This window comes from Sorghum bicolor, chromosome 7, assembly GCF_000003195.3.
Source record: "Sorghum bicolor cultivar BTx623 chromosome 7, Sorghum_bicolor_NCBIv3, whole genome shotgun sequence".
NCBI lineage: Eukaryota > Viridiplantae > Streptophyta > Magnoliopsida > Poales > Poaceae > Sorghum > Sorghum bicolor.
The window spans coordinates 57,449,526-57,571,421 of NC_012876.2; the positions used below are offsets into that span (position 1 = coordinate 57,449,526).

The window sequence follows — 121,896 nt, forward strand, 5'->3', positions numbered from 1 at the left end:
CACAAACAAATGGGAATTACATATATGTACAGTTGTCATTAACCAAAAGTGCACACATTAGTAACTTCCCCCTAAAGCAACATTCGGGCACAAATTGAAGAAACTACAAGTTACTTTTGTTTTCCAAATAAAAGGTGGTAGAAACTCTTTTCTAACTTTTGATCTTGGTTGAAGAAACCAAGCCTAGTATTCTGCACAAAAAAAAAAAAAATCCATCAAGTAAACTGTTTTGATTAACTTGAGGCCCCCAAACTGCTAGACACCATGGAGTCATGGACAATGAAGTGAACCTACCGGTAGTTTCGATAATCATATTGTGAGAGGATCAAAATGCAAAGATGGCAAAGCCAAAACCCAATGCTAAACTTAGATCCCGTTGGTTCCCAAGGAATTTTGTGAATTTGGGTTAAAGAAAATCTCAGAATCCTATCCAAACAAGGTAGATTCTATTGGATTTTAACTTAAGATTTTGTGAATTTTTTTATCCAGATTTTTTAGAATCCACCGGGATTCAAATTGCACCCTATTTATTACTCAAAAGGCGCTGGATTGTCCTCGACGCCACTGCAAGCAAACGAAGAAGGAAAAGTCACATTTTCCTAAAAAGGGGTCAGGAAGTGTGAGTTTGTGACGGGCTTCTTAGTTCTTAGGGGAGAAGATACGACAAAGCCGATCTTCTGTTAAACATAAGCCATACTAATCAACGACATGGGATCCGATCTCGAACAGAAGCATTTCCATAATGGGCACTACCACATGTCCACATGGGCTGATGGGCACCACCGATTTCTTTTAATGTTTTATTTTAAAAGAAAAATGGGCACCTCGGTTGCAATTGCAAGCGAGAGATCCTCTGCAGTATAGTCTGCACTACACTTCACCGACGGCCACCCAAGAAACATTCTCAGGGAAATTATCTTTTTTTTAAAAAAAAACATTCTTAGGGAAATCTCATTTCAGTGGGCTACCAATGAAACAGCCACCGGATTTGCTTCGTTCCTGAACAACACTCTCAATTTGGGAGCCCGCGGCCGCGCTGCCAAGAACACGAGAACTACCGCAGATGTGGGGGAAGCAAATGCGAATGCAGCAGACAAGACAGCAGGAACGAAACGAATGATGGAGCGGCGGTTCGTTCAAACAACAAGCAACACACAACACAACAGGAAGCAAGTACCGCCTGCTCGATCGGGAGCACAGGGGCGGGGGGGAAGCGGGCGAGTGAGCGGCGCTTACCAGATCAGAGACGGCAACTCGCGGTGCCCGCGGGCGGGAGGATCCTGGGAAATTGGGGCCGGCAGGCGCTGCTCTGGTTTTCACGAGCACTAGCAGCAGCATCCACGGCGGACGAGAGAGAGGGAGAGCAGTGGCAGCGCGGTGGTGGACTGGCACAGTGGCACTGGACTGGTGGAGCCGTGGCGGTGGCACAGGCGAGTCCAGCGGAGGGTAGTTGTGGTAATCATCAGGCTGTGTGGCCGGCGCGGAGTTCACACAGTGTGAGTTTTTGAATTTCGTTTCAGATTGGCGGCATTTTTAAACGGGGATTTGGGGGCGTTGCCGCGTTGGATGCGGGCCTTGTTTAGTTCCAAAATATTTTGCAAAATCGGCACTGTAGCTTTTTCGTTTGTATTTGACAAATATTGTCCAATCATGGACTAACTAGGCTCAAAAGATTTGTCTCGTCAATTTCGACCAAACTGTGTAATTAGTTTTTATTTTTGTCTATATTTAACACTTCATGCATGTGTCTAAAGATTCGATGTGACGAAGAATCTGAAAAATTTTGCAAAATTTTTTAGGAACTAAACAAGACCCAGATGTTCAGCTTTTTTCACAAAATTGTCTTAATTATTAGTACCGGAAGTCCGGAACTGTAAAAAGTTGCTCCGTCTCTGCATCCATAGGTTAGGAATTTCAGCGAACGACAACAACCAAAGGTCTACTACTCTGGTCGTATCCAAGTCAAACCCACGTTTTATCCATGGATGCCTGGATGTTTTTATAAAAATTTATTGTTTTCTAATCTAACGCGGATGTATTAGTTTGTCAGCAGCACTGTCGGTAAGCTCTTTTTTTAATCACAAGTTGCAACGTTTGTGTATTGGTCAGTTCGTCTTATTATACTCCTCCGAGCTCCGGCCATAGAAGAATGCAAATATGGTATTTGTGCCATTTAAAATAATTCAAGTTTGATCAAGTTTACAACAAATAGTATTTATACTTTTTTATGCAAATTGTTTATTACGAAGTATATTTCATAATTAATCTAATAATATGTATTTTGTATCATAAAATATTAGTATTTTTCATATAACTTTGATCAAATTAGAAAGCATTTGGTTTCTCGAAATTCGAGAATTACATTGTTTTCTATATGGAGGGAGTATTTATTTAAATGCAACAAAGTTTGTTGTTCACTCGCATAAGTACACATTACATTGTCATAGTAGTCGTTTTATAAAAAGGACCTCTTTAAAAGACCAAATTATAACAAAGCCCTACGGAAGGCAACAACATCGATGGCGTTGGGGAAGATAAATCTGCCAGCTAGGGTGAGGGGGTGTTGAGGATGCATACACCCGATGGACTGACTGTGCAAAGTACCGGTTAAAGATGAGTCGGTTGAGCCATCGATGGAGAAGCATGCCAGTGACCGAAGGAGGCTGTTGATGCCCTCACTAGAGGTTGAAGAAGACGCTTAAACTAGGATCCCAAGTGGAGGTGGAGCTATCGAACCAACATAAAAGAGGAGTTGCCTTGCTGAAGTAGGGAGCACTAGGACAAAAAGCTAATGTATGGAGATGGAAGCAAGCGGTGAAGATTGTGCATTGGCGATGGTGGGTGGATGTGGAAACAGGATGGAAAGGAGATCCATGTAGTAGAAGACCATATTTATTTTTTATTTCTATTGAGCATGGAAGCGACAACGGCGATGGTGAGGAAGATGCCTAGAAAAACCTACCAATCTATGATGGTGGCAACGACGACAACGACCCCTAATGGAAGACATCTATCCGAGCAACTTACAACTATGGATTACTAAGTACTAGGAGGGGCTCCTCTCCTAGCCCGCTCCGATGAGCTTGTCGAAGGCGGGAGCGAGGGGGCTAGTTGGATTTAGATCGACCAGGAGCGTTCAAGGAGAAAGTAAGGTTGGAGTTGCCTCTCTAAATTAGAGAGTTAAAATTTTTAAATCATACGACAAATCTATAACTCTTATAAAGCAAAATTTCACTATCTATTTCTCTTTACATGCAAGGCATCCACCTCAGCAGTCCACTATTATTTGTCAGTAGCATTTTCTCTTGACATGCAAGATATCCACCTCAGCAGTCCACTGTCATTGCAATTAAAGTTCACTAGCACAAGAATTATGATATCCATGTCAGCAAGACACACCATCCACTATGGATATAATCTCCATGATTATACTAATATATTATATCATGTTCTTACATTATAAATATTATACATATAGATTTCTCCTTCATACCCACGGCAACGCGCAGAAAATCCTTATAGTATACATTAAGGTACAGTCCACGAGGAGTTAGAGAAAACAATACAACTATGTTGTATGGAACAAGGGATGATTGATAGCACTCTGTCCTGGTCATCTTTTACCTAAACACAAGCTTTATCCTGTACTAGTATATATGTCAGATGGCATAGAGCATTTTAAGTATCTTTCTTAAACACAATCTCTAAAATCATCATTTAAGGCGTCATCTGAATAAACCATAATTTATATTTTTTCCTCTTACAATTTTTTTATATCTTTGCATAGTCTAGTGCCAGCCTTGCTCTATCTTTAACTAATGAGAAATAAAAAATAATAAAATTAATAAACAAGATATTTTACATGCATCAAATGATCAGAATAGATCGGAGGCTTGGGTACCAAGAGGGATACTCACCAACCGTAAAAGAACTCTCATTTAAAGATCTAACTAAATAAATCATTGGAAGATATTGTTCTATTAAAATCTCTATTCTTATTAAGTGCCAATGCCAATCGGCCTAACGCACTAGGGACACGAGAAGTTGTTGGTAAGAGCTAAAGAACAGAGATAAAAAAAAGAGAGAGCTAAAGAACATGTGCATACAACTCACAAGGTCTCATGAGTATGAATATACCATTGCCATCCAGCATCCGCTTCCTTTTTAGTTCGTCTTTTCCTCCATGAATCGAAGACAAACTTATATGACAAAATAAGCACTAAAATGAGTTAATCAATCTTCAAACAATTTCAACCTAGGCACCATAACATAGAGCTAGATTAGAAAGTTTCAAAACAAGTTTCATAATTTTCTGAACTAAATAAATTTTCTGTGAATTTTCAATATTATTAAACCATGTCTTAGGATTTGTAGTTACATTATCTTTCCATGTAAAAATATGTTTGAAAATTTTGTGAACGTTTAATAATTTTAGATATTTTCAAAAATATTCCTAATCCAATTTACTTCTTTTGAACTTTCAAATTAGTCCAATTTACCCCTCTAAAGTGGCGCCACATCGACAAAGTCACTATCAAAACATCATATTAAAAAAGTGAACAGTTTTCAAAAGCTGAGCGAGGTTAAAAAAAAACTATTTAGGACAACCGCGATAATTAAAAGAGGCCTAGTTGGGCTAGGCTAGTGGTGGATCCACGTTAAGGTCAATGCTAGGCTCTAGCTCCCCAGTCCCCAGCCTCTCCTTTGGGCACGTATATTGTTAGATCAGTCTCAATGTATAGTTTCATAGCACAGTTAACAAGACTATAAAGATAACCGAGCCACAAGAGTTTCATGGAGATGAAACTCCTCTCTCATCTGATGAAACTTCTTTATTTAATGACCCTGCCAAGTCAGCAATTTTGCTTATGTGGCACTCTATTTAATATGCATGACACTCCTATGAAACATGCATTGAGACTTGTCTTAACATATATGTCAAATCTGGCCAGGAATTTGCCAAGTTAATCAAAATGCGAAGCTCATTTGTCAAATCGTTGGATAAAAGTTTTTAAGACTTCGGCCTTATTTAGTTGTGATTTTTTTTTGGATTTTGCTATCGTAGCACTTTCGTTTTTATTTGACAAATATTGTCCAATTATAGAGTAACTAGGCTTAAAAGATTCGTCTCGCGATTTACATGCAAATTGTGCAATTAGTTTTGTTTTCATCTATATTTAATACTCCACGCATGTGCCGTAAAATTTAATGTGACGATGTGACGGGGAATCTTAAAAAAAATTTGGTTTTTTTAAACTAAACAAGGCCTTTTTTGCAAAAGTAAAAATGCAAAGCTTATTGCAAAACCGTTGCATACTCTTGCTTCCTTCCGTGCTCCTTATCGTTTGTGCAATTTAGACTCATAGCCATCCTAAGTTTTCTCACCATCGCAGCATGCACTTTCCACGGCGCTTGCAGGATGGCAGTCCACGGATTTCAGAAGAACTAAAATTACAATTTCCTCACCCGTTTCATTTCAACTAAAATTAATGTTTGTCAACTAACCAACCAGGCAGGATGTACACCAAGGGAGGGTACCTAGAGAGTAGAGACTACAAGTTCAAGAATCCTACTGCTAGTACGCGCTGCTGTGGGATTGCGATCCCGGTTTCCCCTGCTTCGACTTGGACAACGACCGGCCGCCGCCACTGCCAGTGGCAAGCCGTACGCCCGTCAGCTCCTTCACGACGTCGGCCATGGACGGCCTTTGGCTCGCCTCCCTGGCCGCGCACCGCAGCGCCACCGACAGCACCTTGCGCACCTCCTCCATCTCCACCGTGCCGAAGACTTCCTCCATGAGGGCTGGGTCGCAGACGGCCTCGATTTTGTCGGTGCCGTTTAGCGCGGACGACACCCAGCCAACTATGTCCGTGCTGTCGGGGAACGAAGGATCCACCGCCGTCCTCCTGGTGAGCAGCTCCAGTAGCACCACGCCGTAGCTGTATACGTCGGACTCCATGCTGCTCTTGGTGGAAAACGCCAATTCTGCAAGACAGCGCATGCTCATTAGGTATGTGCATCGGTGTGTATTCTGAAAAGACCAATTTTTCATAGTGTCCAGATGACAAGTACACCAGCAGTTCTTATAAGTGTAGTATTTATATTAAAAAAAAAGATGACATGACAGTATCTGGCAAATTGAATTTCGAAATGTTTGTATTGTGAATTTCTCTCCAAGGAATTAACTGTTTGTAAGCTTCTCCATGACTTTTTATCTTCTATCGGAACTTTTGAGATGTAAAAAACTTCTGAGATGTAATTGGTAATGTGTATGCTTGCACTCGGATTACTGGAAACAATTCTAGTACATGAAGATTTCATGTAATTGCTTCAGCAACAAAGCATTCCAGAATCCTAACTTTGCAATCAATGTATACATGCTAGTGTGAAAAAAGAAACAGTTATGAATGTGCTTTGTTTCAACCATACCTGGGGCCATATATCCAATGGTTCCAACGATTCCAGTGGTCTGTGAAGCAGTAGAAGGCTGGTCCATGAGCTTTGCAATGCCAAAGTCTGAAATATGTGGCACCATGTCCTTGTCCAGCAGTATATTACTTGGCTTGATATCACGGTGAATGATCGCAGGGCGGCAGTCATCGTGAAGATATGCTAACCCATGGGCGGTGCCGAGGGCTATGTCATACCTCACACACCAGTCCAAAGTTGGTGCTGGCTGAATTACATGCAGCACATCATGAAGGCTACCTTTTTCCATAAAATCATACAGTATGAATCCATTATCACGTCTGAACCAAAATTCTTTCAACTTTATCAAGTTTCTGTGCTTAATTTTTCCTAGTGTCTTCAGTTCCCTAACCATGCTTTTGTATGAACCTTTGTGTGCAGAAATCACAAGTTTCTTTATAGCATAAACATCTCCTGACCTCAGTGTTGCCTTGTAAACAGTTCCGTGACCACCTGTACCGATGATATACTTGTCATCAAAATTTTCAGTAGCCTCTATAATCTCATTTAATTTAGATGAGGAACCTTCAAACATACTACTGACTGCTTCCTCAGTATTTTTCTTCCGATCTCGAGATTTCAGAAAGATGCAACACAGTACAAGTACCAAAACTGCTCCCACAAATAATGAACCAAGAACTATGAGGACAATTTTGAATCGGCCATGCACACCCCTATTCTTCGACCCACCACAAGGTTTCAAAACATTAGCTCCCATGCAAGAAGAATCACTGGTGCTGCAAGAGACACAGAGGCCTGGGTTTCCATTAAAAGAATTTGGTGTCGAACTCAGAAACTTCAGAAGATTATCTGGGACAGGTCCACTAAATTGGTTGTAAGAAACATTCAAGGCATGCAAAAAACCTAGACTTCTCAATGTAGCAAGGCCTCCTGTGAGATTATTAAATGACAAATCTAAGTTTTGCAAGTCCACTAAATTGCCCAATTGTGGTGGAATATCACCAATTAGACCATTGCTACTAAGGTTCAAGGCTGTGCCCAGTTTCACCAGCTGTCCTAATGATGAAGGGATACTACCCCCAATAATATTTCCACCAAGTTGCAGCTCAATAAGCATTTCCAATTGGGAGAGAGACTTAGGAAAGCCTCCGCTGAATCTATTCTCTTGCAATCGTAGTTGTGTCAGATACTTCAAGTTGCTTACTGTGCTAAGGGCCGAACCATTCAAAGAGTTAAAACTCAAATCAAGTGAATACAACTTGGAGCAACTGGAAATCTGCACAGGAACTGAACCATGTAATACGTTGTGTGAGAGGTCAAGTCTTTTCAGATTCACTAAGTTTCCAATTTCAGGTGGTATTGCCCCAGATAGCTTGTTCTCTGACCAGTTTATCTCAGTAATGTTTACACATCTGCTGAAGCTTGCAGGAATGTTACCACTTAAGGAATTGTGGCTCAGATCCATATAACTTAGATTTGCACAGTTTTTAAATTGCGGAATAGACCCATCAAGGTTATTGTTTTCGACAATGACTCTCTCCAGACTTGGGCAGTCCACAACATTGGATGGGATGCTACCGTTGAGATGATTAAACCCCAAGTCCAGAATTCTCAATGCTTTTCCTGAACAAATTTTTGGTGGGATACCACCAACAAAACTGTTATTTGTGAAATCTATCTGCACCAAGGGGCTATTAACACCCAGCTCCTGTGGTATGACTCCAGTGAAGAAATTATCAAACAGTGTAATGTTCTCCAGGTACTTCAGCTCAGCTAACACTGAAGGTAGCTTCCCAGTGAATCTGTTTCTATAAAGAAGCACACTCTCGAGGGTTTGGATACTCCAAATACTCTCAGGAAACTCTCCCATGAGATGATTCTCAAACAGAAAGAGCCTTGAGAGGTTCCGTAAATTTGCCAACCCTTCAGGAACAGTGCCCTCCAGCTGGTTTGCATCCAACTCTAGCCACTGCAGCAACCGACAGTTACTAATCTCAGGAGGGATTGGCCCAGACAGGGAATTCTGAGAAAGTAAAAGATGTGTGAGGTTGCTCAATAACCCTAGAGAATTTGGAATCTTGCCAGACAGACTATTATTGACAAATCCAAGCTGTTGCATGCTCCTGCAATTCACCAGCCATGATGGAATTTCTCCCTTTATATAATTGAATGACAAGATGAATATTTCCAGCTTGCAGTTCTCGAAACTGAAATTGATCTCGCCTGTGAAGCTGTTGCTAGTGGCATCAAAAACCCTGAGGCCTTTGATCTCACTCAAGGTTTCTGGAAGACTGCCACTCAGTTGATTATAGAGTAGATACAGCTCCTCCAACTTGGTGCAGTTGCCAATTGAACTGGGCAAAACTCCAGACAACATATTTACATGCAACCACAATGACTTAAGGCTTGTCATTTCACCAACCGCGAAGGGTATCGAACCACTGAGCTGATTGTCATGTAGGTACACTTCCTCCAGAAACTGGTTCTTGAACAACTCCTCTGGTATTGATCCATTCAAAGAGTTAGAGTACAGTGACAGTGATGACAATTTCTTGAGGTTGCCCATTGATGCTGGTATATTGCCAGAAAGCAAGTTTTGGGACAAATCCAATTGTTCAAGCATACTGCAGTTGCCTAATTCTAGAGGAATCGAACCAGATATGTTGTTAGTAGACAAAATGAGAACTTGCAGGTATTTCAGACGCCCTATATCTGGTCCTATAGATCCTGAAACCTCTGATGATGATAGGTCGAGAGAAATGACTCTGTTCCTTCCATTGCAATCAACACCGCTCCATGTACAAGGATTTGCAGAAGTGCTCCAGTTGGATCTTATGGAACTTGGTAGTATGAGGCTTTTGGACAGAGCAAGAAGAGCTAGGCCATCTGAACTCATACCCTGTGATGTTGAGACTAACAGGAAGAATAGAAAAACCCAATGCCAAACCAGCTTCATCTTGTCCCTGAAAAATTTGCATAGAAGTCAGCAGAAGATCATTTTTTTTCTCCTATGTACAAGTAGTTCAACGCACAATCAAATGGGGATTGCATGTATGAACAGTTGTCAACAACCAAAATTGCACACGTTGGTAACCTTCCCCCCTAAAAGCAACGTTCTAGAACAATAAGATGAAACATGTAGATTGAAGGAAGCCCCGCCTACTGTTCTGGGACACATACTAACACCAAGTAGAACGCACTCATGTAAAAACATAGTAATATAGTATGACAGAAGAATTATACTCATAAATGGGTTTGGTTAACTAGAGGCCCCCAAACTGCCAGACACACGTACAGGTAGTTTCGATAATCATACCATGAGAGAAGCAAAATGCAAATATGGCAAAACCAAAACCCAATGGCAAACTTAATTATTATTATTATACTCAGGACGTTGGATGGTTTCCGAAGCCACTGCAAATGAAGCAGGAAGACGGAATCTCACATTTTCCTAAAAGGGGTCGGGGCTTCTTAGTTCTTCCTCACTCCGTCCAAATCAATTTAAGTTGTCCTAAGTTAATTTTTTTAAACTTTAACTAAATTTCTAGAAAAAAAATGATAAGATTTATGGTATCAAATTAGTATCATCAGATTCATCATCGAATATATTTTCATATGATGCACATTTTATATCATAGATATTATTATTCTTTTATATAAAGTTAGTCAAACTTTAAAAAAGATTGACACACATGAATTGATTGATTCTTTCTAGGGAGTAGAAGAAGATACGACAAAGGCATACTAAACAATTTGAGTACTAATCAACAAGATAGGAATAGGGTTTTCATTATCGAAAATAAAAAAAATTAGTGGAGGTCATATCGGAAATATTGGACCAAAAAATTTTAAAAAAAAATCAAATTGTTTTGAAAAAAATCTTAGAATTTGACTTGAAAATATTCCTAAGCTATTAAGCATCACTTGTCCACTGATAAAAACAAGAATAAAACACTATGAGTGCGGGATCATGTCTATGGCGGCGACGCTGCACTGATCATGGATGTAGCCTGTACGCGGAATGATTGGGATATGAGACGGATTCCTAGAATTTTGATAGGCTGGGAGGAGCTGTATGTGCTATTGGACCGTCACAAGTAAATTTGGCCCGTCTGAGTGAGAGCAGGAAAAACCCAAAACATTTAGCCAATATCTAATTTTATCGGACTCCACTGAGGGCCTGTTTACTTCCTATGTAATACAAAATACAAAATATTAATTCTAACGATAAAATATAAAATGTCAAAAATTTGAGGGTTATGTTTAGTTTCCTCTACATCAGAATTTATTGTCCTTCGAGGCTTGTTTGATTTTTTTTTTTTTTTTTGCTCGAGGCTTGTTTGATTGTTTTTTTCTCGAGGCTAAAATCCAAAATGAACGATAACCACTTTTTTGCCAAACGTAAGGGAAACTAAACACCCTTGACAGAAATTGCGGTGAATTTCGGTGGATAAAGAAAACCCTATGGGATCCGATCTCGAACACAGAAGCATTTCCCCATTTGTAAAAACAATGAGCACCACCACATGGGGCTGATGAGCAGCTCGATTTCTTCTATCTAAAATAAAAAAACAAAGAAAAATGGGCACCTCGATTGCAATCGCAAGCGAGAGATCCTCTGCACTACTACGCCGACGGCAGGACACAAGAACAAAGAAGCTTCCTAGGCGCACACACAGCAGAAACATTCCTCAGGGGAATCGGCACCAAGGAAAGCTCATTCCAGTGGGCTAAAACTGAAACAGCCATGGAATTTGAGAGCCCGTGCTGCCAAGAACGAACCCGAGAACTACCGCCAAGATGCGGGCAAGCAAGCAAGCAAATGCGAAGGCAACACACGACACAAGCAGGAGCGAAACGAACGAAGGAGCGGCGGTTGCCCCCGGGGTCAAGTCAAACACAACAAGCAAAGTACAGGCGGTGCCTGCTCGATCGGGAACACGGGGGGGTGGGGGGGGAGGAAGCGAGGGAGTGGGCGGCGCTTACCGGAGACGGCAGCTCGGTGCGCCCGGCGGCGAGAGGAGAGGATCCTGGGGAAATGGGGGCCGCGCAGTCGCTGCTGCTCTAGTTTTCACTAGTTGCACTAGAAGCATCCATGGCGGACGAGGAAGAGAGAGAGAGAGAGAGCGCACCGGCCGGAACGGGAGCGCGGTGGACTGTTTGGCGGAGGAGGCTGGACCGCTGGAGCAAAGCCGTTTTAGGCAGCCGCGCCCGCGCCGTCAGCCTGTTTTTAGAGCGAGCGAGTCCAGCGGAGGGAGGGGTGGTTGCGGGTGAAAAGTGCGGTTGGGGGATCCGTTCACACGGTACACACCGAGGGGGCGAGGTTGCAGCAGCATTCGACACGTACTGGCGCGTGCGCGCGATCGGTGCAGGCTGCGGCTTGGGGGTTGGGTAGACGCGTTGCGCTGCGTTCGCACACGGCGCACTGTGGGCTGTGTGGATGTGGCCTACGCGGCGCAAGTTCACACTCTCGCACAGGACTTGACTTGGGGTTTTGAATTTCGCTTCACACTGGCGGCATTTTTAATAGGGGATTTTGGGCCGTTGGATGCCGGTAGTGGAACTGTAGAAATGCTTCGTCTCTGCAATCTGCATCTATAGATTGGGAATTTGAGCGAACAATAACCAAAGGGCTGCTACTCTAATCCTATAATAATATAGATGTATCCGAGTCAAACCCGACGCTAGATGTTTATGTAAGAGTTTATTGTTTCCTAATCTACTTAAGGATAGCAACAGAGCGGGTTTGGATCAGGTGAAGTCTATGTGCACTCGAACCTGAAACCCGAAACCGAACCGAATACCGATTCGAGTGATAACTCCTCCCGAAAACCAAATCCGCGGATACCCGAAACCCAAATGGATACACTGAAACCCGCTTTCTATGTCAACATAATAATATCAATAAGAACTTTCTGTAAATATATACATGATATATACACACATATTTACATGTATAAACAAGAGGCAATAAAACATAAATATTTTCATGAGTTACCTTAAAATAAATTTCAAACAAGTTATTATTACCATATTATAAAATATAAAAAACCGAACCATTGAATATCCACGGGTGGAAAACCAAATCCAAAACCGAACCTGATAGGTTTCGAGGCCCCGAACCCGAAAACCATGAGTGAAAAATCATCCCCAAACCCAAACCTACGAGAGCCAAAACCCGCGGATATCCGATTGGAAACCGCCCCGCTGCCATCCTTACTCATTCTGTTTATAAAAATATGCAACTATATGATCTGTTTCCATCAAATTAGCTCAAGGTTAACCAAGTTATTAAACAGTATTAGTATTTATGTCTACAAATATGTTTATTATAAGAATGTTCTATAACTAATTTAATTATACTTATTCTGTGTCATTAATGTTAGTATTTTTTATATAACTTTAATCAAAATTTAAACTGTTTGATTTCTCGAAAAGTGAGAATTATTTTTTTTTACAGAGAGTATTATATTTTATGGATATATTAATTATTTAGCTATGCGGTTGGTAACCCTTTTTTAAATCATACTAGTCACAATGGTCTCGGTGCATATACATACGGCGACAAATATACATTAAAACGCAGCCCACGAGCAAAGTCTGAGAAAATGATACAACTCTTATGTTGTATGGAAAAGGGATGGTATGCTAGAGACTGTGGTATGCTAAAGCCTCGAGGCGATGGATTCGAACGCTCGAAGGGTCTGAGATTTGCGTGGATGGGACCTCACAGTAAGCATGGAAAATGAGAAGCATAACACATGTCATATGTGAGACAGACACTACACTAGTACCTAACTCTGTACTAGAGAAGATATATGGTTATATTCGCTTAAACTTATCTGTCAAATCTGTGAGTCATTCAATAATGTTTTTCTTTTACAACAAAACAGCGAACAATATTTCCAGCCATAAATTTTCATACAAAGCGAACAGGCTAGCTCTAGATTTAAATTAAGCCAAAATTTATTAAGTTTGACTAAGTTTACAAATAATATTATTATCATTTATAACTCTATCTATGTTGTACTGTATAATTCTAAAAAAAGATAATACTAATTATTAGTCTACTAATATTTATTCAGTAGCATAAATGTAATAGGTACTTCTTATATATAAGTCTAGCCAATTTAATTGTTTGACTCCTTAAAAGATAAGAATTACACTCTCCCTAATAACGAGAAAGTAGATACAAATGCACTATAAAAACTTGTTTTTTTCAGATGATCAGTTATTAACCCTGACGATGAGCTCCCTATCCAACGGCTTCTTATCCACAAGAGTGGCAATAACTAGAAGGTGCAAGAGTAGAGAGTGAGAGAGACAACCACTTTACTATATATATATATTATGGATAGACCATATCTGTATGGCTAATTATAGGTATGGACTCCTAATAAACTGGGTGTACTTTCATTACTAAGATGTTAACAAATTGTTGAGACAATATATTACATCAACGCTTACAGGGATGAAGCTTGAGAATTACCCCTCCCATTCAGCATAGAAATACTCCAACGCTGCTAGTTGATGAGCAGCTTTTGTTACAATCTCTATCTCTATTTCTAAAGACAGCACACGAAGCTGAGAAAGCTTAAGCTCACTAAGGATCTAATTTTCTCTCAACGAATAATCGCCTGGACAGCTAATGTTGAGTCGGGCTCACGGATGATGTGACCGATACCTAAGTTGATCGTCGCTTAATTACACTCCTTGGAGACACGCGATAGCTATGGACTGCTAGTAACATTGAACCGTTTTATATGGGTCTATAAGAGCAAACCACACACTAAAAGTAGTAGTTTTTATAGATTCATATGGCCTGGCTCAACACTACTATAGCATGACCCTAGCCTGTCGTGTGGTCCTTCGGAGCCGCAGATCGAGTAGTTAGGCCTGTTTAGATTAGAGATGAAAAATTTTTGGATGTCATATCGGATGTGTCGGAAGGATATCGGGAGGGAGTTTTAGAAACTAATAAAAAACAAATTACATAGCTCGTCAGAAAACTGCAAGACAAATCTATTAAGCATAATTAATCTGTCATTAGCACATGTGGGTTACTGTAGCACTTAAGGCTAATCATGAAGTAGCTAGACTTAAAAGATTCGTCTCGCGATTTTTTTAACTAAACTGTGTAATTAGTTTATTTTTTATCTACGTTTAATGTTCCATGCATGTGTCCAAAGATTCGATGTGATTGACGAAAATTTTTTGGGTGAGGAACTAAACATGGCCTTACTATGGCCAGTGCTTGTGGAAACTGCGCATAGATAGCATAGCAGTGAATGAACAAAAAAAATTGAAAAAAGATGGTGAGAAGGGAGGACGGAACGTAGAGTTCCAGCCAACTGAAAAGTCCTGCTTGCGTTCTTGCAACGGATGAAGATCAAGGTAGTACGCTGCTGCTGCTGCTTTTGACGACGCTTTGGCACTTGGCAGCGCAGGTACACTTCAAAAAGGGAAGGGCGGCGATCCAGCGAAGCTCGTCACAATCAAGACCATTAATCGTCAGTTTGTCACAGGTCGTCGGTTTGCTCGCATGTGCGTTCTAACCTAGTAGTAACTGTAAATTAAGCAGAGAATGAAAGCAACGTATACACCACGGCATGTGCCTGCTGTTTTGTACACTAGTACTCTACTGTACTCCGTAGTACTAGCAGAAGCAGGTTCACATTCACGACACGACACGTCGTCCCGGCTGTTTTCGAGAGCGGAGAAGGCGACGGAAACCACCGACTGCAAACGCGTCGTGTCAGTGTGACTCTGCTCTCCACACCTGGGCCTTGTTTAGTTCCTCCGCGAAAATTTTTCGCCACTCTGTAGCACTTTCGTTTGTTTGTGATAATTATTATTCAATCATGAACTAACTACGCTTAAAAGATTCATCTCGTAAACTTCGACCAAACTATGCAATTAGTTTTTATTTTTATTTAATACTTTATGCATGTGTCTAAAGATTCGATGTGACAGAGAATCTTTAAAAGTTTTTGGATTTTGGCAGGAAGTAAACAAGGCCCTGTAGTGTAGAACGAATGATCAGCAGGGCACAACCATAAAATATGACTATACGAGTACGGCCATCGTCGCAAGTCATAACAATGACTATGATTTGTGGTCGATGAATGCTGATTCTAGTTCTCTAAACCCCTATGAACGCAGACCAGGATTCATTAACTTTACTTAAGCAAGTTATGATGTAACTTGGATAAGTAAGCGAAGTTACGTTTTATCATAACTTGCTTGAGTAAAGTTGCTGAATTCCAGTGTTTTCACTAAGGCCTTGTTTAGATCTTTTTTTTTTTGATTTTGATAATGTAGCATTTTTATTTTTATTTGACAAACATTGTTCAATCATAAAGTAACTAGGCTTAAAAAATTTGTCTCGCGATTTACAAACAAACTGTACAATTAGTTTTTTTGTTTTTGTCTATATTTAATGCTCTATACATGTGCCGCAAAATTTGATGTGACGGAGAATCTTAAAAAGTTTTTGGTTTTTGGGTAAACTAAACAATGCCAAGTTTCTTATACACTCCTACATATGCAGTGTTTTTACTAAATTTTCTGAGTGTCGGAATTGGAAAATGCCCCCATCGCTGCGTCCACAGATTAGGAAACCATCGACCTTGTATACTGATCCTGTCCAAGTCATACCACGTTTTAGCTTATTCTTTTTTTTATCTATTAGTAGTTAATTAGCGGCGATAGTAAGCTTTTTCAAATCACAAGTAGCAACAATTCTTTACGTCACTTGAGTTGAGGGCGACAGTTAATACACATTAAGCAGAGCCCAGGAGCAGAGTTTAGCAAAAACGATACAGCTCTTTTTCAAATACCATTGACTCTCGTTAGTCGTGATGTCTTAGCTAACCGCAAGATTAATCGGACGGCTGAAGTGCCTGCCAACCGACCCAACAACGCCCTTGATTGAGACATAAGTTTGTTGATACGAGACAGAGACAGAGCTGGGCTCTTGACCCAGTTTCTGTGGAATTATTAGGTCATATGTGCATAGCATAGCAGTAACGAGTCTGCTGGACTGTTCGTTGATTTATCGTGAGAACACTACTGAACAGCTCATACGAAAAAAGACATGAGAAGGGGACATACACACGTGTGCAGCCAGCTGAAACCTCCTGCTTGCGTTCTTGCACCGGGCCTCCCTCCTCGGGCAAGCAGAGCACAAGCTGCACAATTTGACAATTTGGCACTTGGGCCTTGTTTAGTTCCCAACAAATTTTGCAAAATTTTTCAGATTTTCCGTCACATCAAATCTTTAGATGCATGCATGAAATATTAAATGTAGACAAAAATAAAAACTAATTGCACAGTTTGATCGGAATTGACAAGACGAATCTTTTGAGTCTAGTTCGTACATGATTGGATAATATTTGTCAAATACAAACAAAAGTGGTACTATTTCTATTTTGTAAAATTTTTTAGAACTAAACAAGGCCTTGGCTGCCTACTGGGCTTGGCTGCTGCTTGCCCTTGACTATTTGCCACTTGGCACCGCTGGCAGGTGACGTGTCTACAAGGGAAGGGCGCAAACCCGCGAGCGGCGCAGGGTCAGCACAACGAGTTGACTCAGAGACGGTATAGGACTAGCGTTTCTGGAATGAGTCAAGAACTATGCTCAGACCACTGCGAGTGCGAGCATGCGTTCCGATTGTAAATTAATCATTGATGTCAAAAAAAATAAAACTCTAAATTAATCAGAGAAAGCGACGAACGGCCCCGGAGTGGTTGCTAAAATATAGCTGTTTCTCTTCTCGCTATCTTGTTTAGTTCCGAAAAGATCTTTTCGGATTTCGGTACCGTAGCACTTTCGTTTGTTTGTGTCAAATACTATTCAATCATAGACTAACTAGGCTTAAAAGATTCATCTCGCGATTTACAGACAAACTGTGTAATTAGTTTTTATTTTTATCTATATCTAATGCTTTATGCATGTATCGTAAGATTTGATGTGACGGAGAATCTTGAAAAGTTTTTGGATTTCAGGGTGAACTAAACAAAACCTAATGCCATTGCTTGACGGGCAGTCAACAAAGCGAAATTGTTGTTCACACTTCCTAATGGGTGCAGTGGACAATATATATATATATATATATATATATATATATATATATATATATATATATATATATATATATATATATATATATATATATAATTCATGTTGACGGACGCCGACGACTCCTAACGGTTCTCCATTTGTACTTTAATGTAGGTTCTAACCCGTTCAGACGAAGCAATACTTAAATACAGTATGTCTTACCCATACACCAGGATTCATACTGCTGAGGAAGTGAGAAGGGTTCATACACCATGAAGACGATGGTCTGGACTGAGTGGACAATATTCGTGTTGACGCCATTTAATTTCATCCTAATGGTTCTTCATTTGCTGGAAGCATTTATCCACTTTTGTTGTGGTTGCTAAACGATCAGATTGGAGGACAGAACTGACGAATAAAAGACTGTCAAACTGAGAACGTTAGGTCTCTTGCAAGCAAAACATCATGAGTTCTACTTTTTATCCGAGTTAATACCTCGGACATTTGAACTAGGTACTTCCCATTGTTTAACACCCATTAAAACGATATGTATAGAGCAAAAGAACAATCTTAGTTTTCTTCGCCTTGGAGGCGAACAGGCTCTACGTTTTAATTGTATTTTTTTTTTCACGAACAAGTCCCCTTGTTTCATTAAGACGAAAGAAGTTTGATGGTAAAAAAGCTTTTAGGTCCGCTATTTTCACTCGTTTGCGAGTGGTAAGCAAGCATATTAGCGGAACTAACAACCTAGAAAAAAATAGAAAAGTACTACGGCGTTTGTTGACGCGACACCGGCGTTGTGAAAGAACACCGTAGCTAGGAGATGAAGCCGGCCTCGATCCATTGGCTCATCACGTTCTAACTGTAAATTAATCAGAGAAAAAAACAACGGAACTGCCCTGGGGCATGCGTGCCTGCTATTCTCTCACAAGTACCAGAGCGTGGGTTCACATTGACGTCAGAGAGGAACGCGTCAAGCACTCATGGCATGGCTCCTGTTTTCCAGCGCCAAGAACCGATACGGAAATGACCGACTGCAACGCGTTGCTCTAATAATAATACTATATGCGTGTCAGCGTGACACTCTGCTTGGCACGTACGTTATTATACAATTATATGAGCCACTATCAAGCACAGAAAATTTATCGGAACGGACGTGACTGACCGTGGACGCCTTCGCGGCAGTCAACCGGCAAAATGGAAAAAGGAATATCAAGTGCACGATATTCCTGTCGACGCTGTCTTGCCCTAAACTGTTCTTCGTGTGCTGAAAGCATGCACATTTAAAAATAATACGTGTCATTTATACACAAACTGTCCCTAACATCAGCCATGGTTCATATCATCGTACCGCAAATTGCTTGGAAGGGTTCACAAAGTACCATTGCTACGCATGGTTCTTGGCAACAGCAAGCAGGACCTAGCATCAGCCATGGCTGCAAAACGATGTAACACAAAGCAAGGCTCGAATAGTCGATGAATCTCATTTTAAGACGTTGGCCATCAGTAAAAAACATTACAACTATCTTCGAATTACATAACTGATCCACTAAGATTGTTATCTCTGAGAATTAGTCGTTTCAGATTCACCAAGTTTCCGAGCTCACGAGGGATCGGACCAGACAGAGAGTTTTGAGAAAGTATAAGATATCTGAGGTTGCTCAATAAACCGAGAAAAGTTGGAATTTCGCCAGACAGCTTGTTCTCTGACAAGTTTATCTTAGTAATGTTTACACATCTGCTGAAGCTTGCAGGAATGTTACCACTTAAGGAATTGTGGCTCAGATCCATATAACTTAGATTTGCACAGTTTTTAAATTGCGGAATAGACCCATCAAGGTTATTGTTTTCGACAATGACTCTCTCCAGACTTGGGCAGTCCACAACATTGGATGGGATGCTACCGTTGAGATGATTAAACCCCAAGTCCAGAATTCTCAATGCTTTTCCTGAACAAATTTTTGGTGGGATACCACCAACAAAACTGTTATTTGTGAAATCTATCTGCACCAAGGGGCTATTAACACCCAGCTCCTGTGGTATTACTCCAGTGAAGAAATTATCAAACAGTGTAATGTTCTCCAGGTACTTCAGCTCAGCTAACACTGAAGGCAGCTTCCCTGTGAATCCGTTGCTATAAATAAGCACACTCTCGAGGGTTTGGATACTCCAAATATTCTCAGGAAACTCTCCCATGAGACGATTCTCAAAGAGAAAGAGCCTTGAGAGGTTCCGTAAATTTGCCAACCCTTCAGGAACAGTGCCCTCCAGCTGGTTTGCATCCAACTCTAGCCACTTCAGCAACCGACAGTTACTAATCTCAGGAGGGATTGGCCCAGACAGGGAATTCTGAGAAAGTAAAAGATATGTGAGGTTGCTCAATAACCCTAGAGAATTTGGAATCTTGCCAGACAGACTATTATTGACAAATCCAAGCTGTTGCAAGCTCCTGCAATTCACCAGCCATGATGGAATTTCTCCCTTTATATAATTGAATGACAAGATGAATATTTCCAGCTTGCAGTTCTCGAAACTGAAATTGATCTGGCCTGTGAAGCTGTTGCTAGTGGCATCAAAAACCCTGAGGCCTTTGATCTCACTCAAAGTTTCTGGAAGACTGCCACTCAGTTGATTTAAAGACATTATAACCATTAAGAAAGAAAAAGTTATTGCAATTTTCGAAACTTCTAAATTACATAATTGATCCACTAAGATTGTTATCTCTGAGATTTAGCCGTACCAGACTTTGACAATCTGAAACTAGATCACGTGGGATACTAGCGTTAAGATGATTGGACCCCAAATTCAAATATTGTAATTTTTTCCCTGAACAGATGTTCGGCGGGATTGAACCCTCAAGCTTGTTCTTGAATAGAAACAACCTCGTTAAGTTCCATAAATTTGCCAACTCTTTAGGAATAGTGCCCTCCAGCTGATTTGAATCCAACTCTAGCCATGTCAACGACCGGCATTTACCAATCTCAGGTGGAATCGGCCCAGACAGGGAGTTCTGTGAAAGTAAAAGATATGTGAGGTTGGTCAATAAGCCAATAGAAGTTGGAATTTTGCCAGACAGACTATTATTGACAAATCCAAGCTGTTGCAAGCTCCTGCAATTCACCAGCCATGATGGAATTTCTCCCTTTATATAATTGAATGACAAGATGAATATTTCCAGCTTGCAGTTCTCGAAACTGAAATTGATCTCGCCTGTGAAGCTATTTCTAGTGGCATCAAAAACCCTGAGGCCTTTGATCTCACTCAAGGTTTCTGGAAGACTGCCACTCAGTTGATTATAGAGTAGATACAGCTCCTCCAACTTAGTGCACTTGCCAATTGAACTGGGCAAAACTCCAGACAACAAATTTTCATGCAACCACAATGACTTAAGGCTTGTCATTTCACCAACCGCGAAGGGTATCGAACCACTGAGCTGATTGTCATGTAGGTACACTTCCTCCAGAAACTGGTTCTTGAACAACTCCTCTGGTATTGTTCCATTCAAAGAGTTAGAGTACAGTGACAGTAATGACAATTTCTTGAGGTTGCCCATTGATGCTGGTATATTGCCAGAAAGCAAGTTTTGGGACAAATCCAATTGTTCAAGCATATTGCAGTTGCCTAATTCTAGAGGAATCAAACCAGATATGTTGTTAGTAGACAAAATGAGAACTTGCAGGTATTTCAGACGCCCTATATCTGGTCCTATAGATCCTGAAACCTGTGATGATGATAGGTCAAGAGAAATGACTCTGTTCCTTCCATTGCAACCAACACCGTTCCATGTACAAGGAGTTGCATCAGAAGCACTCCAGTTGGACCTTAGGGACCTTGGCAGTATGAGGCTTTTGGACAGAGCAAGAAGGGCTGCACCATCTGAACTCAAACTCCAAGATGACCAAACTAATGTGGAAAACAGCAGGAACCAAAGCCACAAAACTAGCCTCATTTTGATGCTGAAAAAGAAAAAAAAAGGTATAAAGTCAGCACAGCTGAAAAACAGGAAAAGCTTGTGTTTTTCTGTATATAACTTCCTAAGAAGGCAAAACAAGCAGTGATTCAAACAACTGAGTGTGCATTGCTGTACTAACCTTTTCTGTGACACTTGCAGAAAAACAGAACTTGCGGCTGCTGATCAAGCCTCCTGAATCCAAAGTGGCATGTGTGCATATGGCTCTACTGGTAGGAGTAACTCGTTGGAGTCCACAGGATATATATATATATACGACAGAAACAGTTTACTACTTGGGTACCCAACTGACCAGTAGTAGTAAACGACACAAGGTTGCAGTGTTGTTTGTTGCACATGAATTTTCTACTCACGCGACGCGAGTTCACACTGGAGATTCAGAAAATGACAGGAATGCGTACAACGGTGTGTGCTGCTCGTTAGCGCGTTCCACTAAAATACCATGATCAGTCAAGCATGTGAACGCAGTAACGTCAAACAAACCACTCCAGCATCTTTTGCTGCCACAGGCTCAAAAAAAAGACAAACGTGGCTACTAAATGACATGTTTGCTTGACAGAAAAGTTATAGATGAAAACATTGTTTGCTGATTTATTGTGAGATAAAAAATACTGTTGAATGGCTAGCAAATTCGACAGATAAGCTCAAATGAACAAGCTCTAAATGACACAACAAGTGACATTCTTGTGTGAAAACAGACATTCAAACTTCTTGCGAATTGTGGTGGAGGGAGGATCAATGACATGCATTCTGTGATCACTTGCCAATTCATTGCCGTTGAGTCAACCTGTTTGCTTCCAGTTCTGCCTATATGGCTGAAGGTTGTGTGCATCCTGTCGTTTTAGTTCAACTTCATCTTTTTTTGCTATTCTTTAGAAACAGATGTTTCTCTGCTTTTTATTTTAGTGTGAAACAATGCAGTTCACATTTTCTGTACTGGAAGCGTATTCGAAGGCGTGCCCGTCAACTTTTATTTTTTTTCCATTTGAATTATATAAATGTTGTTGGTTTCTAGTTCGGAGGTGATTACCTAATTTGGAATCTCTAGCTTTTGTTCTGATTTCTTATCCTTTTAAGTGATGCATTTTTTTTTTCATGATATTGTAGCTTTTTCAGTGTTCATTATTTTCCTATGATCTCTGATTTCATTTTGTAGTCATGTGTCTTTTTAAGGATACTCGATAGACGGTTGAGCATTGTGGGTTGCACAGCCTGCACCTAAAGTAATAATTTGACTCAAATCGGAAGGAAAATTAGCCGATTAATGACTCCCAAAAAATAATGAGAAGATAGAATACCCCTGAAAAAAAATAACTACAAAACGAAAAAGACGCATGGGCCGCACTCGATTATCTAGATCCCTTGTTCGAAGTAGGCCGGGCTTTTCCAGGTAATTTGGTGCGCGTGGGCTCTGGAATCAAACAAGCATGGGCCATGCTTGCAGCACAGGCTTCTCCCAAGTCCCAGTTAACGAAGCGCGCATGGTTTATGGGCTACTTGATGCAAGACAATGTTTGTTCTGTGACTTGTGATTTGAATTGTCTCTCAAATGTTTTTGGACCCTAGTACATTTCCGGATTGAACTACAAAATACTCATGTTATGTTAAGCCACTCATCATTATATATACAAAGAATAAATTTTGCACCTCAATTTTTGTGCTGACACTTCATATGAATATATACAATGTAATTTTTTCTATACCTAATGAGACTAAATTTATTGTCTGATTTGTTATTATTGTGTACTCCCTCCATATCTATAAAAAAAGTCGTTTATAGGACAACGACACAATCTCAAAAGCCTAACTTTGACTCTTTAATTTTATAAAAATATTTATCAAAAAGTGGTATATATATACTTATGAAAGTATTTTTCAAGACAAATCTATTCATATGGTTTTCACATTTACAAATTCAATAACTTAAAAGTTAATCATGATTTATATTCCCAATATTTAACCCAAATTTTATCCAAAATGACTTTCTTTATAAGTATGGAGGAAATATAAAAATAATATTACGGTGCTTGATTTTTATTTAGACAATGAACTTAAACAGGTCAACCGATGCGACATTTAGAGTCTAGTACTTGGCATGTTTTGATTTGGCACCAATAATTAGGTTTTTCGAAATGTCATTCGGTAAGGTCTTGTTTAGTTTTCCCGTCACATCGAATCTTTAAAAAATAATTAATTGCACAGAGTTTACCTGTAATTTGGAAGACAAATCTTTTAAGTCTAGTTAGTCTATGATTAAACAATATTTATTAAATAAAAACAAAAAGTACTATAATATCTATTTTGCAATTTTTTTTAAACTAAACAAGGCCTAAATAGCCGTATCAAACAGTGCTCCCACTCAGCTTTTCATCCTGGTCCTGGATTTGCTCATCCATCCAGTAGCCCATTTGAGGCCTTGTTTAGTTCGCAAAATTTTTTAAGATTTCCTATCACAACGAATCTTTGATCATATGTATGAAGCATTAAATATAGACGAAAATAAAAACTAATTGCACAATTTACCTATAATTTGTGAGATGAATCTTTTGAGTCTAGTTACTCCATGATTGAATAATGTTTGTCAAATAAAAACGAAACTGCTACAATAGCCAAAAACCAAAAATTTTACGAAACAAGGCCTGAGGCTTGTCTTACAATTAGACACGTATACCACACGGCCTACGAAGCTATAACAGTGCAAACAGTAACAACTCCTCCTCATGCTTATCCAGAACAAAGCAACCAGTTTCAAAGCATCAATGATTGGCGCCGCCAAAATATCCACTGCAAGTACAAAAAGGATTCCAGGCTATCAAACGAGATGCTACCTAGCTAGTGAAAGTTTATTTGCAAATTGCAATGCATCATCGTACATGGGATTGAAATCATGCATGGAATTGCGCATCTCACAAACCAAACCAAAATTAAAGGGGAAAAAATGCTCAAAAGGTTCTCCCTGCCTCACTTTCTTGTGGTGGATCATCTCATCATTTGGCATCTCACGATATATACGATGGATCTGGTTCTGTGGCTGGAGACAGTGGTGGATATGTGATTCACCAACCTATCTATCACTCATGGCTCGTGAGTGCTCCCAACGTCATCGAGCAACAATGAACTCAGGTAGAACCTGTCTGCCGTCTCCGGAGATGCTGCTGCCGGTGAAACTTGCTTTGGCTTGATGGTTAGGGGTGTAAGATTTGGTGCAAAATGATGCCTTGTTAAGAACATCCCCTAGCGTACGTGATATTACAGTTACAGACTTGGATTACAAGAAGATAGAACAAGGTAACAACCAAGATCTACTTTCTATACAAGTAAAGCTACGGGTGGTCGTTATCTATACAACTACTTTACACAACACAAAGCCGTCCGGAGACATCTGTTACCACCCCCAGTCAATAACAAACTCTGCCGTGAGATTGAGATTTGTCAGAAGCATTTTGCTGAAGCCATCTACAATTTGGTCTCTAGAGCTAATGGATCGAATATTAAGTTGTTTAGCAGTCACCTGTTCAAGCTGTTATAAACAAAATGATAGTCTATTCAATATATTTAGTCCTAGATTGGAACATTGGATTAGCTCACCAAGTATGTTTCTCCTATGTTGTCGCACCAGAGATAAGCCGCCATAGGATAAGCAATGCCTAACTCATCAAGCAATTTGTGTACCCAAGTAACTTTTGCCATTGCATTTGCAAAGGACTTATACTCTGTGCTAATATCTGAATACAGTTGTTCGTTTCCTACCACTCCAAGAGATCAAGTTAGCTCCAAGGAAAACAACGCAACATTGAGGAAAAAAAAACACTGCAACAACTAATTAGACCAAAATTAGAAAGCCAAAATTTGGATTCATAAAGTTACTACAATACATAGGCTGCGATAAGAGGTAACATAACTGAAACTAAACTAAACACATATTAAAGACACATGAGTGTGCTATGCAAAGTGGAAATGGAAAGACTATAAATATGGATGGAAACATAGAGTGGTAACCAAAGTTTGTCTCAGTCGGACAGAAATTACAGTATCTATGTTGGTATTGTATTAGAAAACAAACAAAGAGAGATCAAAGATTAGCATTTTAATTAGATGTGGATCAAAATTTTATCTTCTAATATTTATATCTTCTAAGATTCTAGCCCTCATAGGTGGAGTAGTGATAATAAAATAGCCATATCAAATCCTCGCAATACTTTTCTTGGCATCACCAAATCCTAAGAGCTCCTCCAATTGCTAAAAAGTAACCACTATGGTTAAGCTTTATGAGACTACATAATCTGTTAGTGATACTCACAAGTGGGAAAATATAAATAAAAACATCTAGACCCTACCATTTAACGTCCTCAGAAAACAGAGAAACACTTATATAGGGAGATGCACTATACATAACCTTTCCTTCTGAAAAGCAAAGATTTAGCAATTAAACTTGTGAACTGACACGACCTGAACATTTAATATCAATTGTGTCACTCTCTTCTCCTCCACTTGGGGAAAACATAGTGGTAGAGTAGCAGCAAGCCTCTGTATATGTGCATTTTTTTTATCAAGGAATGAAACATTCCGGCCTTCACAATCATAAGTGATTGCTAGAGCCAAGTATTACAAGAACGGGACATAGTCCAGAGTTCGCTAGGCGGAGAGTCTAAACACATAGCCTGGAACCTTACAATACCAAAAATACCAGGCCATCGACCAAAGTCCAGCTTCAAGAGCAAACATACAACGAAACCAGCAGACACTCATAGCACCAACTAGTTCCAAACTCCTATCTTACTCTGCTCCCTTGCGACTAATAAACACCAGGGCTACCAGCTATCAGGAAGCAAACAGCGCCAGACCGACAAAAAAAAAACACTCACAGCAAAAGCAGTACTAGACTGGACAGGCACCGCGCTTCCTGGTTCTAAAGCCCAATTCTCTTTTGATTCTTCCATCCATTGTTTCCAAAGAACTGCAGTACAAAACCTTCTATGCGTCTGCAACCTTCCTTCAAATTTCTTCCCTCTTCCTCTTTAGACAGCATGGACCATTGCTTGATCCAGTAAATCCCCCTGAAAAGTACCTGCAATTGAGAGTTAGATACTAAGTTTTGGAACACCGCATCGTTTCTAGTCAACCATAGAGCCCAACACATGGCAGCTATCCCCACTATAATTTGATTTCTAAGCCCAGGAGTGAATCTCCTAATCCAAGCCCCAAACATGTGAGAAACAGTTTTTGGAGGTTGACAATTGAAGGTGATGAACAAGGCATTCCAGACAAATCTAGCCACTCGGCATTCAAAGAAGAGATGTTGGATGCCTTCCTGTTTTCCACAAAAGCTACAGGTTGGGTCTCCTTTCCACATCCTCTTTATTAAGTTATCTTTTGTTAAAATTACCTCTCTTCTTAAATACCAAAGAAAGATTTTAATTTTGAGAGGTAATCTTGCTTTCCAGAACATCTCATTCCTTGAGACCCTTTCTTCTTTCATAATCTCCCTATACAAAGATTGTGTAGAGAAAACACCATCTTTTTTTATCTGCCAGATGAAGCCATCCTTGTTATTATTTAGATTAACAGTCAGAACAATTGAGACTAGTCTGAACCACTCACTTAGCCTGTCCCCTGCTAAACCCCGCCTGAAAGAAATGTTCAATGGCGTCGAACTTAGCACAGAGGCTACTGATACCCCCTTCTTTCTTACAATCCTATAGAGGTTAGGGAACAGCCACATTAGTGGTTGTTTATTGATCCATACATCCTCCCAAAACCTTGTTTGTTGGCCGTTGTTAACTTTACACTTACCATGCTGCAACAACAGGTCCTTCACCTCCATTAGACCCGCCCAGAAGTGAGAATCCCCTGGGCCTTTACCTACTTGGAAAAGACATTTATCTTTGACATACTTCCTTTTAAGTACATTCTGCCAAAGACCGTCTTCATTAAAAAGTTTGAACAGCCATTTACTAAGTAAACACTTATTCTGTGTTTTCAAGTCTAAAATTCCTAATCCCCCCATGCATCTTGGCTTACAGAGAATACTCCACTTTGCAAGCCTATACTTTTTCTTGTGTTCATCACATTGCCAGAAAAACCTTGATCGATAATAATCTAGCTTTTTCCTTACCCCTTTAGGGATGACAAAGACAGACATTATAAACATCGGTAAGGTTGACAGAACTGAATTAATCAGCACTAGTCTTCCTCCCGAGGAGAGAAGCTTTCCTTTCCAACTACTGAGTTTCTTCTGGAATCGTTCTTCTATTGAGCTCCAGTGTCTGTTTGAAAGCTTCCTATAGTGCATTGGGATTCCTAAATATTTAAAGCGAAAGCTTCCCTCTAGGCAACCGAAAATTCTCTTATAATCTTCTACCCGGCTTTTGGCTGCACCAAAACAGAATAATTCACTTTTGTGAAAATTAATTTTTAAGCCTGACAATTTCTCAAAAGCTGCTAGTACTAGCTTTAGGTTTCTTGCCTCTTCTAAGTCATCTTCCATGAATAAAATTGTGTCATCTGCATACTGTAAAATGGATAGACCATCCTCCACTAGGTTGGGTACCAAACCCCTAAACTGCCCACAATTTTTTGCTCTTGACACAAGGATAGCTAACATATCAGCTACCAGATTAAACAAAACCGGCGAGAGGGGATCCCCCTGCCTAAGCCCTTTTCTCGTCTGAAAATTCTGACCAACCTCCTCATTTACTTTAACTCCTACACTTCCTCTACTGACTACTTCCTCTATCCACTTACACCACACCGGTGAGAAACCCTTCATTCTTAACGTTTGTTGTACAAAGGTCCAATTTACCTTATCATAGGATTTTTCAAAATCCAACTTTAAAATAACCCCATTCCCTTTCTTCTTATGCAGCTCATGGATTGTTTCATGGAGAACTACTACTCCCTCCAGAATATTTCTACCAGGCATAAAAGCAGTTTGTGAGTCTCTCACCACTTTGTCAGCCACTATGGTCAGCCTATTAGCCAAAACCTTTGTAAAGATTTTAAAGCTAACATTGAGCATGCAAATAGGTCTATATTGTTGAATTCGATTGACTTGTTTTTGTTTTGGTATTAGGGTGATAGTACCAAAATTAATATTAAAAAGGGGCAGATCACCACTGTGGAACTCCCTAAACATGGCCATTAAGTCATCCTTTATGAGAGACCAAAACACTTGGTAAAATTCTGCCGGAAAGCCATCCGGTCCTGGTGCCTTATTATGCTTCATTTAGAAAATGGCCTCTCTTACTTCTTTCTCTGTAAACGTCTCTGTTAGTAGCTCGTTTTCTTCCTGACTAATCTGTGGTATATCATTTATTTGTGATTCATCAAGAGAGAGGTTATTTCTCTGCGATGACCCGAACAAATCCTTATAATATTTTGTTATGAAAATCTTTAAGTTTTCCTGTCCTTTGATCACATCTCCCTCCTGTTCCAGTTCAAAGATCCTAGTTTTCCTTCTTTTTCCATTTGCTACCATGTGGAAAAATGTAGTGTTATTATCTCCCTCTAATAGGTGTTTAGTTTTAGCCCTCTGAAACCATTTAATCTCCTCCTCCCGAAGCAACTGTGTAATTCTTTCCTTCACACTTTGTTTTAGGTCAAGCTCTTGTTGGGATAAGAACTGAGATTCTGCTTTTAGATCCAGCTCCCGAGCCAACCGAAACAGCTCATCCTTTTCCTTTTTATAATTTCCATTTTCGTTTTTTGCCCAGCCTCTCAGAAACTGTCTTAATCTTTTGATCTTATTCTGCCACCTCCTCATTGGGGAAGATCCATTATCAACACTCCCCCAAATTTTTGCCACCGTTTCAAAGAAGTCTTTTTTAAGTAGCCAACTAAGTTCAAATTTGAACTCCGGCTTGTTACCTGCAGGTGTTTTATCACCTGTGCTAAGAAGCAGGGGAGTGTGGTCTGAAATCTCCCTATTAAAAGCATCAACCGTGACCAGAGGAAATCTTTGTTCCCACTCTGTGCTGGCTAAAACCCTATCTAATTTTTCATATGTAGGTATCTTCTTGGAATTAGCCCAGGTAAACTTTCTTCCCGACATTTCTATTTCCCTTAAATTCAAACCATCTATAATGGCATTGAACAAAAAAGGCCAACGATCGTCGTATCTATCGTTATTTTTTCACTTGGGTTTCTTATTATATTAAAATCACCCCCAACTAGTAAAGGCAAGGACACTTTCCTACAGGCCTGAACCAATTCCGTTAAGAATTGCTCCTTAAATTCAGGCTGGGCTGCTCCATAGACCGCCACCAAACACCAGTGGAAGTCATCACTTCTGTTTCTAAGGTGGAATTTAATAAAGAACTCACCCTCCTCTATGCTCCCAACGTCACAAACATCTAGGTTTACTCCTAGCAACATACCACCTGACCTTCCATGAGGTTCAGTCCAGTGCCACACAAAATTTTTCCCTCCACAATACCTATCAAGCTTTGCCTGTGTAAAATTATTATTACCGGTTTCCAAGAGTGCAATGAAATCTAGCCCCTGCTCTCTTGACGTATTACTCAAAAATTTGGTTTTAGCCAAGTCCCTAAGACCTCTGCTATTCCAAAAGATTCCTTTCATTTCTTACTAATTTTGTTAATCCTCACCTTTAACTTTCTCGAAGCCCCCTTCATAGACGACTTAGCGCCGGGCTTTCGTTGAACCGTCTTAAGATCACTACTTAAGTGATAACTATCCTCGTCAAAGATCTCCTCCATTAAATCACCACACAAAAAATCTAGAGCCTTCTTTTCAAAGGTATCAGAATTAACTAATTCGATATCCGAAAATTCATCCTCCACTTCTCCCAACACTGAACTAGGTTTATTATTAACAAATGTATCATTCATTAGGTTTCGAACGTTCTCCTCAAAAGACGCCCCGCTATTCTTACCCACCCCTAGACCTAGATCCCGCAGGTTATCTACAACATTTGGAAAGGGTATAACATAATCAGGGTCAGAGGTTTTGTTACCTTTGCTAAACTCCAAATTCCTGGACTGCATCATGCGCTCGGCCCGCACCAAAGTATGTTCAGCCGTCACGCCAGCGAGTCTCGGGCTCGCCCTTGCGGGGGATTGAACAACCTCAGTGATCAGTGCAGCCCCCATGAACTTTGCATCAGCAAGCTCGTTTGGCACCACCAGCAAGCAGCTCTTCTTCCCCTCTTTCTCAGCATTTTCATCAGTTTTCTCTCCCATCTTTTCCAAATGAGAAACTTCTATCCCTCCATCCACTTGCATCTCTTCCCCTTCTCCCACTGCCTTCACTGAATTAACCCCACCCAACAACTGGTTTTCCTCGGTGCCATCTCCAGGTTCTTCAACTTCCTCTGCCACTTTTGTGGCAGCATCCTCCAGAGAACCTCCTCCATAGCAGCTTCTAACACCTTACTGGCTTTCCAACTCAGAAACTCCTCAAACTCCTCTTTACTCAGAACGTGCCCATTAACTGGATCCTTACTCAACGCCCGATATTCCTTCCTCTTGTCCGCCCCTCCCTTCCCCTCATTATTCTTATTTTCCTTCAAACTTGCTTGATCCTCTTCTAGTCCGTTCTCACTATTTCGACCCTGCTCTTTCCCTTCTCCATCCCCCTCATCGCCTCCACCATCCTAGTCGATATCTACCTCTTCTCCATTCTCATCGAAACCCCTTTTCTCAACTTCGAACTCCAAGTCGAAGTAGTGATCACCAATCACCACATCCAGAACCCTCGATATCAGCTTTGGGTCCAGCACGGCTATTAATATGCGCCCAAACTTGTTCTTCCTTGTTGTCTCCATGCCCACGGTTTGAGTCGATCCTAACAGAGAACCCACAGCCCACAAAATGAGGAACTCTCTAAGTGTTTCTCTAACACATTTCACTCTTACCCACACCTTGGGCAACAAGAAACCCTCTTCCTTTTCGTGCCATTCTTCAAACTGCAGCCTAGTCCCTTCAGGCATTCCTTCTCCCTTCACATCAGCTCCTCCATAGTTTATTGAACGTTGCAATTCAGCCCTAGATGGGAACTGAGTGAGAAACATACCCTCCCCGAACTCCTCCAGCTCCCAATTCCACTTAACTGGCACAACTCTCCTCAGTTGCATTAGCAATTGTTCTTCAGTCAGAACACCTCCAATAACAGAAACCCGAGCCATCCTAGAGTCCTTCCTCGTCCTAGGCAGTGGTGGGTGTGGGATATGATAGAAACCCAACCCCATCACAGCATACCCCGCAGCATGCGCCACCGGTGTTGGAGCTTTCAGCAAAGGACACTTGTGGTTCATGTGTTCATGAGAATCACAGATCACACAGTAAACCTCCACCTTGCAGGCTGCCGCCATGTGCCCCTTCTTTGAACATCTTGAGCAACGACCACCCACCTTGACTGTATCCCTGCCATCCATACTACCATCACCTTCAAGCGCCACATCCACATCCATATCAGACCCCTGCCCAGAAGCAACCCTAACAACTTCAGCAGGATCGCCTACTCTGTTATCCTTTTTCTGCACCGGTGCTTGTTGCCTATCTTCCTGCCACACCCATCTCCAGACGCCTGCTCCCCCGCGCCGCCTCTGCCACCTCCACTCAGTGGGAGAGAGGATTGTCCATCCCGACCCCTCCCAAACCCTCCCAATCTGCCGCCCCGCGCCCCTCGGAAGTCGCCCCTGGGAGCGCCGCCCCGCCAGGCCCAACCATCCCGTCCGCCCCAACTTCGTCCCGCGCCTACAGCACCTCGGTCACGGCGGTAGGGCCCATACGCCCCCGCGTTCCCCCATCCACCTCTATCGCGCGCACCAAAGTTGCCCGCCATCTTCTTCCCCTCGGTCTCCCACTCAACTCTGCTCCCAGAGACGAGTTCTCTTTTGGAAGGGAAATATTGATTTGGATACGCCTGAACCCTCCGAGCCCGAGTCGACGTGCTTAAGTTCCTTCCTTTTACAGCTAGACTCCTCGGTACTCCCCTAGCATTGAACAGGCAATTTAAACCCTGTGTTGGTCTAAACGCTGGGTGAGATCCTATCTTAACTAATGTGCCTGCCGCAAATCTACCCCAGCCAAACCCCACTGGACAGTCCAACGATCGACCCCGCACGGAAGCGGATCCTGTCTGCCCCTCCTTCCTTTCTTTTTTACTAGAACTAAAGCCAATGTTCTTCTCCAAGCACAAATCTTTCAAAGATTTTGCTGTCCTAGGAGAGTTGAACTTCCTAAGGTCCTTGATCAATATATCCCCAACTTGTCGAAGCTGCAAGGACCGCGGCTTCGGCAGTGGTCCCTTCCATGATTTTTCCGTTCTCAGGAAACGCAAATCAGCCACTGCCTCTGTAATTCTTGATGCCAGTGGCCGGGGATGCCTAACATGGCCTGCCCCCCTATCCACTGATGCAAACTTTGGAGAATTGAAGTTTTCTGTTAAAAGAGACTCAGCTCTTAACAAATCGTCAACTGAGAACCCGACTTGCGTTGCATCACGTATGAACTCCTTCTCAGATCTATAGTCTTCTTCCTCATGGACTCTATCCTCCTCTTTAAAGCCATCATCTTCACTATCTTCACTAGTCTCATTGTCAAGAACCCAGAACTTTGATCCCTTCCAGGGCCCTATTTCTCCGTCTAAAGGTTCTGAGTTTGTAAGATAAGGAGCCGAATGTCTTCTTTTCAAACCTCCTGGCACCCAAAAATCCCCCTATGATTCCTCTTGTTCCAACATTATCATACTAAGCTTAGAAGACTTAGCTTCTAAGCCATGCGCAAACCGAAATTCAAAATTTTCCGACCTTAACTTATCGCACTTAGCAGTCTAAGCTGCTAAACAATGCCCAAAGCAAGTCAAAACTTCCGCAAATTTAACTTACTGAGCTTAGCAGTCTTAGCTACTAAACAAAGTACAAGCAAGCAATTGGAATTCTCAACTAACCTGTGAACGAAGCTTCTCTGCAGAGGCCAACGCGACTAGGAAGTCAGGCTTGTCCCCAGCTCCTCTGAAGACGCAATTCGTCAAACAGAGACCGTGCGCTTGTCTCCGTAGGCCGACCTCCGCTGCACCGACCAGCAGCTCGCTTCTGCTATTCCCTGCGAAGACGACACACACCTTCCTAACGCCCACTATCGACTCACCTCGCCTCATCGAAGATCTGGAGCCGCTTGCCCCATCCAAGCCACACCCTCGGCAAACGCCAATAGGACTAAGCCCCCAGCCGGCCACCAATGGAACCTGCTACAGCCCCACGCCGGCCTCCCTCCGCCTGGGGCGCGCGGGCAGCTGGTAGCGCTCGCTGCCGGGGAGACGCTGCGAGCTGGTCTCGCTTGCCGGAGCAGGCGGCGGCGGTGAAGGCCTGAGCTCTCGTCTGTCTTAGGTGGTTCCCTCTGTATATGTGCATATATCTCTCACATATTCACATTTCCATAGTTAGTCTTCATTCCCTTTGTTCTAACTATAATTTACTTTAGATTTTTCATATATTCAAATGTTATAACTTCGATCAAGTTTTTATAAAAATAGAGTAACATCTACAAGTTTAATTTTCACTGTCTAGACATATTTCATAAATAAATAATTTAATAAACTTAATTTGATATTGTAAATATCGACGTATTTTTTAAACATGATCAAAATAAAAAAACATTTAAAATTAAAACAAAATATACTTTGAAAAGGGGGAGTATGAGATAAAAAAACACTCACCCACTGCACGGGCATGATGAAAACTAAATGATGGATCGGCAACAGGAGTTGATTGGATTAGTGGCTATGTGTCTTTTTCCTTGTTAAAACATAGACATAGAGTTAATTGAGCAGAGCTCAACTAATTATTAGGTTTCTTGTGGTCTATTTGCCTGGTTTCAAGTCCTTAACTTGACGCGTATATCTATAATGTGCTCTGCAAAATAAAAAGGAAAAATACAGAGGCATAGCACAGTTCACGCTGTTATTCTTTTGGTAGCAGGCGATGCGTCTGTTGATAGTGATACATCCCCAAAGATGCTCATAGACATGGGCGGAGCCTCATGAAGGCGAACCTGGGCTCCTCCCTCCCCCCCCCCTAGTTTTCAGTTTTGTCACTGCATGTAGTACTGTTTTCGTCCAATTGCCATGTAAAAGTTGCTCTATCAAGCTATGAAGCTATGTATGAAAAGTGAAAAGCCTAGGTTATAGGAAACAAATAAAAAAATGATAGAAGAGCCTAGTACATCATATTGCTTCGTACTGTTATAATTGTCATTAAAAATTTTTTAGCCCCTCCTTATTTTCAATCCACGCTCCGCCACTACTCATAGAGGTTGAACATCTCCGTCTATACTATGTTTTATAAAAAGAAAAGAAACATTACATTCTTGCAAGTCAAAAATAGATATGAGCAGCCTCCGTAAAGTTCAAATGCATTGCACGCTAATGGTCGTACCACAAGCATGGATCCAATCATCAAAGGTGGTATGTTATGCAGCCTCGAGTGCTTTTGATCCACGATGTGATAACCAAACTAGTTATAATAAACATCACAATTTTTCATAATAATGGGGAACATTTCCAAAGATGTATCAAGTCGCCGTTATTACAAAGAAAAGGCACATGTCCCAAGGATCATGTAGCCTAAACATCACAAATGCATAAGCACATCACTAATGTACACAACAAAAAACTAAGAAAAAACTCTATATTGTAACTTGGGTTGTCCTCTACGTCTTGTTTCATATTGACTCCTATCATACCAGCTTCACACCAAAAGAAGGGAACTGATCTAATATTTTCATTTCCAGAGTCCTTAGGTTGTAGTTGTGTTTGTTCTAGCCTGAGTCTGTACTGGTTGAGATCTGCAGTGTATCAGACCTCTGTTGTGTTAGTTTGTCCTCTGTAAGAACTAGACATGGTTGATCTTTAGAAATAAAGCAATCATTCCTTTGAGATCTCAATCTGAATTCTTACTTTGTGTAGGATTTGGTTTTCCTTCCCTTTCTCCCTTCTCTTCATCGTTTTGTTGGAATTTGTGTTCGTGCGGTTTTAGAGATGGTTTGAGGGCTTAGGTACGCGCAAGGACCTTTGAGCATATCTGCCAAGTGAACTGAACAGATTCATCACGAGCATAAAAAACTACCTTTGGGATGAATTTTGAGAAAACCCTCTTTTAATTGGTTGGTTTTTAGATCATGTTTGATTATGTGGTCTCTGGATTATATGGTCTTCGGTGGAAAGCTTCTGGACACCTAAGGGAACCCTTGTGCAAAGTTTGATATTCGAATTTGAGCTTAATTTTAGTGAGTAGCTTCCCTATGGTGTTGTGACCTATGGTTCAAATATCATCCGTTTTGGACACCATTTGATAGGGTTTTGCTATTTTCCCAAAACTACTCGTGCTGAAATTTGCTGGACTGAGATCTTATACTGGAGGGTTAGTGGTACTACTCCTCAAGGAGGTCTAGTTGACTTAGCATTTTGTGAGCTTTTCTCTGTTTCTTCCCCTTCTTGCTTTTAGATTTTTTTCGCTGTGTTTCTAGGATAATCTTAAGAACATCTAGCAACCGGTTGGCTTGTGTGTACTTCTCAAAGTGTTTTTGGTGAGTGCTCCGAGGTCAAAATTAGTACAACGGCCTAAATCGGTAGAAAATTGGATTAGGCTTCCATTCACTCTGTCTAATCGCCTTTCTCAGCCCTTCATTCTTCTTTGTTGTTGTGACATAGATCTCGTGATGGAAGCCATCAGCTTCCTGCTCTTGATATTCACAGATTGATCTATGCTTGGTGGTTCCTGTTCCTGTAAGTCTTTTATCTTGTAATTTCGGAACCCTCTTTTTTTTAATAAATTTCTGCAGGGGCGAAAGCCCCTCCAGTTCACTCAAAAATGTTCTTGCGATCGTGTCGAAGGAGGCCAATTCTTCTCTATTCTCAGAATCAATGGAGAACAATGCATGTATAATAACATTTTTTTTAGTGCAAGGAGAATGGAAACGAGAATGGAGTAGAGAATGAACAGATGATTCATTGGTTTACTAACTGTACGAGAGTATTACATATCTATACATGCCCAGATGCCCTTTACGGGAGCCTATGTAAGAAGAGACATATGCTAATGGATCACTAATAATATTAAAATATCTAACACTCTCCTCCTAAACTCCAGTCCTGTACACGTGGACCGGGGCAAGTACATGAAGGCACGCCACATCAGTTCTTTCCCGTGGGCATTGTGTGTGCTCTTCTTCCCCGTGGCTTTGGCCCTTGGGAGTTGGGAGAGATTAGTTTGCCATGGGGTGACACTGAACTGACAGTGACTAATTAGCTGATAGTTTAAGAGCCAACCATTCCACTAGCCAGTGCAAAAAAGAAGTCGATTCTAGCTTTCCAAAGTCATATTTGTGCAGGGTTGCTTTTGGTTATCCAATGCAGCTAACCTAGCACACAGCGTTCCCACGCATTATATTTCACTTCTGGGAGATCATGATGGCCAAATCTTTTTCTGCAGGCAAAAGCGAGGGCCAAATAATGTGATGCAGCCAACCTTTGAGGGAATCATTAGCATAGCAAAATGGATTCCAACACACATGAGCTAAGCTCACAGCAGACAACTACACGCCTTCATTCCAGTTATTCATTATTTTAGAACTCAAGGCCACAACTCCTTCCCCCAAAGGTCTTATTAAGGGTCAGAGAAACAGAGCTTATTAAACATAGCCTAACACAGGTAGGGGTGGAAATCAATTGGATATCACACTTATACCATATTTAAGTGCATATTTTAAAATGAATAGGTTGAATTCAAAGACATATCGGATTGTTTTAATTCAGCGAATCAGATTTCACGCACCTTAAATAATGAATTTCTTCTTTCTATGTGCACAAAATGGTACCAAAGCTTATGTTTTTAAAATATATATAAGATTATTTTAATAATCCTGCCAGAAAAATAATAAAATATTAATTTTGATGAAATACCATGTTAATGTGGAAGTAGATGAATAACTGTACGCATTAACAAACTTTTTTGTTTTCTACTATAAAGTTATATTTGTTACTATAAATTTCGAAGTTTAATGTTAGTTTAGTGTTTTAATCAAGTAATAGGTTAGCAATAAAAAAAGGTGAACATTTCAATCCGTCTCTCGAGACTAGTGTAAGTCCTTGAAATCTTAATATATATATTAATAACAACATGTTTGTTATAAATATGTTATTAAATGTCAATTTTAGTTTTGGATACTGATATTATCTATATCCATTGAGATTTTTCAGTTACATTATCAACATTTGTAAATCAAATTCAGATATTTTCTTCCATTTTTAAATTGGAATGTATATTTCTGATATGCAAATGTTACTTTGTTAATATGAAATAGGATAGTGTGTATTTTCTCCATATCCAACACTAAATCACAAGAAAATTTGTAGACATGTGCACTAAACTAAGATGATTAAATAATGAAAATGTTACTTTCGATAGTTTCATTCTTATAAGTTATAACTATTTTCACAAATGAGAATGGATGAAAACTATTCCAAGGGTTCGAGTCTCTAGTTTCGCATGAGTGCTTATAAGTTCAATTAATTATTCTTTCAATGGTAAGAGACATGCCCATCAATATCAATGACCTATTATAATTTCACCAATCATAAAATCTACTAATGACGACTATTTGAGGATGTGCGATGAACGTGCTCTTGTTTATGAGCATACACATCTAAATTGTATTGTATTTCAGCGAAAGCTTAGTACAAATGGGTACCCGCGGCCCTTTTTTGTTAGAAAAAAGTGATGAAATAAGAAAAATACAATGCAAATAAGCTTATAATTAGGACTAAGGAGGACAATGCAATATGGAGTCAAAGAAGTAGATAGTGATATCTGACGAATCTGCCAGCCATTCAGCAGTGTTTTTCTCTCACAACAAACTAGCGAACATTACTTTCAAACATGTCTTTTTCAGACAAACAAAAAGGGTCAGCTAGTCATCTACTGATCTACGAGTTTTATTCCATTATAAATCTTGAAAAGAGTGGCATTGCACGATTTTCTTTCCGAGAAATTGCATGGGAAACTACTTGTGTGCGATGTGTGGGGTACGATAAGGTTGGCTTTTGTCATTTCACTGAAGTTTACTCGCAAGCACATACGCGGCGCATTCAGCTGCGAGGGAATAGCTTTTGTACGGTGGTGGGGAGTGACGATGGCGGTGGGCCAGCCTACGAAAAAATGAGTTGGGCCCCGGCCCTATCACCTTGTGGCGTGGGTGCCCCATCATTCATCGCGTAGGGGAGTTGGCAGACAGGCCGCGAAGTGGTGGGCCGATTGAGTGGTAATCGGAATTTACAGTTTCGCCCTTCCTTCCTTGCAAAATCCGCAGTCCTTTTTTCGTTTCGAAGAGCCGGCCGGATATACGACAAGTTCAGGGTTGTAATCGATAATAAGGTCTAGTTTAGATCAAAAAGTTTTTGTATTTTAACACTGTAGCACTTTCGTTTATATTTAATAATTATTGTCTAACTAACTATAGACTAATTAGGCTCAAAATATTCGTTTCACAAATTACAGATAAATTGTACAATTGGTTTTTATTTTTATCTATATTTAATGCTTTATGTATGTGTCTAAAGATTCGATTTGACGGAGAATTTTTAAATTTTTGAGATTTTAACAAGGCCTAAGTTTGTACAGAGAGATTAGTGAGCCAATACGTAGCAGGTGGTAGCTGGCATGCAGTCAGTGCCGGAAAGCAGGCGCCAGCAGCTGATGACATCGGAAGTCTATTAGTACGACTTGAGTACACTATCAGTGAACGCCCACCAGGGCACGCCGATGGATAGGAAATGTTTGTTACCGGACTAATGACCAGAGTTTAACCAATCGCCGTGTGATACATGCATGTCCACGATAATATAATGCGCGGTACAAACGTAAGTTGGCAAAAGATAGGGATCAGATTACCCACTCCAAAACCAATCGTGTGTGACCAGAGCACAGAGATGTATAGCATACCCACATATACAACGTTAGTACAGTACGTGTCACGACTACCAGGCCGGGATGTGATCGAGCGATGGACGTCCATTTAAGACCTTGTTTAGTCGCTAAATTTTGAGGATTCTTTGTCATATCGAATCTTGCGGAAATAAAAAAATATTGTACAGTTTACCTATAATTTGCATTTTGCAAGGTGAATCTTTTGTGACTAGTTAGTCTGTAGTTAAACAACAATTATCAAATACAAACGAAAATATTAACAAGACCTATGCCTTGTTTAGTTCAAAAAAATTGCAAAATAAACAATGTAGCACTTTCTTTGGTATTTGACAGGCTCAAAAGATTCGTCTCACAGATTATAGATAATTGTGTAATTAGTTAAAATTTTGCAAAATTTTTTAAGAACTTTTCAAAAAAAATTGCAAAATTTTTTCAGATCCCGTCACATCGAATCTTCGGTACATGCATAAAGTATTAAATATAAATAAAAAATAACTAATTGTACAGTTTGTCTGTAATTTGCGAGATGTATTTTTTTGCCTAGTTAATCTATGATTGGATAATATTTGTCAAATACAGACCTGTTTAGTTGCTGAAGGAAAAAATTTCGTGAAACTGTTGCACTTTCGTTTGTTTGTGGTAATTATTGTCCAACCATAGACTAACTAGACTCAAAAGGTTCGTTTCGTAAATTCCGACCAAACTGTGCAATTAGTTTTTATTTTCGTTTATATTTAATACTCCATACTTGCGTCTAAAGATTTGATGTGACGAGAAATTTTGAAAATTTTTAGGTTTTGAGGTGGAAGTAAACAACGCCTAAACAAAACCCAAATTACCTTCTACTGCTGCTGCCGGACGCAGAGGGAGGCGAGCGCGAGATCCGGCTCCGCGGCAGGGAATCCCCTGGACGCGACGCGCGCGACGACCCGAGCGATTAGACTCCGGCGCGCCGGAATGGCGAACCGCCGTGGGGCCCGACCGACGGCGCGGCGACGAAGCAGAGACGACGAAGCACCACCACCACCGGGCGTTCCGGGGGCTCTCGCGGACGGACCGGCCGGGCTGACACGAAATAATATTCGCGCGGCCACCACGCACGTCCCGCGCGCGATCGCCCCGGCGTCCATCCGACGCGACGCCGCGCGCACTCGTGCCGGTGCCGCGCACCATCGTCGTCGTCGGACCGATCACGTTACCAACCCAGCGCGGCCGCCCGTGCGCGCTGGTTTGTTGCTGCTGTGCCCCTGCCAGTCTGCGACGCCACACGGACACGTACTCGGTGTCCGTCGGTGCACGTACGTACGTGCACCTGTGCGGCTGGGGTCTCGACGCACCTGCTATGGCTTTGGATCGTCGGGCGTGCAGTGCATGCACTGGGTCCGGCCCGGCGCCAGTGTACGTGCCTGCCGGCCGGGTGTGGTACTTCACCTGGGGGCACTAGTTCTTGTCCTTTTGCCCCTCCCCCCAACCCCAATGGCATATGCACCGGGATATGCCATGCCGGCCGCACAAATTTATATACTACGCTGTAAATCTTAGGTGTGATGATGATCCTCTGGTTGACACTCACAAAAAAGGTTTAATTTATCCCCATTTTGGAGCCGGTTATATATGGATCACGGAAAAACAGTTTCGTTGTTGTTGTTAAACTTTTGTGGTCAGAGTTCATGTGATCCAAACAGGAATTTAGTGGTACGGAGTCTGTTTGGCACGGTTCATAATAGCTCTTTAGTTGAAATGAAGCTGAAAAAATAGTTCATCTTAGCTCTCTTTCTTAATTTTCTCTCTCATCCATGCATGAAGGTTTGGTGAAATTGTTTTGTTACGATGTTTTTTAAAACAGTTTAACTTCACCTACAAAGTTGTTCATGAAGCTGTTTAAAAAGAAAACAGCTTCACTTGTAAAACTAAGTTGTGCTGCTGCGCGCCCGCTCTGGACTAACAGCAGTATGGTAAAGCCAGCCATGCACGTTTGAGGAAACAGAGATTCAGGGACCAATGCAAAAGGTTTTCTTCTAGAGCCCATGCATCGACTAATTAACTGGGCATACGTAAAATAGAGAAGAGCAAACGAGGGCTCGGAGAAGGTTAACAAAAACAAGGGTAAGACAAAACAGTGGAATCCGTCCATTCCCGTTGCTATGCTCATCATTGATCGGATCAACATGAATGCGTAGAGTTGTCCATAAAGGACAGAGCAAGTTGCTATTGTGTCCCAGCCCTTCATGTGTCTTATAGCCAAAGTCTTCAAAGGTTGAAGAGCTAGCTGTGCGTCAAAAAAGTAATTATGGTGTTTGGTAAGTGCTCCCCAGCCTCCAATTCGGATAAGATTGTATCCAGGAATCTAAGTAGAATATGAACAGAATCCCACATTGTTCTTCGCTGGGAAGGAAGAGGAGATAGTGATTTCCTATGAAATAGTGCATGATTAGTTCTAAAGTTCAAGATGGTTAACACCTGCATAAGTAATAAACCGCTTATGGTGGGACTTAATTATTTGTTTCCTATAAGAAAGAACAACAAGAATCATGAACAAAATCAGCCATGCAACTGTGCCTCGAGACCACTACTAAGTTCTATAACAGGCGTATGTTCATATGTTAATGTCATTATTCTCCTTAATTTTATTTCAAAACAAAATTAAGGAGATTGGCGATAGCAACACATTGAACATGCACCTGTTGCACATATTGGTGTCAATTTGCTACATAAGTAGAAAGTATATGTCTTGTTGTAAATAATCATTGTGTCAAGTTCACCCAACAAGATGAAAATCCTATTATTTAAGGGTGGTGCTCTACGCTTTTCACAGTGCGATATAACACATAACGATGCCCTTATCCTGTAGCAACTTAGCAAAGCTGAAGATCATTCTTGTGGATAAGTGCTTCCCCTATGGTCCAGTATAATAATACCCCTCAAGTGCTAGAATACTCCCAAAACATTTGAGAAAAAGGAGCAAAAAAAAAAGTGATCCCATGAGAAACATAGAGCATAATATAGGTTTCCTTTCCGTTTTGCATGGCCACCCCCCTGGCCTAACTCCCACAGTTGTCCAAAAACCAAATACTATATCCTGACGAGGTCCTTAATGCAATTTTACAACCCTAAAAGCTAAAACCATGTAGCATAAACATTGCTGAAAGTGGCTGAGTGACCTCATAAACCTATTACATATGCTTCTTTTTCTTTTAGCAAATCCACTCAAGCAGTGACAAATTTCCCTCCCTTTCCCCCCCTCTTCCTCCTTATAAATAACCCTCTACCCGTTGCGCTGCAGTCTCACAGACACACACACCATTACAGCAAAGCAGAGCAGGTGCAAAAGCTCTCAAGAACTAGCTAGCAAAAGGCAAGAAGCTCCGAGCTGAGGACCGGAGAAACGTACAAGAAAGAACAGCAGAAACAATGAGGCCAGGAGCAGGGTTCAATGCGACGGCGGCTGCGGCGGCGAAGGTCGCCGCGGTCGCACCAGCGGTCGCCGGCAGCGCCGCGGCGCATTCCGCCTGGCACTCGCCGGTGCCGTACCTCTTCGGCGGGCTGGCCGCGATGCTGGGGCTCATAGCCTTCGCGCTCCTCATCCTCGCGTGCTCCTACTGGAAGCTCTCCGGGTACCTGGAGGGCGGCGCTGGCCGAGGCGACGGCGACGGCGACGGCTCCGGCGCCGACGGCGCCAAGCCGGCGGCCTCGGACCTGCCGCCGCCGATATGGGAGGAGAAGATACTGGTGATCATGGCCGGGGATGTGAAGCCGACGTACCTGGCCACGCCCATGTCGAGCAGGGCGTCCTCCTTCGGAGACCGCAGCAGCAAGGGTGACGAGGAGGAGACCAAGAAGGTGCAAGAAGTCGCCATGGCCAGCATCGTCAAGGATGCCGAGCAGAATGGTGAGCACAGTGAGAGCAGGAGAGAAGGAGAGGAGCACCGCATTCCTGAGGTGTGATCTTCACTTTTTGAAGAATTTTAGTTTAGGTTTGTTTTGGGTTTTCGATCGGTGGAGTGGAATGATCGATGATGGCCAGAACAGGGCAGAACATTTTTTGTCTTGGTTTGTTGCTCAGAGTCAGAGAAGCTGAGCGCTTTAATTTGTGACGCTGGAAACCATGCATCTCCAAGAGAACCCCGACCCAAGCAAAATTTTGTGGGGTTGTCAATTTTTGCAATGAAATGATGAACTGAAGAACGGGACTGATGAGACCGTAATTTTGCTCAGTTACATGTAACTCTTGCTATGATTGATTGGAATGGATTAATATGCATGATCGATATCTATCGATATCGTATCGAGAAACAGATCTTTCGCTAATGCTTTTGTTTCTTGGGAAAAGTTTGTGCTGCTTCCCTTTTTGTTTCTGCTCATCAGTTTGTGAATGGAAACGGGAATATATATTTCTTTTTCTTCTTTTTTTTTTCTTTCTCATCTTCCGTGGCCAACTGGCTGTTTGTTGTGGGAGTGGGAATCAGGTAGGGCATACACTTTGCATGCGGGGACCGTCAGCTAGCAGAGCTAGCAGCAAATGAAGTGGATGAGGATTAGTTGTTTCAGGTTGGACGCCGGACGCGGTGCGTCGATGGGCAAATTCTCATGATTGCGAATATTATGATCAGGTCAGCAGCAACTAGCAACAGTGCAAATATTCTCTCTTTTTGGAGAAGAAATGGAGAAAGAATTCAGCAGCTGTTTCATTGTGGCACTGTTGTTTTCAGAATATCCAAGCAGCCAAAATTTGTAGTCAGGGTGTAATGAACAGATTCTTGAAGGAGATGTGAGATATCCACCCATGATATTGACATGGAGACACTCAGAGTTACCTAGCTGCATCGGCGTGGATTAACACAAAGTTTTTAGTAGTAACCTTTGCGCCTATGAAGAAAAAAGCTCCTGGATAATAAAGGTCTGCTAGTACTAGCTATTAGGAGATCTCCCGCATGATTTTTTTTTTTCCTGCCGGTTACTGTAACTGCTGGAAAACTGAATTTCCCTGACGGGTTAATTCCCCTTGTGTTTCTATTAAGAATGGAAAGGTTTGGCTTTCTGAGTCCTCGGATGAATATAACCTATGATCATTATCACAAATGTTCATCTAAAGGCAAACAAATAAGAAATTGATGTATATAATAACCCTAAAATTAGAGGGCTTTCATCATGATTGTCGGAATTTTTCATTTGCTGAGCCAATCTATCAGTGAAATGCTTTTAAACCTATTTTGTTTATTTATATGTCTTATTGGTAGTCCTTGTCCAAGGCAAGTAGGGCAACCTTAATTAAGCATTAAGAGTTTTGATGCAAAGCCCGCCAAGTCACTAACGACTTGACGGGACGGCAGTGTGACGTGTCTACAAGTGTTAACACGCCATCAGATATATATATTAATTATTAATCATGCAGCATCCATACTCCATAGTGGTCTGGTTGGCACTTGAAAGAGCCAACTCGATCGATGCTCTTGAAGCACAGAACTCGTCAAGTCGCCATGGTGCTCCCAACACATATACGTCCTCATGGATAAGCATAAATTCTGCTAGTACTTTAGACATCAGCTTACACTGATCGCTTGCTCTCCATACTCGCTGATGGCAGTGACATCACAAGTTCAAAAAAACCCAGAGAGTGGTTGCTCTCCATACTCGCTGATGGCACAGTGACAGCGGCGTCATTTTACCATCCGGTGATGGAAGTTGCAGGCTTGTTGCCGCGGTGGCTATCCATGTCAAGCACGGTGCATGGTCGTCAGATGCGCCGCGAGCTCGATCGAGGAGGATGGAGGACCGATCGAGGACGACGACGTCCTGTGTGCCGGTGCGGCCAGGCGTTTTCCCCTTCAATTTGGCGATCCGGACGCCTAGCTAGTGGTTGGCGATTTCGGGGAACAGGAAGCCTAGCTAAAGATATGCGGGCGTTAGTGCATGCATGATTGATGGATCCACCCAAACAGCAACGCAATTAGCCAGCAGCAAAGCAAGCGCTGCTACTGCTGCTGCTGCTGATGGTGCTTTGTGAAGTCATCGTCTTCTTTTTCCATCCAAGTGAGAAACCACTTGCATGCGAAATTGTGAACTTCCACCGGAACGGAAAAGCTAGCCTCTTTGCAAGGTTTATTAGGCTAGCTAGCTAATTAGAGGATTTGGGCACTAATAATGACTTTGCAAGAGCCAACGAGATAACGATGGTTTGGGCTGGTAACAACGATGTCCAACAAGCTGGAGAGCATGGGCGCTGCGGTACGGTTTGTATCTGAGGCTGCACGGCCGATTCAGTGGAGCTATCAGACGATCATGACGGGCACCACGCGCCCGTGTAATTTGCCCGCCGCATCACAGGCGACTACGACCGGAACTTTCGTCCGTGGCCATGACTTGTACATTTCCGCCCTCTTTGTTATATGTGCTCCATTTTCTTCAGTATTTTACCTTTTGCTTCTAGTATGTAGTGATGTTGTTTTCTTTACACGTCAGAACATCTATATTTTATTTTTTCATATCTATATAATATACTAAAGAGCAAAAATTTCTTTCTTTCCTTTTTTTATTATGTCCCCACTTAGTCCCCCCGGCCCACTCATAGTCTTAGCCCTCTTAGACCATCTCTCTCTTCCTAGTACGTGTATATCAGTCTCTTACTCCAACTCTTCTCCCTTTCATGGATGGTAACATGAGAGGAGTCTATGGCTCAATAGTTGTATCCTCTGAACATGACTTAGCTACAGTTTGCACTGGAGCTGCGAAAACTTTCACTACCACCACTAATGTCCGAGCCCCTACCACACCGCTCAAGGGGACATGTGGGGCTTGACTTTCACCTTTCTTAACCTCATAACAAGTGTACACAGTAGCCACACATTTAAGTCATTGCAATGTTTATGATTTTCACATGGGCTTATCGTTTTATTGCATCTTGCAACATGTGCACACAGTAGCTATGCATTTAAGTCGTTGCAATGTTTACGCTTTTTCATATGGGCTTAATCCTTTTATTGCACCTTGCACATTGTTATCATGGTCATGCCTAAGCATAATTTTCATTAAGAAAGAAAAAGGTTACAATGCATGGTCTTTTTTCATTAAGAGGAAAAGAGAGTTACGATGCATTGTCTTTGTAAGCCTAGCTTATAAAGACCAAACACAATCCCTACAACACTCAAGGAAGATGACCCATCCTTTTCTTTGAGTTTAAATCTATGCAATCCCTCTTTCCCATTTGAGGTTCAAGACTAGGAAGTGGTGGTGCTGGAGCAGGGGAAGTGCAGTAGCTCCACCATATATTACCAAGCATATGGGAGGTATCTTCTCATGCCACACTAGTGTGTCCATCTACCACAAAAAGAGGATCCAACCATGGCAATCGTCAGCAGTGGAAAGATGGAAAGCATTATGTGGGCATGTCATTGACGACCAAAGGTGATAGAGAACCAACACATTGGATAATTGAGGTAGAGGCATGAAGCAGGCACTTAGAAAGCGTTTTTAATTAGAGGCAAGACATGGTGTAACTACCAAAGAAGACTTGGCTGCCATTAGGCCGAGGAAAAGCAAAATTGGACCATTAAGTAGAAGCTCATTACCATAGAGATTTCTCCCTTATCCTGTGCCGACTCTAGATGAAACATCGCACATCCTTTTGTGATTTCCAACTGAACTAGGCGACATTATAGTAGTGGTAATGAGAGGGCGAAAGAGAAATTACTCAAGTAGAAACAACAATGGCCATCAGCACATCACCTTCATTGTTAGTGACCAAAAAAACCCAAATCATCTTGATTATTGAACCAGTGCAAACGAAGGTGGAGGAGTCGTCGACGCCATCAGAAGAGCCACCTCAATCTCAACCATCATCATATAGTGAAGTGTGAGCTTCAGCCATTCACACCTAAAGAATGACCTCCTTGGGTATTGCCAATTCAATGTCGATCAAGGGGTATCCATTTGATGATGGCACAACCACCTCTTGCTCCCTCTCCAAAGTATCAAGGCATAGAGGAGCAATAATAGTGAGGCCACCACCTCGACTATTGACGACAACGAGGGTAGAAGAAGTAGCATTAAGTGTGCAAAGGCACGCTGGATGACGACTAGCATAGCAAAAGTACTCTGCCCTGGGTCACCAATTTGGTTTTGTTCCCCATGATGAACCAGAAGGAATCCTCGGTGATGATATAGCCACTACTCCAACCAACGACGAAGATAGAAGTAGTAGTAGCACAGTGTGGAGGATGGAATATGGCGAATGATGGCCATCAGATTAGAGCTGCTCGGACTAAGATAGCAAAGTGTAGGATGTTGCATGAGGGTCAAGGGAGGTGTGGGTGGAGGCAATTGTAGAGGTAGATTAACGGTTGGGGTCGGCGGTAGCGGCACACACATACACACGGTGCCTTGCCCGACCCCTATGTGCTCGACATCTTTTCCATGTCCTTCAAGCGACGAACTAGCCCCACTGACCGATGCATCGATAGATCCACGCAAGGGGAAACCAGATCTGAAATTTTCTTGGTGGATTGGGGGGGTTCGGGGAGAGAAAAGGAACCAAATTTGGAAAGACTGCAATTTTTATTAAGTAACTGAAATCTAACACTTCATCGTCTTGCATTAACTATAGATCTTGGGAATTTATTTGATTTAGTTAAAATAAGATTGGGCCAAGCCAATTAAACCTAACAAAGGTATGTAGATCATTTGTATAGTCTGATGGAGGTAACCGTGCAACAAGTTATATGTCATGTTATAAAAAAATGACATATTTGCCAGTAAAAAAAATTCTTTAGTTTGTACTATGTAGAATTGAAGCTGTAGAAGTAAACCACCATCAAAGGGGTCATGATGGGCGTACTCCCTCCGTATCTAAATTTGTTGACGTTTTGGGCTCTAGGCCCATTTTCATAAAGGTTGACATCCTACTTCCTCGTGGTATATTATTGACGTTTTTACCCTTAGGCAACCCGCCAGCTGAGCTAGCCACTTGGGCCTTTGATTGTTTCTTGGAAGAAATGCACCCGCAACCAGGGGCAGAGATGTAAAACTAACCCCTAATTAATTACTCCTTGATAAGCATAATCATATCCTAAATGTCAACAAATTCGTGTATGGAGGAAGTACGGACAACGGAGGTTGTTGTCCGTAAACAAGAGGTTCTCAAATCTCTGAGCCAGTTTGCAATGGGAAAAAAAAACTTGAGCCGGCCCCGATGTCCATCTTTTTACGGCATTCCTATAACCTCTTGTTTTCCTTCATCATTTTTTTTTGAGAGAGAGGGAAGCTCCTTGATCATATAGTTGGGCATGCATCACTCGTTTGGCAAGTGCAGTTCCATCTCACGAATGGGCCGGCCATGCATTTGTGGTCCCTCCCTTCACAACTTGATATGTGGCGCCCCGACCCCAACTGGCTCTGGTGCTTGCTTGTTGTCCGGCTGCTCCCAGCCTGGTACTGGTACAAGAGCTAGCTACTACTAGTGCCTAGCAGCAGCAGCAGCCGCCGCCGCCGCCTACAGTAGCTTCCAAGCTGAGGACCACCGCTGCACCGAGAGTCCAGAGATGGCAGGCAGGGGCAAGCTCACCACATCGCGTGATCCCGAAGCGAGCACGAGCAAACGACCGACCGTGCCCGTAGACGCGTAGTGGACGACGGGCGGGCGGACGAGTGCCACTGCCTGCCTCTGCCTGGCCTCCTCGCCTTGTACTACTACTACTACTACGGTTGTTGTACCCCGCGTCGCGTCCATATCCCCCACTGGGCAGTGGGCACTGGCCGCCGTGCGTCGCCACCACCAGCCCCAGCCAGCAGCCTCTCGCGCACCCAGGTCACCACAGCCCCCGCGCGGCAGTGCGGCTTGCCGGCTGCGCGCAGCCCACATCCCATTATTGCCTTCGCGGGCGAACGTAGGTAATCATGAAAACCCCATGGTGTGCGTCGAAGAAACAAGCAGTGACAGGCAGCACATATAATGTTGAAAGCTGGTCGATTCTTGAGCCTCGCAACAGTCCAAGAAAAGGGACGGAGAAAAGGCACATATAATGTTGAAAGCTGATGATCGTTGAGGTTGAGACGCGCCGCGGTCGCGGCGGACGAACGGACGGAGACGCGGTAGGAGCGGCCACCCCGCGCCGGCCGGAATAGTGCACCATCAAGCGTGGAGAATATTGCGGGGAAGCGACGACGGAGAGCGACGCGTGGGGCGGCGTCCTTCAGGTGTTGTGACTGCAGATGGACGCGGGCGTGGCAGCACCAGCGACGGAGTCTGGACCATGCATGCACGAGGGAGACGCGGACGCGATCGACGCCGTGCTTGCTAGTGCCGCGGCTGTTACTGTTCCCACCTCATTGATGGCTGCATGACACTATGAGCACTGTAGTAGCAGTAGTAGTACACGTACACTAGTACTTGATGGAGTTTCTTGGGACCAAACCAAATGTTCTAGCCACTCGTCGATTGGAGATGGTCCGCCTTGTGCACCCAGAGAGTTTGGGACCAAAACGTACCGACGACGACACGAGACCGGGAAATTGAGAAACTGGATGATTCGAATTCAATGATTCGAATTGAATCTCCGTACAGAAAAAAAAACACACAGAAAACCATCATTCGAGAGGGAATAGAAACATCATTCGAGGGGAGAATAGAAGCATCCTTGCCAGCTCTGTTCCGGCTCACGTTCAGATATGAACGAATAGGCAGATGCTGGAAACCTTTATGCTACTGTTATCATGATGGTTGTGGTGTAGTGTAGCGACTATATTTCAGCCATTCAGGCAAGGCATCAAAATCCACAATCGTGTCACATATCGTGTGCCGGTGGTCCTCCTCCATGTGCATTACACTCAGCACAGCCACGGGAAGTAGAGGCTGCTATGTATTCAGCCCACATTTTACGAAGGCCCACTATAAAGATTAGATACAAAGGCCGGCCCGATGCTTTTGCCCGACGGCGATGGATACGGCAAACAGTAGCCCACCTGACTTCTGGCGGCTAGGCACTAGGCAGTCTGGGATCTCGGCTTCCCTGGGCCATGGCAGCGGTCTCTACCCGTTTCTACAAAAAACAATCAACGGAGATCTCAACCAAAAAAGAAAAAGAAATTTCTCAAAAATAAAATAAAACCAACCACAGAACCAAGGTTAGAAGTTCAGAACAACAGACTGAACCCATGGACTCAGAGATTTCAGATTTCCTCTTGTCCTTGTAAAACTCCCTGCAAACTTTTCGATGTCGTGTTCTTCTCTCATACACAAGTATGGCAGTGTCTTGTATCCGGTATTTGGGTTTGTATAAAACAATACCACAATTTGTTGCAGTTGCACCATACTCCATACAGTACACAACAACGTCTGCATTTCTGACACAATGATGCTGTTCTTATAGATCCAAGCATTAAGCACATACAGATACACAGTTTACACATAGCCAACGGCACACATACATCTCTTATTTAGACAGGGACCAAGCCAAGGCACCCTTCACATCACATATACTACTTCCTTCTCCTGGCGTAAAAAATGTAGAGATTCCCAAACAGAAAGAGACAGACCACCACGGATCGCGTTCGTCCCTGTGTCCATCGGACGTCAAACCCCAAGTTCAGTACGCACTATCAAATATTAATCCTACAGAAAACTCGCTGTCCATCATAGCTCGAGGAAAACGAACTCCTCGATCGCCGGAATGGCCCCGATGTTCTCCAGCGTCTCCTTGTCGGGCTCCTCGTCGACGCCGATGGCCATGATCGCCTGCTTGCCCCGGAACGTCCGGCCGACACTCATGAAGCTGATGTTCACGTTCCTCTGGCCGAGGATGTTGCCGACCTTGCCGATCATCCCGGGCTGGTCGATCTGCCGGCACAGGATCAGGTTGCCCTCCAGGCTGACGTCCACCTCGTAGGGTCCGACGAGGGTGAGGTGCGGCACGCCGTACTTGACCCGGCCCTCCAGGACGATGTCCCCGCCGTCGCTGATGGCGCCCGCGAACTTGGACTGCACATTCGAGAGGCGAACCTGGACGGACTCCAGCGGTGCCTCCGCTGCCGGGCTGTCGTGCGCGACGCGCTCCTCCGTGATGCGGAGGCCGCGCTGCTTCGCCGCGTAGTCTGCGTTCACCAGGTTCACGAATGTGCTGGACACCGGCTCCACCAGGCCCTTGGTCACCATTGCGCGGAGGAGCCGAGTGTCCAGGTCGTCGGGGCCACGGGCTGTGGTGTACACCACCTTCACGCCCTTGATGCCACTCTCGCCGGCCACCAGCTGCACCGCCAGCCTCCCGAGCTTCTCAGCCAGAGAAACATATGGAGCCAGCTCCGACATGATCTAGCAAACGAAAAAAAGAAGAACACGAATTTCATCATCAGATTGAGCCATCCACGTACTACACGCTTAATTGAACTATTGAAGTGTGCTGCAATGACATGCGCCATGTCGAGAGAAGGTACCTACCTCAGCAGGGACCATGGGCGCATTCACAGCTGTGGCTGCGAGCTCCCCTCGCAACGCACCAACCACGGCTTCCGCGATCTCGATAGCGACGCCTTCCTGCCATTTTGGAGAGTACAGTGAAGTTGGTACGTCGTCAGAGACAGCGGCAAGTGGTCTGCATCAATGCAGGACATGGTAGTAGGTGAAGATGCATACCTGAGCCTCGACAGTACTTGCTCCAAGGTGGGGTGTTACAGTCACGTTCTCATGCAACACCAGCATGCTGTCCTTCGCTGGGGGCTCCACGGTGAAGACATCAAGAGCCGCCTGCTCCACAATGGCCATGAAAAAGCTCAGCTTTCGGAGAGATCCATCTTCACATTAAGGCCATGTTTAGTTCCGAATTTTTTTTGTTTTGAGTACCGTAGCATTTTCGTTTTTATTTGACAATTATTGTCTAATCATATATTAACTAGACTCAAAAGATTCATCTCGCAATTAATTAGTTTTTGTTTTCGTCTATATTTAGTGCTTTATGCATGTGCCGCAAGATTCGATGTGATGGGGAATTTTGAAAAAATTTTGGTTTTTGGGGTGAACTAAACAAGGCCTAATTGTAATTGGGTGAAAATAACCCTTGAATCGAATGAAGTTGTGATCACCTGAGCAACTTTGCCAGAGTCAAGGGCCCTCACTAGAGCATCTTCATCGATCACTCCACCCCTGGCCACATTGATGATCCGGACACCAGTCTTCATCTTCGCGAAGGACTCATCGTTGAAGATCTTGGATGTTGTTGGTATGAGTGGCATGTGAAGGGAGATGAAATCGGCTCTTCCGATGGCCTCGTCGAAAGATACCAGTTCTACTCCGAGGGCACGGGCCCGATCAGCAGGGGCATAGGGATCATGAGCTATCACATGCATCCCGAGCCCTTTCGCTCGCCTCGCTACCTCTGAGCCAACCTTCCCGAAGCCCATGATGGACAGAGTCTTTCCCACCAGAGAAACCCCCACGTACTTGTTTCTTTGCCATTTACCTGTGTGAAATGACAAAACAAAATATCAGAACATTTCTTGGAGATAATTATTGCAGTGCAGCTTGGAGACTTAACATGACATCTCCAGAACATCAGAGCATATTTTGTTCATTTTTTTAATACATTATACCATTTAATTAGCATCAGTAGTTTGAGTACTTGCTTCATACCATTCGACATCAGCATATCATATAATTAGAATAAACATGGAAGATGAATATAATTTGTTCAAGTCACAATTGCATCTTTAGGCCAGAATTACACCTCTGTAAGCACGGCCCAATTATTTTTTCGACAGTCATATCACAGTGCAGATACCTTGTAGTTGTGTCACCTTCAAGCTAAATTGGCAGCTGTCAAATCAAATTAAGATTTAAGATAGGCTTACATGTACCATGCTTCAATTTGGCAGAGCAAAAATGTTTGTCATACAAAACAGGAAGCAACAAGTATATGAATTTTCTTTTCTTTTTCTTGATAAGTAGCCCCCAAAAGTTAATACAGTAGCAATTTGGCTTACACAATTAGCATTATGTTCTGGAAAGTTGCAGTGATTAATAACTAAAGTCACTTTCCAAAAAAAAAAAACGTTTAGATTTGACAAGTGTTCAGGGATCTTATTCTCCACTAAACTGAGGCACCAGGTTCTTTTTGAAATAAAAGTTCAATAGGGACATATTACCAACCAGCAACCAGCACCTGAATTTGAACCACTTTTTTCTCACAGTACAAGATGAATGACATGATTAAAAATTTAAAACATGTGTAAAGGTTTGTTGTGATAATGCATTCCGCAAGTGTTTCGAAAACCAGCATTTGCAAGGATAGAACAGTTGGAGGATCCCATCTTAGGTTCCCTTTGGAATAAATAAAAAGTAGAGGAATTCTAGAGGATTGAAATCCTAGAGGAAAATTTCCTATGATACCATTTGGATTTTTTTTCAATGTCACCGGGGGAGGGGGGGGGGTGGAGGATCCCCACCTGAATTTGTATTGATCAATTTACTGCCCAAGGCAGTTTTGTTTATAGGTTAAAAAACACACCTTTTAGCAGCTTGATTTTGCATCTTACATGTCTGCTGAAAAAACACCCTACCAATAGGTTGAATCTCATGGAAAGTTTCCTTTGTATCATTCTCTCTCATCAAATTCTTGTGTTTTGCCTGCTCTCCCCATGCAAATGTTTGATCTGTTTTCTGTGTTTTCTCAGCCAATAGGACACAAGATGTTAGGAGATTCTATTCCTATGTTGTTCCTACGATTTTAGAACCGTGAACTCCAAAGAGGCCCTTATAGTCTCTATATACACTAACAGGATAAACATCCCCACCAACCCTGAGTTAGAATGCATCTCTTTTGGTCAAACTGATAACTGATAAGGAGCTACTTGTCTATCGGTATATTGTGGGCTGTCGTTATAAGAAATGGACTTTCAAAGGATTGAAAATGAGCAATAGACTTTCAATCAAGTACAGCAAATCAGGTCAACAACACAACCAATTAAATCAAATAATTGTTTCAGTTGGTTAACCTGTCTGGCAATCACTCGGTTCCATTCGGTAGTACACATTTTTGTACTATCAATTCATTAGCTGAAAGTAGAGGTTGCCCTTGTGTGTGTTCTGAAAATTGCTAACCAAAGATATGCGGCATTAAGGCAACGAAAATAGTCCAACAAGATAGCACAGTAATGTGCAAACGTTTGCATAGATATACATATACACATAAAAGGACCGGTAGTGGCAATTTCTTCGGTGTTGCCCTCATGGCTGGTGCTAGCAGCTAGTGAGAGGGAGGGGGCCAACGGTCTGTTGGTGTTGGTGCAAAGCATAAGAATTATGGCACATAATTTAGAGTACCACCGGAAGCAAGATTCCCCAAATGCCTTCAATAATTGAATCCTTATTATATCGATCCATTGTTTGGACATGTCACACGTATAGTATGCCTATGTGTATGGTATGGCCTTGCTACAGTGTGCCTATATGAAACATCGAAGCATGATTCGCTGTGAGATACTAGTGTGCACAAGTAGAGAAACTGTAGGCAAGCGGATTCATTGAACCTGCCCATCTTTCAGCACACGTATCCTGTATTGTCCGTTTAGAGATTCGAACTGCCATACAACACTGACTAACGGGGACCATATGAGATATTTGACCATACTAGTATAGTACTGTACATACAAGAATTTTTATGTCACCATGTGGAGAGATGAAGGAAGAGAAGCACGTGGACGGTGGACCCAACAAACTTGGCAAATTTGTGGCTTGGTGCCCAGCGAGGAATGGTTGAACTGTAAAACTAGAAAGGTGGTACGCTAGTGGAGTAATAATACTGTAGAACTCGTCTTAAAAGTTTAAATAGTACTGTAAGCATTAGTTGTTGAATAAAACTGTAGCCTAAGCAGTGATGATCGTGCTTTGTCACGAGACATCGTAACAAATTATTCAGAGCTGTCTATCCGATGAGAATATTCAATTAGAAGAAAGTTCGCAAAGCAAGTCAGGCACCAGAAATTATTAAAGCGATCCATGTCTATTTTGTTCTCTACTTCGATCTGCCAAATTCGACGGTAACCTCAAACGAGGACCCAAACTTGTTTAAAAGAGCGGAGCTATTGCCTAAGCTGGGATGCTCATGCGTGTCGTCACTCATCAGGCAATAACAAAACTATAGTAAAAGCCAATGCTATCCTCAACTTTCCAAGGTAAAGACAGTACTAATATCTAATTAGAAGAAAAGTTTGTAATGGATTTGGCGTATCACTAAGCACCAGGGACTATTTAACAACTCCAGCTTTATTTAATTTGCGTTGCCAGATTCGATAGCGACATCAAACAATATAACCTGCTCGCATCCGAACCAAATCAACCAATGCCAATAAACTAGGAATGACTTCACTGTTCATTGGTTTGGCATCTAACCCGTCAACCAACCCAACATGATTAACCACCCGCAGCCAGAAAAAAACAAATGAGACGCATGCAGCTAGCCAATGTGAAGTTTAATTAATCAGACAACCAACCGAGGAAGATCGAGACGGTGATCATGTCCATGTCACTCACCGGCCTTGAGCGCCGCGTCCGCCTGCGAGACGTTGCGCGCCATGGACGCGAGCAGCGCGATGCCGTGCTCGGCGGCGGCGACGGTGTTGGCCGTGGGCGCGTTGACGACGAGGCACCCGACCTCGGTCGCGGCCTGGAGGTCGACGTTGTCGATCCCGACGCCCGCGCGTCCCACCACCCGCAGCCGGCCCCGCCCCGCCTCCAGCACCTCCCGCGTCACCTTGGTGCCGCTCCGCACGATGAGCGCGTCGAACTGGGACACCTTGGCGAGGAGCTCGGCCGGGGACATGCCGTAGGCGCACTCCACGTCCGCGAACTCCCGCAGCACGGCGAGCCCGGCCTCGCTCAGCTTCTCCGCCACCAGCACCGCGGGCTTGGGCCGCAGCGCGCCGTCGGACCCGGACCGCGAGATCCGGTGCGCCGGCGGCTTCGACGACTCCGCCACGGGCGCCGCGGGCGACGACAGGACCGCGCACCGGACGACGCGGAGCCGCGCCGCGCCTGTGCGCGCCGCGAGCGTGGTGAGCGAGGACGGCGCCACGGCCACGCGGGCCGCGGGGCTCGCCTGCGGGCTGGGGAGGAGCGCGCGTGAGGCCGCCATGGGTTCGGTTTAGTTCGTGCCTCCCTCGCGCTCGTGATTTGTGTCTGTGCTTTGCAGGCAGGAAGGACCGTGGGAGAGCCGGGGAAGAAGGGTGGCTAGCTTATAAACGCGAGGCGTGATGGGTGGGAGGAGGTTGGTGAGGTGGGGGTAATTCTGGGAGCTCATTTTTATCGAAAGGGTGGGCCCCGGGAATTATTGCTTGGGATCAGTGCGGCCGTGCGTGCATCGGGTTCGTCAGATATTTTTCTGCTCGCTGAATCAAAAGTTTGGCGGTGTGTTGGCATGAGAAATTATGCAATTGGGCTGGGGCTAGCGCATGCTGAATTGCTAATTTTGGCTGTTAAGCTCTCGTTGTTTGTGGATAAACATGGATAATGTTGGAGTAAGTACTCGACCTAAATATGGACACAGTTCCTATCCAATGGTTGACTGTCCTTCCTGGCTTTTTGGAGGAGTGTCCAAATGTTTGCGGTTATATGGACGGCTGAGGGGCGTCGTCGGAGGCCGCGCTTCCAAGTTCCCCCGCAGGCTGCAGCCCTTGCCCGGGAATTTGCAAGGCAAGTCTCGGCACTGTTTCAAATCAGGCTTGTTTGGTTAGTGCTGATTTTTCTTATGGAATGTGGACACATGTATAGAGTATTGAATACAGATTAGTTTACAAAATTAAAAATGCAAGTAGAGAATAATTTGTGAGACGAATCTTTTAAACCTAATTAATCTATTATTAGACATTAATTGTCAAATAAAACGAAAATGTACTACCGGACTTATTAAATTTTAACATCTCCAACCAAACATCCCCTCAAAACTTTGCTTCCGTTTAAAGAAACGGGAAAAACAATGGACAGCTGAGGAGCTCCAAATTACACGCCGCCAGTTGTCACATGAAGTTCTCGTGGAGGACGGAGCGGATCTGAACTCTCCGTCAACAGCTTCCTGTTCCCCTCCAAACACATGAAACTCCCGTGGGCTAATCTATTCGTTACTATCCTCATCCCTTAACTTCCAGCGTTGAAACAACTAATTCCGGAAAGATTTGTAAAATTCTGATGGTCAGATCATCATCGCACAGTGTAAACTGAGCGGGGCCATCCACGTATGATATGTGTGCTTAATTCTTGGAACTAGGGGGCTCTGGTATGGGTATGGGCTCTCCTACAGAGCTCATGCATGATGCATGCGTAGAAGTCCAACCAGAAGTCTCCCACGATGATAGCGACCACAAATCCAACAAATTGCCATCATGTCCAGGTTGGAACATCACCGAGTGTGTGTGTGTGTGCGCCCCCCGCTCAAAAGTGCAACAAAAGCGTCGAAGGGAAATTGCACTTGCACGGCACCAACTGACCAACCGGTTCACACTAGTACACTGCACTGGAGCAAGGTGCATGCAGCTCGGCAGTGACATCATGGACGGACGCACCTAGCCCATTTCCCGTCGTTCTCTCCTCCAACGGTGGCCAGGTGGATATTTCATATTGCGATCCTTGGGTTTTTTACTTTTTACGCCTCGCACGCACACCTGCCGCGCAAACTCCTCCCGTACCGGGAGGAACCTTCCTCGCGGTCGCAGCTTCTTTTTTTTCTTTTCTTTTTTTTCCCCAGTCCCAGCTGCGCCTCACTTGGGATTGGGCACATGCGCGACAGCGATCTTGGCATCTTGCAGTGGACTTAGCCGCCGTGCGCGCTGCCGCGAGAGCATCGTCTCTTTCTCTCGCCGCCGCGCGCGACCGCCTATCGCGTCAAAATTGGGCGCTCTCTAGCGGTCTAGCGGAATGTCTTTTTCGTTTTCTGACTTTTTTTTAAAAAAAAGATTCTCACAATTACGTTGCTAGTTTTTTTAAAAATAAGACTTGGAGTCTTATTTTTTCTACCTCTTTCTTCAATAAATATGCTGCCACATCAGCAAAATACCATAAATAATATGTAATTAATTGTCTTGGACTCTATGAGTCTTGCATTATGAGTGTCCTTATCCCCCGGATGCGGTGATTAATGGGTTAGGTGGTCTTGTTTAGTTCAGCCTAAAAGCCAAAACGTTTTCAAGATTTCTCATCATATCGAATTTTGCGGCATATGCATGAAGCACTAAATATAGACAAAAATAAAAAAATAATTAAACAATTTGTCTGTAAATCACGAGACGAATCTTTTGATACTAATTAACTTATAATTGGATAATATTTGTCACAAATAAACGAAAATGCTACGGTACTAAAATCTAAAAACTTTTCACAACTAAACAACAAAATCAAATAGCACATGGGTATGGTTCTTCCGGCCTTTGCGTATAATTCTGGGCCCATCACGATACACCCGCTGTTTTTCTGTCTGTAAAGAAAAAAAAATGCGCTAACTTATGGCCGCGTACGGCGACGGATGAGGATGCTGTTGTTGCTTTTTCTGTGGTTTCGTTTTCGTCGTCTAGTGGTGACCAGGCTGCTTAACAAGATATTTGGGCCTTGTTTAATTTAAAAAGTTTTACAAAATAGACACCGTAGTATTTTTATTTATATTTGATAAATATTATCTAATTATAAACTAACTTGGTTTAAAAATTTCGTCTCACAAATTATAGCATAATTATATAATTAGTTATTATTTTTATTTATATTTAATGTTCTATATAGATGCCGTAAGATTCGATGTGATGGAGAATCCAATTTTAGAAACTAAACAAGGCCTTGATATTGCGATGCCCAACCTTTGGTGCCCAGGCTGCCATTTTGGTGCATGATTGCTCTTGTTTTATTGGTAATTTATCCTGTCATTTCAAGGAGTATACGATTCCGGGCAGGAGCCCTGTACATCTTTTGATTGCTGCAGGCAAAGAGGGGCGTATCCGTTGGACGCGTCGAGAGGCAGGAACCAGGAGTAGCTTTTTTTTTTCTCCTTCCTTCTTCAAGCCCGTTTGGTAGAGATATATAGATTCTGGTAAAAACGTTTCAAATATAAATTCTTTTAAGAAACATTTTGGATGATGAATCAGAATTATTTGATGAAACCGTTTAGCTAGTGGGCTAGATTTTAATTCCAAAAAATAAATATAAAAAGTCATATAAATAAAAGTGCTTCAAAATATCTTAAAATGATAATAATTTAAATAAAAACCATCACCATTGTACCGGAGAAACCAGAAACAGAATCTAGCAAAACCAGTACAGAGCCATTTCACTTGCGTAGGCAAAAAAAAAAAACACACAACCAGCTGAAACGTTTCACGGCATAGAAAAACACAGAACCAGCTGAAACGTTTCACGGCATAATCGTTTAAAGTTGAACTGTTGAAGTATTTGGTGCCGTTTCTACCGATTCATAAGAATCGAAACCGTTTCTTCCAAATGGTCCCTGATTCTATACAATTCTAAACTGCATCTCCTAACCCAAAAAAAAGGAGAACATAAAAAAGGAGCATTTAGAACTGCCCTGCTGGGTGCTGTCTGTTCGATGCTTTGACTAGACTTTCGCAAAGATATCTGCAACTGCAACTACTTTTTAGCTACAAAATAATATTTTTCTCAATAAATCAAAATCAGCATCGACCCCAGAAACAAAGCCTTCCTATAAAAACTCGATAGAGCTTATACCACTCGATCAAACTCAAATGTGACCACTGGATCATCTCCGTCAGCTACCTCTCTACCTTATCCAGTCCACGAAAGATTACACCCGAAGTGCAGAACAATAGCTAGTACCACAAAATTGGCAGGTTTCCTGTAGCTTCGTCAGATCTCAATAATTCACTGCCGCACCCAATTTTGCATAGCCAGCACAGCTACAAGCCTACAACTGCTGTACTATCATATTTTTTTTTGACAAGGCTGTACTATCATATTAAGAACAGTGATACACCTACGGTACACTGATAGCCGATGTAGATTGATTAGTCCATACTTGTCAAAAAAAAAAAAAAACTTGCTGCTCCATTTCTCAGGTTTTGCTTACAGGTATGATATTCTGGTTACGACATATGGGGCATTGGGGCGGTTTGGTTTCTGGCCAGAAAGTGCCACAACTAACCTAAAGCAATTACGGCAAGCCACAAAAAACAGGGCTAGAAATTTTGGAGCCTTATCATGTCTAACAGAATCTTACCACATTTTTTTTACTCCGCATATGGAGCCCAAAGTATTCCTGCCTATGTTTAATTGCTAACCGAACCTTTTCCAAAGTGTGGCTAGCAACCAAACACCCCCTGTACTATTACAACAAAGTAACCACCAAGATATGGAAGATAAGTTTTTCCTATATATCCCAACTTCCCAAGATCCCACGTGTACACTAGTGGAATACAAAAATCACGACTTCTTAGCATCTGGAGGGACCTTTACGCCCATGAGTCCTAGCAGATTGGAAGCCGGACCGGGAAGACCTTGTTGCGAAGAGTACGAGTTAAGAATGCTCTCAACAAGGTTCAGATCTACATCAACTGGAGTCATCTCTGCATCAGTAGCTGCATCATCTGATGGACCCTGCAATGCAAAATATACCACACATTGCTTTGGGTAAGTAAAATTGAACAGCAGCAAATGCCTGGTTTCTAATCAAATATAGGCAGAAGCCGAAATCTGCAATTTGATTTGGTAAATGCAGGTTAACTGAACGTGTGTGAAGTTGGAGACATTACAGACTTGACTGATTATGTAATTGATAGACAACTAGAAGACTAGGTAGGAAAAGCAAAAGCAAATTGATTTGAATTAGCAAAACTAGTATGCTAACTGATACCACAGAGATGAATAGAAGATTACGACATTGATCTCTTCCCTCGGTACATTTATAGGGAAACATGCTAACTGATAAATCTCTTCAACTTCAATATTGGTTAACCACATTTAATTAGTCAACCTAACTATGCATGTTAGTAGCAGATCTACAACAATTACAGCATCCTTAGAGAAACTTAAAACATGCATGCAACCTTGGAAGGTAACATCACAGCAATTATAATCACACAGAAGGGAATTAAAAGCCCACAATTATAGTCAGTAGAAGATGGTTAAGAGTTCAGAAAAGTTCTTGTGGTGATGTAACTATCCTTATTAAACCTTCGTATGCAAGAAAAAAAATGACCTTTGCATTTATGAAAGAGCATCATAACATGACTTTTAAGAAATAATTTCGAGTGTAGTCAAATATACATCATATCAAGCATTTGGTTCAAAGGCAGTGTCCTATCTATCCTACACATAATAAGATTTAAAAAAGAGCATGTAACATCTCAAATACACAAACCTCATTGTTAGTTTCTGGTCGTGGTGCACGAGCAAAGCTTTTCTCAAGAGTGGTACTGCTTAGCTCTTTAGTTAAAGCATCTGAATATGACTCCATAAAAGAATCATCCACATCCTTGTCACCTAATTCTTCAGCAAAATCATTGTCTTCATCAGAATCATCTGCATCACCAAAAACATCCTTAGTATTTTAAAATTCATAGCAGAAACATAGGATTCAAAGTTTCAGCTATCATAGTTATAAAAAAAACATTTCAGCTACAAAGTAGAAGAACGAAGCAATAGAGTTCGTGGGATACATGCTGAGGAACTGAAAGAAGTGACCTATGAGCAGCAATTCTTCAAAGTAGTACCACAGCTTTGGCACGGCTTCACGTGATTTCAGCATCTCTGACATCGATACTGTTTACACACTGTAGCTACACTGCCCATTGAGATATTTTTTCTCTCTCCTCCCTCGAAACAACTCGAGCCGGGTGGCTTCACCGGCTCATGGAAGCCGTTTGTACAGTGACAAAAAGTGGACAAGTCAAAACCCCCACAAGCTGTGCCAAAGAGGCCATAAGGTTTCAACAGCCCCGAAAATATCTTAGGATACGTTAGTGTCAGTTCACTATTAACTGCCAGTCTTGTTTGTTCAGTTAACCACTAAAGAAATCAAATGTTTAGTTCAACACTTTAATCATCCAGTTCAATGAAAAAAAATGATCAACTAAATATTTAGTTTGCAAAGCTCTCAAATCAAGGTAACCCCAATTCACAGAAGTAAAGCAAAATACCATTGATTATATTACCACACTTGGTGGTTTGTGCTCTCAGTTGTATTACTTAAATCATAGAGTATGCAATAATGCAAACAAGAATACTAAATGTGGAAGAAGTTGGAAAATTTGTTCACCGCATAGGGCTATGATTCAACGGTGATAATTGACCATGTGACATAGATAAAGAAAGTAAGAGCAGGGAAAAGCTCATGAGTAACTTGAAGAAAGAAAGAGATACCAAAGTCCATGTCAGACGATGAGGATTTTCTATCAAATCCATCATCACTGCCAGCTTGCTCTTGTGAACCTCCACCTAAAACCGATTCCATGGCCTTGAAGAACTGGTTGACATCTAGGTCCACTGATTCCGTATCTCTCCTACATGAAGGAGTTGATGAATATCAAAAGGACCTATCTAGTAGCACAGGTGCTCAGTTAAATAGTTATAAAAGGAAAAGGTCGAATTTTCGTATTACACTGAACCTTATTGGCAACACATGCGTTAGCAAAATTATCTAACCACCTTTTCTATATCACAAAATGCTAAAGTATTCAAAACTTGGGATTGTCCTATTTTATCCCAACCAGTAACTAGTAAGGCTACAAGCCTACAACTGTTGCGACTTGGGATTAAATGCATCCAGATCTAGGGCAACAAGCATAATCCTATAATTAACACTACTCTGAGCATTGAATACCACTTTATGTGGATAATTGTGAGTTCAAGGCACATCCTAAGTTATCCTCAAGTGATAAGACTGCCACTCCATGCTTATTGCTGCCTTCTTAAATACCACTGTAGGTTGGTCTGAAAAGATACAAGAAGAAATGTCTCCAGCACAGACACAAGAATATAAAGAAGGCACCTACTAGGTGAAGAAATCAAGAATACACAGTAAAACTATGGATAACTTATTCATGACATAGATAAACATATAGAATTTAGAACTCAAATAATTGTAATTAAATGTCTGTTGGCGTTATTTGTTCTCCAGTCAGATGAAAAGTTTTTCTAGAGGTGTTCTACTTTAATCTTCTATGTGTTTAAGTGTTACCAGACATGATAGACATTACAGTAATTGTAAAGGAAATGAGATTCCATTTTAGTGCATCTTGGTTCAAATTTGCAAAGAAATCACTATGCTACAGATGCCTGGCACAGGTACACTGCATTTAACAGTTCTCCTTTCAGTTGCTAGTTTGGATATGAAACTATCTTTATCTTAAAAGAAGACAGATTACAGGCTTACAGCAACAATCAGAGAAACAAAACTAAATTAATGAAGAATGTAAGTTCAATCAGTGATGATATTAATCAAAACGAAAAAAAAAAAGGTGCTACAGAAATAAGAAACAAGTCTAGATGCAAAACCTGTCTGCAGGAATCTCAGCTCCCTCAAAGCTGGACATTTTGCGAATGAACTCTTGCATGGACTCTGTAATCTCTCCAAGCTTAAACTCGTCTGTATGGGATTTTGAACTGCTAGAGACACTTTGCTTTTGACTTCTTTGCTTCTTCGCAGCTTCATACTCTTCCAGTTCCTTCTGCCTTTCACGGAGTTCCGCATTTAACTCATCATCCCCACCATACAACCAGGAGTCATCATCACTAGGAGGAAGATCAGTGCCTTTAAATTCATCGGCCGAGTATGGCGTTGATAGGATTTCATCAATTCGCCGCACTGGTTCACTCAGTATCTCCCTGTGACATATTGCAAGAGTGTTAAAACGCTGAGGCATTTGCATTAATCAAGTTCGAAAGAAATCATCTGTATGGTAAAGAAATCCAGGTAGCCTCAAGATTAATGAAATAATGACACTCACTACTTTGTACATTCTCATATTCAATAGAGATAATAGCTACAATGTTCTTCAAAAAGAACAAATAATGTATCAAACCAGTTATAGTTTTTAAAGGGTAGTGAACTAGAACTTAAACAGTTTACGCATGGGATGGTTGCACAATAACATTCTTTGGCATAGCAACGAAACAGATAGGTAAATCCAAATGGCTAGAAAGCGTAACTCGAAGCACCTTGTTCGGGAATACAAATTAGAGCTCTTGTAATATTGCATTGCATCCTCCATGACCCTCTTATACTCCATTGACCCAGGAAGCAGCCCCTCAAAGCATCCAGCTGCCTCCAAGCTCTTCCTGTAAACCTCCCACGTGCTCCCTTTACCTTCCTCACCCTGGCGTCTTCTCTCCTGGTACATCATCTCGAACCCGCAGGCAATCTTCATCCCCAGCTCTGCCTCCATCCATTTCTCTGGCCCTTCCTCCCTCCTAGGCATCGGGTACCCCCTGGGAGCCTGAAAGTTCTGCTGCACAAGCTGTGCGTACATTGCCCGCGTCATGCGTACCGTGGTTCTCACCATCTCAACCCCCTCCCCACCAGGCCCCTTGAGGAATTTTTCCATCCTCGCCGCATGCTTCATGGTGTCTATGTCCCGGTCGTAGAAACCCTCGACGGCACGCGCGATCAGGCATGGCTCCTCCTTCAGCACCTTTGCCACGGGCGCCGGGACGATAACGCGTGCCGTGTGTAGGTTCACCGCCGCCTTCTCGGGCAGCCCAGCGATGCGGCGCTGTATGGCCGCCTGGATGGCGTCGGCGGCGCGGGTATCGACGGAGTCGTCGTAGACGGCGGCGAGAGCGGCTTCCAGAGACGGCGTCTCGGGGAAGAGGGAGGGCGGCAGGATGTGGAGGTCTCCGCGGAAGATGAAGACGCGATTGGGGGCGGATTCCGGGTCGAGCCACCTTGGGAGCGCGAAGGCGGCCTCGATGAGGAGGAACTCCCCGTCGGAGTCCCAGGCGCGGGCCGCGACGTCGGGGAAGGCGCGGGTGAGCGCGAAGAGGAGGGAGACGGCGAGCCACTCGTCGGGGAGGGAGTCGCCGAAGCGGAGCGCGCCGTGGAGGTGGGGCACGGGCGGCGAGGCGCAGAGTGCGCAGGGGGCGGACGGGTCCGCGGGGAGGGAGAGCGTGAAGGGGTCCCGGTGGAAGAGGTGGGAGGAGAGGAAGGGGGCGAGGTGCGAGAGGAGGGAGAGGTGGAGGGACTGCAGCGAGGCGTGGAGCGCGGGCGCGGGGAGGCCGGTGGGGAGTGGTAGCGGGTAGACGGCGTAGAAGAGGCTGTCGTCCGGCGGGCGGCGGGAGGGGAACGGGAACGGGTTGGAGGCGGTGGCCGCCATGGAGACGAGGCTAGGCTGGGCGAGAGTGTGAAAGACGGGAGCGGCGCGGAGTTTGCGTCCGGGCACGGGGTTTTGGGGATTTTGCAATTTGGGCTCGGTGCTCGGAGACTGGAGACACCATGGCGGTGCGGGAAGGTGCTGGACGACCCGTACAGTCCCCTCTAGATGGGCTCTTCGAGTCTTCGTCACGAAGAGGCTGGGGAAAGCCAACATTTTGGCACAGCTCCACTTGTGCTGTTGGAGCCTATGTGACACTTGTGCTTGGAGCCCCCCTCCACTAGATTAACCAAACCAACCTCTTTTCCTTATACTAACTAGCAATAAAAAAAGATTTTTAAGATACAAAAAAGATGGTTTTAGATACAAAAAATAGTTTCATTACATCCATTATCAATCACTTTTCTTAAAAAAATTTCTCACCCCTTGAAGTACTCCCACAAATCAATCCCCTCTCTTATTTTCCCTCTCTGACCATTAAGGTCTTGTTTAGTTTACCCCGAAAACAAAAAACTTTTTTAAGATTCTCCGCCACATCGAATCTTACGGCACATGCATGGAGCATTAAATATAGATAAAAATAAAACTAATTATACAATTTGTCTATAAATCGCGAGACGAATCTTTTAAACCTAGTTACTCCATAGTTGGACAATGTTTGTCAAATAAAAATAAACTGCTACAGTTCAAAAAAAAATTTGATCTAAACAAGGCCTTAATCAGTCTCAGTGGAGAATTTTATGGCATTGTTTTCAAGACTACCATGTCATGTGAAATGAAATAAAATTTAGATGAAACACTCACTCTCAATAGAGAGTTTTATTCCATAGTTTCATTTAGCATTTAATTCCAAGACTTATAGAGAGTTGGTAGTCGTATCAAGAGAGTTTCATCTAAGACCTTATTTAGTTTCCAAATAATCTTAAAAAAATTCAGATTTCCTATCACATCGAATCTTGCGGCGTATGTATGGAGCATTGAATATAGATAAAAATAATAACTAATTGCACAGTTTGTCTATAATTTACGAGACAAATATTTTGAGCCTAGTTAGTTCATGATTGGATAATATTTGTTAAATACAAACGAAAGTACTATAGTGTCCATTTTACAAATTCTTTTGGAACTAAACAAGACCCGAATGAAACTTATTTCTTCTCTCTCTTCTTAACTACACCGTCATAACACCATAAAAGCCTATGTGATAACCTATTGCAAACAAAACTCACATAAAACTTCAATTGAGACTGGCCTTATGAACCCTATGTTGCCATTGTGCCTCCTAAAGATCAAGCGAGCCCGTGCCACGCTACACCGACCACCGCATCACATCGTGTGCTGCCTACCCTTAAACAAAGTGTTAACACTCGCCATGCACCACCCCGCACCGTGTAAGGGCATCCGCAATGGTGCTAGTGTTGATGGTCGATAACGAACTTTTATTATAATTTTAAATCTAAGGAGATCGTGAATACACACTAGTATATGGTTTAAACTAACAATTTACACGAGTTTTGTATATTCTGTATTTTCCAGGGTGAAATTCAGGAAAGCTGCAAAAGAGGGACTCTAATGCAAATCAAACACGGAAACGTATCCGCCACGGGAAACAGCGCGAGAGGATTCAGGAACACTCTAGAAGACACCCGACGCGATGGGGGAGCCAGCGGCTGCCAGGTGGGGCCACCCCCTGCTCTAGGGTTTGGTGCCCCCCTTCCGGAAGCTTCCTCCACCGTCTTTGAGGAGTCATCTCGGCCCTTGGTTAAGTCGGTTTGATCCGACGGTGCGCACGAATCCCACCGGACTATAAATATGTGGGCAGACCCCCCGGGAGAGACACATCATTATTCATCAAGGTCTCAAGCCATCAAGCATCAAGCGCCTTCAAGTTCATCAAGAGCCTTCTACTTCATAGTTCTAGTTAGTTAGATTAGAAGTAGAGGAGATCTAGTTCTTCATCAGGATCTGAAGCCCCTAGTGTTGGTCTGGAGCGCAAAAGTTCGGTAATAGTTCTAGTTCTACTTTATAGTATTTCATTGTATATTAGGGAGACTTTATCTTAATAGATTTATATGTTCTTAATTATATTAGTCATTGTCTACTTTGATTATATGTCTAGGATAGTTGGTTTGATCTTATTGAATTCATATAATTGCTCGTATGTTGTTTACTTAATCGATCGTTGGGTAGATGATAGACAATATGTAGATGTGGTGTCTAGATATCTTATTTGTCTGCGAGTGCCCCCTGACGTACCGGATCGTGTGGTAGTCCGCGTAGATGACAGCTGGTTGGTTCCTCTGTAGTCCACCCTCCGTACGTAGGGCTAGCATGGGCGCGGTCGCGAAGGAGGTGACGGTTGCGTCTTAAAACTCTCATTAGTTGATGCCTCTTTACATGTAATTATAATATAGGGTTGAGTTAACGAGGATTTCTAGATGTAATTGCACTAATTAGAGTTATTTATTGGTGTAGTTATAGAACTACCTTAGATCCAACTCCCTAGTTTATCCATTGGCTAACTATTATTATGACTAGTAGATGCTCTGATGATTATCCTTATATATGATGTTTGATGATTATGCTATCATTATTATTTACCTATATTTATCTTGTGACATCTACCTGTTATGAGTAGATTATAGGAATTGGGTAATATCATTTATTCATTCTTATCAATATAATAGATATAGTTTAACCCTTAGTCTTTCCAGTGGTATAAATATAAATATAAATCGACAACCTGGATACTTTCCTAGGTAAAATGTTATAACGATATAATTATCTGTCCGCTTGCAGAACCCATTTAATTTATAATTATATTCATATTTTTTATTCTCTGTCTTTACAATAGAACATGTGAATCTATATTACTAGGAGTAGAGTTTATCTCTATTTTTAGTGATGACGATAGTAAATGTCAACAGCTAGCTACGTAGCTAGCTGACGTGGAGGTGAGAGACAATAAATCAAGGGTAATGCTTGTTTTATAAGCCATACTTTTTCTGCTAGCCAACAATATTTTTCTCTCACAATAAATCAGCGAACGTACCTTCAGCCATGACTTTTCAGATAAGCGAACAGGCTCAAAACTACAAAAGTAAAGACTATTTTATACATATTTATTTTTGTATATACTATTGGACCTATATTCGCTAGTGCCTACTCTCTCCCCTACTTTCTTATCTGTGTCATAATCATAATAGATAACAAAATAGCTAGTTGTTGGGACGTCCTAAGTTGCACCAATAGTGACAAGAGAAGAGAGAAACTAGAGAAGTGAGGAAGAGCTAGTGGGTCCCATGTATAAAAGAAATGATATCAGCCAGAATCAGTCATACTATTCTAGCCACGGAACAAAATATTTTTCTCTTATAACAAATCAGCATCAGCCGCAGAAACGATCCATTGTGTAAGAGCATGTCACTACTATAGAAATCTTAACCGCGATGGGCAAAATGCCTTAACTAAGGCGGTTTTTGCAACTGCATCAATGAAAGGTCACAGTTAATCATGGTCTTAACTGAGACAGTTATCTTGCTCGCCTTGTTTAATTGACTTAAAAAACAAAAAAAATTGTAACCATATGCAGAGCCATCAATCCTTCTGAGTTCTGAGTTGAAGCCACTGGGTAGACATGGAGCGTGGAGCTAATAGCCATAGTGGCGCATTGGGCCTAGTCATACTCGTATTAGCCTCAACTAAAAGCTGCCCTCTGTAGTAGCATAGAGGAGGCAAAGCTAGTTCTCTTACAGCGGAAGCCTATCTTCTCTAAAAAAGCAACTTAGTGTCCTCTCAGCTCTATGAAAACATATGATAGATTGATAGAGTCATGAGACCAGGAGCCACAACACATGTTCAACAGTGTTTTTCTCTCACAATAAATCAGCCAACAGTACTTTCTGCCATGACTTATCAGCCAAACGAACAAATATGCTCTGCAGAATCACTATTTCATGTAACCTAGAGGTTTATTGTATATGTGGAACACAAGCCTAATATCCACCGTGTTAAAAATTTTGATACAAGGGATATATTTTATTTTGTTTGTTCAGAAACCAAATGTGTACTTCTGATGTTTCTAGAATGAGGAACATGTTCCATTTTAGTAAAAACGGTGTTCCTAAGACGACGCATGAACCATTTCTACATGAACATGAAGTTGGAGAACTACCACCAACAATGTGCAACTAGAATTCTAGAAATGGTGAAGATGAGGGAGTTCTTAGACTAATTTTAATGGGGTTTTATGAGAGCTTAATACATAGTAAATATGCTAACATGACACTGTGTTGAGGAAGAGAGAGATGATAAAAGTTTCATAAAAATAAAGAGAGTTTTATTTCATGAAACTCTTCCAAAATATGGGTGTGTTGAAAAGAGAAACATGAAACCTCCACTCGGAGCCTTATCCTCTTTATAGATTATGTTCCTCTCCCCTGAAACCTTCGATCTAGGTTGCATTCCAACCGAATTGACTACTTTGTGTGGTTATGCTTTTGGTGCATTGCGCTTTAACGTTGTTAGGCTACGTAGTTCGAGATAAGGCAATTAGAAGAACCCTGTGTTATGACTAATGTGGCATTTTGCGGTTCGAATAGTTTACTTTGGTGGTCATGAACTCATGTAATTTCACTGCTATCAAGTAATGAAATTCGGCTTTGCCTTGGTGGAAAAAGGTTGTATTAGCTCCCCTCTTATTCTAAAAAATTTTTGGATTTTAGTTTATCATTTTGCAAAATAGAACTAAATATCATGCAATTATTTTAGCAAAAAAATGGTCATTCTCCATTTTGAATTTTGGCCTCAAGAGGCAAAAAAAAAAAAAAACTTAAAAAGTCTCATAAAGCCTCATGAGGACAATAAATTCTACATTTTAGATGAAACTAAACATGACTTTGAAATTTTTGGCATCCTACATTCCACTATTCCAAAGTAGTTAATATTTTATATTTTTTTAACTAAACACCACCGTGGTACATTATTCTGTTGTTCCTAATCCTTGTTTAGGAACAAAGTTCCCCGAACATGAGACTCAGTTTGGTTCCTCTCCTTCAAACATTCGATCAGGTTGCATTCCAACCCAAGTTTGAAACTATGTACTACATTGTTCCGCTTGCTAATCCTTGTTTAGGAACAAAGTTCCCCAAACATGAGTTAAGACCACATTCCGTGTTCTGGGCGACTAGTTTATGTTGGCTGAGTTCATAGCAATCCTTGTTTGGGAACAAAGTTCCGCGTAAGGCTGCGAGAAGCCTCATGCCTATTTAGACTTTGGATGCAAACTTTGTGGCACTTACATAGAGCATTAAATATAGACCAAAAAATAACTAATTACATAGTTTGGCTATAATTAATTTACAAAATGAATCTTTTAAGCCTAATCAGTCAAACAATAATTACCAAATACAAACAAAAATGCTACGTTACCTAAAAGCTTTTCACCAAGACAACTAAACAAGGCCTTATTTTCTGAAAAATGATTCTATAGGAGATTAAGAGCTGGAAAAAGTGCTCCCGATTCACTCCACGGTCCGCGCCAACCACAATCGCTTTATCCGAGTCTTTTAAAATCACAAGAGTACATTTCCAAAAAAGAAAAAAAAATCGCAAGAATTACTTTCAGCATAGAATATAACTTCTCTAAGAATGAGGACAGGAGCTCTACCAAAACCTCATTTGAAGAGCGATCCTGTTATCCATATATGGTACGTACAATTCATATTTTACCAAAAAAAAAGTTCCCAAAAAAACTTGATTGAAGTACCGTACTGTGCCCAATAAGCACGTCGATGGGTCACAAGAATGACAAGTTTCAGTTTGAAGTTGAACTCCAGTGTTGAACCAAACAGGAGAATTCTATTTGCAGCAACATCTATTTACTAGCTTAGTTGCGGAATACAATTATACAAAGGAGGGGGCAGATTATGATACAGTTGAACGAGCTAGCGTCGCTGATGGTGCAGGATCAGAAGCATTGGGGCTCTGCTCTGCAAACGGGCCTAAAGAATCAACCATATTACCTGGGATGGGGAACTGGAGAGCTGCAACCTAGAAGGAAAAATTGGCCAAGGCAAAATTGAATGGTCACTGATCAATAAATTTCAATAGACGATGTAGGCTCCATGCCTCCATGGATTAGACGATGAAATTATCCATCATGTGGTTGATCACGTCTGCTCCATCCGAGTTTAGCCAATAGCTTTTAACCTGACATTGGATGAACAACAGATTATTCTGACGAGCATGTGCCAAGCATACACAATGTTGGGACTTGGGAGGATAAGTGCTAAGAAATGACCGATTTGGGCGAGAGCGTGCACAGGCAATTGCATCTTTAATTAATAAGCAAAATAAAAGAATATTACTTCCCAGGATGAACCGAATGCAGTCTTAATAATGGACTAATGTTGTTGCCAGAAAGTCTGAAGTACTGACAGATATTAACAAATTGTGTACTGAGCTTGTAAAATAGTCAAAAGGCATCTCTGCAACCAAGAGGTAACACACACTTCGCCAATTTATTCGTTTATTATGTATCTACAAGTCACTGAAGATATAAAATTGCTGATACCAAGCACCAGCACCATCAAATAAAAGGATAAATTTGAACTATTGTGAGTAAAATAGCCTCCATGCAAGCACTCGGAGTCTTCTAGGAATATCACACTAGATGCAACACACAAAATACACAAACTAGAGAGCACTCTACCACAATCCTGATCCAAGCTGCCCAAGGGAAGTTCAGATGCCAGAAAATGAAGACATCCAATAAACAGTTTAACAAGTTTTTTAATAAAAAAATACAGTTTGAATGGACAGTGTTGGGATTGTAACTCTCCTTTAATGAAATGATCAGAAATTCTCTTGTGTGTTCGAAAAAGAAAGAAGTTATTAAAAAATTGTACCTGAATTGTGTTATGCGCAACTAATCTTTGGCTGCTTTTCTGGAAGCTCACATCAACACGTTCCCATGGAACTTGCGTAAGGCCTCTTATCATCTCCTCTGCATATAAGAGGGATTTTTATCAGCTGTTGTTAAACAATCAATTGTGGGGTTTGGGATAAACTAACAGCTTAATTTGAAGTAACAATTATAGTGTTCTGTTAAGATGCAGTATGTAGGAAACTGACAAACATATCGGAATCATTAATGAACAGTACAAATAAATCCTTCCATGTAGCAAACTTGACTGCAATGGTTGGAGAAATCACAAGAAATACAGCCTTTATAACTATACTTCAGAAAGATATCCTCTCATTACAATGCAAGAAAAGGTGTTGAAGATGCAGTACTAATGGAAGACATGCTTAATTCCCTTGGCACAGGGGGGAAAAAAGGAAAGGAAAGACATATGGTTCATTTTTCTCTAGGTAGACATGTGAACCAAAGCTACAAGGTACAGCACATCCATGATGCAAATTCCAGCAAATGGCTCGTGCATTTCTCATAAAAAAACAGATTGTATGAGAAGTCAGCATACCTTCTGGATCATAAAGATCAGCATGGGCTTCTGTTCCATTGTTGTCTGTAACTTCCTTTTCAACATAAACAATATGCGGATACTTTTCATCACGAACAAGAAGACGATGCTACAGGTGTTGAAGAAAGGCAAGTCAGCTCAATGACAAACAAATGATTCACTCTATTTCTATAGAGAGCAGAAGCTACAAACATGCAAGTACTGCTAATACATACTTTTGGCAACTCATGCTGACGTCGGATTGATGATGTTCTCCATCCAACCATATCTTTTTGTTTAGTTAAGTGGATAACATGTCAGAGGTAAGAAGTGTAACTCCGCATTTTAATAATTAGTACACAGACAAGAAATGAAGCTTTTAAAGGATACGGTCAAAATTGGCATTAGCATATGCTACGCGCCGTTTGAAAGAACGCAAAGCTGATCTGCGTAAGATAATATACTGTACTTAGACTTGACACAACCTAAACAAAGAATAAAAGTACCTGATTTCTATACAGGCATTTTATCAATCATTTCAAATAGAAAGGAGAAGTGTACACTAAATAACCTGAACTGTAAATCACCAGAGTCATCAACCATTCGAAGGAGGAGTGGGCGTCTACCATCATCATTGTCTGTAAGGAATAGATGCTTTCCAGTTCTCCCAACAATCAAATGTGCAGTTTCTGAAGCTCTTCGCTCAAGGAAAGGCAGGCCACATAAAAAAGGTAGCTGGTGGAAGAATCTGAACATGAGACTAACATTACTGAAGAATTTGAATGTTCTTGCTCTACTTCAAGTGAAATCAAGGCACTTCATGATTATACATAATGCATAGGAAAACTAAATTAACAGAAATATCATGAGTGTCCATGAAATTAACAGAAATATCATAATTAAAGTTCTCTATGAAATTGCATGGCTGGCTAACTTTCACAGATTAGCTAGAACATAATATTCCAACAACATTGCCAATAATCACTTCAAAGTTTAAACAATTAGTGCATAGCCATGTGGAGTTAACAAAAGAAAGAATAAACGGACTGATATAGCTCTTTTTCATTAAACAGCAAAAGAGATCTGGCTTACCTGTTTGTTTCCACTAGAACCCAAATGTGGTGATGCAAATGTTATGAAATTCATAGGTTCTAAACCAGCAATGTGACCCTCCAAGTGCTCAACATCATCTCTGCCCCCAGAAGATTTACTTCTACTATTAGGTTCATAGAGCCTTCCTATAGCATATCTGGCAACAAGCCCGCCAAGAGAATGTGCCACGAATGAGATTTTCTTCACACCTCGTCTTTGCTCTACAACTGATAGAACCTATAATAATTCAGTTAGGTCTCAACACCAGATAATAAGGCTGAAATATAGTACTTCCATATATGAAAAGAAGCCCAGATGCCACCAACTTGACACAAACTAACACAATTGACATTTTTCATTTCAACAGGGCATGTATACAATAACAAATACAAAATAGGGCCCTGTTTGGTTCCCCTTGCTAAATTTTAGCTAGCTAAACTTTAGTCACTTTAGTAGCTAAAGTTCCAAACACATTGACTAAAAGGAGCTAAAATAGTTTAGTTCCATTAGTCACCCAAGAGTAGCTAAAATAATTTTAGCTAGCTAAAATTTAGCAAGGGGAACCAAACAGGCCCTAGATGCATGTGGTTAGTTTAATGTAGAAAGAAACAAATTAGATTAATTAGCCATACATGCACGTGCAGTCAACTTCTATGATTCATCTATCTTTCTTGAAAATAATTAACCAAATAAAAAAGATATACCTCATTTGCTAGCCTTTCACCCATTAAGTCAACACCGTCAAATGTTTGAGTGGCAGAGTTGCATTTACTTCCTGCATAAAAAAGGTTAAGTCTGTATCTATTTACAAGAAAAGGCAAGAATCACAGAACATAGAGAAGATGAATGCCAATTTCAAAAGGGATTCCACAAAACTACATTTACACTTTCCAACCTACGAACAACACTATACTTCTAAGAACTTGTTTCAATAAAGCACTCTTTAAAAACAGCTGCACTTTTAAGGGCTGGAACAGCACTGCCAAATGTGGTTGACTACTTGACTAGGAAACATGGCAGTTCATCCTAACGCCATCACCATCACACTGGTATCGACTAACTTGCCACACCAGGCTTGGCAACATTGAAAAGTGATCAGGTTGCGTAAACTTTAGGCAAAAAATAATGCAGTTCTGAATCCTCTTAGATAGCATGGGTACAGAAAGTTCATTTTTATAAACTTTCAAAATCTGCATAGCTTCTCCATGTGTGCGGTCCAAAAAGAGAAGGCATAAAAAAAGATCTATGTGCTTCCAGAGTTCCTTTCAACATAGACCTATAAGAGAATGCCTATCGCAATATATAATACCAGGTCATGTCAACTAAGAGTTCTGTGATGAGAACTATTTTCTTGAATAAGATAAGGTACATAAGAAGATATCCAATATTTGCCATATAAGTAGCCAACTAGGTGATGCCACAAATGCATCTTATTACTGCAATTTAGGAACAAAGAGTGTCAAAATAGCAATGGCTAATACACATTTCCTCATATGAACGAACCTTTGCTAAGTCATGGTACAAGGACATGGTTACTTCATCTCCAATTCTCCATGCCAGGTTCTGTTTCCTATGTATGTCACACTGTCTCCTAAGGCCAGTCTCAGGGGTGGTTTTATTTCCCGGTTTCCAAGACTGCCACATCAGCTTTACAGACTTGGATTGAGAAATGAAACTGTGTGCCTCAGTGAGGGGTTTCATTTCAATGTTTCCAAGACAATCTGCAGCAATTATTGTGTGCATGATGTTGTGATCCTATGTAACATGTGAATTATGTAGCCATTTGTCATATATCTTGAACTTTTTTTTCGGAAAAATATATCTTGAACTAAACATAGTCACTTTAGCCCTCCGTTCCAAATTATAAGTCACTTTGACTTTTTTGGTTCATCCATTTTGCCATGTACCTAGACATATTATTATATCTAGATGCATAGCAAAATTGATGTACAAAAAAGTCAAAACAACTTATAATTTGGAACAGAGGGAGTACAATACATCTCATCCAAGATATTGTGATCGGACATGTTTGGCACATGATCTGGCTAGTAAGATACGAGGGTGAAGGAAGCTTTCAGAATGGATGTATGCAGTCCCTTATATATACACAAGGCCAAAGCAAGGTTATATCATCAGCCATTTCAGATAACTGAATGTTGGTTTTCACACTAGACATGTCAGGCTTTCACACTATAAATATTTGCAACGATGCAGTAGCAGAAACTGAATGCGGCAGGTTATATCATCGGCCATTTCCAGATAACTGAATGTCGGCTTTCACACTAAACATGTGAGCTTGATTTCACACTAGAATTATCAGTCACACCTCGGTTTCAAATAGCAAGTTTCAGATAAATAAATTTCAAATTGCAAGTTTCAGATAACTAAGCTTCAGATAGCAAGTTTCAGATAACTAATTTTCAGATAGCTTCTAGCTCTCATTCAGGCCAGCCATTGCTCCGCTCCGCTGTCTCCTCGCTGATGGCGTTTCCCCATGTGGAGACGGAGCTACGATGACGGCAGCAGCTGGTAGCTCCTCTGCTACAGACGACCAGAAGCAGAAGATCTCGGCCATGCTTGGGTCCTCCCTGACGCCGTTGCCCCATGCACGTCGAACCTCTCGCTGTCGCCGCAGAGTGCGTAGGGCACCGCTGTGCACGGTGTCGTCGCCGATCGGTCTGGTCATCGGGCATGTGCAGCGGTGGCGCAGCCGGTGACGGTCGTGGAGGTCGCGGAAAAGTGGAGGACGAAGTAGATTTCATGGAGATCGCCGGAGGCGGGAGGCATCGCGCAGCAGATCCGATAGAGCGATGAAATGAAACTCCACGCTCTCAACGGGGTTTCATCCACGTTTCATCGCCTGGGTACCCATGTGGCTCGGGTTTCATCCGGAAGAAACCCTGCCGTTCTCTCTCATCAATATATTGCCAACTCAGCTAATTTGCTGATGCGTCACCCCATTAAATGAGAATGAAACCCTGTTGAAACCCCATTGAGACTGGCCTAACAGATATGTCAAAACACTTGTCACACTATGGGTGGATAACTCGCCGTGTTACACAAACAATATCTCATGTTTCTCTTTCAAACAGTAACTTGTGTAATAAATAAGAACAAAAATGTGAGAAGTGCCTAACCTCCCACTTTCTAGTCAACTAGGCAACTATTTGCATGTTGCATGGACTGACAGACACTTAATCCTCCATAATTACTTCTATCTCAACTCCATGTTGTCACCATCATGTTTGTTCTAAGCAATCCTTCAGCACAAGTTTACACACCAGTATCAGCCAATCTCCTTGGCGGTTATTGTATTTCACCAATCTAAAAACGATTCTCTTTATCACGATTTGGGATAGCAAACCAATAATGAAGCGCAGCTGCGTTTTCGAGAAAAAAATATCCTCATGATAATCTCCCCCAGAGCAATGTAACACAGCACGCGCACACTACTACTATCCATGACTCAGTGAGCAACTGCATTTAACAATCCAGCATGAAATGGAACGGCCTACATATAAAGGGGTCAGGTAACTCACGGTGCACGATCACCTTGTCCGGCATCCGCCTCACAAACTGCTCCGCCGCGAACTTCCAATCGTCCGCGCTGTACAAAAATAAAACCGGAAACAGACGAAAATTCAGCCACGGCACACCAACACGCGCGAGGCGCGAAAAAACTACGCCGTAGCGCACGCGGATCCACCTCCCGACGAGGCCATTGACCATGATGACGAGGTGCTCGGGGAACGCCCCACCCTGCGCCACCTCCGCGTCAGCGTCGGCGCTCCACACGTCCTCCCCTCCGCCGCGCGCCGGCTCCACCTCCACCTCCGGCCGCTTTCCCTTCGCCTCCTTCACCGCCGCCGCGGTGGCCAGCGACGGCGCCGGCCGGAAGCACCCCATCCACCTCTCGCTGCCGCTCCTCGCCGCCGCTTCCGAGGAGCGAAGCACGAGCCGCAGCCTCGAGACGGCGCGCGGCAACCGGGAGGAGGACTGGGCCCCCGGGGATGGAGTCGCGGCGCGGCCCATCGAGGCGGCGCCGGCGGCGATCATCCGGCGGCGAGGAGGATGGGGGTGGGGCCCGAGGGGGAAGCTGTACCGGCCGCGTAGACCTAGATGCACAGCGCGTGGACCGGTGTCTAGTGGTGGTTACTCCCCGGGGAAGGTGGGGACCGAGGGAACGCGGTGACGAGGGCTGAGGAGTGAGGAGAGGGAGAGAAGCTTCGGGAGGAGCAGGGCAAGGAAGATGACGATGAATGATTGTACTGTGCTAAACGGAGGTGACGAGAGGAAAAACAAAAGCAAACGAAAATGCCTTGTTCGTTCACTCCGAAATCCAAAAAGTTTTAAAGATTCTCTGTCACATCGAATCTTGCAGCACATGCATGAAGCATTAAATATAGACAAAAACAAAAATTAATCACACAGTTTGACTGTAAATCGCGAGACAAATTTTTTGACCCTAGTTAGTCTATAATTAAACAATATTTACCACAAAGAAACGAAAGTGCTACAGTAGCGAAATCCAAAATTTTTTCACATCTAAACAAGGCCATAGTTCAATTCATGGGCTGTAAAGCGCGTAACAAACCAGCAGAGCCTCCGGCCTGATCCAGTGGCTGACGATGGACCAACCACCTCTCTGCTTCAACGTTGCAACGCTTTCCTTTCTTTTACACCAGGAGGGCAAGTTGCATAGAAAGGGACAATAGGCTGATGTTGTCACGCAGATGATGATATCATATAGTGCTACTATGTAAGTTTAAGACGACTTATAGCAGCTTTAATGTAGATATATATCAATAGTAGTCTCATAAAAAAATAGTGTTTAAGCATCATCTAAGATAATTATACACATAACGCAAGTAGTTTTTCATCTAGTGACGCTACACCTCTTCTCTCTCCTCAGCACATATCGCTTTTATCTTCCTCTCCTCTCACAAAACTAACTAGTAGCTTCATGCTTTTTGTCAGCCAAGCTTTTTTTTCACGACCATGCATTGCATCTATATCATTGAGAAAGAAAAGAAGTTTGGATACAAAGGTAAACCTAAACCACCATCGCCCTAGACAGCGAACAGCACACTACCGCCGAGCATGGTTTAGCCCGCCCAACTAAAAAGAAAATAGATTTTGCTGTGACTCTGACACTTTTGCAAGCTACGGGCTTGTTTGGCACAGCTCAACTTCACTGGTGAAGCTGTTTTTTTAGAAAATAACTTCATGAGTGACTTTCTAGATGAAGCTGAGCTGTTTTGGAAAAAGTATTTGGCAAAAGAGCTTCACCAACTACTTCATGCATAGTTGAGAGAGAGAAATGAGAGAGAAGCTGCAATAAGCTACTTTTTTCCAGCTTCATCCAACTTATGTCTTTGTGAGAGGAGGGGAAAAACAGCTTCACCCATGAAGCTGTTTTGGAAATAAGTGTTTGGCAAAAAAAACAGCTCACAACAGTTCATGAAGCTGTTGTGAGCTGTACCAAACAGGCCCTACAAGTTGTTTCTGTTAGGTGGGTAAGATTGAGGCTACCGCTTTGAGGCAGGCTTTAACAGATAACATGTATGATGGTTATCTTTTAAGTTGTTTCGTCGTATCTCATAATTTCTTAATTTATGTATAAAATGAAAGTAAAATTATGAGTTACACAACGAGGGCAACAACTCATATAATAGTATAATAATGGTATCATAGTTTTAAATTGTAGCCCATTAGGTGATTTATTTGTGAAACAACAATCTCATTCTCTCTTTCCTCCACATGATGGGACAGTTGATGTGTAGCAATGTACTTATCTTAAGTTGTATCCTTGGATGCCCGCTCGATAAAATGTGCTTATATCACGTTTTCATTTCAACACTTATACAATTATCACGTTACAACATCTGTATATCTAAATAAAATAACCGTAATAATATTTGCAAAAAGAAAGTGTAATAATTGGTTCCATAATTTTTTTAGCAAATTTGTCACGTATAAAAAGCTCACCCGTTCCAAGTAGATGAAAATCACGGTGTATATTCACATGCATGTTAGATCAAGATATGTTGCCTATTTTTTATAATTATTTTCCTTATTATCTAAATAAAAATATATAAAAATGTATATTTCAGTGATCACTTTCTTAGAAGGTACTCCCTCCATCTCAAATTATAAGTCATTCCAAAAATCTTGAAGAGTTAAAGTAAGTTTGATCAAATTTATATGATAAGATAATAACATTTGTGATGCCAAATATCATTAGATTCTTTATCAATTATATTTTCATAGTATATCTTTTTATATTAAATATCTTTATAATTCTTTCTATAATTTTGGTCAAATTTGAGATGTTTTAACTCTCTAAGATTCTTATAATGACTTATAATTTGGAGTAGAGGGAGTAGTAGCTAACTATAGCATACAGTTCACTCTAAGGTTCACTCTTGTCTCGACATGGAATTCATAATATAACTTTTTATATTAAAACTTCTTATAATTTTTTTTATAATTTTGATTAAATTTGAGATGCTTTAACTCTCTAAAATTTTTGTAATGACTTATAATTTAGAGTAGATGGAGTAGTAGCTAACTATAGCCATACAGTTCACTCTAAGGTTCACTCTTTTCTCGACATGGAAAGAATTTTAGTACATAATATGAAAGAAAATTGTCAGCTTATTTGAGCTACTCAGACAGTCAAGTGTGTAGCTAAAATGCTGCTTAGTTAAGCTAATAAGAGCATCTCAAAAATTTTCTCCAAAAAAATTTATGTTTTTCAACTTCTAAAAAGGTATTAGAAGAAAAAAAGAAGACCATCTCCAATAGTGCCCCATAGTTCTAAAAGAATCAATCTAGTTGATCGAGAAAAAAAAACAAAAAACATGAATGAATCAATGTGGCTTGGCTGTGATGAAGTCATCGACATCAGCCATCACAAGCAGCGGTTCATGAGGCCACACACGCCAAGGACGCCCAAGCCCAGCACGAGGAGATGGAACTGTTACGGGTATTTTATCCGGGGTGATTTCATCTCCTCGGATTCTTTTATGTGAGATCTATATATCCTAACAGCTCGAAGATCGAGACTTCTTCCAAGACTCCGTACGTGCCCGTGAAGACCGGTGCTACCTCCGTGATATCCCTCGCGACTCATCGTGGGCTTCGAGCTTACTTTGAGGGAGAGTTTTCCCTCCCCTTCGACTTGTATAAATATCGTGATCAATGAATAAAGAACGACACCCGAGTTCAGTTACTTCCTCTCTGTTCTCGTACTTTTGCATTCCACTCGTAACAGGAACGTCTCCGGTGCCACCGATGATTCGATAGTCCGGCTTGCGCGAGCACCCAAACCGACGATCGCATACGTCGTATCCCTCCCGCTGCTGTCATGCATCGTCACGGCAGGTCCACCCCTCCGCAGCGCCTTGCACAACGCAAACCACAGCGTCCTCGTCTCCTCGCCGCCGCCATCGCACTCAGATTCAGACTACCGGCAGGCCTATCATCTCTTGAACATCCCGAAGCAGCTCCGTCTTCGGATCTCGACGAGCGTCCTGCCCCTGCAGCCGTGCAATCGGTTGCCGTTGAACATCAGCGACTTCATCCACACCATGTACAACCGCTGTCCCTCGACCGTGGAGGAGGGGAGGAGGGAGGAGCCGGCAACAAGACTGCGGGCAAATGACAGCGCGAAGGAAAAAAGACAGCGTTGAGAGAAAGATACGCGGAGGGGAGGAGCATGTAGAGTTACGCTGATTGGCTCGGTTTTTACGAAATGCGTAAATTTAAGGAGTTGTTGGAGAGAAAAAAATTTTATCTTTCTAAAAAATAAGTATTAGGAGGGGGTTTAGGGAACTCTTGGAGATGTTATAAGATCTATCGATCTTGCTGACACAACACAAAGAGTGAATTCCCAATACATATAACCCGCAAGATGTCGCTGACACAAGAGTGAATTTTTAACCCGCAAGATGTTTTCAGCTAGTGGCCTATATGTAATATATAAGTATATCGTCAGAGACAGAGGTTAATATCTTAATCGCGCATTTAGCCAATTAGCCATTTACTTTGCAACGGTTTGATCCACTTCGGCATTGTTTTGTTCTGGTCGATAAAGCGTGCGTTCAAACTAGACATGGATGTTTCAGTCAATACGTTAAATGCAGGTCTCTAGCTTCTTTCAGTCCTACCTTTTGTAGAGGGTTTGGCTCCCGTTGGCCCCTGTCGCGTCACCGTGCATCAAGTTGTTTGGATACGTGTGGACATAATTCTATATCTATATCTGATTAATTTTTTTTAAAAAAAATGCTCTTCAACCATCCTATTTTACTTTTGATAAGGCTATGGTAAGAATAGTGTGCATCTAATCATGATATAGAGTTCGACTGCAAGATGTATTGAAACATACGGAATGGCCATTATATAAATCTCTGAGTCACAACTGACCAGTTTCTCGGTCTGTTGCCTAGCTGATAGAGTTTTCAAGTTTTCGGTGTTTTCGAGTTCAGTTGGTTTTCATATTCTTAAGCTGCGTTCTTTTGAGTGCGCCTTTTTCAAAGTCTTCTTCCACCTTTGGAGCAATGGAGGGCCTAATTGGGTTAGGGAGTGGAATCTGTTCCGCAACGAAGAAGAAGCTTCCTAGACATCTGCAAGCAGAAAAGGAATTCATCCAAGGAAAAGCTGGGTTAGGAAGGATTTCTCTTTCTCTTTTGCTGATGCCGTTAAGAAAAATGTATTAACTGGAGCCAATTCTATCCCGGTTGGGAATAGGCCTCCAAACAGTCAAGTTAGTTCATCCAAGAGCAAGAGTGTTTTCGAGAGACTGGTTTTCCCTGAGAAAGCGCCGATTAGCCGGGGTAATCGGGCCGAGCGGATTGGTCATGTTCATCAAGCTAGGCCGGCAAGTTTTGTCTTAGGTGCCAATTTGAATCATAGACCAACCAGCTCCTGGAAGGCGCCTGCAAAAAATCCTTCATACACTCTGCAGGCCGGGATTTGCTCCCGCTGTCTTGAGCCTGACCATACTAGAGAGATGTGCAAATCTTCCATAAGATGCTTTGCATGCAGACAGAGGGGGCACATATCTCTCAATTGTATGGGCAATGGAACATTGGCCAGTAGTGGATCAAGGGGCTCTGAGCGAAATGGCAAAAAGGCTCTGGGGCAGAACAGTGCAACTACGTTGGAAACCGACCTCAGTCTTGGGCTACAGCGAACAGGCCCACCAATTTTCAACTCCTTCTCAGCTTGGGCCAAGTTTACCCAGGTTATCTCGCAATCTTCGCCAACGCCAGCCCCAGTGGTAGTACAGTGGCCCGACTCAATGACACATGGACCCAACAGGGAGGATCCCCACCAAATCATGAGACAGTGCTTCGCTAAGGCTACTGACCGTGTACAGAGGAGCAACCCTTCGCCTTCCACTGCCATTAACTGCGCTCCTTCCGGCATTAACAGTGCAGCCCAAGCTGAGCAGAGAAAACCCCACTCTGCTTGGGAGGATACCACACTACTGCAGCCCTTCTTGCACAAATCGCCCTCACAAAACCAGTCCCAATCAATGGCGTTCCAACGCGCAGACCCAACGCCGTTCAAGCCACGAGGGTTTCAGGTGCAGGATATCCCGAACAGGCCGATGATGGTCAGGGCGGTTGCAAGGAGAAGGCCGGCACGAAGGAATGAAGACCTAGCGATCGCGACGATCTCTCCATTGCCTGGTAATCACTTGCATTTCCCAGTGGTTGAAGAAATCCTCAGGGAGTTTTTGGAACAGTATAGGAGGACTCGGATAGTGGATGTGCAGCCTACACATCTGGGGCAGGCCTTTGTTAGATTTGATTTGGAGCAGGATAGAGATAGGTTTGTGCTTGATAGCCCACATGCTTACGGGGATGTTTTTATCTCCTTTGTGCGTCATAATCAAGGAAGGAACTGGAGAAGAGTTTACTTTAACCACGAGTGCTGGCTTATGCTTATGGGGTTGCCCAAGGATTACTGGGAAAGGGAGCACATTGACACGGTTCTAGGTCCTTATGCCACAACAGTGACATGGCATAATGACCCACGTAACCTTGCAAGATTGATTGTCAAGGCCAGGGTAGTTGATCTGGAGGATATCCCCTATTTTGTTTTGTTCTCTGACCCAGAAGGACATGAGGGAGAATCCTGGACTGTTCAGTGTGAGATACCGAAGCATGAGAACTTAGGAGCTGGACCACCTGATGAAGAACCTGTTCCACCTCCACCGGTTGACATGGGTCCACCAATGTATGACTTCTTTGGGTTGGGGCAGCAAGTACTAGCACCAGTAGCAGAACATGGTCAGCAGAACGAGCAGCAGGGACTATTGGAGGTGGCACAAAATGAGGCAGAGGGGCAGGGAAATGGTCTGGAGGTGGATCACCAGGAGCAGCATCAAGATGAGTGGAAGGGGTGGCTTGAAGAACTGCATGCCTTGGTGCAAGCTGAAGAACCACCAGCAATGCAGCCAAACCTGAATGTGGCACCTGTGGCGCTCCAGCAGGACCTGAATGAACCACCAATCATTGCTGTACAGGATCTGAATCTAGCCCCATAGGAGGAGGACCCCCAGGAAGCCATCTTCCATCCAGGGCTGAATCAGGAGCAGGGAGAGGAGCAGTTCATTTTGCCTCAGCCTGCACCAGCCGAGCAGCAGGACTTCCTCCTGGAAGAAGTGGCAGACAACCTGGATCAACAGGTTCAAGTCAACATACCTGCACTTCAGCACCCTCTAGAAAATTTCCTTCACCATGAGATTCCAGAGGAGGACTTGATGGAATTAGACATGGCAGATCATCAGCTGCAGGGGCAACAACACATTGCAGAGGAAGCTGGGCAGGTCTTTCAAAACAATATCCAACTAGGAATGGTCAGAACTTTTTTCTTTAACCAGCCTCATCTGGAAATGCCTAAGGCGCCGGAGCTCCTAAAGGTACTGCTACAAAAGAATGCCATGAATGCAAACAAGGACAGTTGGGTCATTGAAATACCAACAAAATGGTTGGGCTTCTTCAAAGCCATGCTGCAAGCGCCGGCCCAACAGAGCTGGGCCAAGGAGTTACTGCAAACTGACTTTCCAAAGCTGATGCAGGAGGAAGGGGAGTCTATGGACCTGATCGACCTGAAGCAAATGCCCATGGCCCAGAACAATTGTCCCCTGTTGCAATTGGAGCCTTCAATGGCCCAAGAAATTGAGGAAGCGATCCCTGAGGACCAGCCTAATGATCTGGGCTCCCCCAGCAAAAAAAGATCAAGAAAAGAGAAAACAGCCACACCAATCATAGACTCGGTTGTCAGGCGTAGTACCAGAGTCAGATCCCAATCAAATGGGTTCAAAGTGAGTCCTTGCAAAGCAAAAAACTGCCTGGGCTGCAGTGTTGTGCCTCCAACAATCCCCCAGCCCATACTAAAGAAGATAGGGTCAACTCTCTGCCAGCTCAAAGAGGAAGATCTTCAGGGACTCAATGGCAACGCAAAGAAGAAGGTAGATCCCATTGGGAAAAAACAGAAGAAGAATAAGAAGGATGGGGAAAGCAAAGATGATGAGGACAAGAGGGCCCATGAAGACAAGGAGAACTAACCCAAGGGTGGAAGAAGCTGATCTGTGCTATCTCTTTTGCTACATGTCTATCATTTGCTTAATATTGTTTTCTGTTAGTCTTTTCGGGATGTATCCCTTCGCTTGTATGACTATTTGGCTATGTCTGAAATCTCTTTGTCTGAACTTTTTGATGGTTGACAACCTCTACTGGTTTCTGTTTAATCTGATCTGGTTATGGGGAATCGAGGTTGAGGAGGCTTCTCCTCAACCAATGTCCTGTTTGACGGCCCTTTTCATGGTTTAAATGAATCAAAAAAAGCACTGGAAAATCCTGAGCTGGAATGTAAGAGGGCTCAACTCTGAAACTAAATGGATCTCAATTAGGGACAAAATCATTGAGAGCAAAAGTGAAATCATCTGTCTGCAAGAAACCAAAAGAGAACAGTTTGATGTTGGCTACATCAGAAACTTCTGCCCTATTGAATTTGATTCGTTTGAACTCCTACCCTCAATTGGGGCATCGGGAGGCATTTTGGTAGCATGGAAAAGTTCTGCTTTCTCTAGCAATCAGCAGAAATAGGTTTGCGATCTCACTAGAATTTACCTCAAAATTAAATAATGAATCTTGGGTGCTGACCTTAGTTTATGCTCCTTGCACACCGGCTGGGAAAAGAGAGTTCTTAGATTGGTTCCAAGATATCCAAATGCCTGAAGATATTGAATGGATTATAGTAGGGGATTTCAACTTGATCCGCAAACCTGAAGACAGAAATAGAGATGGTGCAGATCTCAATGAAATCTTTAGCTTCAATGAGGCAATTGAGAAGCTGGGAGTGATTGAAATACCTTTACATGGTAGAAGGTACACTTGGACCAATAAGCAGTTTCCACCTCTGTTGGAAAGGCTTGACTGGGTGTTTACATCCACTTCTTGGACAGCAAAATTCCCCAATACTATCGTCACAACACTAGTGATGGAAGTCTCGGATCATTGGCCTTGTGTAATAGATATTAGCACCAACATTCCTCAAAGCCACTTCTTCAGGTTTGAAAACCATTGGATTGACCACGAGGATTTCCTCGAAGTAGCAATTAGGGGGTGGGTGGCTCATGATAACGTTATTGACCCTGCCAAACGCCTAACTGCCAAATTCAAAAACCTCAGAAAAGAGCTGAAGACTTGGAAGTCACAGCTACCAAAACTAGCTATTGCAATCAAGGGTATTAAGTCGGTGCTGAACTTCTTAGAGATAATTGAAAGCTTGAGAGACCTTTCCTTGCTAGAATGGAACTTCAGAGAGCTGATTACAGAGAAATTAATCAGTCTTCTAAAGCAGCAAAAAAAGTATTGGATGCAGAGAGGAAAGATAAGGTGGGTGAAGGAAGGTGATGCGCGAACAAGATTCTTTCATGCCCATGCAACAATCAGACACAGAAAGAACTCAATTGCTGTGCTTCAGGATGCCTGGGGAAATAATGTGCATAGTCATGAACATAAAGCTGATCTCCTTTGGCAGGCTTTCAAAGATAGAATGGGAAATACAGAGTTTAGTCAAATGCTCTTCAACCTGAGTGACCTCATGCAACCGAGCAATGAGCTTGAACAACTTCAAGCTCCCTTTTTAAAAGAAGAAATTGATGATATTGTGTCAAGGCTGCCTAATAATAAGTCTCCTGGACCGGATGGGTTCACAAACGAGTTTCTCAAGTGTTGCTGGCCCCTAGTTGCGGACGATTTCTATAACCTCTGTGACAAGTTCTTTGAGGGTGAAATCTGTCTCAAAAGTATAAACAATTCTCACATCACTCTAATCCCCAAAGTGGATGGCCCTTTGAGAGTATCTGACTACAGACCGATCTCCCTCCTGAACACCTCAGTCAAACTAATAACAAAAGTGCTTGCAAACAGACTGCAAAGGAAGATCAGAGATCTGGTTCACAAAAACCAATATGGTTTCATCAAAACCAGAACCATACAAGACTGTCTGGCATGGGCACTGGAGTACATTCACAATTGCCACAAATCAAAAAGAGAAATCATCATATTAAAATTGGACTTCGAGAAAGCTTTTGACAGAATTGAGCATGGGGCTATTTTGGAGATTCTCAGAGCAAAAGGGTTTAGTCAGAGATGGATCAGCTGGATAAAGGCAATTCTGGATTCAGGGACCTCCTCGGTAATATTGAATGGTACTCCAGGGAAAGTTTTCCACTGTAAAAGAGGAGTTAGACAGGGGGACCCCCTATCACCACTGTTATTTGTGCTGGCAGCAGATCTACTACAGTCGGTAGTGAACAAGGCAACGCAACATGGTCTTTTTGAGGTGCCTTTACCCCTGAGGTACACTGATGACTTCCCAATACTGCAATACGTAGACGATACCCTCATAGTGATGCAAGCTTGTAGTAAGCAGTTATGGACACTCAAGGCTGTGCTGTAGAGTTTTGGTGAATCTACTGGATTAAGAGTTAATTACAACAAGTCTGTAATGGTGCCTGTCAACATCGGTCAGGAGAAACTGAACCACTTAGCACAAACCTTTAACTGTGCAAAGGGAAGCCTCCCATTTACCTACCTTGGACTTCCACTAAGCCTGACAAAACCAAGGGTGATTGACTTCTCGCCGTTAGTTAATAGATGTGAGAGAAGGTTGGCTGCAACCTCAACCTTCTTGAATCAAGCAGGAAGACTAGAAGTCACAAATTCAATATTTTCAGCCTTGCCCACATACTGTATGAGCACCTTCCTTTTGCAGCAAACAGTAATTGAAAGAACTGATAAGTTCAGGAAAATATGCCTATGGAGAGGGGCTGATGTTAATGCAAAGCAAAGACCTAAGGCGGCCTGGAAAATGGTATGCAGGGAAAAGAGAGAAGGAGGTCTGGGGGTTATTGATCTTAAAACACAGAATGAGGCATTACTGATCAAAAATCTGCACAAGTTTTTCAACAGAGAAGATATCCCCTGGGTCTCTCTAGTATGGGAGAAGTACTATGATAATGGTAGGCTACCATGAGGCACAAAGAAGGGGTCATTTTGGTGGAAAGATGTCCTGAAGCTTTTGGACAAATTCAAAGGTTTAGCAAAGGTGCAAGCTAACAGTGGGAAATCATGTTATCTCTGGGAAGACCTGTGGGAGGACATGCCCCTTTCTCTCAAATTCCCAGAGTTATTCTCCTTTGCTAAAAAGAAGAAAATCAGCCTACAGGAAGCAAAGAATCAAACACCAATTCATGCATTATTCCACTTACCAATATCTCAGCAGGCCCACTCACAAATGTTGCAGTTGGGTCAGCTATTACAGCACATACAAGGGTCAATGGGGAAGGATAATTGGTCCTACATTTGGAACTCGAACATCTTCTAAGTTAAAAGAGCATATAGGCAGTTGAAGGGGCATGGGGACATACACCCAGTACATAAATGGATATGGAAATCCTCCTGTCAGAACAAACACAAGGTGTTTTTCTGGCTGTTAATCAAAGACAAGCTAAGCACAAGAGAACTATTAAGAAGGAAGCATATGATGCTTCAGGATTATAACTGTGTCTTATGCACAGGATCAGTAGATGAATCCTCCCTACACCTCTTCTTGGAATGTCCCTTCGCAGCTCAATGCTGGGGCTGGCTTGGTCTTCACATCGACAGTGAGATAGATCCCTTCGAAATCCTACACTCATTAAGATCTCAATTAGGATTGCCCTTCTCAATGGAAATCATCATTACAATGTGCTGGACAATATGGAAGGCCAGAAATGATTGGATCTTTCGTCAAATCCCTCCAAGCCTGCAAATGGCAAAGACAGTTTCAGGAATGAGATGGGCTGCCTCTCTCTGAGAATTAGGAGAAGGATTCAAATGGCTTTTGAACAATGGATAAACAATCTCTCCTAGCTTGGATTTGCTCGGTGTTGAGGAGTATTTTCTTTATTAACTTCTTTGTATCCTAGATGGCCTTGCTAGTCAGGCTTACTTGTTTTCCTTTTTTTATGTTTCTGCGTCTGTAAACTTTTAAGCTTTCAATAAATTAACCTGTAGGGGTGCAAACCTCTCCAGTCTCTTTCAAAAAATAAGATGTATATTTTGTTACAATGTTTAGACACGTTTGCTACCTCGACCGAATAACACTTAATAGAGTAGTTGTTTTTTCGCGATCGGGTGATTAGCCCGTTTTTCATTAAGAGGGAAGTAACCACGTGTTACAAAAGGGAAGACGCAGGCGAGACACCAACGCCGAACCCTGAGTCGCAGAGCCGCAGCGTTACAACAAACTAACTGGCTAACTATATTGTGAACAAAAACAGCGACCAAGCCGAAACCGCTGCCGAAACAGACCGAAACCCAGCCAAAGCCCACTCATTCGCCTCACTGGCCACCTTCCTGCAAATGCTTGTGGCGTCGCTGACCAGAGAGCGCTCGAAGGTGACCGAATTCCTTTCCTTCTAGAGAACCCAAGCTACGAGCAGGATCATGGAGTCGAAGAGTTGTTGCGCCGGTGCATCGAGCCGTTTACGCTGTCGTATCCACCAATGGCCGAACCTAACATCAGCGTCTGGCGTCAACGATGCCAGACCCAGCGGGGACAGTAGCAAGTACCAGACCTGTCTGGCAAGAACACAGCCAAGGAACAGGTGCTCTACTGTCTCGGACGCCTGCCCACAGAGGACGCAGGCATCGCAGTCCTGGAGGCCGTGTCTCCTCCTTCTGTCAGCCGTCCAGAGGCGGCCATGGAACGCGAGCCACCTGAAGAACTTAACTTTTGGAGGTGCTCGTGTCTTCCACAACTCTCTGGCTCCAAGTAGAACGGTAGAGCCCGCGAAGAAAGCTCTATACGTCGACGATGCTGAATACTTGCCATCAGCTGACCACTTCCAGACGAATCTGTCCGAACGTGTCTGATCCAGGACCGTGTCTCTTGCAATCTCCCAGACTTTCAAGTATTGGCAAAGAACCTGCACAGTTAAGGCGCCAACAATGTCCCTGGCCCAACGGTCTGAAGCCAACGCTTCCCTGAGCGTCCTCTTCCTGCCCACCCGGGATACTGCCGCGAACAGATGTGGCGCAAACCTAATAGAGTAGTTGTGAAGCAGATCCAAGTACTTATCGGTCTTGAGAAGAAGTTTCGAGATCATTAATATAGAACGTGGAGTAGGGATTGTGGAACAATCCGAGACCATGGGGAAAGAAATCTGGTTCTTGTATTTTTATTTGTTTGCAAGTTTCTTGTGTGACAACTAGGATTCGTGTTAGTGTGCTTAGCTTAGGGTTCATACTTGGTTTTCTAAGGGCCTTACTCTTACAGCGAATATTTGTTAAGGATATAATTAATATGTTGGCCCTAAGTACGCATTAGATTGGTTTTGTAGAAGTTAGTAGCCAATATGCTAAAAGGTTTTAGAGAGTTTGCATAGCCTAAGTTTGTTTTAGAGCCCAATTTAAACCCCTGCCCCCTTTTGGGTCATTGGATCCTTTACAACAATATTGCTTGACGTTTGTTCCCAATGGAGGCATCATCTAGGAGATATAGCACAGTCTTTGTGGATGTCAGTCTCTGTATGGACATTTTGATGCTTGTGCAAGACTGGGTTCTTCGACGAGGCCATGCCTCGGGTATTTTTGTTCTACCTTCTACGAGTGCCACCTGCTCTCCCAAGGTGGCTTGCGGTAGTGAAATCCGAGTTTCTTGGATGTGGGGTTCATTAGAGCTCGATAATGATAACATGATGCACTCTCTTCCTCCCAGTCAGGAATAGTCTTGCATGGGCAATGTGGATTGAGGGCTTTGGGTGATGTATGCCAAGTGTTCGTGACGAGCTCGACAACAGTCGTATTACCGTTGTTTGTTAGTGGGTTGATTCCGGTTGGTCATCTAGACTCTTGTACTTAGATTTTCATGAATTTTCCTTAATACGCCATTCATATATGGTTTTTTTTCGTCTTTTTTTTATATATATAGACCGGGTCAGCTCTTCTCTTCTGCATACAATAGCAGGAACTTTGTGCTTTTTTCAGAGGTTGCTTCGAGGAAAAAAAGCTAAGGTGATCTCCTTTCACCCAAAAAAAGTAATTGTCCGTGTTAGGGAATTGGCGCAGGCAACCACATGAACTGATAACGATGGTCGATATGTGGCACTACAGGATTAATGGAAGCCAACAAGATATCGCTGCAAACAACCAGATACTGTAATAAGATGTTACAAACAAGGCAGCCCAGTGCCCAGTCGCAAGAACAAACTTATATGTATAAATAATCTGAAACGGAATTCATTGATTGGGGAGCTCAGTTCGACTCTGTACATCATACAGGCCGCAAAATGGTACATACATGTGGAGGCAGACAAAAACATGATTCTCAGCCTCACTCAGGGACAGTCAAGGAACCAACCTGACTCTGATGATCAATGCAGCGAAGCAACAGAGAAAACAAATACAATCCTCTGCTGACCAATGCTCTGATAAAAGGCACACTGTTGGAACAAGAAGGTTTTCTCCACTTAGGAATATTGGGTGCAATTCGTCCAGCACCCAAAAGGTTGGACTTCCAACAACAACCTTCCCTGGCTGATAGTAACAGAACACAATTTTTGCTGTTGTCACTTCAGGGTTTCGAGTGATCGATGGGTTTATCAGGGACCGAAAGTTCATCCTTGAGCATAAATGACAGATCATGCATCTGAGCAAGCAACTGTTCCACATTTGTATTTGCAGGCTCTGGTTTATTAGTTGGCCATAATGAAGATAGTGAATCAACATCACCCATCTGCTGCATTCCGTTTGTGCTGCACACATTTAACAACGGGATCATTTGAGATAAACATTATATTACATCGCATGATGAAAGAGATCTCGCAAACAATCACCTAGTTCTAGCACATCTGAAAATGATTTCAATGACCAAGGAAGGTAAGGTCAACATAACTAGACATGTACTGAGTACAATACTGGATGAGAAAGCTGAGTGGGGTAAACAAGTCCTCTGAGGACAGGCTTAGCTTGGACTATTTTTTACAATAGTTATTCCCTGCACTCAACTAAACCTTAAGGTTTAATCAAGCCAGGAAAACTAAATAGGGATCAAAGCTCAGAGAAGCACGAGAGCTTATGGCACCATGTACCATTTCCAAAGTCCTACAGACCAGTTATATTTGCCTTATCATATTTTAAAGGAACTATACATGTTTCTTTTTTAAAGAAAATTGTAATTCCCTCCAATTAGGCAGAACAATCTGGAAACTTTGAGGTTTGCTAGTTTGGCTAGCTTGGTCCTTGGGTAAAATCCACATAGTTTGAACAATTGGACATCATTAGAAGTATATAATTGATTACCCAGTTCTTCCCATACCATAAACAGTAAGATTATATCCTCAAGTGAACAGGTTTACATGATCATAATCCATAAATCACTAACCTTTTCAAGTGGTCATCAGATGGAAATGCTTTTGATTCATTAGAAGCCTCCTTTTTATCCTTTAAGTTTTCGGATGAAGCTAACTGCAAAACACTCCCAAATTCCAGCCCTCCAAAAGCATCAGGACTTGATGCTGAGGTAGTATCAAATAATGAAGCATCTGAAGAAACTTGTAAGGTGGTTTGCTGTGGACGGGAGTTTTGAAAATCTTGCCAGTCATCGAATAGATCATTATTTCCACTTATCTGTTCAAGGTTCTTTTCATTAGCATGACTTGAGGCCCATAAGTCCATAGTTTCAGCCCCTGAAGGATCTTTCACATGGTGCCCTTCCACAGGAATTTCATTACTTCTCTGAGCTTGATCAAAACTGGCAAAATCCTGCCATCCATCAGATGAGGCATTAGTTCTCCCAACAACATCAATGCTTTTAGATTCCTTGAAGTTGCTGGTAAGCCACAAATCTAAGGAATCATTTTCTTTAGCTGGTTCAGGTGACACACTACTCGGTTCTCCCCCAAGACTAGACATTTTTTCTTGCAGATGACCGAATTTAGCAAAATCTTGCCAAACATCAAATGTGTCGCTTTCTATATTTGTTGAGGATGTTTTTGCGGCATCATTACTGCTGGCATTTGCCCACGATTGGACAGAAACACTTCCATCATGCTGCTCAAATGGAACACTTGTCATTTCTGCACCGGTGCTAGATGAATTTGGCTGTGCTTGATCTGAACCAGTGAAACCTTGCCAATCGTCCAACATGTTATTTTCATTCACGGTACCAGTATTTGCTGGCTCCCCAAAATTTCCAATGAACCATGAGTCCATGTCTGTTTCTTTGTGACTGGCTTTTGGGACCTCCATCATGTCCCCAGTTTGATTCAACGAAGTGTCCTGGACTTGACCAGTGGCAGTAAAATCTTGCCAATTGTCATTATTTGTTTCCTTAACCATTTCTGCAGCATTTTGTGCTTCAACATTGCCCACAGGCCACAGATCAACAGGATTAATTTCTGAAGAATGTTGATGCGAGATGTTGATCATTGTCTCTTCAACTCCAACTGGTCTCACCAATTTTAGTCCATGGCCACTTGTTGATCGTTCCACAGATGTCACAAAATCTCTTCCTTGACCAGACACAGAAGCAAAAGCTTGCCATTCAGAGGAGTCTTCAATACCATTACTGGGTGATTCCTTGTTGCCTACTGGCCAGGGATCTATTACATCCTTTTCAGATGAATTTCTCTTTAAAGGTTCCTCCATATGTTCTCCTGCATTTGATAGGCTGCCCTGATTACCACTTGCTGTAAATTCTTGCCATTCATCAAAAGCTTCATCATCATTGACTCCAGTATCATCCATTTCATGTAACTGATCGCGCTTAGCAAAATTCATGCGGAGAGAGGATTCAGTGGACTCAGGAGCACTGTTGCTCTCAAAGATAGGCTGGGCAACCTTTTGATTAGAAAGATCATCATCACCAAATAATGTGCCACTTGCTGAAGCCAAATCTTCTGAATGATGTTCTAGGATGGCACTTGTATTTGTTTTATTTTCAGTACCTACTACAGGTTTAATGGCAGTCTCTGAAGCTGGGAAACTAAAAGACTCGGCCTCAGAAGAACTCTTAAACAGATCAGGTTGCTTGGAGTTTTTGGCAGCACTTTCTGAATTAGCAGACTGAAAATCAGCATCCCAGCTTGCAAATGCTGGAGTAGCTTCAATCTTATTTGTTCTTCGAGAACTAATTAAGCTTTTAGATGCAGCATGCACCTCCAATCTAGATTCATGGTTTTTGCTATCAGTTCTTTTCTTTTCCTGCTCCACATTATGAGTTTGCGGAAGAGAAGCAGAAGTCATCTCTTCTTTTCTTTCAACATAAAATGAATCTAGGTTAGCAGCAGATAAATTTAGTGTATCCACAGAAGATGATTGCTCCTTTGTTATGGAACTTGCAGATGTTTCCTTATTTTCAGGGAGGCAAGTGATTTTTAAGTCCAGTAGATCAGATATGATCATTCCACTGTTTGGTGGTGGTGCATCCTTGCTTTTATTCGTAGCTGTAGTGTCAGTATCGAATTCTACAAACTCCTGAATGAAAAAGGGAAGAAGAAAAAAAATCTTCCATCAGCTATGAATAGATACAGGATTTAACTTCAGAAACGAGACTATGTTTCCTGCCTACTTTGAATTTAAAGAGAACTAGGACAATGATATCAATACACGTAAATTCACCATAGATCTGTTATACTGAAAGATTCAATCTTATTAAAATCAGTCCCTAATTACAATGTATGCAAGATCAATGTCTGTTAAACCGCATGGAGCTTGCATTCCACAAATGGCTTTTACACATTAATGAATACATAATGAGTGACCAAGTAAGCACTATATGTGAATGTAGTAGTCAAATATAAACAAACAGTTAGGCAGGTATGCATGGATATCCAACAATATGAAGCATTCTCTACACCCAAAAAAACTTCTATCCAATTCAGTGCTAAATCCAATGTTGGTCATACATACACAAAAACAAAATTTGATATATAAGTGAAGATTTTGTGTTAAATCAAGCCAGATTTATATTCAACTACCAAATTCACTTTGGTACCAGTACATCATAGAAGATCTTAGATCCCATACAACTGTTATATGGGGCTCCACCTATGAAAGCAGAATGCCGCAAGGAGGCTGCGGGAATTTCAGCATGTTCAAGTTTGGTGGGGGTCCAAAAATTCTCCACCACCTTTCCCCGCCTTCCTTCCTCCTCTGAGTCGACCCGCCCGCACCTCTCCAGCATCTCACTCCTCATCCGCAGTCCGCACACACCACCCAATCCCTACCTCCACTCATTCATTCGCCCATCTCACCAACCATGGCCGCCGCGTCCAACTCTGATGCCAGCGCCGAGCCACGCGACGACCCCAGCCTCCTCCCTTTCGCCCCCTTCTAGCTCACCCTCTCCATCCGCACGCCGGCCACCCACACTCGCCTCCATCCCCTCCACCATCCGGTCAGGCGTCCTGGCCCAGTGGTCCCCCCTCCAGAGAGGCCATGCTGCATTGCATGCACACCTAACTCCAGGGCTCCCCAATAACTCACTGTCTCCTGGGACCCATTGGCCATGCTGTCACTTGTCTCATACTACTTGCATCACCAACATTATTCTTTAATAATCTATCCAAAACTGCCCGGTCGCCAAAAACCACCTCTTGCCTAATCTAAAACCCTTCCCAGCAGTGACACACATTATTAGTAGTAATATACTCTAAACGCAAGAATCTTTTATATTTTTCTAGAGAACTATAGAATCTATTATTAATTTCCGAGGAAAAAAAGGCGAATCATTGGGCAAGTAAGTAAGACATTCGGAATCTGGGGGAGCGCGTATCTGAAATCATAGATTGTTTGGGTCAAATTTAATTAACCGTTGATTAGCTTTCTAAATATGTACACTAATGTATCTCCCTCCCACTAATCACGGTGGTACAATCTTAATTAGGCGAAACTCCCTCAATGGCTAGCACCTAGCAGTAGCAGCAGTAACGGCCAAAACAGCAGAGGCAGCGTGGAATATTTGGATCCCTGGGATTCAAAGCACCATCCATTTTTATCTAGCTACTCCTATAAAAGAAAAAACGCCAAAGGATGCTAGACCAGCTGGTTAAGAAGTTCCGGCGGCACCCCTCAGGTCCTGAGTTCGAACTCCCATGGGAGCGAATTTCAGGCTGAGGGTAAAAGAATCCCCTTGCTCGCCCCATGCCAAAGTGCAGGTAAAGAGATCGGCCCTTCTCACGGGTAACGTCTCCCTGTGTATGGATGGGGCGAGGGTTCGGGGATTTTCTCGGTCTATGCGAGAAGACCTTCTTAAGCACAATACCCAAGGGGGCGGTCATGATCCCTCGCAGGCCGAGTTTTTTTATAAAAGAAAAAACAGCTGCTGTGGGCAGCCAGTAGAAAATGGTTAAAATAAAGCCTGGGCCAGGCCAAACAGAGCCTAAGAGGGAGCACATGAAATACCTGTTTAGTAAGGAAAGTAGTAGGTAAATCTTTCATTCTACTCAGAAACTGTGAAGTTGTGCCCAAATGTGTACCCAAAATTTAAGTGGGATTTGCCAAGGAGATAAATCCTTTTGATCAAACAATCAACAAAAATAGATAAATAATTACAAAGAAGAGTGGAAACAAAAGTTATAGTTATATCGTCCAATTAAACTTACATCAGCAACATCTTGAAGAAAACAGAGATCATAATATGCAAATTGAGTTAATGCATTCACTAACACTAAGATGATTACTGCAGTAGTTATAAGCATATGAAAGTCCAAATTTTACTACCTCTGGTTAATGTAGCATGTCTACAGCCTCATTATAATGCCTTATTTTGTATCGCGCTTGTGTCATAACTCAAAACCCTAGCAGTGTATTTCTTTCATGGTGCTTGAATCCTGAGCAAATCAAATTTTCTAAACATGCTCTACTATTCATACAGACCCATTGGCAACGGACATTTCTCTAAGTACTTGTACTTCTTAGGAATAGCACTGCATAATAAGTAAAAAAAAAAGCAATAGCAATTCCGCAAACAGCTATATTCGAAGTTCTCCAGGTGCATAGCATCCTCTTCTTTCCCAAATGCTGGCTCAGGTTTGCTAGAAAGAAGAGCTCACAAATCCTAAGCAACAAGAATCGAATCTACAGGTTCTTAGCGTCAAAAAATGTAGGAAGGAAAGCTCACGGATCCGTCGAGTCCAAGCGAGCCGAGCAGCCACCGGTAGGCCGCGCCGTCACGGAAGGCGATGCCGCCGCTTCCACCGCCTTCGGTCTCCTCCCCGCGCCTGGGGCACCCGCAGTAGGCGCAGAGTGCAGACCGCGCACCGCGCAGGAGCCCTCCCGCGGCCCCGCAGCGCGCGCATCGGAGCTCCGCCGAGACGGAAGCGGCGCCCGAGTCGAAGGCCGCGACGGCGTCGGCGACGGAGGGGAAGGGAGGGGCGGGTGCGTCTTCTACAGGAGGGGCGAAGGTGGCCTCGCGGAGCGAGGACTGGAGGCGGTGGATGACAGCGGTGGGGATCTCCATCGGCGGGGAGGAGCGGGCAGGAGTGTGCTGGTGCCTGGTGGGAATTCAGATCTCTCCAGGTCCCTGTCCCTCCCTGGCTGTGGGCTTGGGCAGTTGGGGTTGGCGCTTCGCCCTCGTCTCTCTTCCCGTGGGACGTGACAAGTGAGAGAGGCCCGACAAGGGGGTTTGCTCGTTTGCATTCCATCGTGCCATGGTCCACTACAGTGAGCATAGTTTGAGGTTAAAACAAAAGAGCATAGTTTGGTATGATTAAGTTGCTAAACTAATCCATTTAATAAGTTAACAAAAGAAATACCGACCTTATACTTTGTCCTTCGTCGATGGTTTTTTTTTTACTTTGTAAGATCTTTACATTGATTTTATTTTTGGATCGGTGTGGAGCTTATTCATGCGTATTGTCGCTGGTACCAACGACCATCACCTAGGACCACAACCTATACCTACTACAATCACAGTAGCAATGGCCTAGACGCCTGTCCATGCATTGTCTATTCATCTATACCACCGTAAGGCGACAATCGTTAAAACAAAGCTACAAGGACGGAGGATAACGTACCAGCAACGTCGGAGCAGAAAGGCAGCAGGTCGAAACAATGGGTGGTGGCAAAATAGATCAAGACAACAATATATCTCATGGCAATAACAAAATCCCACGCGTGAAGCACCGTGAAGACAGGTCTACAGAGGAGAGATAGGGAGTTCTATCGACTTTCAGAATCTATAAGTTAAAAAGGATATTTGGTAACTTTTTAATTTTAAGGAGCACTTTTACCATTGTTGGAGGATAACTTTTTTCTTTTTTACTAAAAATAGTTGTTTTACCAAATTTCTGAAGATGCTTTAAGTGTCTTTTTCTTAATACTAGGTAAGAGTCTTACATATCTTTGCATTTATTTAAAAAAGGATATTACTACAGCATATGCTGAAAAATGTACTTTCTACCTACATACTCCAATTCATGAAATAAATAATTTTGGTTGTCAAAAATAAAAAAACAAACTAGTCTTTTATTCCTTGCTTTCGATGCTCTTGCCCCGCCGCCGCCCACCACCCTGTTGCGGGAGCTAGGGTTTGCCAGCCCTAGCACCAGGGGCAGCCACCCTCTTCCCCTTCTTGCCTGCCGTTGCCATCTTCTCTAGCTCCAACGAGCCTCTCTCGCCCCGACCACCTCTATCGCTGCTAGCTCCCCTAAGCCATCCATCAACCATTTATACTATCCGTCTGGCCTACCTGCCTCCCTGGTCGTCCATTCTATAGTTTACCAGAGTTGCGGGAGAGGAAGAGCTCACCAGAACCCTAACTCGATCCAAAAGGAGCGAGCGAGCAAGAGAGAGAGAGAGAGAAGGGCCTTCCTAGCCCCGCCATGTCCATGCGCAGAGGGTGGTATGGGCATGGGAACCGGTGGGGTGCGGGGAGGATGTCGCTGTCACTAATGAGAGGGGGGGTATGCCGGCACGGGCAGGGTGTGCGGGTAGTAGGCGAGTGGGTGTGTAGGTTGCATCCTCATATCATGCACATTGTTTTATTAGACAATGGAGGATGCATGCATCCGCCTCACTACAGCCACCGTGATTTAACAGAGTCCGAGGAGTGGAGGTGGTGAGGGGGAAAGCAGTGTGTGAACAAAAAGAAGTGGAATTGGGTTTTTATGAGGAATAATAGAGAGTGATCCTCGAGCATGCGTATCCGGGTAAGAAATATGCCATGTGTAAGCCGCACAACAAAGTACGCGTCGTGTGCTAGTTTGCTCAACAATAGCAGGTTCAGAGATCTTACTATATGTAATTCTAGCTCTCAACCTTTATAAAAAAATTTATTAGCGGTTTTATCAGTTGCCCATGTCCAAACCTGAGGTGACAACACGAGCATAGAGCACGACATCAACAGCCTTAGAGCCAGTAATCTTTTGAGTGCAAGTGCTCTAGCAAGCAACACTAGACATCATAGCAGCTTTGCTAGCCATATGCGCTCTAAGAAAGAATATAATTTTAGACTTTTCTAGACTCAAGACTAGCTTATGTTTGTTGGATGAGGTGAGCCATATTCTAGTTGGCGTTGTCTTTCATAATTGAAGTGGCTTCTCCAGTGCAATGTCAACCGGTGTACCATTGATCCAACTATAGAATGCAAAAACTTTGCATGATCCTCTCTTCTAACCTATGTTAGGATTGTCTCCCTTCTCCACCGCATGTCCGTGGGGTTCCCATATGTACAGATGTCTAGTGGCACGTCTCTCTCGGCGGTTCAGATCAGCTTCCGCCATTCCCTCCCTCCCCTCCAAAGGGCTCCCGTGGCGACGTTGCTCCGTTGCTCCTCCATTCTCTCTCTCTCAAGTTTCGCCTCGTTCCTACCTGCATTGCCCATCCCCGCACTCCTCCCCTCCTACCGATCTATCACCCACCCGCGCGCGAACGCCATGATGGGAGAAGCCCTGATAGGCAGGCTGGAGGCAGCGGTATCCCGGCTGGAGGCACTCAGCGGCGGGGCGCGCGGCGGCCTGTCCGACACTACTGCATCAGCGCAGGACCCGGCGATCGTGGCCTTCGACGATCTTGTCGCCAGCGCGCTCGGCAGGGTGTCCGCGGCCGCCGGCAAGATCGGGACCGACGTCGCCGAGGTGACGAGATTGGTGGAGAAGGCGTTCTTGGTTGGGAAGGACCTTCTTGTCAGGACCAACCAGACACAGGTGCGCCTCTTGTTCGTCTCAGCTTTCCTATCCCTCAAGTCTGAAATCTTAACACGGGGAATAAAAGTATTTTTGCGCATTTGATACATTTGTGGTTGATGCTCAATTGTTTCAATGCTTGTGATTTGGTACTTGTAGAAACCAACAATGGAGTCAGTGACGATGTTTATGGGGCCTCTGAATGAAACGATCTTGGAGGCCAACGCATTGGCGGAGGGGACGAGATCGATATATGCCAACCATCTAAAAGCAGCAGCCGGTAGCCTGGCAGCTTTGGCATGGATTGGTTACACCGGCAAAGGTTGCGGTAAGTATCAACTATCACGTTATAACCTTTTGGTAAATTTATGTGATGGAGGAGAAACACATGCCAATACATGTTCTGCTGCTGCTAAAGTGGGAGACTAACTGGATTGAGTATATCTGTTCAGGTATGCCTCTTCCGATTGCTCAGGTAGAAGAGAGCTGGCAAATGGCAGAGTTCTACAGCAATAAGGTATATTACTCACAGTTGGTGACTTTTCTAATATGATACTATGGTACCTCTGTTCTAAAAATAATTTCATTCTAGATATGCACCTAGACAATATGTAAAGGGGTTAGCGGTCGAAGCCTCGAAGGAGGAAATGAATCCTTATCAGGCACCAAGTTCTAGGCAAAATGTAATATAAAATACAGTAAAACTCAAGGCTCCCATGAAAATGGAAATATGAAACTCAAAGGCCTGTGTCTGTCCATACTTAAAATTTGTATTTAGGAAAATACATGTTGTATAAAATGTAAACAAATGCAGAGTTAATTTACAGTTGAAAAGGACCACCATGGCACCATACCTAGCATAACACCATGTCTAACTTAGCTTATTCAGGGCACTCACAATGCAGACTCTATCATAGAGTCTAAAGTTATTTATTACTTCGAACAATGTGGACTTAGAGTCTAAATAAGACTTGGAGTCTTATTTTTTCTACCTCTTTCTTCAATAAATCTGCTGCCACATCAGCAAAATACCATAAATAATATGTAATTAAGTGTCTTGGACTCTGTCATAGAGTCTTGCATTGTGAGTGCCCTCAGAGATTAACTTCAGTATAGTTGATTTCCTAAGTATATATAGATTTAATATATCTTACTAGTGTTGGATAATGATATCACAGGTGCTTGTGGAATACAAAAATAAGGACCCCGATCATGTGGAGTGGGTTAAAGCCCTGAAAGAGCTTTACGTGCCCAATTTGCGTGATTATGTGAAGAGGTATTACCCATTGGGTCCTGTATGGCAACCACCAGGAAGTATAACCAACAAGGCACCTTCAGCCCCTTCCGCTCCTTCTACATCTCTTTGCATGTCTTCGGCCTCATCATCCCAACCAAAATCGGGAATGTCAGCAGTATTTGCTGAAATCAGCTCTGGGAAACCAGTGACACAAGGTCAGCTCAGTATGAGTTTTCATTTGATTTCCGGTTGAACAACTCGTACACCTGCCCAATTCATGCACTAAAATTATGTTACAGTTACTCCTTCACCTTCTTGTTATATATACGCCTTCTTGTTATATATACAGGCCTCAGGAAGGTAACTGATGACATGAAGAGCAAAAATAGAACAGATAAAACAGGTGTTGTAGCTGCTGAAGGAAAAGGAACCCGCAATGCACTTTCCTTTAGCTCAACTAAAGCTCCTGCTAAATTGGAGCTCCAAATGGGTCGCAAGTAATTGTTATGTTCCTTCGTATCCAGAAATGCGAATAAATCATCAATGAAACAAGCTCACTCGATTAATGTCATTCTCTATCAGATGGGTGGTTGAGCATCATGTTGGGAACAAGAGCTTAATTATTGAAGATTGTGATACCAAACAGTCCGTGTATGTATATGGATGCAAGGATTGTGTGCTGCAAGTCAAAGGTACTTTCCCACCAAAGTGCTACAAATCAACCTTAATTCTTTTAAGAGAAAAAAAATAACCGGCGTATGTGTGGACATTGTTGTGCAGGGAAAGTGAACAACATAACAATTGATAAGTGCACCAAAGTAGGAGTCTTGTTCAAGGTACATCTGTCGACAAATCAACTCATACTTCCAGGGAATTCTTGTTGCTTCATTAACTTGTCATGTATTGTTCTCAGGGGGTTGTAGCGGCTTGTGAAATTGTGAATTGTAACAGTGCAGAGGTCCAATGTGAGGTAGATTTTCTTCCAAACAAATATATAGAAGCGTTCCCATGCTCTGTGATTAAGATATCATATTTACTTGCATCAGTTGATGCAAATATCTTCTTATGCTTTCCAATGATACTACAGGGCTCGGTTCCGACTATATCAATAGATAACACATCTGGCTGCCAACTTTACTTAAGCAAGGAATCTTTAGAGGCATCTATAACAACCGCTAAATCAAGTGAAATCAATGCTCTTGTTCCAGATGCAAACAATGACGGTGATTGGGTGAGTACTCTACTGACTTCTTTCATTTAGCTATTGAGTCTCTCCTATTTTACTTTCAAAGATACAAATGAGGTCTTGTTTGGCACGGCTCCACTTCACTAGTGAAGCTGTTTTTTGGGGTTTTAGCTCCACGAACGGCTTTGTCAATGGAGTTAGAGCCGTTTTAGTAAATCGTTTGGCAAAACAGCCTAATTTACATAGGATGATGTGAAGCCGAGAGAGCCATTTTTGGCTCCTTTGCACCCTAAAGCTCTGTAAGAGCATGTTTTTAGAGGCTTTATCGGTGGAGCCATTTTATTTTATCTCGTTTGGCAGAAAATGGCCCGTGAAGCCGCTGGAGAAGCCCTGCCAAACAAACAAAAGTTGATTTTAATTCTGTCTTTTCTCTTTTCTATCATCTAATAAAATCGTGGTAAAGCTCTTGCCACCCTTTCTAAAAAATTAACTGAACTGACACTTTGGTTTCTGTTTTCTGTTTTTCAAGGCCCTCAATATTTTGTAGCTTCATATTTCACCACCCACAGTTTACACAACCATTCTGGGAGAATATGGAGAAGTTGAATTGAAAGAAGACCATAGTTGCTTTTTTTTTGTAAAATATATACGCTGGTCTTGAGTAGTCTCTCATGTGGCTAAACTGTTGCAGGCCGAGCATTCCTTGCCTCAGCAGTATATTCACGCGTTCAAAGACGGACAATTTACGACATCTCCAGTGTCTCATTCTGGCGCTTGATGTCTGCACGGTTGCCATTTGTTATTTCCTTTTGTTTACAATCAGCTAGCTTACCTACCATTTGGACTTGTATTCTGTAGTTAGCAAGGTAATTAGATATTATAGAACAGGTCAATTTTGATCGTTTGACTCACTTTTTGGGCTGTTTCTTCTTCCTCTCATTATATTAATTATAAATCCTAGATGTCCGGATCTTTCAGAACAAAAGTATCCTTTTGCTGTCTAACTTGTGATAATGTCATTCCGATATTAATCAGGATAATTTTTTGCAGCTCAGTTAATTGTCTGTTACTTTCAGAGCAATAAATAAATGCTTACTAGTAAAATACTCAATGTTGAACTTTCATAACTCCCAAAGCAACAAATCTTGTACATGATTTGACTGCTTCTCGTTTACACCGTTTTTCTGTATATCTTTTTTGTTTTAGCTTGTTCAGCATAAATAAAAACTAAATAAAACCGGGGTCGTCGTTTTCGTATAGAAAGAACTGGTCCTCAGGTAGCATCAACACGATGATCCATTGGAAAATCCAGACGCTAGCTTTGCTCTCAGATCCTTCCTCAGAATCTTGCCAGATGGCGCCTTGGGGATAGCCTCCACGAAGAAGACCTTGTGCAGCCTCTTGTAGAACACCACCTGTTTCGCCACGTACTGTTTGATCTCGTCCTCGGTCATCTCGTAGCCGCCGGACGTCACGACGAACGCCACCGGGATCTCGCCGCAGGAGTCGTCCTTCATTCTGCATCAGACCAAGTATATCAAGCGAACGTCGTTCAGAACTTGTGCAGCTCGATCTGAGTGAGAATGCGTGGGAAATAAAAGGCCGGTATAGTAGCTACTAGTACTTACGGCACGACGGCGGCGTCGGCGATGCTGGGGTGGGCGATGAGCATGGCCTCGAGCTCCGCCGGAGCGACTTGGAACCCCTTGTACTTGATGAGCTCCTTGAGCCTGTCGACGATGAAGATCTCGTCGTCGTCGTCGACGTACCCAATGTCTCCGGTGTGCAGCCACCCTTCATCGTCGATGGTCTTCGCCGTGGCCTCCGGGTTGTTGAGGTACCCTGCACGTGCCAAGACCGGCATGTGTCACCTTCAAGCGGGCCCTTTGTCTGGACTAGCTAGCCTACCTAGATACAAGTGTTTGTTTGTAATTTGTGTAAGAAAAAAATCGCGTAGAGTACTACGTACCTTTCATCAACTGCTTGCCCCTGATGCAAATCTCCCCGGGCTGGTTGCGGCGGAGGGACAGCCCGGTGTCCGGGTCGACGATCTTGAGCTCGGCGTTCCTCACCACCGTGCCGCAGGCGCCGGACTTCACCGGCAACGGCTCCTTTGCAAACGCCATGCACATTGAGAGCACGGGTCCTGCCTCTGTCATCCCGTACCCCTGCCCGAGCACGGCGCCGGGGAGCTTGGCGCGCAGCAGGTCCTGCAGCTCCCTGCCCATGGGCGCGGCCCCCGAGATGACCATGCGCACCGAGGAGAGGTCGTGGCGGTCCATGGCGTCGCTCTTGGCCATCTCCACGGCGATGGGCAGCACGAGCGGGACGACGGTGATGCCGTGCCGCTTCACCAGCTCGAACATGCGGAGCGTGTCGAAGCGCTTCATGATGACGAGCGCCGCGCCGGCGCGCATCCCGCACAGCAGGATGGAGTGCAGCGAGTAGACGTGGAACATGGGCAGCACGCAGAGCACGACGTCGTCCTCCCGGAGGTGCAGGTTCGGGTTGTCGCCGTCCACCAGCTGCGCCACGCTGGTCACCAGCCCGCGGTGCGACAGCATCACGCCCTTGGGCAGCCCCGTCGTGCCGGACGAGTAGGGCAGCGCGACCACGTCGTTCGCCACGTCGATGGGCGGCAGCGCCGAGCCGTCGTCGTCGTCGGCGGCGTCGGTGAGCTCGGAGAAGGAGACGCAGCCCTCGGCGCCGTCGCCCGTGGCGACGACGGCGACGCCGGCGAGCCCCCGCACCTTGCCGACGAACGCCGGCTCGGTGATGACGACGGTGGCGCCGGAGGCCGCCGCCTGCTTGGCGATCTCGGGCGGGGTGTGGAGCGGGTTGGCCGTGGTGGCGGCGGCGCCGAGGCGGGAGCACGCGAGGAACGCGAGCGCGAACTCGACGCAGTTTGGGAGCAGCAGCATCACCGTCCCGCCGCTGCGGACGCCGAGCGCGGCGCGCATCCCCGCCGCGACGCGGCGCGACACGCGGTCCACGTCGCCGAACGTGAGCGTCTCCCCCGTGGCGCCGTCGATGAGGCACGCGCGGTCGCGGCGCTCCGCCAGGCGCTCCAGGACGTAGTCGTGGAGCGGGAGGTGGTCCGGGATCGCGATGTCCGGGAGCGTCGAGCGGAACACCGTCGTCGTCTCGGCCTTCGGCTCCGCCGTCGTCGGCGACACCATCTTCACGTGTGGCGCTGGAGGCTGGATTGGAGCTACGTGCAAGAGCCAAGAAGCTTGCTGCTTCCGGGTTGGTGGCGCTGGATCGGAGCTCCTGGGAAGTGGAAGGCGCTGGATCGGAGGCCCTGATATAGGCGCGTTTTGGTGTTTGGTGGGGAGCTGAAGCTGGTGGACGACTGGACCAGGTCTAGCTAGACATCACACTGCTGAGAACTAGAGTAGAGGCTCGACAGCATGAACAATAATTTGACGCTACGTATCAGTAATTCTGTCTGCGAAAACACTGAAAATAATCGAAACAACTTAAGCCTTAGGGTGTCCTCTATATTCATTCATTCATTATATAGTCCGTGCTATTATAAGTATGACCTAGTAGGACATGATTTCGTAATCAAACATAACCTAACATCCAGTTGTAATACGATACAGGTTGTATCAGGTGAGGTCTAATCTTATTATGGCCCTGTGTTGATTACTGCTGTTAAACTTTAGTTTCTATTACATCAAATGTTTGGATACATACATAAAGTACTAAATATAGACTATTTATAAAACTAAAAATATAGCTAGAAACTAATTAGTGACATGATTTTTTAAGTCTAATTAGTCTATGACTAGACACTAATTGCTACAATAACACATGTGCTAATGATAGATTAATTAGACTTAATAAATTCTTCTCGCGGAGTATCCAGGGAATATGTAATTTGTTTTTTTATTGCTATCCGAATATCCATGGGTTACCCCATGCGGTATCCGATGAGACACCTATTAAATTTTAGTCACTACAACTAAACATCCCCTATCTTTTAGAATTCTATATTTAGTTATTTCTAATCATACATATTTATACTTTTAATACATATTTTTTAGGAAGTTGGTTTAATATATATATTTTATTTATTCAAACATGAACTCATAGTTCTACATCTTTATATCCTTGTCACGGATTGGTAGAACTCATGTCAACTATTGTACCAATATATAAAAAAAACTTGGACCGTGGGGAAATAATATGTGCCCCTCAGCATTTCGTATTAAGATAGATGACTCCTCACCCGGTTCAAGAAAATCCTTGAACCACATATTCCGCCCACACACAAGGCTTATTACCTTGTGAGTGTGCTAGTGCCATAAATTTATGTTTTGGATAACGCAGGGTAAACAAGAGTTTTTTTTACCTCTGCAGTTCGCCCTGTGACTGATCGAACCTAGGACACGACGAGGGTATCACCCGGAGAGTTTGAACATGTAGAACTACGAAATAAAATGAATTTGGTTATATAATCCGCTGGACTTCTAATCAATGCTTTAATCAAAAGTGTAAAATACAGTTTGACCTGAAAGTATTTTGCACATGTTTTTTTGAAGAATGTATGATTGTGAGTTGTGGTTCACCTCTCTAACTTCCAATAAGATTCTAGCTTGCCAGACTTATTTTGGACGAGAACTGCTTTGGTACTCCTTCTAAAAGCAGCACCAATCTCAAAAGCAGCTCATTAAGCTAATTAAACATTTTCTTATGATTGATTTTTTTGTCAGGGTCACGCTTAGGCCCAGCCCATCCAATCCAGTTCTGAGTGCTCCTTGCGTAGCTGCCAATTGCACAGGTTTATTGCTGGCACAGGTCTATTGCTCTACGCCGCATGAGGAAAAAGGAAAGAGAGTGGAATCTGAATGCACGAGATTGGAAGAACAAGGGGGATGGATGTGATGTGCTGCTGTCCGCCGGCTGCTAGCGCATCAGGACAATCGCCAGGAGAATCTGCTCCGCTCGTTGACGGCGAACGAGCGGGAGCACACGGTGATGTGCGGCACACCCAATCACTCAGTCAGATCATCGAACAAATGGGATCTGGGAGATCAGTTCGGCTTCGGGTCGGGAGGGAGCTGGGCAAGATGGGCCTGGCCATGCGGGATCCAAGAGAAAAATATTTAAGAAAATGAATATTTAGATTGTTTTGCTTTGAGATCCACACTAATTTTAGCAAGAGAATCTTTTGCATTTTCTACGTCCCCTCTAAATTGACACTAAACTGAACACGAACATTAATTGTGACATGTTCTTATAGTGTTCTTTGATGACTTAGTTTTCTCCATGCCTTTGGTTAGTGCAAATTGTATATTTCTCATAAATAATGCTTTATGCTTGGCAGCGCTTTGTCTGCCTCTTTCAAAGGATAAACCTAAGATTATCGATATAAGTGTTATACACCTCATAAAGCCCTTTCCTATGATTTAAAAAACATTCGAACTTTAGGGCTTTTTGAACACAGGAATTATATAAGAATTCCATAGTAGTCAATTCATTCTTCACAGAGGAAGCAGGAATAGAAAAAAAAAAGGTTCTACATTCCAAATTGCTAACTTTATGAACCATTTTATGTACAATCAGTTATGAATTAGTGTGGCGCTGGCATAGACTCTTTTTGAATTAGTGTGCCGTTGGCATAGGCTCTTAGTCAATTCATTTTAGTTTTGTTACCTCATTTGGTAGTTACTTTCATCCGAGAGTCGGTTACAAACCATCATTAGAAATTTGACGGACCAAAAATATACTAGAATAGTGTGCCGCTCGTATAGGCTCTTCTTTGTATCTCTTAAGGTTCCAAATAGAAAATCTAAAGTATTATGTAAAGTTTAGACTGTCTTAAAAAAACTTTAGACCATATAAATGATCTATGTTTTAGTCTTTAACTTTATCCACTAAACTTTAGACCAGACAAGTCCGTTCGTTTGTCTTATAAGCCGTATTTTTTTTCTATCAGTCAATAATATTTTTCTCTCACGATAAATCAGCGAACAATCTTTTTAGACTAGCGAGTCACACTTCTCCACCGATTTTTTTTCACCTACCGTGCAGCTGTATTGTAGGACTGACAGTCAATGGACCAGCTCTATGGGAACGAAGCGGTCGGGTGTGCGAGTGCGGCTCGGGGACACGGTTGGTGAGTGTTTTGACCAAGCTGGGCGGGGCGTCAAGATTCAGTGCTCACCGGCCGGCTCACACACCAACCGTGTGTGGCTGTGGAAAGCATCTACCGGGCACGTGTCCTGTGGCGACGTCGTATTCGCATCGTATCTGATGGGATCGTCGTAACTCGTAAGCACAGCAGAGCAGTTCGTTCGGCGGTGCTCGGGGGTGTTCGGATAAGCGCCTTGGCCAAATCGTGCCCGAATTGGGGCACGAGTCAAGCTCGTGTGGCTACCAACCCACTTTGGCTCCTCCTTTTCATTTCACATGTATTCTACATCATCGGCTAGGGAACTCGGCATGCTTAATGTGCTGAGAAGGAGAATGCATGCACACTCTTCTTGCACTCAGTTGGTATTAATTTATCCAGTAGCGAGGAGTGTCCAATTTGATCATATTAATTAGCATTGCAAACCCAAGTATTCCTACTGTGTTGAGTCCCATGTTTTAAATAGCGAGCTAAGGCCAAGGTATTTAGCATTTTATAAACTGTAATTAGCGTACTTTAGTGGCAAAATAGCGGCAAAATTGTACATGAACGTAAATAGCGGCACAATTTTTTTCAAACTATTTCGGGCTATAGCGACAAAAATAACGAGTTATTTTTTTCCATGGTTGAGTCCCCTGTAGTGGTTTTTCAAATACTCCCTCCGTATCCTAATTAGATGACGTTTAGGACATGAGTACGATTACCAAGGGGTGATTAATTATGGATTAATTTTTCTGTCTTGCCCTTATTAAATACAGCGCGCTGCAACTTATACAAAACTCATTCATTGCTCAACTGGCTAGCACTCCACGACCTGAGGCCAGAGGTGGACGGTTCGATATGTGGTGGCCGCAGTATTTTTAACGTAATGGCCACAATTTTTACACTCCACGACGGTCAAACGAACAGCGGCGTGCGTGCGGCCTGGTTTAATTAGGGGTATACTCGTCCATGTTCCCCTTCGATGTTGCCAACGTCTTCTATTGCCGCAGAAACGTTTTGCGCCAAAACGTCTTGTAAAGACGATACGGAGGGAGTAACTTTGAGGTCCCTTTTGGAAAGTCAAATTCCCTTAGAACCATGACTTTTTTTAGGATGGAAATCCATAGGGATATTTGAATAACCATTTAGTTATATATATGGAGGGTTTTCCATCCTTAAGTGTCTTCCCCTTGCTTTTAAGTTAGGCCTGATTGTAGAGTGATCAATGATTACTCAACAAATGAAATATGTATGAGTTACTTTAGGTTTGTGGTCGCATTAGGGAAAACAATTTTCATATTTACATGGCATCTCCAATGATGTTTTTAAAGCGACTCATGGGATTATTTTAATCGGTATGAGTTGATGCAAAGGTCATTGTAGCAAACCGATACATGGAGCGTGTCAGGAATGACGGCGATCCATACCAATAATAATTCATGTGGAAATAAGAGAAGGGAAAAAATGAAAGCACCAGGTCGCTAGTGCATGTGTCTCAGGAGTACATAACAACTTGTTTATTTGAATAGCCCACATGAAGAGCCAACCCACTACTGGAGATTAAACGGAATAACTCAGGTTGCATCTTACCATAATGTATGTGGCGTCGGTGAGTCAACCCACCGCTACTCAACTCATTTTGCATTTGAGAATGAAGAAATTTTGCAGCAATATATGGGAATCTCCTTAAGACAATTTGTGCACAAAAAAAAGTCCAGCTAGCGTGCCCATGTCGCTCGCTTTTCTCGGCCATCGGATCGGCCGAGCGAATGGCCCAGACGATGCGATTCCTGGTCCTTTTGCAAAAATATCCTTGAATTTAGTAGAATCAACCTGCATTCCAGGTCTCCTCTTAGGTTTTTATTTAAAAAAGTCCTTAAACTTTACCAAAATCAACCCGCAATCGAAGCCATTTTATGGGCTGGCCTGCCTCCCTCTTGGGCATGTATATCATTAGGCCTAGGGCTTAGTGGGCCCAATTCTGCTTGACGCCGCTTTTCTATTTTCCTATGAATTTATTATTTGTCTAAATTGGTTGAAATTTTGTAAAGTTCATAATAAAACAAATACAAATCAAAAAATGTCAAACCAAGTTTGTTGAACTCTACACAGCTAGCACTACATTGTAAACACATAACATCACATGTTTTAATGTAATTTTATTGCTATAAATATGCATCTAGATTTCTCTAGAGTTTTATGTAAATAATTAATAGGATTAATTTCTTTATTAGAAATGTTATGAAATTTGTATGGTAGCTTCCATACCATGCATAATATAAAACGATTGAGTGATTTTACTGGCTTTATGATCCTAAAAAATATGCATTTGCTACACATAATATTTCACACGTATGAAATAACAGTCTATCAAATATAATAATATAGTGTAAAAAGGACATAATTGACAAACCCCGGCGCAACAAGTTCACCGAACTTAACCAGGTACGCGTAGCTTAGTTTGTGAATTTAAATAATACTTGCTCTATTGCATCTTTGTTACATGCTTCCATCGAGAATAATTTGGTCACTTAAAGTTCAACACTGAAGTCCAACACTAGAAACTATGTATGCGATATATAATCAGTTGCAATGTATTAGAATGATCACTTCCCATAACATAGGATTTTTTTCGAAAATACAGCAAGCGAACCAATACTTATACCGAAATTGTATTCAAATAAATTATCAATCAATTAGTTAAATATATATTATACTAAATGGTCTCAAACTAGCCTACCCAGCAACACCGCGTGCCTTTTCTAGTTTTGTATAAGAATCATGAGAAACACAGGCAGCAGGCTTGCGGAGCATTTCCTTTGCTTGCGTTCTATCGTCACATGTAAGGCCTTGTTTAGATCCGAATTTTTTTTTAGATTTTGACACTGTAGCACTTTCGTTTGTTTGACAAATATTGTCCAATCATGGAGTACCTAGGCTTAAAAGATTCGTCTCGCGATTTACAGGCAAATTGTGCAATTAGTTTTTGTTTTTATCTATGTTTAATGCTCTATGCATGTGCCACAAGATTCGATGTGACGGAGAATCTTGAAATTTTTTTGGTTTTTGAGGTGAACTAAACAAGGCCTAAGTTGTCCTTAATGGTTCGCTTACAGCCTAGCACATTTAGTTATTACAACTCACTAGCACATGTAATTATAATATCCACCTCAGCAAGACACATCATCCACTAGTCATCTACATCAGCGCTAATTTATAATAGTTTCTTTCTGTATGAGTAATTATATGTAGTCTAATTTCATCCTAAATCATATGTTATTTTGGTAATAACACACGGGATATGCTTCTAGTTTTCACAGCCGCTGGCACCTAGTTTCTGTTGCAGCTGCTCTCATCAAGCTAACATCTTAGAAGCTCTAGTTTTTGTTGGATATGGCCGGATAACAAACTCATTGATTTGACTTGGTGGCTTATTTCAAGATTTCTTCAATGGAAATCATTTTTAAAATAAAAACTTGATTTTGAATGACTTTTGACTTCAGCTCGGCTAGTTAAACTCGGTTTGAATTAGATCTCAAACAGTTTAGGAGATATAATAAATAAAATTGTGAAAATTTTAAAGGAAACTCAAAAAATACAATTGGCTCTTTCTCCACCACATCCTGCAACCTCTTCCACCCAAGCAACTACGCCCCTGATGTGTCCCAAGAGCATGTTTGAAGCGTTCAACGTGCGGGTTCGTTGTACCGGGCATCTCCGACTTTTCCTTCAGATTGCTTGTGGTTACTGCTGACATCGGTAACATGCTGGCCGCATCATTTACCTGTAAATATAGAGTAGAGCTTGCGTTTTTTTTGGGAAACGGGACCATTCCATTCACCCTGGCAGAGAACAAATCATCATTGGCTACCAGGTGCTGAAGTCGGCGCCGAAACGATCTTTAGGGTCACTTTGGAGGAAAGATGGAACGTAGGAATAGAAAAAATATAAGATTTTGATAGGAATGCATATGCAAAACAGAGAATTGAAAAAAACACAAAAACTAAGGAGTAAACCGTTTAGATGGAGCACAGGAAAGGAATCGGAAAGATAAATAAATTATTGTAGTGGTCATACAGTATTGATCTCCAAACGCTCCACTTGCCGGCACCCTAAACCCTTTGCATTAGCGACACACAGGTACCTATCCTACGCGAAGGGATGCAAAAAAGAGGTTTTAGCTGGATGTTTCTTTTCCTTCGGTGTTCCTTTGAAACGAGCAGCATATCGGAAATTTTCCTTCGGTTTTTCTATGGTCCAATCCTCCATTCCAAAGGTATGAACAGTTCTTAGGCCTTGTTTAGATGCACCCAAAAACTCAAAACTTTACAAGATTTCTCATCACATCGAATCTTGCGGCACATGCATGAGTATTAAATATATATAAAAATAAAAACTAATTACACAGTTTGTCAGTAAATCGCGAGACGAATCTTTTAAGCCTAGTTACTCCATGATTGGATAATGTTTGTCAAATAAAAACGAAAATGCTACAGTGTCAAAATACAAAAATTTTGGATCTAAACAAGCCCTTAATCCTATAGGGAATGAAATACTCTATTTTTCCCATGAAAATCCTCCCATCTGAAGGAGGCCTTAATTTGTTTGAGTGAGTAGAATGCGATACATAAATAGTCTCAATCATATATTTTTCCTATGAAAATCCTCCCATCGAAAGGAGGTCTTAATTTTCATAGGAAATACTCTAGCGATAAATAGAGTGGTGGAAATATATGATTGACTCAGCTGCGAAGTGATTCTAAGCTATTTTGACTCTAGGACATGTACACTATCGTGTAGAATATATAAACAAATTAGAGAGAGCAAAAAGTAATTTTGATTAGCTTGTTGTGGCCCTAAATTTGTCATTGAACCTATATATTTACCGTTAATTTACTTATATATTTCTTAAGACTCAAGATTATCAACTCTTGGACGGGCATGAGTTGATGTACGTACTAGTTTTAGGAACTAGATGATACCCCGCGCGTTGCTGTGGTTACTTTATAGTGCTAATAAGAAGAATGTTTTGTGGATTGAGAAATAGCAAAAGCATAATAAGCAGTTGCACACACATGTTAATTTGAATCTTTGTGGGAACAAACTGAATTTTATGATAAAAAATGAGGAAAATAGTATAGATTTCAGAGTAGTGAGTAGTACGAAGCCTCTGCATGGTAAAGTAGTTAACTGGCAAATTTGATCTCCAATTAATTAAACAGTAGTAGTTCGCACAATTGATGAATGTATGTTACGTATGTATACTATGTAACAATATGTAATATTAAATAATGAAATATAATGCATACATACATATCTAACATGAGCTAGTCTTTCTATAATTGCATTGGTATAAAAATAGTCTTTGCGTCGTCGTCAATCCATGCTGCTCCAAGTGTTGATTATGTGAAGGAGACCACTTGTCAATTGTTTACTGTTCAACACTGATAGTGAGCGAAAACAAAAAAAAGTAATACCATGATGCACAATAGTTTAATCACTTGCTATATGGTAAACTAAACTAAAAAGGGAAATTTGAATAATTGAAAAAAGATGTAAGAACTCTGCTCACTGTCAGATGGAGTTTTTTATTGTTATGAAACTGAATAATGATTCCATGAGTGAATAATTGAAGAAACAGGCAAAAACTATTAGAAACTCACCTAGTCGGTCAGAAGTTGATCACTTCCAGTCGAAGGTTGTCAAATATATTTGGACATTAGTAAGGATGTGACTATATGAATTTTGCATAGCTATCCTGATGATAAAAGATAAAATTCTTGTGAATATCTCCCAGAAATCCTAAGAATCATTGTGATCCCGTATGAATTGACCCAATCAGACCAAAAATCTAGAATCAGTCATGTACACATCATGACAAAGAACTCCAAATCTCCAATGGTGATCTCAACCATGATTTTACACATGCCATGATCCGATGCATGTTTGATGAATGACAGAAATTCCAAAAGTGACCACAGGGCAGAAAAAGAACAAATAAAGCATCAAGGGATACTTGATGATCATGTTCGGCGCTCAGCTGCAGACTGCTCGTGCTCATAGTTTTACCACTGACATTGCAGCTATGCACGACACTTGTATGCCCACGTACAGGCACACACTGCATCAAATTAAATTGTTGCTTGGTGGAAAGAACCAAAGTTATGGCGCAAAGGTGGAGAAATAAAGTTTTTTTTTATTCTTTGGTGATGCACTGGACATGTAGTTGAATTGTTGAAACGACAAAAGATTAATGAGAGTAGAGAGAACTGAAAGAGATGACATATGGTGGAGAAATGAAGTGGCACCTAAAGTTGAGAGAAGTTAAATTGTGGTGGTGGGGTCCCTAGATGACGTGGCTTTACGAAATCATGGAAAAAATGCTCTAGTGGGTTCCTCCTATTTAGGTATAGTAGATGGACATGAATCAAGGTAAATATGTTAGCCTATATCTGTTTGGATCCATTAGCTGCTAATAGTTAGATAGTTAATACTAGGTCACGACTATTATTAAGTTATGTACGTATTAGCTACTTTAGTTCAGCTAGTGAAATGATTATTAGTTAAGTATTCAACTAACAATAGCTCAACTATTAGCTAAGTCTGTTTGGATCAAGAAACTAATCATTAGCAACGAACTACCATCTCGCTGAATCCAAACAGGACAAAAAAAGGCCGAATCATTTCATTGAACATATGTGAAGTATGTCGCTTCGGAAAAAAAAAAAATCCATTCTCCATGTAAACATATCATTTCATTGGACATATGAGTAGTTCAATGCAATGAACTAGGCAGGTGGTAGTCAAACCTAATAAATCCCCCTCCCGCACCCCGTAACCATGTCGGCCTCGCGTTCGAGTCCGACTGAAAACAACGTCACATTTCAAAGCCTAAAATAAAAGGCGTTCGTCACGATTCACTGTCACGTCGCTGCATTAAATCTCGACGTCACGTCACCATAGAAATTAGAAACCCGTTCCAAGCAACAACACGCCCCCCGATTCGTCCCAAGAGCATGTCTGAGGCTGAATCTGGAGAAGCGTTCAACACACTGTCACGTACGGTTCGTTATACTCTGCTCCGGCTTAAATTTTCGAAGTATATTGAATAGAATGATAGTGAAATCACAAGATTCAGTGTATCTTCTCCGTTGTTGAAAAAACACAAGATCCAGTGTGTTCCGAGCTCCGACCTGTTCTCCACTTGCTTGGACTTGTTCGGTTCCATAGGAATTATCAGTTCCGGGCCAGGATAAATGGATTCACTCGTTCGTTCACTTGGATCACAACCGATCTGAATAGCAGAAGGTCTGATTTTATTTCAGGCCGTGGGGATTAGAAAAAAAGAAGCTAGTTTTGGTTTCACACTAGTTTTTGTTTCACATTAGTCTAAAACGAACGCACATTTTAGTTTCTATTTGGATTGAAAATAAACTACAGTACTTCACCCGAAATGGACCCAAAAACAGGTCGATCCAGTAGAAACCAACAAAGCCTAAGGCCTTGTTCAGTTTCTAAAATTTAAATTTTGGGTTTTTGGACACTGTAGCATTTTCGTTTTTATTTGATAAATAATATCCAATCATGGACTAACTAAGCTCAAAATATTCATCTCGCGATTTACAGGCAAACTGTGTAATTAGTTTTTGTTTTTATCTATACTTAATGCTTCATACATGTGCCGTAAGATTCGATGTGACAGAAAATTTTAAATTTTTTTAGAAACTAAATAAGGCCTAAGGTGCTGCCAATGTCGGATCACGCGCTGTGAGCAAGTTTTTAGCTGGCTCCACGGCAGAAACGTAACGCACCTCTGCTTTGTCGCTGCTGCTGGCTAAACTTGGCGCCGAAGCACTCGTGACTCGTCGCGCGGAGTCGTGGCCTCGTGGGGCGAGAGCCGGGCGGGCGGCCGCCGGCCGGTGGTGGCGTGAGCGTGCGCCCGAGCAGGGAAACGTTTGACCTGGCTCCGCGTCGTCCGTCGTCGCACCCAACGTGTGCTCCACAGGCTTGCCGCGCATCGCATCGTCCGGCACGTTACCGACAGCCAGCGCCAACTGGCTCGTTCAACCGCCGATAATTCAAGCATTTTTCCCGACGGACGGAGGCGCTGTGCCGTTTGGCTGTTGGTACCTTTCGATGTAAGCAATGATTGGGTACTGCTGAGGCCTTGTTTATTTCAAAAAAAAAAAAAATTAAGATTCTCTGTCACATCATCTTTAGACGTGTATATATATATATATATATATATATATATATATATATATATATATATATATATATATATAGAGAGAGAGAGAGAGAGAGAGTATTAAATATAAGTCTTATTTGGTTCATCTTGCTAAATTTTAGCTAACTAAACTTTAGTCACTTTAGTAGCTAAAGTTCCAAACACATTAACTAAAAAGAGCTAAAATAATTTAGTCTCATTAGTCACTCAAAAATAACTAAAATAATTTTAGCTAGCTAAAATTTAGCAAAGAGAACCAAACAGACCCATAAACAAAAATAAAAACTAATTGCATAGTTTGATCGGAATTAACGAGATGAATCTTTTAAGTCTAGTTAGTCTATGGTTAGACAATAATTACCACAAACAAACGAAAATATCGCGAAATTTTTTCTTTCGCGAACTAAACGGGGCCTGAGCTGGTCACGGCCAAGCATATAATCGCAGTCACCTCTGGCCGTTACTCGACGCGTACGCGTATTCTACCGGTGTACTGTATTTGTAGACGCCGATACATTCACTGCAGTTTCTTGAAACCGAGTAGCTTCCTGCACTGACCAAACCAACACAACACCGGCCGGCGATTTTTCAACATCGGCAGCCACTATATAAAATCGCGCGCCTCCCGCTTTCCAGCTCGACACAAAACAAAACCAACCGCCGCCTCCACTCGCGCTGTAGCTCTCCTCTCCCTTCCCCTTGTCTGCCACGACTCCAGCCAGACCTTCGAGTCTTCGACGACGACGACAGGCCGGGGAGAAAACAGGCCGTCGTCGTCTCCGAGGTCTCTGTCTCTCCATCCATGGAGGAGGAGACGCCCAAGGCCAAGAAGCGGTCGTCGGTGCTCGGGAGCCTCCGGGAGGCGATCGCCAAGGTCCGGTTCCTGCTCTCCTTCAGCGCGACGCGGTGGATGCTGCTGAGGTCCCTGGCCGGCCGCGCGCGGCGCCTCAGCTTCGACTCGCGGCCGGGCCTGCTGGACGTCGAGGACAGCATCATCGCGTCGCCGGCCTCCTCCTCCTCGTCGTCCAGCTCCAGGATCACGTCCAGGTCGGCGAGCCTGGGCACGGCGACCACCAGGAGCCTGTCGCGGACCAGCAGCGCGGCCACGGCGTCGCCCGAGGCGCTGAAGAGGGCGTCGTCGTCCAGCGGCGGCGCGTCGCCGGCGGCGGGGGACGACGACGACGACATCGACCAGCGCGCGGAGCTGTTCATCGCCAACTTCTACAGGCAGCTGCGGATGGAGCGGCAGGTGTCGCTGCAGCTGCGGTACGTCCGGGGGAACAGCTGGGACAGGACTCTTGCCGCTTCTCCGTCTCCTTCCAGGGGAGGGTGATGATCCCGTAGATGCGCAGCAGAATAATAAGAATTGAATTGCGAGGTAGTAGTAGAGATCTTTTCCTTTGCTGCTTTTGCAGAGTGCGCGGTGACTGGATTTAGATGGGTATTTTTTTTCCTCCTCCATCGATTCTGCACTATTTTTTTTGGTTTTGAATAGTACAGTTTATGATTTGTTTTGACTGATGATTGAGAGTGTAATAAATACAAAAAAAAATGGCATTTGGTTGACAATATGTAAACAGATGTTTATTTTGACTTTTGATTTGTGAACAAAGAGGAAAGAGGAAGCAAGCTCTGATGCTCAATTGACAGTTTGTGTTCAATAGGTTGATATGTTAGGGAGCATTGGTATGCCTGTGAAGAGTAAAAGTCGAGCGCATTGCTGCAATTTCTGTTCAAATACATATTGTTCGTCATTGTTGTCTGCAATTTAGACATTTTGGTTGATAATATTTATAAAGACGTTCAGGTTTGACTTTTGGGAAGATGTAGCACGCTCAATTTAAATGTCTATGTTCAACTGAGTGATATGTTAGAACTCTGAAGAGAAGCGACAAAGAGCATTGCCAGCATTCTGCTCAAAAATGGCCATGATGTGTTTTGAAAGTAGTTTTGGGCTCATCCTCAGGTAACATCCTTATTTGATGATACCCAGACCTCATGTCTAACTTAGAGAAGAACTTGGCACCATGCAGTTCATCTAGGATTTCCTTAATTATCGGCATGGGAAAACTATTTTTGATGGTCATGGTGTTTAGCTTTCTGTAATCAACACAAAACCTCCAGGTCCCATCCTTTGTCTTGACTAGTAGCACTGGTGAGGCAAAAGGGTTATGGATGTGAGCAATGAGCAATCGGTCCAGCTTGGAGGAGGTCCTAAACCTGCTTCTCTATCTCAATCTTATGTTGAGGAGAATAGTGATATCCCCGACCATTGACAGGAATAGAACTAGGCAATCATGGTATAGCATGATCATAACTTCTTGGTGGGGGCGGTTTTCTGGGATGAGTGAATACATCCTGATAAGATTGTATGAGGTTTGTTACTCTTGGGGGTTCATTGGATTGAGTAGTAACGCTAGGTTGAGCTTGAGGAATATAGTCCATCAACACAAATGCCCACACATCATTCCCTTTTTAGTTAGCTGAACATTTTATGAGTAGATATAGCATGAATTTCCAAGGGTTGCTGTTGTAAACCCTTCAAAGTAGCTTGTCTGCCCTTCTCCTCAAAAACCATGGTTTTATTGGCCTAGTCACAAGTCATGGGATGAGTAAATAGAAACATAATAATATTTAGAATAAAGACGTAGAGAGAGATATAAGATAGTACCAAACTTGACGACAATGATCCGAAATCTCTAGCACAATTGCTCAACTCTTCTTAAACCTAGCTAGTCTAAACCTATATAGAACTCGAAGAATTAGAGTAGTTATTCTAATTCTCTGGTGGAGAAAGGCTCTCTAAATCCTAGCTCTGCTGATGGCTACCTCTAGTAAATGAATCCCCCCCTCAACCTAGGGGTCAGGGCCTTGGTTATATAGCTTATTTCTCCAAGTAACGTCAGGCGTCGAATCAAATCGACCTTAATGGATGATGATTATTATTGATCCTCAAAGGTTGTGGAGATCGATTCGTGAGCCTCCCTCTAGTTGGCCACAGGGGAGGGCGGCCGCCTTGGCTGACTGCTAAGTAGCCTCCTCTCCAGGGGGTTTGTCTTCCCGAGTCTTCTAGAGTCTTTTTTGTACCTGGGTGATCTATCCATGACCAGGATGAAGCTTGGATGAAACTAAGCAGAGGTCCGAACCAACTGATGTTGAAGATTTGGAATATAAGTTTAACCTGTATGTGTTTTAATTCTGTTCTTTGCCCGACTAGCTTTTTCTTCGCCAAATTACTCGAAGCTTATGCCATTTTCAACCCAATCGTGGATGTTATGCCTGTCATACCTGTACTCTTTTTTCTATTAATGTTTGTTTGGCAAGCTGTTGTAAGTTTTTGATGAAATCTTTACTATTCTGCCTGCCAAATTGAATGATGTATCCATTCCAAAAAATGGATAAGAGCTGAGAAGTCTTATATTATAAACCTTCTATTCTAAAATTCAAATTCTTCAAGTTTGGTCCCAAATCTTTGGTGTTGCTTTTTCCAATAAACGTTGGTTACATTTCTTTATGCTATTTGTATCTGTCACCGGTTTATGGATGAATGCTGTTGGCGTAGTTGGTCTGGCTTTGAACCTACGTGCCTATGAATTCGTTTCCTAGGAAATCCGTGCAGTGGAAGATCCTGAATTTGAGACTTTCTACACCAAAAATATTCTTTTAAATGAGGGTATTCGTGCGTGGATGGCAACTCAGGATCAGCCTCGTGAAAATCTTATATTTCTTAGGGAGGTTCTACCATGTGGAAATGCTCTTTAATGGAACTTTCGTTTTAGCTGGTCATGACCAAGAAACCACCGACTTTGCTTGGTGGGCTGGGAATACCAGACTTATCAATTTGTTCGGTAAACTACCTGAAGCTCATGTAGCCTATGCCGGATTAATCGTATTCTGGTTCGAAACAATGAACCTATTTGAAGTGGCCTATTTCATACTAGAAAAGCCCATGTATGAATAAGGGTTGATTTTACTTCCGCACTTACCTATTCTAGGTTGGGGAGTAGGTTTTTTTCTCTTTATGTAAATTTGACATATGAACCTCCAATAGATCTTTTTTATTAACTCCTTTAGAAATAAATATTCATCAAAATTCGGGAAGTTATCAGTAAAAATCCCTAAGTCCATGAGATGCTTGTTTTTAAGCCCTTTTACAACTCTTGTTGACGTTTAAA

The 121,896-nt window shown here is 42.6% G+C and overlaps 11 protein-coding genes across 12 annotated transcripts in view; 3 read left to right on the forward strand and 8 right to left on the reverse strand.

The window, feature by feature from the left end:
* The window catches only part of LOC8077868 (receptor-like protein kinase), a 6,179-nt gene extending 4,692 nt beyond the window's left edge, over positions 1–1,487 (reverse strand). The window contains 1 exon segment of the mRNA XM_021464503.1: positions 1,237–1,487. The gene's annotated coding sequence lies outside the window, so the exon portion shown is untranslated.
* On the reverse strand, positions 5,324–11,647 carry LOC8080622 (receptor-like protein kinase). Its single transcript, XM_002445536.2, has 3 exons — positions 11,416–11,647; positions 6,430–9,392; positions 5,324–5,985 (listed from the first exon to the last, which is right to left on the reverse strand). Exons 1-3 carry the CDS (start codon positions 11,520–11,522, stop codon positions 5,576–5,578), a joined length of 3,480 nt encoding a protein of 1,159 aa, XP_002445581.2. The 5' UTR covers positions 11,523–11,647; the 3' UTR covers positions 5,324–5,575.
* LOC8080623 (receptor-like protein kinase) lies at positions 18,995–21,666 on the reverse strand. The gene is made up of 3 exons (XM_021465452.1): positions 21,583–21,666; positions 20,374–21,447; positions 18,995–19,712 (listed from the first exon to the last, which is right to left on the reverse strand). Exons 2-3 carry the CDS (start codon positions 21,438–21,440, stop codon positions 19,025–19,027), a joined length of 1,755 nt encoding a protein of 584 aa, XP_021321127.1. The 5' UTR covers positions 21,441–21,447; positions 21,583–21,666; the 3' UTR covers positions 18,995–19,024.
* LOC8080625 (protein GLUTAMINE DUMPER 3) lies at positions 42,687–43,623 on the forward strand. Its single transcript, XM_002444396.2, has one exon. It carries the CDS (start codon positions 42,817–42,819, stop codon positions 43,348–43,350), a length of 534 nt encoding a protein of 177 aa, XP_002444441.1. The 5' UTR covers positions 42,687–42,816; the 3' UTR covers positions 43,351–43,623.
* Positions 50,714–56,633, reverse strand: LOC8077869 (D-3-phosphoglycerate dehydrogenase 2, chloroplastic). The gene is made up of 5 exons (XM_002445539.2): positions 55,916–56,633; positions 52,471–52,847; positions 52,025–52,135; positions 51,830–51,925; positions 50,714–51,703 (listed from the first exon to the last, which is right to left on the reverse strand). The coding sequence occupies exons 1-5, from the start codon at positions 56,514–56,516 to the stop codon at positions 51,029–51,031; spliced, it is 1,860 nt and encodes a 619-aa protein (XP_002445584.1). The 5' UTR covers positions 56,517–56,633; the 3' UTR covers positions 50,714–51,028.
* Positions 60,420–65,885, reverse strand: LOC8080626 (protein ecdysoneless homolog). 2 transcript variants are annotated; one of them, XM_002445540.2, is made up of 5 exons: positions 64,550–65,877; positions 63,887–64,216; positions 62,753–62,892; positions 61,752–61,912; positions 60,420–60,988 (listed from the first exon to the last, which is right to left on the reverse strand). In XM_002445540.2, the coding sequence occupies exons 1-5, from the start codon at positions 65,701–65,703 to the stop codon at positions 60,815–60,817; spliced, it is 1,959 nt and encodes a 652-aa protein (XP_002445585.1). In that variant the 5' UTR covers positions 65,704–65,877; the 3' UTR covers positions 60,420–60,814. The 2 variants fall into 2 exon arrangements, 1 of the variants encoding a protein (XP_002445585.1); XR_002455201.1 differs by lacking the exon at positions 60,420–60,988 and adding an exon at positions 62,075–62,295 and having other exon boundaries at positions 61,772–61,912; positions 64,550–65,885.
* On the reverse strand, positions 71,321–78,535 carry LOC8080628. The gene is made up of 10 exons (XM_021465165.1): positions 77,962–78,535; positions 77,795–77,862; positions 74,960–75,030; positions 74,256–74,492; positions 73,735–73,898; positions 73,554–73,609; positions 73,400–73,452; positions 73,185–73,293; positions 72,609–72,706; positions 71,321–71,910 (listed from the first exon to the last, which is right to left on the reverse strand). Exons 1-10 carry the CDS (start codon positions 78,309–78,311, stop codon positions 71,839–71,841), a joined length of 1,278 nt encoding a protein of 425 aa, XP_021320840.1. The 5' UTR covers positions 78,312–78,535; the 3' UTR covers positions 71,321–71,838.
* On the reverse strand, positions 91,945–98,420 carry LOC8080630. Its single transcript, XM_002445544.2, has 3 exons — positions 97,947–98,420; positions 93,207–95,299; positions 91,945–92,577 (listed from the first exon to the last, which is right to left on the reverse strand). The coding sequence occupies exons 1-3, from the start codon at positions 98,283–98,285 to the stop codon at positions 92,397–92,399; spliced, it is 2,613 nt and encodes an 870-aa protein (XP_002445589.1). The 5' UTR covers positions 98,286–98,420; the 3' UTR covers positions 91,945–92,396.
* Positions 100,518–104,358, forward strand: LOC8080631 (cyclase-associated protein 1). The gene is made up of 10 exons (XM_002444397.2): positions 100,518–100,971; positions 101,110–101,278; positions 101,403–101,467; positions 102,129–102,402; positions 102,537–102,684; positions 102,770–102,879; positions 102,968–103,023; positions 103,101–103,157; positions 103,275–103,418; positions 104,065–104,358. The coding sequence occupies exons 1-10, from the start codon at positions 100,702–100,704 to the stop codon at positions 104,149–104,151; spliced, it is 1,380 nt and encodes a 459-aa protein (XP_002444442.1). The 5' UTR covers positions 100,518–100,701; the 3' UTR covers positions 104,152–104,358.
* Positions 104,444–106,699, reverse strand: LOC8077870 (probable 4-coumarate--CoA ligase 5). The gene is made up of 3 exons (XM_002445545.2): positions 105,343–106,699; positions 105,002–105,215; positions 104,444–104,891 (listed from the first exon to the last, which is right to left on the reverse strand). The coding sequence occupies exons 1-3, from the start codon at positions 106,550–106,552 to the stop codon at positions 104,657–104,659; spliced, it is 1,659 nt and encodes a 552-aa protein (XP_002445590.1). The 5' UTR covers positions 106,553–106,699; the 3' UTR covers positions 104,444–104,656.
* LOC8080632 lies at positions 118,167–119,364 on the forward strand. The gene has a single exon (XM_002444398.2). The coding sequence runs from the start codon at positions 118,524–118,526 to the stop codon at positions 119,052–119,054; it is 531 nt and encodes a 176-aa protein (XP_002444443.1). The 5' UTR covers positions 118,167–118,523; the 3' UTR covers positions 119,055–119,364.

Coding starts and splice junctions, on each gene's coding strand:
- LOC8080622 (XM_002445536.2), bottom strand. CDS start 11,522: ATGCTTCTAGTGCAACTAGTGAAAACTAGAGCAGCAGCGACTGCGCGG. Junction 9,393..11,415: donor GCACCGAGCTGCCGTCTCCG/GTAAGCGCCGCC, acceptor CAAATTTTTCAG/GGACAAGATGAAGCTGGTTT. Junction 5,986..6,429: donor CATTGGATATATGGCCCCAG/GTATGGTTGAAA, acceptor GCTGTCTTGCAG/AATTGGCGTTTTCCACCAAG.
- LOC8080623 (XM_021465452.1), bottom strand. CDS start 21,440: ATGAGGCTAGTTTTGTGGCTTTGGTTCCTGCTGTTTTCCACATTAGTT. Junction 19,713..20,373: donor AATTTATGGAACTTAACGAG/GTTGTTTCTATT, acceptor GAACCTCTCAAG/GCTCTTTCTCTTTGAGAATC.
- LOC8080625 (XM_002444396.2), top strand. CDS start 42,817: ATGAGGCCAGGAGCAGGGTTCAATGCGACGGCGGCTGCGGCGGCGAAG.
- LOC8077869 (XM_002445539.2), bottom strand. CDS start 56,516: ATGGCGGCCTCACGCGCGCTCCTCCCCAGCCCGCAGGCGAGCCCCGCG. Junction 52,136..52,470: donor ACTCTGGCAAAGTTGCTCAG/GTGATCACAACT, acceptor ATTGTGGAGCAG/GCGGCTCTTGATGTCTTCAC. Junction 51,926..52,024: donor CAAGTACTGTCGAGGCTCAG/GTATGCATCTTC, acceptor CCAAAATGGCAG/GAAGGCGTCGCTATCGAGAT.
- LOC8080626 (XM_002445540.2), bottom strand. CDS start 65,703: ATGGCGGCCACCGCCTCCAACCCGTTCCCGTTCCCCTCCCGCCGCCCG. Junction 64,217..64,549: donor AATTTGTATTCCCGAACAAG/GTGCTTCGAGTT, acceptor AATATGTCACAG/GGAGATACTGAGTGAACCAG. Junction 60,989..61,751: donor GACCAGAAACTAACAATGAG/GTTTGTGTATTT, acceptor TTTGCATTGCAG/GGTCCATCAGATGATGCAGC.
- LOC8080628 (XM_021465165.1), bottom strand. CDS start 78,311: ATGATCGCCGCCGGCGCCGCCTCGATGGGCCGCGCCGCGACTCCATCC. Junction 75,031..77,794: donor GGACAAGGTGATCGTGCACC/GTGAGTTACCTG, acceptor TTTTTTATGCAG/GAAGTAAATGCAACTCTGCC. Junction 71,911..72,608: donor TTGCGCATAACACAATTCAG/GTACAATTTTTT, acceptor ATCCAATGTCAG/GTTAAAAGCTATTGGCTAAA.
- LOC8080630 (XM_002445544.2), bottom strand. CDS start 98,285: ATGGAGATCCCCACCGCTGTCATCCACCGCCTCCAGTCCTCGCTCCGC. Junction 95,300..97,946: donor CGCTTGGACTCGACGGATCC/GTGAGCTTTCCT, acceptor TTTTTCATTCAG/GAGTTTGTAGAATTCGATAC. Junction 92,578..93,206: donor TCTGATGACCACTTGAAAAG/GTTAGTGATTTA, acceptor AAATGTGTGCAG/CACAAACGGAATGCAGCAGA.
- LOC8080631 (XM_002444397.2), top strand. CDS start 100,702: ATGATGGGAGAAGCCCTGATAGGCAGGCTGGAGGCAGCGGTATCCCGG. Junction 102,685..102,769: donor GAGCTCCAAATGGGTCGCAA/GTAATTGTTATG, acceptor ATTCTCTATCAG/ATGGGTGGTTGAGCATCATG. Junction 103,024..103,100: donor AAGTAGGAGTCTTGTTCAAG/GTACATCTGTCG, acceptor TATTGTTCTCAG/GGGGTTGTAGCGGCTTGTGA.
- LOC8077870 (XM_002445545.2), bottom strand. CDS start 106,552: ATGGTGTCGCCGACGACGGCGGAGCCGAAGGCCGAGACGACGACGGTG. Junction 105,216..105,342: donor GGGCAAGCAGTTGATGAAAG/GTACGTAGTACT, acceptor TGGCACGTGCAG/GGTACCTCAACAACCCGGAG. Junction 104,892..105,001: donor GCCGACGCCGCCGTCGTGCC/GTAAGTACTAGT, acceptor GGTCTGATGCAG/AATGAAGGACGACTCCTGCG.
- LOC8080632 (XM_002444398.2), top strand. CDS start 118,524: ATGGAGGAGGAGACGCCCAAGGCCAAGAAGCGGTCGTCGGTGCTCGGG.